Consider the following 144179-nt stretch of genomic DNA (forward strand, 5'->3'; position numbering starts at 1 on the left):
AGACTCACCGGCCCCAACTGAAAAAAAAAAAACACACTTTTAAATGTTTGATTTTGGTGCCTGCCCGCCCACATGATAATGACAAACTCTCTGTGTGTGTCTCCAAGTGTAAATTTTAGGTCTTTTATACGTTGGAAAAACTCTCTTCTCGAAGCCGTTGAAAACTACTGCTAAAACTAGTAGCTAGGCTTCGTAATTGTGAGTATGCAAGCGCCGTATAATTATTTAAAAAAAAATAAATAAATATGATACTCACATGAAAAAAATTTAATTTTTTAAAACGACTATACGGCATTTGCAAAACTCTATATAGCATTACTCTTTTCTTATTTATGACATTCATATTCTGCATATGTACTGCAGACAAACAAACCCCAACTCTGGCTACAGCATCTGCAGATAATTAGCTCCTTTACTGCAACATGCATTCATGCCACTCCAATAAATAGGCCATAAAATACACAACTATTGAGTAAATTTTAAAGTTCTCTCTCTCTCTCTATATATATATATATATATATATAAATATATATAAGATAAGTATGACAAGAACGGATTTCTGCAGAATTAGGTCATGGGCACAGTTGGATTTAATTGCCATTATGTCAGCCATGAATTATATGAGAGGGTGACCAGCTTCCTTTTCTTTAGTTATTATGAGAATTAGTTTTAAAAAATATCATAAAAAAAAAAGGTTGATAAACCCTGAAAGTTCGGTCGCCTACAACTTTGGTGCTAAAAAACAGATTTTTCTAATCACTGTACTTCATTTCTCGAGACCATGCGCATGTCTGAACAGCCGTCTATGGATTGATGAAACGTGGAATTGTGTTTGTATTTTAGTGATATATATGTTTCCAATACTACTTTGATCACAAACCTTTGGCCTTATATGTACATGCACAGAATCAAAAGTTTTTAGCAACATGCATGTCAATGAGGGAAGAATACAGTGAATGTATTTCTTCCTAAGCAAGCAAGACATTCATAAAGGATAACCTTCTTTCACTTAAAAAAAGAAAAGGAAATGTGTTTCTAGACCTTTACTTGCTCAACTTCAAGAGTCCAGCCACAAATATATCAATGATAGAGTACTGCTATTTTAAACCATCTATACTATACACTGATATAATTTAATTTGAAAGATAAATTTTAAAATTTAAATCAAATCTTACTATTTAAATAACGTAGATGGTGTAATTTACACACCAACTTGAGAATAAAGGAACGGATTAATCTTCCTAAAAAACTAACCTGATCTCTTTCACGAAGAAAACGAGAAAAATTAAGCCATTCTTCCTTATTATTTATAAAGGAAATCAAGCAAATTCCTTCAATCAAGCATCAGACCAAGGAGGCAGATTCTCAGCCTTGAATCAAGCGCATATCATCATATTTAATTCCTGCATATCACTCTGTAACAGCTAGGTTTATTCCTTCTTAAAATAGTTTCTGCACATGTGTATTTATTTCTTTCTTAAAATAGTTTCTGCAAATGTGTATTTATTTGAGTGATCAACTATTGTAATGTGTGTGTGAATATTTCTTCAATATACGGCAGTAAAAACTTTCTGTGCAAATCCTTGTACTTCTCATAATCTTATCATGGTATCATCCGAGCCACCCTCCCACGAGAATTCGATCCCCACCTCTGCAAACACTCGCAACCCAGTCTCAAACCCACCATCCCCAACCGATATTCCTCTCATTGCCCTCAATATTACTGCCCAAATAAATGAAAAACTCACACCCTCAACCTTCCCTCAATGGCGTGCCCAGTTTGAAGCTCTTCTTATTGGCTATAATCTACTTGATTATGTCACCGGTGACAATCCATGCCCTCCCATCACTGATTCATCCATTTCCAATCTCCATAAAACTCACTGGGTAAGACAAGATAAACTGATTCTCAGTGCCATCTTGGCTTCTACCACCACCACAATCACTCCCTTTATTTCCGCTGCCAAAACATCTCACCAAGCATGGACCAAATTGCACACTCTGTATGCGAGTAAATCCCGGACTAGGGCAATGCAATTAAAGGAGGAGCTTACTATGATCAAGAAAGAAAATAACTCGGTTCAAGAGTACTTACATACTGTTAAAGCTCTTGCCGACGAAATCTCTCTAATTGATCATCCCATTTCCGAAGATGATCTCACTTTGTACATCCTCAATGGACTGGGAAGTGATTTTCGCGAAATCGCCGCACCAATTCGTGCTCGGGAAAAGCCACTCACGTTTGAGGAACTACACGATCTCCTTGTTGGACACGACGCCTACCTTCGTCGACTTGATGCCACCACTCAACAATTGGTAGCTTCCGCCAACTACACGAATCGCCGCTCCGGATCTTCATCTGGTGCACATAGCTTCAAGGGTTCTTCCAAACAAGGGGATGGTCGTCAAAATGGTTTCTCAAAACCTGACTCAGGCCCGTCTAGCGGCCCAAAAGACAACAAAAAAAAATTTTAAGCCCAATGGTCACCGAAGGTATACACCCAAATGCCAGCTATGCGATGAAGTGGGTCACACGGCCAAAAACTGTTCTCGGCTTCAACATGCTGAACCCACTGCCAATTATGTCACCACTTCTCCTGCCACGGACACCAAATGGCTGCTTGATTCAGGGGCTTCACACAATATTACTGGTGACCTGGCAAATCTATCAGTCCACTATGAATATGATGGTACTGATGAAGTTGTCATAGGTGACGGTTCAGGTTTGCCTGTTTCACACATTGGTTCTCTGGTTCTTCATTCCCCTAATCGCATCTTTCATTTTAAAGACACCCTTTGTGTTCCAAATATCCGCAAAAATCTCATTTCTGTGCATCATTTCACCAACCAAAATAATGTTTTTGTTGAATTTCACCCTTTGTTTTTTCTTGTTAAGGATCAGATCACGGGGGCGGTTCTACTAAAAGGTGCATGTGAAAATGGTGTCTACACCTTCCCGGAATCCATGGTGAAATCTTCATCGAAAATGGTTGCAAACGTGCATGAACGAACCTCTATAGATGGATGGCACCGGCGTCTTGGACATCCATCTCAAAAAATTGTTCATCATCTTGTTACCAATTTTTCTCTTCCAATAATACAAGAAGGGCCTAGCTCTAGTCTTTGTACCTCTTGTTCTATCAATAAAGCACACAAACAACCTTTTCGATCCACTAGTCTTCAAAGTCATGCACCTCTTGATTTAATTTACACCGATGTTTGGGGTCCCTCACAAACTATTGGTATTGACGGATCACGATACTATTTGATTTTTGTTGATCACTTCACCAAATATATTTGGTTCTATCCTATGGAAACCAAATCTGGAGTTAGTGCTATTTTTCCAAAATTCAAACATCTTGTTGAAAATCGTTTTCAATCAAAAATTAAAAGTATTTATTCGGATAATGGTGGTGAATTTATTGCCTTAAAAAATTATTTTTCCATTCATGGCATAAGTCATTACACCACCGCCCCTCATACACCACAACAAAATGGTGTCTCCGAGCGTCGTCATCGTCATTTGGTCGAAACGGGCCTTACACTTTTAACTGATGCCTCTTTATCATTATCCTTTTGGCCTCATGCTTTTTCCACCGCAGCCTATCTTATAAATCGCCAACCCACATCCATTTTACATAACAAATCTCCATTTGAGGCCCTGTTTCATCAGAAACCGAACTATCTCAAACTCAAAAAATTCGGATGTCTATGTTTCCCCTACACCAAGCCATACAACTCAAACAAGCTCCAGCCCAAAGCTGTTCCCTGTCTTTTCCTGGGCTATTCCTCAACACAGAACGCATATAAGTGCTTTGACCCGAAAGCCCATAAACTCTACTTGTCTCGCCACGTCGTCTTTGCTGAGGATCAAACACATCCTCATTTTCGTTCTGCCGAAACAGAGTCTCTCGTGCAAACCCACTCGTCCGCAACACCTGGGTCATCCACTCTTGTGTCGTCTCTGCCGGAACCGCCGCCAGCATCAACGGGAACCGACACCATTTTCGCATCATCTACAGGTAACCAATCTCTCCACACTTCCTCTAATTTTCGAGATGATTCTTTTTCACATGCTTGCCCTAATTTTTCTTCCATACATGAGCATGCATCTTCTCCCTCCGATTCACGCACCACTCAAGTCCCACAAATCACCACTGCTCCTGCTGACTCTCACTTGGCCTCCAATCTTGACAATATCAACCGCACCCACACAATGACCACTCGGTCAATGAATAATATTCACAAACCTAAACAGTTCAACTCTGTCACCAAGCACCCTCTCCAACCATGTATTGAACCCACTTGTGTGGGACAAGCAATCTGTGAACCTCACTGGAGACAAGCCATGTCAGTGAACTCACTGCCCTCATGCGGCACGGTACCTAGGAACTAGTTCTCCCACCACCAAACTGTAACCCCGTGGGATGTAAATGGGTTTTTCGTGTCAAACGAAACTCAGATGGGACGGTTGATCACTTTAAAGCGAGGCTTGTTGCCAAAGGCTTCAACCAACGTGAGGGGCTCGACTACAAAGAAACTTTCAGTCCAGTTGTGAACCCTGCCACTATTAGAACTGTCCTCACAGTGGCTGTGATGCAAGGGTGGTCTTTGAGACAATTAGACGTTAACAATGCTTTTCTACATGGTGAGTTAACTGAGATCGTGTACATGGTTCAACCACCGGGATTCAAAGATGCTACTCATCCAAATCATGTATGCAAGTTAAAGAAGGCCATTAGGCCCCAAGAGCTTGGTATTCAGCTCTAAAATCTGCCATTCTGGGTCTTGGTTTTCAAAACTCAAGATCTGACTCATCTCTTTTTATCTACAATAAGAATTCCATTATATGCTATTTATTAGTCTATGTGGATGATTTGGTACTTACTGGCAATGATAAACATTTTGTGGATGAGACAATTCAACAACTTGGTGATCGTTTCTCCTTAAAAGACTTGGGGCAGTTACATTTTTTCTTGGGAATGGAAGTCATTCCCACAGCATCTGGTATTTTCTTGTCTCAACATAAGTACATCCGTGATCTCTTATCCAAAACAAACATGGCTGGTGCTAAAGATGTGTCTACTCCCCTGTCAACCGGCATTTCTCTTCAATTAGTTGATGGCACATCTTCCACTGACAGTACCGAGTTTAGAAGTGTTGTTGGAGCACTTCAGTACTTGTCTCTCACTCGCCCTGACATCTCCTTCTCAGTCAATAAACTCTCACAGTTTATGCACAAACCAACGGTGACACATTGGACAGTTGCCAAGCGACTTCTTCGCTATTTGAAGCACACCATTTTTTATGGTATTCATATCAGAAAAAATTTCAGTTTTGATCTCTCTACTTATTCTGATGCGGATTGGGCCGGAAACTATGATGATCGGACCTCAACCTCAGCCTATATCAGTTTTCTTGGTAAAAATCCCATCTCTTGGAGTTCAAAAAAACAAAGGGCAGTGGCACGATCATCCACTGAAGCCGAGTATCGAGCCCTTGCAAATGCAGCTTCCGAAACTACCTGGCTCATCTCATTATTCAAAGAACTTGGCTTACCACTCAGACGACCACCAAAGCTGTTCTGTGATAACTTGGGAGCCACCCATCTCAGTTTTAACCCTGTCCAACACTCTCGAATGAAACACATTCAGATTGATCTTCATTTTGTTCGAGATATGGTTCAACGGGGGCTTCTCGATGTTCATCATGTTAACACCCAGGACCAGCTAGCTGATCTCCTTACCAAAGCTCTTTCAAGGCAACGAACGGAAATTCTAAGGAACAATATTGGTTTGGCCGATGGCACCTCAATCTTGCGGGGGCGTATAAAGGAAATCAAGCAAATTCCTTCAATCAAGCATCAGACCAAGGAGGCAGATTCTCAGCCTTGAATCAAGCGCATATCATCATATTTAATTCCTGCATATCACTCTGTAACAGCTAGGTTTATTCCTTCTTAAAATAGTTTCTGCACATGTGTATTTATTTCTTTCTTAAAATAGTTTCTGCAAATGTGTATTTATTTGAGTGATCAACTATTGTAATGTGTGTGTGAATATTTCTTCAATATATGGCAGTAAAAACTTTCTGTGCAAATCCTTGTACTTCTCATAATCTTATCATTATTAAGGTTAATGAACTCAATCGACTTTATGAAAATTAGTCGTTGCCTCGGATCATTAAATATTAAGTCGGCTATCCATGTGACCCAATCTCCAACGAAAACTGGACATATCACACTTGGTGTCTGCCACACCCCAAGTAAGAGACTCGAAAATCTACACGATTTCGGTGGAAAATGACTGCAAAAGCAATCGATAATAATAGATAAAAATGAATATCCATATATGGACTAGTGTAAAACATATTAAACAAATGAGAGTGATGTTAAAATATGTCTGATCTGCCGTCTGCAGCAGCAAATAAATAGTAGTTTTACTGTGACAGTCTTGAATTTAGTGGGATGATATCTAATAGACTAAATTCTGGCCAAAAATAATAATAAAAACTGGTATTTTGTGGCCAATCCACCAAGAGGATGTCAAGGCCGTTAAGACGCAGCTTTTGCTTGTGATTGACATAAACATGCAAATTCACATCGCACAGCTGTCTTTTTGACTTCAAGTTGCACCCACATTCCACAGGCCTTAAAAGCATACACGAAGGTCCTATCACCAAAAGTGCTTCTAAGCTAAATGCTCATCTATTTTGGTGCAATCCTGCTTATAGCGCAATAATTTGAGCACAAAACCAAAGGATAGGGAAGAAGAAGAAGAATAGGAGGAGGAGGAGCAAGGTCTCGATTAGGAACCCCTTGTTTTCAATAAGCAAGATTTCCTCCCATGTGCAAAGATACCATTATCTCTTAAAGACCCTACCCCACTTTAAAATGAAAGTTCAAATGATGTGTTCTATGGGCTCAAATTAAGGGACCAAGTTTTACGTATGGATAACGAAATATTGGGGGAGAAAACCATACAATGACGTGGTAATCTACGTTAAAAGTCGTGAAAAAACGTTTGAGAAATGCATGTGCAGAGGTCTGGTCCACGGGGTTTGCGGTTGGTCCCTCCAACAAGAACCAGCGCATGTGCGCTTGAATTTCTCATATTGTTTTGTTGCTTTGGACGGCTGTCAATATCCACCTAGTGTATCGTGTGTAAACTCACACAAGTTTCCTTATAAATGGAAGCCCGTGCACCATTCAGCACAACACAACTCAACTAAACCTGCCCTGTCTAAGCTCCTCTGTTTCTAAACATTATTAAAAAAAGAGCCTTGCAATGGCAGCTCAGGTAATCTCCTTTGCTCTTCTTCTTTTCATTCTTCAGCTACACCTTCATGGAACTGCCGGTGACTATGGAGGATGGCAAGGTGGTCACGCCACTTTCTATGGCGGCGGTGATGCCTCTGGCACAATGGGTAAGTCCAAAACTAAGTAAATTCACCCTCTTCTATACTGTTGTGACCTGGTAGTGTTGGTTAATGTTAAGGAATCAGATGGATTCCTTAAATCCTTTGTAATCAAATCCTTTCTTCTTTGAGAATTGTGTTTGATGTGGTTTTGGGTTTTTGCAGGAGGTGCATGTGGGTATGGGAACTTATACAGTCAGGGGTACGGAACAAACACTGCAGCACTAAGCACAGCTTTGTTCAACAATGGCTTGAGCTGCGGTTCTTGCTATGAAATGCGATGCAACAATGACCCCAGATGGTGCTTGCCCGGCTCCATCCTCGTCACGGCGACAAACTTCTGCCCCCCTAATCTCGCGTTGTCCAACGACAATGGCGGATGGTGCAATCCTCCACTGCAACATTTTGATTTGGCAGAGCCCGCTTTCCTGCAAATTGCACAGTACCGCGCTGGAATTGTGCCAGTGTCCTTTCGAAGGTAGGAGAAGTAAAAGCTAAACTTTACAGTAGCAAGCATGTCTGTGCTGCTGATCATACTAAAAAATGTGCTGGTTTTTTGTTATGACAGAGTTCCCTGCATGAAGAAAGGAGGAATAAGATTCACCATTAATGGACACTCTTACTTCAATCTGGTATTGATCACCAACGTGGGAGGTGCAGGGGATGTTCATGCTGTCTCGATCAAGGGGTCGAAAACAGGATGGCAAGCAATGTCAAGGAACTGGGGACAAAACTGGCAGAGCAATTCATACATGAATGGCCAAAGCCTGTCCTTCCAAGTCACCACCAGCGATGGCAGGACTGTGACAAGCTACGACGTTGTGCCTGCTAATTGGAACTTTGGTCAGACCTTTGCTGGGGGTCAATTTTAAACTTTATCTTTTGCTTTTTTCACCCCCCCTATAATTTGGAGGTAGATTAGTGAATTCAAAGTGCTTGCACGCACTAGAGATTGTATACATCATTTTACAAAATTTATTAGAAGCAGAGCCGGAGTGTGTTGTAGGTGGAGGTCTGGGAAAGTGGCTGGCTCTCTATTGCTGAGGTTGCTAAAAAGCACCCGCTGGGCCTCTCACATAATATAGTTGTGATAGTCTTTGTTATGTATCCATATTCCGTTTCCAATTTGTAACATCTGTGCTATTTAGTATTAAAGAGTGTACCAATCCATTATCTGTCCCATCCTTTCTTCTTGTTTGACAATGGCATTTAGAGGCTTATAGCTGGCAACATAAATGTCGTCACTTCGTGCTGGAGCATGATAAGGATAAACCCGGTAATGGGTTTGATCTGCTGAACTCGATTTTAGGTCGGGTGGGCCCAAGTTGGGCCTTTTGGATTGGTCGGGCCTGCACAGACCTAATCTGATCCATGCAAACTTTAGAAAAAAACTCAGTTGAATAGATGTATCTAAGAGTTTGGTTATCAAACTCATCTCAATTCATCTCAACTTATCATTACAATTTTTTCAAATTCTAATACAAAATATAATAAACAATTCAACTTTTTCAAATCTCAAAATAATAATAATATTAAAAAATAATATTCTAACAATATTTTATCATCTCAACTCAACTCAATTTAACATCCATACAGTCTATTTAAAGAGAGTTCAAGTGACAAGTCAAGTCTTGATTGCACAATAGTCTTATTGGATCCACCGCCGGGTACAATGTGGTTCGAGGCATATAGAATGATTAGTTAGGACAAATAATGCGAATCTTCGTTACTATTTTAGAAAGAAACTTTATGAGGATGAAGTTTATAATTTTGGGGTTTGATTCTAAATTAGGACCAGTTTTATTATGTATTATAATTATATGCTTATTCCCTGTTTTTTTTTTCACAAGCAATGAGTCAAAAGGAGACGAGCATTTATTTTTCCAATGGGCAAATAGTTTAGAAAAGCGCATACTGATAAGCCAACGTATCATTTGGATAGCGAGATAAAATGATATGAAATAATTTTAGATAAATTAAATAAAATATTATTTTTTAATGTTATTACTATTTTGATATTTGAAAAGGTTGAATCATTTATTATATTTTGTATGATAATTTGAAAAAGTTGTAATGATAAGATGAAATGAGATAAATTGAGTTGAAAATGTTTCTGTATCCAAATGGGATTAGTTGAAATTAGATAAGATGAGGTCTCACCTCTATATCCAAACGGGCCCAAGTCATCTCATTTGTCTCCCTTCTACCTAGGTATGTAAAATTTAACTGGAAAATCGGATCGGACCAGCCCGAGCTGGTCGGTCTAGAACTGGTTTTCGTAATTTCAAAATCGGTCGGTATCGGTTCGATTTTGATTTTATACTTTTTAGGACCGGATCGGATCGGATAGGACCAATTCACTATATTATATATTTTAAATTAATTTTTTTAATATTATATATAATATTTTTTATATTATATAAAATTTATATATATAATATGTATAATAATATAAATTATAATTATATATAAGATAATGTTATTATAATTTATAACATAAAATTTTAATTTTAAACATAAAAATTTATTTGATCATGTGCTTTAAACATAAAAAATATATATATTAATAACATTTTATGGCCTAATAAATTCTGAACATATTCTTTTTAATAAATAGAATATATTAGTAATACTAATATACATTAGTATATTAATTATATTTTACTTTAATTAATTAATATATTAATATATATAAGTATATTACTTACATTTTATGTCCTAATATTAATGCTATTAAAACTGAAAAATCAGGCTAAATCGGACCGAAATCGATAAAATCGAAAGTATTGGTTTAGGATGGTAACCAGTATGTAATCTGTTTTAAAAAAATATAAAATCAATATATACCAGTTCAATCTTAAATTTTGTTTAAAATCAGATCGGACCAGACATGTTATACCTATACTTCTACCAAAGTAAAGACTTCATGAGCTCCCAAGTCCGATTTCTTCCACGTCGACAAAAGCCCGGTTATGCTTATGATCTTGCCCTTTAAAGTTTGAATAAACTCAACTCAATAGTTTTGAGATCAAAATAAATATTATATTCATTTTTTTTAAATATCTATATATTTCTTATTTAATTTTTTATCAAGCAAAAAAAATGGTAGGCTATAGAACTTACATTTTATGTGATGTTTACTATATGATTTAATTTATCTATTTTCACGAATAAACATTTTAGAATAAGTGATAATTTAATTTGATATAAGAATAAAAGTCTTTTGAGTATGAATGCTGATTTCATACTTCATCGCATTTAAAATAGATATTGGATATGTCGTGTTTATTTATGAAAAGTATTACCTCTCGACCCATAACACATACTTAAGAGTGTTCTCAGTTGTAATATTATTGACGTGATAAATATACATGCGACATTAATTATAAATAAATATAAAGAAAGATAATCAGAAGTGAATAATGCAAAGTTCAGTCTAAAGAAGTGCAAATGTTTTTTTTTTGGTTCACTTTTTTTAATTTTTTTTTTATTATTTCTTGTACTTGATATTTTAAGCTATTTCTTCTAGTAGTGTACTATTAGCCTTACATCTATATGAATAATTATTCTAATCAGTTACTATTTATTATCATACACTTCACGTCTTACGAAAAACATTCAACATTTTATAAAAAAAAAACTATCAGACGTTGAGTGTAGGAATGAATAGTGACTGATGTATAGCAAAACTCCATCTATATATATGTATGCATAAATTGCCTCTTTGATTATTTGTTTCCTTTTAAATTAATTATTTTGCAAAATAATTCACATTCTTTAGTTGAATTCTATAAAATAATTCATCAACTCTTTCCCTCTCCCTGTTTATGTTGTTAATTTTGTCTTGTAGCCACTTTTTCTCTCAAAATCAGTAAGATATTTTTTGAATAATAAATAATTAGGAATTTATTTTATGTTTTAAAACTCATTTTAGTTATCTAATATAATTATATTTAAAGTTCCACTTTGTAAATCAGATGTAAAACGACGACGGATACCCTTGCTATTAATAACCCACATTTCAGTTTCATTTTCTTCCCACCAATGCCGGAGCTCTTCTATAAATTCCAACCTGAATGATTAGCTTTCCACAGAATCTCACTTCCCAGATTCTCGAACGGTGACTCTTCACATGCACTAGCAGATCTAGGGTTTCGGTACGTCAATTTCTGCAACTCTGTATCCGAATTCCGGGTTTAATTAATTTCGGTTTCCCATTCATATAAGCTTTTTATGTGTTTAGCTTCGTCGCAGATGAACTCCCGTTTTGTGCTGTAAAGTATCTCCGTCTGAGGTAAGAATCCGTGCATTTCTTTTGGAACGTATTTATGTATACGTTGAAAAGTATATGTGACGTATTGATGTTTGTATGCGATGTGTATTGACTGTGCAGTGTCGGGATTGGTGTTTTGATAGATCCAGAGAGACTCGAGGTTGGGATTGGACAGAGATTTGAGCGTCGAAGATGAGTGAGAGCCAGAGGTTCCAGCTGGGGACCATTGGGGCTTTGAGCTTGTCGGTGGTGTCATCGGTTTCGATCGTGATTTGCAACAAGGCGCTCATTAGCACTCTTGGTTTCACATTTGGTAAGCAGTATGCCATGTATGCTCAGCCTCATAAAACTGGTACTAGATCACGAGTTTTGTGATGTTTTAACATGGCATTGAGTATTGGTTCTTCGATCTATAAATTATAGCAAAAACAAGATTATTAAAAAATGTGTGCCTTGGTGTGGTAAACTGGTAATAGGAAATAAAGGCTCTCATTTTTTCTTAAACTGATAATCTGTGGTTTAATGGTTGTCGAGGGTACTGAACCACCCTGCGTGGTTGTTAATACTGTATCAGGTAAGAGTGTTAGGAAGTAGTTAGGTTGTTTCTCATAATATGGTTGCTTAGAATTGTTATTGTCGGCCTCATCATTTGCTCAGCTTTTAGTCTTTGATGTTTAGTGGAGAATACTGACTTACGATAAGTGGCGTGCTGCAGCCACGACCTTGACAAGCTGGCATCTTCTTGTCACGTTTTGTTCTCTTCATGTGGCATTATGGATGAAATTGTTCGAACACAAGCCTTTTGATCCAAGAACCGTAATGGGTTTCGGCATACTAAATGGAATCTCCATTGGACTTTTAAATCTTAGCTTGGGTTTCAATTCTGTTGGGTTTTACCAGGTAATCTCCTATAACTCATTTCCAATAAATCTAGGATTTGAACTTTGTATTGTTTTATCAGCAGCATAATTACATGATTACATCCATTCCCATTTCTGAAATATAATATATATGCTTTGGTGATGCTAGTGTCTCAATGGATTGGTTCATGTGGTCTAAGCAATACGGGGTCATTCTTTCTGGTGTAAAAAATCTTGCCTGATCCCTAAATTGATCCACACGGATACATACTTTTTAGTTCTAATTTGTATCTTGAGATATTGTGTTGTACATACAATGATTTATGCATGTTATCTTTTATGAATTTGACTTAGTTTCAGTTTCGCTCATACTTATTTTGATAAGTAGTTTCACTCATACTACTGGCTAATCAATTTAATGCATCGATTTGGTTTGGTATTTTCTGAACATTTCTCTATTGGTTTTGTATCTTAGATGACAAAACTCGCGATTATTCCATGTACTGTTCTTTTGGAGACTCTTTTCTTTAGGAAGAAATTCAGGTAACTTTAATTCAATCTTTGACCCATTATGTGATAAATTTCCTGCCTATATCTATGTCCTTCAGACGTATGTATATGATTTCTACCTAATTTATATAAAGCACTTTGAGCTTTCTGCTTTGGATTGATTATGTACTTTGTTAACCCAATTGTCTTCCTAGTGAGGATCAGCAATTGTGTGTATCATTTTTCAGTTAGTTTGCCACCTTGAAGTGATCCTCTTTGTTTTGCCTATAGTTTGTGTATAGAGTTCCATGGTTCTTGTGCGGCCTAGTAATGAGGGTTTGTTGCTATTCCTATGCACACAAGCCTTCGTATATGCTTGCATGTGTCTAAATGTACGTGCTCTATTTTCAGTAATTTTATCTAGCCTCTGAGTAAGTATATTAAACAGGCTCATATGCAAGAGGATACAATGTAAAAATGCATTTTGGTTCTCTTTAGGGATGGATTCTGGTACTTGCCTTGGAGCCGCAGCCAAGAAAGAGCTTTGAATTTGGAAAGCAATTTAGGAGTTTATATTGCTTATCTTGAGAGGAAACAGAATAGGATTTGGCACAGAGAGATAAATTGACTTTGGTACAGTATAAAATGAGGTGGTATATGAGAAATAGACAACATTTTAAGCCTATCTAATGTTGATTTCAATAAGAAAAAGAGAAGAAAAAATAAAAGGCTTCTTATTTTTTGTGGTATTTCACACATTTGCAATCATTTCTAAATTCATCATCTGGTGGGTGCTGGCAATCTCTGTCTTCGACAGAGAAATTGTATCAGCGACAATCCTCAGCACGTGAACACGACCTAAGTTGACTGAAACCTTTCCATCTTTGACAATACTTAGCCTGGTGGAGATGGCCTTTAGCCCAAGTTGCTAAGAGGCTTTGCAGTAGACCAACTGGCTTTAAGGCATTTCTCGCCAAGAAACTATTATTGCTTGGCACTAGATTGAAGATTGCATGGTTATTATGGGACATGAAATTTATGTAAAAGTAAGTCTATGAAATGATATCTGCACTAATTTTATAAGGCAGACATTCATGGTTTTTTTGTTGTGATATTTAATCCTTAAATTGTCTTCTGTATGAATCCAACCGAATGTCTAATATCTTTGTTTTCTTTCCTTTTTCTTATTTTTTGGATGAAAATCTACAGATTAGGTAGCTTGTGCAGGATTTCTGACCCATGCATGCCTGCATTAATGATCTTGTTCTTCTATGATAGTTTATCGATGTGAAGTGGGTTTCTGCTTTCATAATTCATGTCGAGTCGATTCTGAATAGATGTACTCCATACATATACCTGTTTACTGATGCTTCTTCACCTGTAAACAGTAGGAGTATCCAATTTTCACTTGTCATCCTTCTTTTTGGTGTCGGAATTGCAACGGTGACTGATCTTCAGCTCAATGCCCTGGGTTCTTTCTTGTCTCTGCTTGCAGTCATCACAACCTGTATTGCTCAGATCGTATCCTAAGCTGAAATGTCCTTTTACTACGTTGCGTGTTTTTCCTTCCTACTTTCCATGTCGTCCCCCCCCCCCCCCAAAAAAAAAAAAAAAAAAACAAAACAAAACAAAAAGGAAAAAAAGAAAAGGAACGTGAAGAAAAAGGAGGAGAATATATATTTCATATTTGGCCAAAGCATCCAAATTGTTTCATACGTAGTGCTTGCTTTCGATTCTGCATTTAACAAGTAATAGACTAATAGTCGTCATTATAGGTATTACTTGGGACCTGGTATTTTCTCATGGTTGGTATTTTTTTTTTGTTTAAGAACTTAACCAATTATTTTCAGATGACCAATGCAATCCAGAAGAAGTTCAAAGTTTCTTCAACCCAACTTCTTTATCAGTCTTGCCCCTATCAGGCATTAACTTTGTTCATTGTTGGCCCATTCTTGGATGGGCTTTTGACTAATCAAAATGTCTTTGCTTTCAAATATACCCCTCAAGTGCTGGTAAGTACTAAGAACTGAACCAATCCTTAAGATATTTTACATAAAAACCCCCCTCCCCCCGGGCGGCGCCCACCCTTATGAAAATTTGGTTCTGCTTATCTATTTTTCTAATTTCTTTTGCTTCTTAATTTAACTATGATCTGTGTATTGTCTTTATTGCAGTTCTTCATTGTCCTTTCCTGCCTGATTTCTGTTTCTGTAAACTTCAGCACCTTTCTGGTTATTGGGAAGACATCTGCCGTCACCTATCAGGTCCTAGGACATCTGAAAACGTGCCTAGTTTTGGCCTTCGGCTATGTTCTTCTTCATGACCCATTTAGCTGGCGCAATATTTTAGGAATTTTGGTTGCTGTAGTTGGGATGGCACTCTATTCCTACTTTTGCTCTCTTGAGAGCCAGCAGAAGGCTAATGAGGCATCAGCACAGTTGTCCCAGGTACTTCAACCTCATTCCTTAACCTCATCTTCTACATGTAAGGGTCTTCGTATCATTTTTAGATTATTATTTGGTAAAAGAATTGGACAAAACTGGATCTTCCACCTTCCCAAAATGATTGTCTCTACTTCATCTTTCAGGAAACTCCATATCTTATCGGTACTTTTATTTCTTCATATATATATCTTATTTCTCTCTCTCTCTCTCTATTTTTTTTTAACGTCGGAAACCTCTCCAAGGCAGGGTCCGGACCCACCTCTGTAGAGTAAACTTCGGTCCCGTGCACTGCACCTTCGGAAGTTTCCTTACACAAACAGTAGTATTATTACCATATGCAATGAATATGCTAAACCTCTGTACTTTTTTGTTGTAGGCAAAGGAAAGCGAATCTGATCCTCTTTTAAGTGTAGAAAATGCAGCTGCGATTTTAGGTGATGGCGCTGCTCCAAAGGCCCCTTCATGGAAATCAAACAAGGATCTGCATGCGTAAGGCCCCGGCAATCAGAAACTAATTATTTTGCCCAAGCTCAAAATTGGTAGACAAACCAGCCCAGCAATGAAGATGTTGCTGGTAAGGTCATCGACGTATTGCATGGCAACGGTTGGGTATCTGAGCTTATAACCATTTTGTAAATGACTTGGGAGAAACAAAGCATATTCTAGGAGGGCAGATTGATGGGAGGATAGGCAGCTCTTACTTAATGTCCCTACATTGTGCTCATGCCATCTAATACACAGAGTCCTTTGAGACTATAAGGTTTTAGGGAATGCAATGGAAACTTATTTTTTTGAGTTGCAACCCATTTAAATTTTGTTTACAACTTATCAATAAAATAATATTTTTTTTAGAAAAAATCAAACACATCAAATCAAATTCAAAATTAAAATAAATATTTTTAAAAAATATTATTTTATTTAAAGATTGTAGAAAAATTGTAAAGTTGTAACTATATCATTTCTATATATTTTTTTTATCCCAATCTTTGTACGTAGAATTGCTCTTTATATATATATATATATATATATATATATATATATATAAGTAAAAGAAGGACAGGAGGCTTTTAAGGAACTGAGGATATAAAAGGGTATGAGTCGTATGACTATATATTCGTCTATCATTAAAATTTGAGCACATATTTGAGAATTTTCGTGTCAAATCTTTTCTTTCCACTAATCACTAGAGTGACAAAACTTGCGTAAAGGCTAACAACGTGGTCCATCAATATTCCTCTCAATGTGTGTTTTCTTTTTCTTTTCTTTTTTCTTTAGAAAAAAAGTGTTTTTTCGTTAGAATATGATAGAGACGTTACTTATTACATAGGTTTTAAATTACATATTTAATTGCTAACTTAATTTATAGGATTTTTTTTATGATAAACCTGTAATATAATTATATTCCACCCGCTCCCAACCCCACCTTGAGCCGCTGTCCGTCCACTCCTATCTAATGGACGGGCGGATTTTTTAACCGATAAATGATATTTACACTTATAAAATTAAAAAAAAAAAAATTGAATAAATATAAAATTTATATAAAAAATTACTTTTTTTTTTTATAATAAACTTTTTTTTTTAAATGATTGCACATTACTTAACCAATTTATAATTGCCTAACATTACTCTTTTGAACCTAGGGGTGATACCCGCCTCCTACGGGGCGGGGCCACCCCTCCCCCGCTCCCTGGCCCCAGCCCTTGCATATGCGGGGTTGGGGAATTTTTCTCCATACCCAGCCCCCGCATGGGCGAGGGCGGGGTCCCCCGTCCGTACCTCGCATCTCCTTACTGGGCCTTTGGCCCAGTACATTGTTCTGGGCTCTAAATAGCCCATAATCGGTTTTTGGGCCACTTTGGGTCCAAAATTTATTTTTTGACCATTTTGAGCCCATTATTTAGATTAAAAAATATATAAATTTAAAAACATAAAAAAATAATATATATATATAATCATAGATTAAACTATTAAGTAGATATTAAGTTTCAACTATTAACTAATTAAGTAATAATCATCACTAAGGCAGTAAGACACTATGCTAAAATAAATAGTTTACAATTATAAAAATTAAGAGAACTAATAAACTATTACACTATTACACACTCCTCTAAAAAAAATAAATATTACAAATTGTACAATTAACTATTGTAGCAACATTACAATTAATTGTAAATTAACAAAATCATAATTTTTCAATTTGATCAATTCGATTTTGGGGTGGAGCCGTAGCAGTGAGTTCACTGAGTGGTGAGTTGTGTCGATTGCTGTGAGACTAAAAATCAAGATCATAAAAGTTAATAAGTTATAAAACCTGAAATATTAATAAGTTAAAAATAAAACAAATTAGAATTAAAAAGTTATAAAGATGAAAAAAAATTTTACATGCAAAAAACAATTAGGGGATAAATTATGCAAACCATGGCATATGTGTGTCCAATACAAAGTCATACTGTATCGGAGGTAGCTGTAGACGCCGTCTCATATATCACTATAAGTATTAAATTTGAAATCAAATTAATGAATACCAATTAAATGAAAATAAATAAATTAAAATAAGAAATTAGAAAATGAAATTAAAATAAATACCAGATCCAGACTGATCATCACCCTTTTCCTCGACGTCAGCCTCCTCATACTCAAGAATATCCGAAACATGAATTGGAGTTCCCTTGATCTAATTCTGCGTGCAAATCAAAACCTCCACAGTGGCAGGAGCTAATGAACTCCAAAATGAATCTAATACACGCTCTCCGATACTAAAGGCCGACTTTGAGGCTACTGTGCTAACAGGGATGGCCAAAAGTATGCGGGCTATCTCTCTAAGGATGGGATACTTCACGGCATTCACCTTCTACCAATTTAATATATCGAAATGGTAGAATCTTTGCTGCTAAGTATCTGTCTATCTCTGACTGAGCTTCTATAGAACTTCGGAGGAAGGGGGTTTGCTCATACCTCTCACCCCATTCCAATCTACGCCTTTTCCCAACCTCGACTTTAGGAAACTGTGAGTCTGAGACTAAGATGGTAGGTGTATGTGCCACAATATTACCATCCCGCAGGGTGAAAAACTCATCAAATAATCTAGTAAGGGTTTCCCGAACCCTTGCTGCAATAAGCTCCGCCTATACTTGCCTGTACACAAGGCCCAATCAAAATATCATGCCATCCAACTTATACCTCGGGTCAAAGACGACAGCTACATATAACAAAATATTTGTCCTAGTTAAATCTCTCTAATACTTGTTGTACTTTGTCCTCATAATCAATGACATCTCCCGCAGCCTAATGTGACCACTCGCGACCATGTCATCTAATTCTTCTTTTATCCTACATATTTGCTGACATACAATATTGGATGTAGGGTACAAAGTTCCGGATAGTTTCGTGGTGACATCGTAAAAAAGTCTCAAAAACTCTACAAAAATAGTTACAATTTTCCAATCATCATCTATGGGTTTTCCCAATCCTCCGTGATCATCAAAATATTTAACATATTAGATGTCTTTGTCACCCAATAATGCAAATGCCAGCCTATATTCTTGGGCCGCCTCCAACATTAGAAATGTTGAGTTCCATCGTGTAGGCATATCAGTACAAAGACCATTCTTAGATGTTAGACTCGTAGATCTCGCAGTAACCTTGAATTTCTCCAACCTTGAATGAGAAGATCTCACCCATCTCACAGCAGTCCTAACCTGAGCAATCGAATCATGAAGATCCCACAAACCATCAGTGACAATCAGATTCAGAATATGTGCCACACATCTCACATGCAGACACTCACCACCCATGAGTGTCTTATTTGCATCTCTAAGATAGGTTTTCAGATGTCCCAATGCAACATCGTTAGACGATGCATTATTGACTGTGACTGTAATAACTCGGGTCAAACCCCACTCATTTATTGCGGCCTCCAATGCCTTCCCAATTGTCTCACCCTTATGATCAGTGATTTTAGAAAATTTTATAATTTTCTTTTGCAATGTCCAATGACAATCAATAAAATGCACTGTCAATGACATAGAATTAAAATTTTGGATCGATGTCCAAGTGTCAGTGGTGAGATAAACAAATTGATCCGCCAATTGACCCCTCAACTTTTCATTTTCAATTAAAAATATTTTTTTACATCCTTTGCCACCGTGTGGCGAGATGGAATATTAAACCTTGGTTCCAAGTAGTGAGAATACGCTTGGAACCCTTTCCCGTCAACAATTTGAAAATGTAGCTCGTCCATTATGACCATACGAGCTAGGTGTCTTCTACACTAATCGGGATCATACTTAGTATACCCCCTCAAAGTTGCACCCCCACTAGTCCCATCCGCCATTTTTTGAAGTCCAATTTCTAGCCTAAATTGGTTTTTCTCTTGTAATGATCTTAATATTGTATTTTTTTTTGCATTACTCTTCTAAGTGCACCTTTAATTGTGAGGTGCCATGTTTCCTATAGTGACATCTATAAATTTTCCTACAATGGTTACACTTGGCTTGGGGGTTACTTGAGTCACCACCCTTTATTTTGGTAAAATGACTCTAAACTATTGAAGTAGACTTCTTGCTGGGCTTGGGGGCGGGGCAAGGTGTCGTTGGGCTAGGGGTAGAGGTATGAGTAAGAGGGGTAGGTGTAGGTGTAGGTGTAGGTGTAGGGGTGCCCTCGGCCTGGAAAGGAGAGCTCGCACTAGAATCTGCTGGCATATCTATGAACTCAAGTAAACAAAAAATCTGAAACTATAGAAAACATAAAAACTATATAATGAACATAAAAAAAAATTAGAATAAAAAAAAGTATCACTTGACATTCATATATATATATAAAAATATATATATATTGAGTACTTTGGTTATAAATATAATAAAGTATATTAACAATATAGTTTCTTAGACTTGAAAGACTATAAGCATAGCAACTATATAATGAACATAAAAAAAAGTATCACTTGACATTCATATATATATATAGAACTACTACGAAAACACGATAAAAAAAATAAAAGATATACTTTCGAAGGGGAAGCCACAGTTTCAGATTTGATGCAAAATAAAATGTGAAAAAGCTAGATCTTATTCTTGACAAATGTAAACCCTTAAATCTTCAAGAGACTTGAACCCATAAGGAAATTTCCATTGATAAGGCTTTAGTGAGTTCCATTTTGCACATGGAAGACCAATGTAAAGGCTCTGCAAAACTTATTTTCAAAGTGAAAATGTTCCTAATTAGACCCTAACTTATATGCATTGATTCAACTAGAAAAGCCTAATAATCTGCAACTCATGTATAGATATCATAACATAGCAAAAGATTAGAACTAACCGTTCCCCAATAGGAATATACTAGAACATTTAATTTAAGTCTACAATTAGTGAGCAACAAACATTTAGGGTTTCGGATTGGAACTCCTAAATTAATTTAGGGTTTCGGATTGGAGTTCTAAATTAATTTAGGGTTCAAATTCGAATTAATTAGACATAAATAATATGACACTCTTTAAAGTATAAATCAAACAAAACAAAAAATAATTACAGAAAACAAAAAAAATTCACATGCACGAGACTCATTCAAAGTTCAAACCATATGCACAATCTAAGCTCCACAGCACACAATTCACAAAAATCTCATCCTTCATCTCCGATAAACCCCATCCTTCCTCCAATCTCCATTAAAAATATAAATCACAAAAAAATTAAAATTTTGAATTTAGGGTTTCTTACCTTCGGATCTTCGGTGACGGAGATAAAGAGAGAGGGACCGAGTGCAAGTTGTGCGACGACGACGTTGAATGGGACGGTGATGCAGAGAGACGGACTGGGTGCGGCGACGGGAACTTAGAGAGAGGGAGAGATTGAGAGTTTGAGCGAGGAAGACGAACAAGTGAGCGATGGAGGGAATCGGGAGGGGGGGCCGGGGGGTAGGTTTTTGTTATAAACCCAGGCATGAAACTGGGTTAAAAATAAAAAAACCCAGGTCGTTTCATGCCTGGGTTAAAAAAAAAACCTACGTTTCATGCCTTTTATATATATATATATATATATATATATATATATATATATAGGCGGGGGGTATTTGCGGGGTGGGGGGTCATCCAGCCCCCGGAGAGAGGCCCAGATGCGGGCGGGTGGCCCCGCCCCCAGCATCGGCCGGACAGGGGATCAGCCCCACCACACGGGGGCAGGGGCCCCGCTACCCACCCCTATTTGAACCCCCCTTATGTACATTGCCCAACAAAATGTTCAACTAGACAAACCAACATATCTATCTCCAGATCTTCAATCTATACTCCAAATCTTCACACTCAAACCCCAAAATATAGATCAAACTTTAAATATATATCCAACTAGAAATTAAAAAAAGAACAGTGAAGAACAACTTATCCATGGTATTCGGCCACGTATTCGTCATGGGTCTCACAAAGATGCAGACGACCAAGCTATGACCATGTGGGTTGCAAAAACTCACAACCACGGCTTGGCCATAGGGTTTTAAAGAGCCATAGCACCACCCACGACCATGGCCGCGGGTTGGAAAGACTAACGGTACAACCAACTCAAGAGACCGATGACCATGGTTGTGGGTTTCTTGGTTACAAGCAGCTCGAGTGACCCACGACCATGGATCTGCAAGAAGAAAGCTAAAAGGAATGTGAGAAGGAGAATGAGAGAAGGAGAATAATAAGAGGGCTAGAGGAGATGAAGAATGGAAGAAAAAGATGAAGGCTGATGTTGCGTAGCGATGGCAGAGGTCAAGAGTATGGGAGATAGAATAGCCTTATATGACATGGGGCAGGTGAACATGTGGGTACCCCTCCGTTCGTTTGATCTTATTTTTAAAGGAGTTTGTTTCAAAGTTTTGAATATCGTTTCTCGAACGAAATATTTCGATATTGGTTGTCCAGTACCATTTTGGAATAATTTATATATAGATAAATTAATTATATATGTATAAATTATATTTTAAAATAACATCAATGCAAGTTGTAAAAAGTTAAAATATATATTTATAAAATTCAATAATACTTCTAAGTTCTTAATTCAACTATTAAAAAAAAAATCGTTCATCTTCATCACGAAAATTGGGGAGTATGGATTTGATTTTCAATTCTTGAGAAAAGAAGATTATAAAAAGTTAAGAAAATAGTATTCAGATGTGAGAATTGAAGTAAAAATTATGAAAATATACTAAAAATACAAAAATACAAAATTTTGGCCAGTATACTGAAAACTGGCCAGTACATTGAAAACCGATTGATATTGACTGAAATCAACCAAAATGGCCAGTATTTGACCTAGTACGAAACACCTATCTCCCCGTGCTGATTTCTATTCCGGCATGGTATTCAAAACTTTGGTTTGCCCACTCGCCCGTTTGGGGTTCTACTCAGTTTTAAATTTCATTTCATTTCGGCAGGAATTTTCAGTTCTAGTGTAGTATCTGGTACATTATGTCTCATCATTTCGTTTCATTTCAAATTCTGGCCCGTTCTAGCCATTCACGTCAAATTCCAGGTATTCCAGTCCCTATTCCATTTCGGACTGTTTTTATAATTTTCTTATGCTTGAATGACATTTTTGTAAATTTTAAATTTTAAATTTAGATGGTATTTAATTAATTCTAGAATATAAGATGTATTTATATAATTTTAATTTTTTTGTAACTCTCTCTCTCTCTCTCTAAATATCATTATTTTTTACAATTTCTCTATTCTTTTTTTTTTTTTTCTTTTGTTATTGTGTCTCAATGCAAGTTTGTGATTTTTTCTATGTATATTCATTTTATAAATCTTCAATTCTTTCATATATATATATATACATATACATGATGCACACATACATACACATATATATGTATGTATTTATTATATTAGTTGTAAATTTATATATACATATAAATATTTATATATAATATATAATTAATTCCAAAATGGTAAACCGGAATACATTGGTACCAAAATATTTTGTTTCAACATTTAAATCGAAATGATCATTGGAACGGAATTTAAAACATTGGTTCTGCCTATTATCCTTGTGGGCCGGACAGATTGGCACAGGCAGGTCGGGTAACGAGAACCTATCGCCTCGACACCCTAAAGGCACGAGAATTAGGCTAAGTTTGGATTGAGAAATACTCTTAAACCATCTCATCTCATCTCATCATTATAACTTTTACAAATTATTACATAAAATATAGGGGTGTTAAAAAAAACCAGTGAACCTGTAAATTGGACCGGACTGAACCGGTAGGTTTGGTTCGGTCCGGTACAGGTTTTATTTTTCTTAAAATCGGTTAAAATCGGTCTGATTCAGATTTTTCTTTTTCTAAAACCGGATCGGGAAACTGGATCAAGCTGAATCGAACTGGTTTATATATATTATAATTTTTTATATATAATTTATAATTATATATAGAATAGTTTTGTATTATATGATAAATTATTAATTAATATAATATTAAATTTTAAAATCTTATATCATTATAGTCTATTGTATTAATAGTTATACTAATACTATATAGTGCGTATTAATAGTTTTACTGATAATATATCAGTATATATTAGAATATACTATAATATATCATTATATTATATATTATAATCACTATAATCTATAATACAATTATAATATATATTATAATATATTACAATATATTATTACTATAGTATTAAAACTGAAAAATCGGACCGAACCGAATTGATAAAATCATAAGTACCTGTTTAGGGGGATAACCAATACGGAATCGGTTCTTGAAAATACAAAATTGGTACATATTAGTTCGGTCTCAAATTTTATCCAAAACTGGACCCGTTACATATTTAATAAAATATAATCAACAATTCAATTTTTTTAAATTTTAAAATAATAATAATATTAAAAATTAATATTTTAATAATATTTTATTTAACTTTCAATTGTTATCTCAACGCATCTCATATTAACTTACTTTTTAAATCTATAGGTAGGTAAAACATATGTAGCTTAACAAAAGAAATCGTCCAAACGATGTCTTGATTGAATATGGAAATCGATTATATTTTTCATCTGAATTATGTCGTGTCAGATGAGATTAACTTGACTTATGCCACGTTCCCTCTACGAGACTGTGACTCACTCACTGACTAGTGGCTCGGTCACTCCTTCATATATTGCTTACATGATGGTGAGAGAGTGAGAGAGAGAGAGAGAGAGGTTTGTGGATGGCTCTACGAAGTGTGAGCAGAAAAGCCATAGGATTGAAACTTGTGCATAAGCATGGCTTTGTTCGTGGGTTGTCGAGTACGGGGTTCTCGCTACCGGAGTTCTCGCTACCAGACCTTCCCTACGACTACGGGGCTCTGGAGCCGGTGATCATGGCGGAGATCATGAAGCTCCACCACCAGCACCACCACCAGTCCTACGTCACTAACTACAACCAGGCCCTCCTCCAGCTTGAACATGCCCTCTCCGTGGCTGATTCCCCCACCATCGTCCGGCTGCAGAGCTCCATCAAGTTCAACGGCGGAGGTTTCTTCTCTCTCTCTCTCTCTCTCTCTCTCACACACACATGCATGTAGTTCCTCTGCATTGGTAAAAATGAACTCAAAAAGTTTGATTTCATACACTTGATTAGTAATCCTTCTTCTTTGTGGTTATCACGGTTATTAGATGCTGTGTTTAGCCATTAACTACTACTTCCCTGTGCAAAAGGTCATATAAATCACTCTATTTTCTGGAAGAATCTCTCGCCCATTAAAGTATGTATACTATTTGCTTTTGTTTCTTTTTCAAGATGTTGATCAAGGTTTCATTCATGTAATTTTGTGGGGCTTTGATCACATTCCGAGAATGTAATGACAGGAACTGGGTGGTGAGCCCCCAAAGCCTTCCCTAGGCTCTGCCATTGACACCCAGTATGGTTCTCTTGACGCATTGATTCAGAAAGTCAATGCAAGAGGTGCTGCTCTGCAAGGCTCCGGATGGATTGTAAGTTTTCGGAACCTTTTTTGAGCTGTTTTGTGAGTTCCATCAGATAAATTCTGTTTGAATTGGATGGATATCTAACTCAACCAATTGAACTCTGAACAGTGGCTTGCTCTGGATAAGGAGCAGAAGAAGCTCTCAGTTGAAACCACTGCAAACCAGGTATATATGCTCATCATCAGAGCTTTGCTGTTTGAGTAATTAATTAAGACCATTCAGCCTTCTGGTTTTGTTAAGTCTTTAAGTTTATTTTAACAGTGTTCGTTTATGTTCCAAGGTTAAACATGTTATATGCAGGACTGGTTGATGCTGCTTGCAGTCTTAATTTTATGCAAATTTTCAGTAGTGTGAAGTTACTTTTAAATTAGTAGTTGGTCAGTGGTGGCTCAAAAAAAAAAAAAAACAGTAGTTCAACAGTGAATACCCAGATCTTTTAGGTGGGAGGCAATCCATTAGATAGGTGGATGAAAATATAAGAAAGATCATTTCTTTTCCAATGTTACTTTTTCGATTGCTAAACAAATCATTGGATAGATGGTTGAAATGGCTAATATTGACAAGATCCTCGTTGGAATGACAAGATCCCCATTGGAATTATGTTTGCTGACAAAAAAATTTACAGGATCCACTTGTAACTAAAGGATCAGCTTTGGTTCCGTTGATTGGAATAGATGTTTGGGAGCATGCATACTATCTGCAGGTGAATTTGCTGGTTTTGGTATTATTTCAATGCTACTGATAGCTTGAATTTGGCTGTTTCATATGTCACATAATTTCCAAGCATCCAATTAGATAAACCCTTATGAAAGTTTTTAGATGGTTGCAAATTCTACCCATTGGAAGTGTGCGTTAATAATTTGGATGAGAAATGAAGTAGTGTTCATGTTGTCTAACCTATTTTGATAAAAGTCCTGCTATACATCAGTCACTATTTTACCACACACCCCACACCTTTTTGTTTTTCTCAACTTTATGTCACATTCAGCCATCACTTTCAACCTCTCTATTCCCTCAATCTCTTTGTCTGACCTCTCTCTCTCTCCTTCCTAAAGCTCTCCTCGGCCTCTCTCTCTCTCTCTCTCTCTCCTCAAGCTCTTCTTGTCCTCTCTCTCCAACCTCTCTCTCCTCAAGTTTTGTTAAAGGAAAGAGAAGGAACAAAAAAAAACCTCACACGTCAAGTGTGCTCCGGCTGCTGCCAAACAGTGGCTGATCCGAAGATTATTTCTTTTGACAAACATCCTACTATTGGCACACATCCTGCATATGAATTTGTTAGATTTATTAGAGATCTGCCCTGTTTTGCATGTATTTTCAGCTTGGAAAAGTGCTACTCGTCTTCTTCTTCTTCTTTTTTTAACCATTTTTTTTTATCTTTTTCACTATAATATTTTCATTATCATCTAAAGTAGCATAAAATGATTGGCAGATAAGTAAAAGATAACAAATAGGTTTGTAATTATTTAATGTTATATCATGGATTCTCCACCTTGGTCATCCCATTCGGGCATTCGCAAATATAGAATGATCTGCATGTTGTTCACATGATTTTGTTTAGCGGTTATAAATTAAGAGAGAAGTGCTAAATATGAGTCTTTATAAGATAAATTTATAAACTGATATAGTTTGATCTAAGACATCGAATTTATATTATAATAAAACGAGCTTTACAATATGATGTGGCATTGTAATTTTATTTTTATATACATTTTTTGTTAGATAAAGTATTTGTCAACTTAAAATAGGAATTATTGGCCTCATTGTAACTCACAAGTGAGATTATTTTCTTCATTCATGCAGTACCATAATGTGAAAGCCAATTATGTGAAGAACATATGGAAGGTTATTAACTGGAAATATGCGAGTGAAGTTTATGAGAAAAACTGTCCTTGAGACGATAAGCTTGTACTGTGTGAAAAAATAAAAAAACAGCCTTTTGGTTATCTTCCCATGTATCAGATATAAAGCCTATAATAATATTTTCTTTTTCCATGCCATATTCTGAATCCTAATTCTGACAACTTTTCTCAGAATTCCTCAAGCTATTTACAGATTTAAATGGAGCTATTGAAAACTTTGGCATTTGTTTAACGCAGGTCTCAAGTGTCATAATTTGGTAAAATAGAGCAAATCTATTCATCATCTATTTTTTCATCATCATCTCATCATCCATAATGTGATATTCGATGATAGGTTCATAAGTGAAATAATATTTTTTGTTGGGGTTTGTAAATTTTCCAATTCGAAGAAAATTGTGATTAAAAAAAAAAAAAAGACAGGAAATGAAGATTTCACCATTTATTTATTTTTTATTTGGGGGAGGGGGTATCGAACTTCATACCTCTATTTTGAGACTTGTATCTAACATTATTTTGTCAATTACTCTATTTTAAAAGTTGGGATTGTGCCAATCAGGCCACAGAGGCGAAGATTTCACAATTTAATAACAGTTTAATGAAGGCGTAAATAAATAGAGATTATTGTTTTTATTATCTCAATATAATAATTTTTAATTTCCAAGTTATACTATATGTTTCTATTATATGATTTGATATTTTTCATCAATGACTAACCATTTATTACTTTTTTTAACATCATTTTTCATCAGTCATGAATCATTTATATCTTTTAATAAAAAATGTCCATAGTATTAAGGAATGATAAAGTAACGACCCGTTAACAATAAATTTTACGCACTTGATTAATAAAATATTAGTTTTTTAAAATTTATTTATTTAATTTAGTTTTTTTTTAATATTATTTTGTTACATAATTGTAATATAATTGTGATATAGTATTCTTTGTATCACTCTCATTTTTGTTTAAAAAACAAAAAAAAAACTAAACGGGTCTTTGGCATTGCTGTAGACCCGATTCGATCCACTTTAACCGCAAAACAATGAAACCCTAATCAATCAAGTATATATACTCTTCATTCTGCGATTTCTCCAGATATATCAATACAAAAGCTCTAGAACATCGAAGTCAGAGGACGGAGGCGCGCTGATCTAGGGTTTTGGGGTTAAGTTTTCATATCCCCAATCACCATGGTAAGATATCCAAAGCCTCACGTTTTGAGCGTCACTACTGGATTTATTTCCGCGAGCTGTTGTTTAATTGCGTGCGTTTGCGCAGACTTTCAAGCGCAGGAATGGTGGACGCAACAAGCACGGCCGTGGCCACGTCAAGTTCATCCGCTGCTCCAACTGCGGCAAATGCTGCCCTAAAGTATGCTTTTTTGTTTGCTTTGTTTTGTTGCTGAGAAAATTTTTAGGATTTTTAAATTCATTTAAAGTGCAAGTATTTTGGCGTGTTTGTTAATATTGATATTGTATATGGGTGTTGTGTAAAAAGGACAAAGCTATTAAGAGATTTCTGGTGAGGAACATCGTTGAGCAAGCTGCTGTTAGGGATGTCCAAGAAGCTTGTGTTTTCGATGGTACAAAAATGATTTTCTCACTCTTTTGGTCAATTTTTCTTAATTGTTTTTTCCTCTGTTGTTAGTGATTCAATTTGATGGTTATGAACTTCTTGTGATGTTTTGATTTGTCGGTGCATTGCTATTTTAAGGATACACACTTCCAAAGCTGTACGTGAAGATGCATTACTGTGTTTCATGCGCAATCCATGCTCATGTTGTAAGGGTTCGATCTCGTACTAACCGAAGGAAGCGTGAACCCCCACAACGCTTTAGACGCCGGGTATGCCTTTCTTTTAATGTAATTGATGGGTTGATGGTATTAAAGAGAGAGATCATTTTCTACATTGGTCTCTGAATATTGTGTTTTGAAAGAAGACAGGGCTGTTGTTCTTCATGGCCTAATTTTGTCCCAGTTGAATCTATATATTTGACAGTAAACCTCTAGTTGATACATTTGTATTTCTGCCGACCCCAAGATTATAGATTTGTTAGATGCAGCCTTTTGTACGTGACTGTCACTTCACTGGAAGAACATTTCACTCAGGCCTTGCGAATTTGTTGGCTATATTGAGTATATTCATTCTATCGTACTATTATATTCAAAATATCCCATTGGACTTGGAGGGATAAGTCATAAGAGTAGTTAGATCTTTCTTGGTGCTCTGCATTTTTGTGCTGATAGCCACCGTATCATCACAATTCACATGGGCCTACACTTGTGCGTTGCGTGTCCTGCATGTGGAGTGCATATTGCAGTTGCCATTTCAATTTATTCAAGGCTTCTACAAGCTTAATTTTACTAGTTTTTGACCCAAAACATGTATCGAATGCAAGTTTGAAGTTACATTAAACTTTATGATATAAAAACCTGTCCTATGTTTATATGAGAACTTGTTTTAGATTGATTCTGTGTATTTTGCCTTCCCTGTTACAATGAATGAAAGTTGAAGTTGAGTCTGGGTGGTTTGCATTTAAGTGATTCTACTGCCAATGGCTGACTACAATCAATACTCTGGAGTTCTTGTATTAATTTTGATTGGAATTGATTATTAGAGACTAGCAGTGTACAGAGTGGAACATTTTCTGTTTAAAGCACTGGTAAGTGGACGAGAAATGGTGGAAAGAGAAAAAGAAATCCAAAACAATTTAATATCTGATGGTATGCAAAATAAACTATAATTTTTCCCTCAATATCTTCTGGCCACTAAACATTGACTCCATGTTTACTGAAGATGGTGGCAACCATTTTTTCTCATACTAGCAGTCTAATAGTTGACTTCCTCTTTTGCTTTCATGTGGAATTTATGCATCTTACTGATGCATTTCTGTTGTTTTTCATGAGCTTTCTATATGTGATGTATTTTATATCTCAGCAATGGCTTGTTTTGATCGAATTTTGTGTCCTGTCTCCATACTCTCTTGGTGCCTTTTTCTTACTGTACTGCTTTGTTGTTGTTTCAGGAGGATCAACAAAGGCCAGGTGCACCTGGTCAAGGACCGCGCCCTGCTGGTGCACCAGTTGCTGCTCGTTCTTGAGGATCATTACAGCATGCTTTATCACTCTATCGCTTTGATATTTTCAGTATCAACTGCTGCTCATGTTTTTGCATATTACCTATAAATGTATTTTTGACCTTGATTGCGACTCCTATTTGATTATTATGTGGGTTAGATTCCGTTACATGTTCGGAAAAACCGAGTTATGACAGCTGATGCAGAACTTTGAACTTTTTAAAGAGCATATTAAGTAAAATATTTTCTGAACGCCCATTAGATATTAACTTTTCAACCATGATGATAGGTTGCTACTGAAAATAGGAAAATTATATACGTTATATTGCCATCTCACTTTTCATTCGATTAAGTAAGATGTGAAACATTTATCACTATTAAATGATCATGTATTGTATGCTTCTTTATCATTTAATGGTGATAAATGTGTCACATATTATTTAGTATGGTCAAAATAGGACGATAAGTATGGTCAAAATAGAATGAGAGTGTATATAGCATTACTCTTTTTTTTGAGGTGTTTATACTTTATTTTTCCTTCTTTGACGAAGGTGGGATTTGCCTGACCGTTCTAATTGGTGAACTAGATCACAGATACGCCTACCTGACGAATATGATAACTGATGTACCTAACAGGCCGGTTAGATGGTTGTGGGTACTAATATTCGCGCTCCCCCTGTTCTTATGAACACACGCATGAAGGCAAAAGTTACTCTGTATATGGGCTGAACAGAGATCAAATTTGAGCGATGAAGCCAGAAATTGTAACCATGGCAGTAGCTACCTTAGGCATACTGCGTTTTGAAGCCAGATTTTGACTATAAACTTCGTTATTATTGCTAGTGGTGCCATGTCCTTCCTTACTTATAGCTATTTCTTGATGTACAACGGATGGTCTTAAGAGCATTGGCAGCGGCTTCGGTAAAATGAAGAAAAATCTAAAATTTGAATGAACTGGAAGTGGAACCGTTGGCATTGGATTCGGTAAAGCTGAAATTTCAAGCTTTGTTTAAGTTACATGAAATTTAGTTGCATCTTCATATTTAAAGTCTCACTATTCATAAGTTTATTCTATTATTTTATTACAAAATACAGTAGACTAATAGTTTAGATTTGAAAATTAGTTTGTGAAATGTGTTTGTTGGATAATTAGGTTGAGAAAAAAAAATTAGTTGGGAAACAATAATTTAAGTATTAAATTAAATTATTAATGTATTAGTATAATTGTAAAATATGAAAAAAAAATAAATAATAATATTATTAAAAAAATAATATATTATATTATATTTTGATGAATTTAATGATTAATCTAATGTGAAATTATGGATAGAGAAGTTTTAAATTTATAAAAAATATATACTTTTTATTAAATTTTAAAGATGAATTTAATAAAACTAATGTTAGTACTCTAAGCCAGCCATTTGGGTTGCTTCCATGGTCACTTAAAATTATTCAAAACGGCAATTATTTATCTGTCCTTGAGGAGAATAGGAATGTTCTAGGGTATGGTTTGCCTTTTCTTCTGGTAATCGAAAAGGTTGACACGTAAGTTTAACTAAAAGTATACTGGAAAATGGCTGCTAAGGTTTTATAATGCAGACAAGGAGGGGGATATAGAGGTCAAGTTACAAATTTTAAGGTCTACAGATATGGTGCAAGCAAACAGTTGAAAGATAGGTTAACTTATCAAACTTTGATACGTCTCTGATGATTGCTCTGATGGTATGTATGTCTTTTGTTAAGAAGTCAGAGAAGCAATCTGACTTTTGTGAACCCCATATCCATTGATAATATAACAAAACAAAAAAGAAGAAGAAATGACTAACTTATTACTCTAAATTTGCAGCAGATACATTTTATTAGTATGTATCATACACTCTTGAGACGGTTTAAATTTTAAATTTCTAAACTTTAATTGCAACCCACTTTTTGTCATGTTCATAAGGTTGAAGGTGTGTGTACCTTGTGAATGGAAGCACTTTCAAGAATATTTTTTTTTTGATAAGTAATCGATATTATATAAATAGAGATAGGCAATAACCCAAGTACACAAGTGATATACAAGAGATAAGACCTATCTAGGTCGACATAAGGGAAACTAGAAAGTCATGAAAATTCAGGCCATTAAAATCTAAAGCAATGGCCCATAGACATAAAGTACGGAAAAATAGAGCTCTAAGTTCCTCCAAAGACCGCTCCTTGTTTTCGAATGTCCGATCATTGCGTTCTTGCCAGATACACCACATAATACAGATTGGGATCATTTTCCACACCTCCTTGATTTGTTGAGCTCCTCTTGGAAGTGTCCAACTGGCTAGTAGATCTACCACAGTGGCCGGCATAACAAAAGATAACTCTATCCGACTAAAGACTTCCACCCATAAGGCTCTAGTTGTCTCGCAGTGTAGCAAGAGGTGTTCCACTGACTCACCAGATCTCTTGCACATGCAACACCAGTCTAGTATAACTATCCGGCATTTCCTCAGATTGTCGGTAGTCAGAATCTTCCCCAACGCTGCTGTCCATGTAAAGAAGATCGCTTTCGGGGGCGCCTTATTTCGCCAAAGCCTCCTCCATGGGAATGAATTATTTACGGCTCGGGAAAGGGACTTATAATATGAACGAACTGAGAAGATGCCCTTACCCGCAGGAGTCCACCACAACCTATCAGCTTGTTGTTTGTTTGGCTTCACAGAATAAACCAGGCTGAAAAAAGCCTCAAAGATGTCCACTTCCCAGTCTTGTGCCGCTCTACTAAACGTGATGTTCCACTGCACTTGGTCTCCTGATAGAAACATAAGATCCTCAACTGAAGCTTCCTGGTTGCGTGCCACTCGGAAAACTGCTGGAAATGCATCCTTTAGAGCCTCATTCCCACACCAGGTGTCCCTCCAGAACTTAATACAAGAACCCCTCCCCAACACCAATTTAACATGACTACTAAAATCCCCCCATCCACGCCTAATATGTTTCCAAACTCCAACACCACTGGCCCCATTTACCTCTTCAGTGCACCAACCCCCCCATAGACTTCCATATTTACAATCAATTACCAGTTTCCATAAGGCTTCTGTCTCCGTGTTATACCTCCATAGCCACTTTCCAAGTAGAGCCCGATTGAATGTTCTTAGATTTTTTATACCCAAACCACCTGATGAGATTGGTCTACACACCTTATCCCAACTAACCAGGTGAAATTTGAATTCATCCCCTATCCCACTCCATAAGAAATCACGATACAGTTTATCAATCCGAGCCGCCACCCTTACAGGCAATTGAAACAAGGATAAGAAGTATGTATGAAGGTTAGAAAGGGTACTCTTGATGAGAGTCAACCGACCACCTTTCGACAAGTACAGTCTTTTCCATCCTGCACTTTCAAGAATATTTCGAATAAGATTATGTTTGGACGATGAGATGAGTTGTGAATAATAATATTTTATAGGTCCTGTTGAGATGAGTTTAACTTTTTTAGATTGAGATGTATGAAATAGGTTGAGCTGAGTTTAATTTTTTTATAGAGTTGAAAAAATAATGAGTCCCATCAATGATTAGTTTGAGATAAGTTCAGAGGATGTGGCTAACTTGTATAAAAATGAAACCATGAATAATTAATGGTCAATGTCGTGTAACACATTCAAAACGCTGGTATCACTTCAAATCTAAAGTTATAGAGTGGTGGCTAACTTCAAATTTTGAGGGGAAATATAATAATATAAGATGTCCAGAAATGGCTACGTTAATAATATTTTAAAGGTGAATACTTTATTTGGGTCCTTGGAAAATAGATGAAATTTCAATGTGATCTTTGAAGCTAAGAAGATTACTCTTATAATTCCTCATTTTTCAAAGTAAAAAAAGATCCATTCTTATCTACATACGATGAAACTGTTAACTAGTCAAATTTGTTTGACCATAATAAGTGCTGCATATACTAAAATGCATTAAAGATAAGAGAAATAATATTTGCAGTTGTGAATGTACAAATGCCGTACAGTCAAGACTTGTACATCGTAAAACTGTATTATTTATAGAATTAACTATTTATGCGGCTTATAAAGTCCTTGAGAAGTTTCTCTCTTACTTTTTTTTTCAAATTTTGAGAATTAAATGAAACTTCTTGTGTTTTAGGGATTGAAAGACAGACAAGTGTCTATTATATTCTTATTCTGAATTTAATAATGCAACGTGCAAAAAGTTAATTGGTTAAATAAATTGTAAGTGAAGATGATACCAACAAGCACCAGTGGTCTAGTGGTAGAATAGTACCCTGCCACGGTACAGACCCGGGTTCGATTCCCGGCTGGTGCATATCGAGCGGTGAAGAATCCCTGCGCCTGATTGTGATGGTAGGGTCCATCACCACCGTCTGATTCTTCGGACGAAATACAGCGCATCTGAGCTCGATTCCTTTTTCTTTTTCAAATTTCTATTCAATCCAACCACACGTGGTCGCCTCTGCCACCACCAAATACTTAAAAATACATATGATTAATGCAGACAAAAAAGAAAAAGGCCCGACAAAAAAAAGAGAGAGGCATATAATTAGAACCTAATACTGTTGACTTTTACATATGATGCCACACCACGTTTATGTCATGTGTGTCACATAATGTTTTGTGGTTATAATATATAATTAGTCTGTACTACATGACCATTTCCAAATCCATTTCACCTGTCCATTCCCCCAATTCATTGTTTATATTCTTCCACGTTTAACTATATGCTAACTCAGTAGCTTTTAATCATATTCTTTTTAAATTAAATTATTTATTATATTTTATATAAAAAGTTAAAAAAATTATAATGATGAGATGAAACACTTCTTATATGTAAACGAGACTTAAGAAAATATCGTAATAATAAAATATTACAAGCTACAAGAGTAGGGAGGTGAATTACTAAGATTGCAAAAATAGAAAAAAAAAAAAAACAATAATTAGACTCATGTTTGCAACTATGGAAAATGAAACATTTAATTTGTTAAATAATTTGAAAAGTGTTACAATTATAAAGAGATCTTATAAAAATAAACTCACAAACTGATATGAATTTGTATGATATATTAGATCTACTTTATAATAAAAATAATCTTTCAATCTAATATACCACATCTAGTACTCATGCCAATCTGTAAATTTATTTTTGTTTAATCTTTTTGTAACAAAAACATTTTTTCAATTAATATACATACAACATTATGTAATCATATATAATTGCTGTTGGTTTTATGGTAAGTATTTTTAAAACACTTAAATCATAGACGTTGGATTTAATGGGTGATTAGAATTTGGTGTTTGGCATTTGTTGTTGAGTCACACTAACAACAAAAACACCAATCTTGTCTTCGTTTGAATATTCATGCATGGAGTTGGTTTCTATCCAGAGTGGTTGGTTTGAAATCGAATAAGACAGAGGAGAAAGTGGTGAAATACTTCCATTAAATGATCATATCTATCTACAGTCAACTTCTATAACTTTACTCAATTATTAATATCCCAGAGAAGAAAGGATAATTGTTTTGGCAGATATTTCAGATTAAAATTAAAAAATTAAATAAAAAATTGTTAAAATATATATTTTTAATAGTATTTTTATTTTTAAATTTGAAAAAATTAATTTGTTTATTTAATTTTATGTAAAAATTTAAAAAAATTATAATGATTAGATAAGATGAATTGAAATTAATTGTAAAAACAAACAGACTTGATAATTTGACATATTAACTTGATAAAAAAGAAAGGATCTCGAGTATACATGACATATTAAAAAGAAAAATGTTAGGTACAAATTTTAAATATATAAATATTGTACAAATTTTTTGTAAAATTGTGGATTTCAGAAAATAAAAATAAGTTTTTTATATTTTTGTTTGTGAGATTCACTTTTTTATAAAGGATTCGCGTGAAGTTTGTATATTTAGATATTATATATATCATTTTTCTATAAAAATAAAGGTTAGCTACCCATAAATGCGTATTTTTTTTGTTTTTTCTTGTTTTTTAACATAATAATAATAATAATAATAATAATAATTAAAAAAAAAAAGAAGAAGAAAAAAAAGAAGTTGTGAGATGTAATGGTCACAAGTGCAGCCATCGGAAGAGCACAAACTTTGTTGTAGAAAAAGTGAAGGCACACCTTCAAACTTTGAAGTGCACAAAAGCATGCCGGAGAGGAAATTGGAAAAGTGGTTGTCCTTGTACTTTTTGTCTAACTCCACTGCATATATACTTGGGTGGGAGAATATGCCTTTTCTTCTTGTCACCACTAACAGATGTTTGGCAATAACTTCTATCTCACTTATAATATTCTATTTCAAACCATATAAATTTTTTAATTAATTATTATAATTTTTTTAAAATTTTAAATAAAAACAATTAAAAATTTTTAAATTCTTAAAAAAATAATATTAAAAAAATTTATTATAATAATATTTTAATTTTATAATATATTTTATTCAACATTTTCTCTATTCTTTATCAAAACCTAATAAATACTTAACTAAACTATCCCACAACTTCCTACAAACCATTTTATGACTATTAACAAAATTCTCACCTTATTTCATCTCCCAAACATCTCCACACTACTGTCCAAATTTCTCCGCTCGATTGTTCGACCCGATTCATTTGTTATCTATCTTAATTATGACCTGTTTATTATTTTTTTGAGTGAGATTAATGATTAAAAAATTATTTATTTATGTGACCATCATTTGATACTAGATTATGAGTAATATTTATGTTACGAACAATGATCTACTTGGAAAGTCCATGTACATAAATTATCCAATTCAAGGCCAAAGAATCTTTAAATCTCCAATTCAACATTATGGAAAATGAATTAGGAGAAATAACTAATCACTTCTCTCAACAGTTTAAACTAATAGAAATAAGTAGATTTAGTTATTTGTATTATGTTCTTAACATTTCCCTAACGTGTGCGCCCAACATGTGAAATATTTAATTAAATTATATAGAATGTAGAGCCAGGGACAAGATTCGAACTCACCTATGCTTTGATACCATGAAAAATTATCACTTGTCCTGAAATATTAAGCTGATGGAAAAATATAGATTTAATTATTTGTATTATATTTTAAAAATTTATAGATAATTTTTAATATGCAATTTTTTTTTACTAAATATTCTCCAATTCAAAATGAGTTAAAAAAAACATGTTGAAAATGATCTATAAATCATTTCCCATAGTGTTGTAGTAATTGTTAACAAAAAGGTATCATGTGATGATGATAATTGCCTAATTATAAGCAACAGGTTTGTTATTAATATCATTCCTATTATTTCGGATAGGAGCAGAAATTATTCTCCTATGCACGTAAATCTCCAGCACCCCCAGCTGCCCATGAATTTCATACGTATTTGTCTTATACGTACGACGACGTATCAATTCCCGACAAAGTTGCTTGCTTTGAAATTTAGAGCTTCATGCACTATCAACAGACATTTATGATTTATGCATTCAACAAACAAACGTGGGTGTACAAATATGTCAATAATTTTTATCAGTGGAGGAAAATATATATATATATATACATTTCCGTCAAGACTTTTCCCATTAAGATTTACAATTAGTCTAACAACAAATAATTTGTATTTTTCCAAAGCCTCCTTTCTATTTTATTTTTTCCCACCAAGACTTAATTAGTCTAACAACAAATAATTTTTATTTTTCCTAATCCTTCTTTTTATTTTATTTGTCATCTTATTCTCACACGATGATGATTGAAATATTTATTTTCACATAAAATAGAGAGACCGTTCTCTATTGTGCTAAAATTAGTAACTTCTTTTTTTTTAAAAGAAATTGTCATCATTCATTCATCACATTAGAAAAACTTACATCTATAACCGGATACATGCAGGAATATTCTCACATCAACCATTACCTCATAAACCAATTAGTGCATTTGGAGCTCTACTAGTAGACTATTTCCTTTTGTGACTTGTCTGATCTTCACTACTGCAAATACTCTTTACAAACAAATGTTCAAGAGTCAAACACTATATCTAAAAAGAGACTTAACCTCATCCTTTATAGAAAGAGAGGACTCAACCTCTACAGACAAATATCCAAGAGTCAAACTTTTTTTGAACCAATTCCGATAGATTTTGAAATTTGTGACGGCGCGTGAAGACAACACACTTGTCTCTTTTTAGTAACAAAAGTTAGATTTGAAAGATCTGATGGTGGTGATTCCAGTGTCCGGCGTGTGACGAGAAAAGCTGTCGAAAGGGATGGCACGTGAAGACCATACGCAGTTGTGAGTGGCGCGTGAGGATCACACACAGTAATTTTCATAAAACCGCCACTATCATCCGAATGATTTGTGGCCTAGGAGTCTTCTTGTGCTGTGCGTATCTCTTGAGAATTGTCGAAAAAATTGTAGATTCGTATTTTTTTACCTTGAAGGAAATAAAATAAATTAAGAAAATAGAACTATCTTGATATACAAAGTAGGTAGATGGAGAAAAGAGGGAATGAGAGAGAGAAATAGGCTCTTCCTCTTTCTATTAAAATCAGATCTGGAGGCCAAAATTAATACATTAATGTGATTTTCCTTTTGTAAAGAGGTATAAATTTGATCGGTGGAAACATAGAAAAATCGAAAAATAATTAATTCGAAACCAGTTTAAAAAAAAGACTGAATCAACAAATTGGAGAATATAACATATATAATATACTCACAACATACATACACAAACTCGTTTAATCTCATCAGATAAGTAGAGAGTTGGATATATAATACTAATTTCATGAACAAATGACTGTGACATTAGAGTTGAAAAGAGATCATTGGTCCTTTATGTCTGCAAAGATAAGTTCGATTTTCTATTTCCATGCACCTATAGGGTCGAAATTTGGATGTGTTCTATCATTTTTATAGTCTTTTTTTTTTTTTCTTATTATTATTATTTTTTAGCTAGACATGCTAGGCGAGTCTCTTTTTATAAAATTATATTTTAAAATAATTTGTATGATATGTTAAATTATAAAATTATAAAATAAATAATACAAATTTTATAAAATTATTTTTAATAATATATATTAAAGTGTACATCAAATTGTAAAATTATTTTAATATATTTTATATAAAATCTTTTATGTCTGACAAACAACCTCCAACAACATTAAACGTCATATATATGACTGACACATCATAATACCTCAAATGCCACGATCTCCGCACCGTCCTAGGGGCCTCGCTCCCACCACCGCATTCATTTTCGTTTCGTCTCCTCCATTTATTTATACACAAACCCACACAAGTCCCTCCCACCATCATTCCCAATATTTCTGATCCGCTTTGCTTTGTTGTCTAAGCTCCTAAATTTCCCTTCAATCCCAAATCCCATTTGCCCGATCCCTTCCTCAAGTTTTCATCTTTTTGGGGGCTTCTCTTGAATTGTGTCGCCCACAAAATGATACCAACAAAGCATGGCCACAGATTCTTCAAGTTCCGTGGTGCGCGGGCAATCCCTCAGTCTCTACACTCTCTCTCGGCTTTTTGATTCCCAAAGCTGTCCCACCTCAGAACCCCCACAGTTATTGCTTCTTATCCTCCATCTAATACGCCTTGGATAAAATCTCAAGAATCCCACATCTCCAAAAGTGAGATTGTCCTTTGTTTTTTATCTGATTCTCTTACTTTTCTACCTTTTCCATCAAAAACAAACATTTCACTCTCATTCTTCTGTCAAATCGTACATCCGGACCGTATCTTCCTAATATTCCACAACTTTCACTCTGTTTTTCTAAATGGTTCCTAATAAGAAGTACGACTTCTCACGTGCGGTTGTAGAGATGGCATGGATCATGCTGAGGATTGACTACTCCAGGCTCTTCTGGCTCCTCTTTGGCGTCTTCTCATACGAAAACCACGAGGGAAAGCCGCGGATTTAGAACTCGTTTTCTTTGATTAGAGTTCATCGATCAGCACTCCTAGTTTCTACTTGCCTAAAACAAATTAGTCACGTGATAATCTGAATTCCTTGACGCCTGCGGGTTTCGGGTTTCTGTTCCTAGTCCTGCTGTATTTCTTCACCAAAGTTTAGCTAGGTAGGCGCATGCAACGCTTGGACAACAAGGAGGTTGGTAGCCCAAACATGTATCGGAAGAATATTGGAGAGCGCACCCACGAATCCATATCAGAAACTGAATACTTGGAAACCGATCCCACTGGTCGATACGGCAGAGTAAGCCAGGCTTGCAACCTATTTATATGTATCTTTTGGATCATATTCTTCTGTGTGCTGTGTATATATGATTCATTCTTTTCGTTGATTTTTCTTTCCTTTTTTCCTTTTTTGGATTTATAATTGATACTGCTTTTGATTTCTTTGTTTGTTGAATTGGGAAACTTTTGAATATTCTAACTAACATGCAAATCATTAAGACGCTATATATAAAGTTAACATATTTTATAGAAAGGTAAAACCATATTTTAAAGCTGATTAAAGCACGCGCACTTGTTTTTTATCAAGTGGATGTTGTTTACTCTGTCGAATCTAGGGAAGGTCTCATTGTTTAGCTCAGCTATTTTTGTTGGTTGGCTTCTCGGAATTGGTGTAGAATCAAATTAACAATCGTGCCAATACATCAAAGACTGTCAACGATAATATAATTATATTGGTTTACGGCCAATACGCTACATGAAACAAGAAAAGGTCGAGAGATAATCGCTGAGAGTTGTGGGTATTGTTAATTTGACGCAGTCAAGATAATTTCAGAGAGTTGTAGAGTATTATATTCTTATGCATGCATCATGGAGGTGGCTAATATTCTAGAAAAATGATTTGTACAGTTTTAGAGGTCTACACTTTTATGGGGTCTACTTGTTTCGGGTGACGCCTAATTCCGTGGTAGATGTCTAGATGACTGTCCCAAACAACAGTAAGTTTCTTTAAATTGTTTTAGTATGTGCTAAGTTTGAAGTGTGAGAGATCAGAGAAATGCAGTACCAATTGGCATTAAAAAAGATTATCCATGCAAATGTTTTTTTTTTTGGGGACCTCTGTAAACGATGATAGTTCTGAGCATTCTGTATTGACAGTGTAACACCATGACAATTGAAAGGGCTTCCTCTCGTCCCGAGCACCACCCTTTAATTAAGGTGATGCACTGAGCATATACTGTAATTAGGATACTTGATTACATGGTTTGAAATAAACATAAATGGATGGTATGGGGAGCATTTTCAGAGGCTTTTACGAATGAGAACCTAATATCTATGTACATGTACCTATAGAAGCCTTTGATGCAGTCCAAGAAACAGAACTTGGATGAGATTAGACATGAGTTAAGGGCAAGGTTCAAGCGAGAAAAGGCTTATGGTGGATAAATATGCACATAGAGACGAGGAAGAGTGAAGTAAGGATGAAATGCTCGTATGATAATGATTATGTACCCCTTCTCTTGCTTGCTTATCGTGCACATAGTTGTTGATTTTGTTGGTTGATTACTTACATAAGCAAAAAGACCCACCAAAGTAAGGAGTTTGATCCGGGGATTTTTCTCCCATTCGTGGATCACGGATCAGTTGGAAATTTTCAATCCCTATTGTCCACTCTTTCCAGTATTTTTTTTTTTTCTGTACTGCAGAAACTAGGGATAAATAATCTATTACCAATGTTAATACTTCAAATTCTGTAGCATTGATTTTGATGCATCATAGTTTTGTCTTTGTGATGAATAGTCTGATGAAGTTCTTGGAAAAGGAGCAATGAAGAAAGTGTACAAGGCAATTGACCAGCTCCTTGGGATTGAGGTGGCGTGGAACCAAGTAAAACTGAATGAGGTGCTTCGCTCACCGGAGGATTTGCAGCGGCTGTATTCAGAGGTTCACCTGCTCAGAACCCTTAAACATGACTCCATAATTCGATTCCACACTTCCTGGATTGATGTTGATCGCAGGACATTCAACTTCATTACCGAATTGTTTACCTCGGGGACACTAAGAGAGTAATTTCCTTTCCCAATTTTAATATTTGCTACTGCTCTCATCCCTTGATATAGACACTCAGAACTAGGTAAAATTGCATATGAATGACATACAGCATTTTCGCATGATGCAGATACAGGAAGAAATATAAGAAAGTAAACATCCGAGCTGTTAAGAGCTGGGCACGCCAAATCTTACGGGGCCTTGTTTATCTTCATGGTCTTGATCCTCCAGTAATTCATAGAGATCTCAAGTGTGATAACATCTTTGTCAATGGCCATCTTGGACAAGTCAAAATTGGTGATCTAGGACTTGCTGCGATTCTTCATGATTCCCGATCTGCCCACAGTGTCATAGGTACTTATTTCTCTGCCATTAGCACATGAGTCTTGCAGGTACTCACCTCAAATTCTCCTAATTTAGCTTTTCACCCGTGTTAGGCACCCCAGAGTTCATGGCACCAGAATTATATGAAGAAGATTACAATGAGCTCGTTGACGTGTACTCATTTGGCATGTGTGTTTTGGAGATGCTGACATCTGAATATCCATATGGTGAATGTGCCAACCCTGCTCAAATCTACAAGAAAGTGACATCGGTAAGGTCTGTTTTGATGTCAAGTTTACAGACGTTGGTGAAACAAGTATGTTAGCCACTTGCACTCTTCTTTGTTCAGGGGAAGCTGCCAGGAGCATTCTACCGAATTGAAGACTTGGAAGCACAGAAATTCATTGGAAGATGCTTAGTAACTGCTTCAAAGAGATTGTCAGCAAAAGAATTATTGCTCGACCCTTTTCTAGCATCTGATGAAGATGAACAGTTATCTATGACAAAGCTAGGAAGTCAGAAGGCATTTTTAAATAAAGGGGAAATGGAGAAACTACAATCAAGCCATGATCCACACAAGACAGACATGACAATCACGGGGAAGCTCAATCCTGATGATACCATCTTTCTTAAAGTGCATATTGCCCATAAGGATGGTACTGCTTTAGCTTCTCCTTAAAATGCATTGTTCTAAATCTAATCATTTCACTGGATAGTTTGTTTTTGGAATACGTCCAAGCATATTCTTAATTAAGTTCAGATGGTATGGTCCAAGCCCATGTACGGCACTTAATTACTGTATTTTATTGCAGGCTCTCCGAGGAACATATTTTTTCCTTTTGACATTTTAACGGACACTCCAATTGATGTTGCAACGGAGATGGTGAAGGAGTTGGAGATCTCTGATTGGGAACCATTTGAAATTGCATATATGATTGAAGGAGAGATTTCTGCTTTAGTACCCCATTGGAAAAGATGGGACCTGTCTCATCCTGAAGCCTACCATACTTTTAACTATCAAGATGAAGACAACGATGATGATCGGGGCCCTCATCATCCTTTTCAATCTTTCTCCTCCCTTTCATCATCCGACGGATCAGCATCAGTCTTGATGAGGATTGATGAAATGGCAAACCAGCGTGGTTGGTTCCAAGGTATGTCTCCTTAGTTATTCCGAAGCTAATGTGTTCTTTAACGTGTTTTTATCATATATACTGGAACTACAAATCACTGTTCTAATTGGAGGCTCCTTGGGCATCACTTAGCCAGGGTTTAAGGGATGCCCTGCTTTCATGGACTTTATATGGGAGTAGAAACTAGAAACAGGGAGTCTTCAGTAATCTGCACATGACCAGTTGCACGGGCTTAATTTGTCCAAATGCAAAATAAACACATGATAACATGAGTATGCTGTGATAATACCTGAAGGTCAGGGCATATGATCCCTCCAAAGCCTTTCTCGGGCTGTTTGACCCAAACCCTTTCCAAGCTTAAATCTTGGGCCTTGAGGGTATGCGCAGACCTAGAATAACAAGGATAATTGAGTTGGGATGGTGAAGCTCATACTAGCTTGGTCAACTGGTGCGCCCAACCCTATAAAGAAAAAATCTATTTGTAAGTCTATTTAGTAAAATATTTAACACACCACATCATCTAGAGTAGGCTTTTATGATGTTTTTTATTCTTTAAACAACTTTAATGTGTCCTGGTGTGTTTAAAAATCGGTTTGTAAGCAGGATAACTCATCCTATAAAATGTCACAAACATGGGCATGATAAATGGTAGGTCAGGTTACATTTTTCTAGCAAAAACCCGGCAGGGTTTGGTAGACAACTTAGCCGTTACAGCTTGAAATTTCGATTTCAATTAGAAAAAATTGCTGCTGCAGATAATTTGCTTGATGATGCCAGCTCTCAAAGCTCTTCACACTCAGGAACATATTCGAACGTAGATTACTACTCTGGTAATGAGCAAGAGCCCAGCACAAGTCCTAGAAGAGGATACCAACATGCAGCCATAACGAGTCACAACTGTACCAGGTTTTGTCCTGGGGAAGCAGTCCAAAAATGGCTGCCGTCCATGGCTAGTAGACAATGGGGAGTTTCACAAGAATCGCATGGAGCCTCTGGCTCTACTTGTAAAGGTAAGGGGATGGTGGACAACCGTAGGCTAACGAGAAACAGATCACTGGTAGATACACGTAGCCAATTACTGCACAGGTCATTGGTGGAGGAGGTAAACAAGCGGCGGTTGTCTAAGACAGTTGGAGCTGTGGAAAATATTGGGTTTCAAGCTCCATGTGAGGTTTCTAAAATGGAGTCAAAGCCATCAAAGCAGAAGAATAGGAAAATGCTTCAGTGAGAAAAGATTCAAAATTTGAAGATTTGATCGACAAACACATGCAAAATGCTTAATTCATGGTGGTGATGGTACGAGACTTTAGCACACTCAAGGTCATGTGCGTGAGAGTGAGAATCTAGATGGTATTTTATGTACAAATGTCTACATTACATATATATAATATAGAATCTTCTGTTTGAGAATAAATGCTTGTATGAAACGGTTGGTGTATAAATTAAAAAAAAATAGTTTAATCCATTCCTATCAATTTGAAGTTTAAACTTTTTGAAGAAGGGCGATATAACATCCATCAAAGCAGAGATATCGATTTCCTTCTCTCTCTCTGCACTTCATCCCAAAGAAGTATCACTCTGCTACTGGGTATCTGAAACTTACCACTCAAATGGCCTTCTTGACGTGACACTACCATGCAGTGCCACGTGATTTATTCTAGGGATAGCATGAGCGCCATATGATTATCATGTCATATTGATGTAATATGTCAGTTTTTACTTGATGCTTGATCAAGCTTTGGTTCTTTCCATTCGTTGTTTACTTACTTGTACCGTTCTAATCTGTGATGCCGTAGAAGTACATTCCAAATTTGGACCCTACATATTTAAACATTGCATTATGCAATTTATTATCATAGACCACGTGCTGGAGATTTTTGGAAACAGAACTCCAGGGTGAAACTATAAAGCAGTATAGGATTGATGAACTTTTGTGATACTTGTAACCCTGATCAATGTTTAGACAATGCCATGCAAAGTTGTGGTGCTTGATGGCCATAGCATTGAGCGACTAACACTAAATCATGTTTTTCAGCCATTGTCTGTCATAAAGTTTTATGGTGGATCTGAATTACCATATATTATGCTCGACATGCATTTTCTTAGAGGTGGGAGTGTTCACTTTAAGCATGTCGATCACCTGAAAGAAGAGTAAGTTGAGGGTTCAACCTTTATAATAAGTTGGACTACTGACACCTAATTAATAAGGATAATGTAAAACTGCTTCAATCTCCTTGTCAGTTTTCACGCATATAGCATGAAACAAATACTACCATTTCAGCCAACAAAAAAGGGAAACAATTATTACGAGAATTAATGAGCTACAGAATCGAAAGTACATTTGTGGAAGATTAGGTTCTCTTGTGTCGTCGAGGAGCTTGTGTCTGTAAAATGGAAGCGAGTGGTACAGTGGTCGTCAGATAATTACCCTTATTTGCTGTAGCTGCTGTTTTGGAAGTTGTTTTGTTGTCGTTGGATGATTGAAGCTGGTCAGGATTTGTGCATGCTGTGTTTGGAATGTTTTGACCGTTGAGATGAAAGTTGCTTTCAATACTCCCCACAACCTCAGCCAATTATGATCAGGTTCACTAATTTGTGAGCAACTGAGCAAGGGCAAAATATTTGGTAAAGACTTGTGATATTTATTAGTCTGGTTTCTATTATATTCATAAAATGTCCAAAATATCAATGTACTTTTAGGTAAACTGATGTGACAGACTTCTAAGATAGTCGATAGGTTTGGTGTGTAAAAAAATAAACTCGCACATAGATTTATTTTTACTGATATCTTATAGAAGAGGCTAGCCATGTTAATTCATTAGTGATGTGGGTCATGTTACTGTATTTGGCTTCAGTGCATGATCTTGATATGATGTTTTGTTTTTGTCACACCAAGAGATGTAGTTATTTTCCATAAAGGTGCAAAAGCTAGTGATGGAACGTGGAGTCTTAGGCCACCCAATCCAGTTTGCATCTTCGACAAAGACACAGAGAAGAAGACGACTTTGGATGATGATCAAGAGTTTAAAGAAGGGGGACTCGTTGGTAAGGCATATGGAGGGGATACAATTTATTAAATAAACTGTCGTGAGGCAAGCTTTATGGTCACCCATGATTCATCAAAATGATTGGTCTTGATTCATATATAGTTTAGAGGTGTTAATTGCATTGACAATGACAGAAAAATCACCAGGAATCTTACCTTCATTTACATCTGTACAAATGTTATATGCCCATCAGATCAGGTCTACTATCAGAAAAAAGGTGCTTAGCCTGCTTGTTGAGAACTGCAATAATTTTTACCTAAGAAAGTATTTGGGGTCCTCTATTCCCTGGAGTGTACAACCTATGTGTGTCTGGTACCATTCATAACGATTGGTATATTCATGGCTTCAGTGGTTCTCTGCTATATATTAAAATCTGCAACGGTGCATGACCATTTCTATTTTATTTGAATTAACTATATTAACTTAGGTTAACCATTGTAGTAGTATGAATTTATGCTGCATGGTTTTATCCAAACCAAACTTGGTTGGATGGCTCTATAAAACCTTCCCATTTGATGGTAAAAAAGGTATCACTCGTCTGCCAAAGTGGATGATAAGTTTATCAGATCACCTGTTATAGTTTGTAATAAACAGCCCTAATTGCCTAAATTTGGTGTAAGATGATATCTCATGTAGATACATGAAGTTATTTATGGTGTTTAGTGACTTTGTTTTTCTATTTCCTTGAATTCTAGTAGAGCTACTGAAGTATACCCAGCTCTTATGCCTAATCATGTAGGATACTAATGTGGTTGAAACTCCAATACTTGTGTCAATGGATATTAATAATCTCAAGGGAAACGATCCGGATTCTATTCACACTTCAATAGGCCTGTTTGTCTTAGTCCTACAATTCAGTAGAGCTCCGGCTTAGTTTTTGGATAAGAGCTTTAAGTGGAGATATAGATAGACACATGAATCGGATCTTACCACATAATGTAGGGCTTACTTTGTCTATCTCGTTCACTTTTGCCCTCAAATTCGGTAAAGAACTTGAGCGGATGTTTTTCAATAATTATTCTTGAGCCTAACCAAGCTTGTTCACTACCTCCCGACCCGACATTTTGTATCTACCATGTTCAAAACTCAGACCGATAGCAAAGCAATTGAGAAATTATAATATACTTAAAAAACTAGGTGCTTTTGTCGCGTTCTGTATTCATGGGGTTTGAAGAGGGGAGATTTCACTATAATAAGCTTGTTTACAGTCTCTCATAGCCTCTCATTTCTCACTGTATAATAGAAGCTGTAGATCTATTTACTGGAGAAGCCATTCTCTCTGGATCTCTTAAGTTGAAGAAGAAGTCAAAGGAGAACCCAAAAGTCGAAAGAAGTCGAAGTCTTCTCCCAAAAAAAAGTTCCCCAATCCGTAGGTTCCTCTTGCCCCCGCTTAATAGATGGATCATGCTACAGCCCCCGCTGGGGGCTCTCGCTGGGAGCTCCCGCTGGGGGCTGTAGCATATATTGTATGTGTTTTTTTTAAGTTGTTTTTTATATAATTTTTTTTAATATTTTTTAAAAAATAAAATAAATTTAGAACATCATTAAAAATATTTTCTTAATCAAGAAGTAAAAAAAAAGTTATTAAAAAATACTTCCTTAATCACGAAGTAAAATAAAAAATCATAAAAAAATATTTTATATTTTACTTCGTGATTAAGCAAGTATTATTTAATAATATTATAAATTTTTTTTATTTTTTAAAAATATTTAAAATTATTAAAAACATTTATATAAAAAAAAATTAAAAAATACACATGATAAAATACACTAAAACTCCAGCGGGAGCTCTCAGCGGGAGCCCCCAGCGGGAGCTCCAGCATTTTCCTTTTTTTTCCCTACCCCCCATTTGCTTTAAGTCACCTATTTATTTTTTCTCTCTTGACACCTCGTTTTTTCTTGCTTTATGTCAAATCTCTCATTTTTCTCTTCTAACTTTACTTTCTCGTACCTCCTTACATTTCCATGCCTCTAGATCCTTATTCTTTTTTAATATTATGTCTTCTTGTGAGTCACCTCAATTGATCTAGGAAATTCCATAGGTCGGGGAAAAATCCCCTCATACTTTGGTTCCCCCCAACTACGATCCTGAGATAGCAAAACTACTACTATAAACAATTTACAAGCTGAACGAAAGCAGAGTACTCAAGCGTTTTTTTCACCAATCAATGTTGCCAGACATGCATGTTTTATTACAGTTTTTTTTTTTCCACTTTTTATTTTTAGCGAAGCCCTTTTTCTTTCCTTTCCACCAGAGATTTTTTAGTGACTTGTAGTCAACAATATTGAAATGTGGAATCTATTAAATGGGGCTTAAAACTTTACATTCTAGTTAGTGAGGAAGAACTGAATTTCCCGAGGAAGATGAGCATTTAGTTAGATCGATAAGAGTTCTTGGTTTAGCCTTTAACGGGTTATTTTCATTTTGGAAGAACGCTGTTTCTGTTCATGGTTTGTCTCACAATTTTGGGACGTTGGCCTTTGATATTGAATGTTTGTGCCGTGCTCCACAAGTTAATAACCCCATAGATCTTCAGTTGTGATTGAATTCGATGCATAGAATTCCCACAGCTTCAGAATACAGAACACTTCGATCATAAAGGCAGTTGATCATAAGTCTGCTAAATTCAGAGAACCCAAAAAAAACTTTGAAATGAATGGTTATTCCTGACTTGAAATTTGTAATCACTAACCTATGGCAAATACTGAAAATCTTGTTTATCTAAAAAAAAATGTTTAACTTGGGAGGACAGAAATTCAGAGAAGAAGAGCAGGAAAGGTGTTTGCAAGTAGTGAGACTGCCAAGATAATTTGCATTTTATAATTCTTATATCTTTACAAACGGAGGCCAGCCATTTCAAACCAGATTTGTTCAAACGCCTTCACAATGAGACCGTGGTACTCGTTAGAATTGAGTGACAGGTAACAAGCAAGTAGGTCTTCCAAATCCTTTGATGCCCGGATATTGTTTTCGACAATCATCTCCACCATTGAATCTCTAAAGTCTGTCTGTGGATCCATTGAGGATTTGACAATGGCAAAGCTCCCTGATAGGCTTCTATTCCTTGAGGACACGCTCTTTCTGGCATGAGCTCGAATCTTCCTGCCTGCAAGTCTTGGAGAATTGGCTCTAAGTCTTATACCAGCAGAATTAGCAGCGGACCTTCGAACAAGAGGATTGGGTTTACGCTCCTTTTGAGTCCTAATTCTTTCCCTCTTGAAAATTTTGACAGATAGCGATCCGCGTGTTTCCATCTCCTCCAGTTTAGCTGAGCCTCTAAACTTGGTTGCTTCAATGGTCTTATGATCAGATTTCATTGGCCTTGTCAAAATTGGAGGAAGGTCGAGCTTTGAAATCGAATGAAACCCATCTATATTCTTCACTTCCCTGGTAAAGGATTCGTTGTTCATATCAATGATAATATCAGTAGATGAAGAACAGACTCCACAATTACAAGAGCTTGAACACGACCGTAGCTCAAATGAATCAGGAGCAGCCCACTGTTCAGACTCTGAATCAGATAGAAGAAGAGATTCATGGATGGTAGAGATAGTGGGGCTGTCATTAGGGGAGACAGAGTAAGTTGGAGACTGAAATGGACTCTGCTCAGTCCAAATTGAATCAAGCGTGGCAGGACAACTACAGCCAGCAGAGACAGAGGAGGTGACAAGTCTAGGAGAAGGCTTGTAAATAGTTTTTCTGTTGGTTCTTCTCTTAGATGATCTTCTTGGTGGATCAGGGAAATGAGTTTCTGAGGCTTTTGAGTGTTTAGATGAAATGGAGAACTTATCGGCAATGGTGGATTCTGTCGAATAATAAGAGCACCTTGGCTGAGAGAACTGGGGTTCATGTGATTCTGTGGCGGTCGTGGAGGGTGGTTTTCTTTCACTGGGATGAGAGGAGTCATGCTTCCTGGTTCTTCTGCTCATGTCTTTGAGCTTGTAAAACCAGGCATTTGGCATCATATCTGACAATCTAAACTTGTAATTGCCCATCAAGAAATAGAACTCTTCTGTGTCACTGGGGACAGTCCTCTCTCGAAGCTTGTTTATGTTTTACTGAGACTGAGTTTTGAATATGGCAGGAGTAAGATGAAGAAAACAAGAATAAAGACATACAAAGTTTGGTTTATAAAATGGTAAGGAAAAAGGAAAATGGGATCCACCAGGAATACTCGGAATGAAAGCGAGGGAGCAGGAATGTCAATGAAAATGAATTCCCTTCATCATTGCCACAAGCACAACTGCACACAATAGCATTTGTTTTCAAGTATATTGACATATTATGCTTTGGTCTATGCAGGATTATCTTATGAATTTCACTCCAAGATAAGAAAGCTAGTAAATTCCAAAAAAAAAAATCAGTTTTGAATCGACTGTTCATGACTTTTTTATGCATTACAGTGAATACCAATACATTGCTTTTATTTATCATTTCTTGTATGGATTATCAATTGCTTATTGATGTTCAGGATTCTCAATTCTTAACTGGACTCTCTCTATCTCTCAATTTTTTAATCTAAAGTGGCATTAATGGCAATGATGATCCTAAATGCCCTAAAGAGAAGGAAATGATGATTTTATTAACAGGCTAGACCCATTTGTCCATTAAGTGCTCTATGTTCCCATCAATCCATGCTCCATTAGCAGTAATATTCTGTGCCTTCTTTTCAACTGCTTGATGTCCAGGAGGCTCACATGTGACCTGCCTGGTGCTGGAAATTCAGTAACTGGTCCCAGCAAAACTCTTGCCCATAAGCAGACCTGAGGGCACCAATCATGGAATGCCATCTCAACTCTTCAATTCATTAGATCCAGATATGATTTGCTACCAAGTTCTTTGCAAACTTAAGGGAAACCCTTGGATGACTTTTATGTATAGTTTCCTACTTGAGAATGAATTAAAGTATTCACAAAGGCTGATGTAAGATGCAGATTGGTTGCCCCAAAAAGTGCAAAAAACACTCCAATGACTAGGAGGCTTGCTGATGTTTGGAGCTTTCCCCTCTGGTATTCTTGAGTTTACTGGAGAGACATGCTTCCTAAGCACCCTAATGGCCTAAACTTCCAACTCTATGCTAATGATGGCTTCACATGGTTCCTGTATAGGACTGCCCTATGTTTGTAGAAAGATAAATCTCAGGATTCCAACCACAATAGGACTTGAAACAACTCCGGAAACTAACAAATATGGTTGGATTGCAGCAACATGCAAATTAGTCATTTGGAAATGGGTGGGACATGAATCTCATACATTCAAGAAAATGGCTCTAGAGTAGGGGCACTACCCGTACCCCGCCCCCGTCCATGCGGGGAAGGGGTACCCTGTCCATAGCCAAGGGTGTGGGGGTGGATCTCCATCCGTCCGCCCCCTCCTGCTGGACCTTCAGCCCAATTAAGTTATCTGGGCCCAAAATGGCTCAGAATCTGTTTTTGAGCCCAAAATTTAACTAAAATAAATAAATATATTTAAAAAATGAAACAAAAAATAAAATATTTAGATAGAACTATTAACTATATTCTAAGTTTCAACTAATACTATTAAGTATTAACTAATAATCATCACTAAGGCACTAAACTATCACAATTTACAATTATACAAATTAAGAGAACTAATAAACTATTACAATATTACAAACTCATCTAAAAATAGTAAATATTACAAATTGTACTATTAACTATTGTAGCAATATTACAATTAATTGTAAATTAACACAATCATAACATTTCAATTTGATCAATTTGGGGTGGCGCCGTGGCGGTGAGTTCACTGAGTGGTGAGTTGGGTTGACTATTGTGAGCAATGTTTTGAATACCGTACCGGATGGCGTACCGGTCAAGACACTGGAACGAAATATTTCGGTACCGGTACCGTTTCGTGTACTGTTTCGGGATAGTCGATATATGAATAAATTATATATATAAATATATATAACAATTATATTCTAAAATAATAGTTTATATATGAATAAATTATATATAAATACATACATACATATAAATTATAAATAGTCTAGTCTAAATTGGGGGTCAAAAAATGAACTTGTAGTTTGAAAAAATGAAAAAAAAAAAAAAAAACAGAGGCCTAAATATCGGCCGGTACTGGCCGAAATATAGGCCGGTACAGGCCGAAATTTAGGTAGAAACGGCCGGTATTTTGGCCAGTACGGAACATATATAGTACCTGTACCGGCCTGACGGCCGAAACGAAAAATTTCGACCGTACCGGCCGGTACGGTACGAAATTAAAAACATTGATTGTGAGACTAAAAATCAAGATCATAAAAGTTAATAAGTTATAAACCTGCAATATTAATAAGTTAAAAATAAAACAAATTATATTATGAAGTTAAAAACATGAAACAAAAATTTAAAATACAAAATATTAAAAGTATTAACCAATATGAGATTGGACCATTGGAATTTGGGATGCAGATGAGGCTGATGAGCATAGATCTTGGGTCCTTAGGATTAGGATTTGGTTATACATCCACGTTTCTATTAATCCGAAACCCTAAATCAATTTAGGGTTCCAATCCGAATTAATAAGCCACAAATTCACTATCATGTATTCAATCATCAAAATTCAAAACACATTACATAATACAAACCCAAAAAAAAAAAAAAAATCGGGACAGATTCACACACAGTTCATCAATCATCAATGATTCAAACCACATGCAATCAAGTCTTCACATCACATAATTCACAAAATCTCATCCTCCATCTCCGATTAAACCCCATTATTCTTCCAATCTCTATTCCATAAATCATAAAAAAATATTTTTTTAACCAAGATTCTTACCTTCGATGACAGAGATGAAGACGACGACGGCGTAATTTGAGAGTTCTTTGACGGTGATAGAGATTGGAGAATCAGAGATGCAGAGAGGGAGCGAGGCTCAGAGAGAGAGAGAGAGAGAGAGAGAGAGAGAGAGAGAGAGAGAGAGAGAGAGAGAGATTCAGAGTATTTATATATATATAAATACTTATATATATATTATATAAAGTAGGACGGGGTGGGGTGGGGCCGGAGTCACCCATATCCTGCCCCCGCCTTGGGTGCCAGATGCGGGCGGGGGCCACCCGCCCCTACATTTGGTGGACGGGGTAATCCGCCCACCACAAGAGAGGGGGGGTGGATGGGGGGCAGGGCCCACCCCTACTCAAGAGGCAATGGTTTATGCATCTTTATATTCATATTCATATTTGTATAATATCTCTTCAAATTGGTCTACATTGAATTATACATCTTTAAAATTTAGCATAGTTATGAATAGTGTTTCTTCAAATTTTGAAAAAATACTATTCACTTTCTAAACATTATTTTACTGTTTTTTCTCTCATATCCATTAAAATCAACTTTGTGGAATTTGTATTAAGATGATTTTGATATATGAAATTTATATTAAGTTAATGATATAAAGTGTTTTTTAGTACATATTAATATTTATTGATAAAATTGGTCATTTTAATATATGAAATTGGTAATATTTAGATATATGGAATTGATATTTTTGAGAACATGGTGCTAATTGTAAAATATAAAAAAATAAAAATAGTAATAAAAAAATAAAAATATTTTATTATTATTTAGTTCAAAGATGCATGATCTAATATGTAAATTTTTTTTTATACGTAAAATCAATCATTAAAAAATATGATTTTTAAGGAAATAATGCTAGTGCTAACCAGCTTGATATTGACTCTGGTGTTGAAAATAAACAGTTCTTCTACGTACAACCGCCAGTTGCAACCGTAGGGTAATCGTCACTTGCCATGTTAGTAAATATATTAAAAAAAAAAACAACACAGAGGAAATGAAAAGAAATAAGTCTTGGTTCTGGAATATAAGGTATTGATTCTGGAAGATAAACACTCAAGATCATTTTGTCTGTATCTTCCCAGCAATGGTTGTCCTTTGGAGCGTTATTTTCAATATTAGCCACACTTAGAGCATTCTCATTGGATTAGCTAAAAGCTAAATCCAATGAGAATTTAGCTATTAGGTGGATAAATTGCTCACATTGAATTAGTTACAGTAATATCCAAACTAATTTCCAAATTTGGAAGACACTATTCATTCATCAAATCCTTTTTATATTATTTCTTTCTCTTTCCTTTTAATATTAATTATTTCTCTCTCCATTTTAAATGACAATTGAAAAAATATAATTAGAATACAATTACAAATTAATATATAATATTATAAATAGTAAAATATGAAAAAATAAAATAAATTCATAATTAAAAAAATTAAAAATTTTTCAAAATTATTAATTACTCATCACTATATAATGAATAAATAGATAATTCAATTTGGAGATTTGATGTGAATAGTCAAAATTAAATTCATCTTATATTATTTTATTGTCATATAATGAAAAAATGGCTATTCCAATATAGAGATTTATATAAATGGAATAGCTAAAAGTTAAATTCATCTTACATTCATAAAAAATGTACTTTAATTTAGCTATTCCAATGAGAGTGCTCTTACAATATCATTTTGCTTGGAACTGGTCAACAATGGCCGTCCTTTGAAAAGTCATTTCCTTTTCTCTCCCTTCTACCATTTCTTGAATTTCTTTAACAACTCTTACTAGTACGATAACATGGGCTTTTTTTTTTTGTCTTTCTGCTCGATCTCTTTCTTTGACCCTCTCACTCCCAAGTTGGCTTGGGTTTTCATCAGATATATACTAGTTAATTTCAGAGAATAGGGCGCTGGATTTTGGTCATTTCTTGTTGCTCTATTTGAAAGTTCATTTGCATCCAAAAATCAATCGGGGCCTCGTAAGTGTCAGGAAATGGGAGGAAATGTTGTATTTTTACCGCCCAAACTCATTTTTGCAGAGCATTTCGAGTGAAAAGAAGAAGACCACTGACTGAAAAATGCCCAATCCCATTTCGACTGCAGAGCATTTAGATTGGAAAGAAGAAACTGACCATTCTACTCCTTTTTTCTCTTCCAATCCCATGTGGTTGCGCTTCGACGAGGATTTTTTATTCCTCTTTTTCATGAATTTTTCTAGATTTTTATTCCTCTTTTTTTCTTCCATTTGCTAATTTCTCTTCTAATTCTTGGATATGAGCTGTTGTCTGCTTTGTGGGTACTAGAGAATGAAAGAGCTTTGTTGTTTCGAGCTGCTACTAAGACTTGAAGCTCTCTAGCGGATGTTCAGGTTGCCTAGCGACGTAATCGAGGAGTCCCTCTCCGGCCTTGTTGTCGCCATGGACGTATGTGCTCTTTACGAAAGTCTGCCCTAAGAAGATCACAACGAAGAGGAAGAGTGCAGAGGAGAAAAAGAGGGGATAGAAGTAAGCCAAGATGGTGATGAAACTGGGTGCTACGAGGACGATGGTGAGAGAGAGAGTGAGAGCAAAGATGATGGGGAACTTGTGCTCGAGAAGCTTTTCTAGGATCTCCATGGCTTCTTGGGTTTGGCAGAGAGGGCGAGAGAAAGAGGAGATGTGTGTTGGAGTGGAGAAGACGAAGGGAAGGAAAGGGGTTGGCTTCGCGGAGAAGCCCAACAGTGAGTGCGTTTTGAGTTATCAAATGAAACGGGACGTTTAATCTCCACGTGGGCTACGGTTTCTCAAAGATTCCCCAGGACGGTTGTCTATAGCATTTTTCGAAAATAAATGCATGCATCACAAAACCTATTGGGTGATGCTACAGCCCCCGCTGGGAGCTCCCGTTGGGGGATGTAGTATTATTTTATATGTGTTTTGTTTAAATAATTTTTTATATAGATTTTTTAATATTTTAAAATATTTTTAAAAAATAAAATAAATTTAAAATATTATTAAGAAAATACTTTCTTAATCAAAAAGTAAAAAATATATATATTAAAAAATATTTTCTTAATCACGAAGTAAAATAAAAAATTATAAAAAATATATATTTATAATTTTTTATTTTACTTTATGATTAAGAAAGTATTTTTTAATAATATTATGATTTTTTTTAAATATTTAAAATGGACATGCTACAGCCCCTGTTGGGGGTTTCCGTTGGGCTTAGCATGTACTTTTCTATGTGTATTTTTTTAATTTATTTTTTATATAGATATTTTTTACACTTTTAAATATTTTTAAAAAATAAAATAAATTTAAAAAATTATTAAAAAATACTTCCTTAATCAGAAAGTAAAAAAAAAATTATTAAAAAATACTTCCTTAATCACAAAGTAGAATAAATGTTATTTTTTATTCTATTTCGTGATTAAAAATGTATTTTTTAATAATATTGTAATTTTTATTTTATTTTTTAAAATATTTAAAATTATTAAAAATATCTATATAAAAAAAATTAAAAAAAAATAGATAAAAAAATACTACTGCTCAACGAGACATGTAGCATTTTCCTAGACGGAAATCATCATTTAGAAGAACGAGGAGCAAATCCGAATGATACCCTTGATCGACATATGATACTAAAGCACCATTATGAGAATCAGCAAACAGATAAGACGTCTCCTTCATGGACTAGCACGATACCATTGATATCACTCTCAATAGGTTTTGTATTATATAAAAAATATAAATTATTCAAAGAATTATTTTAAAAAAGAGTTTTAACTGATTATATAAAAAAACTATAAAATATAATTAACTACAATAACTAGTTACATGTAGTAGATACTGTTCATCTTGTAATTTTTTTTTTATTATTATTAATATTTCATTTACTCCTTTATTTTCTTTTATTTTGATTTTTATCATGTAAGTAAATTCTTTTTATTATTCATTATTTAAAACACATATATTTCATTTTCTTCTACAAAATATATTAGAAATATTTTTAAACTAATTTTTTCATATTTTGATTTTATTTTTAATTTTTATTTTGCTTATATATTTTTGTTTTAAGAGTATAGGACTGAATTATTTTACATTGTATATAAAAACAAATTATAAATATAAAAAAAATATATGGATATTGTAAATTTATTGGTAGAAATGTAGTATTTAAAAAAAATTAAAAAAGAATATTTAAATGATATAGAGAAAAAATAGATAAGATGATGGATGACATATTGTAAAAATTAGTATGTAAAATAGAAAAATTAAGTTTTGGTAATGTATTTTAAAGGAGAGCGGTGCAACTCTGCCACTCAGAGTAGCCCGCTCCAAGTGACCGCTAGCCAAATTTATCTTTTCATTTTTTTTTTCAATTTTTTTATTCATATTTTTTTATCATTTTAAAACAATTTTAATAAATATAAAAAAAAATATCAATACACTAACAACTACTTCCTTAACTATTAAGTAAAGAAAAAAAATTAAAAAAAAATTAAAATACATGAGGTGTCAAAATAATTAGACAAATTGAATGGACAAAATAATATTTTTCTTTAAAGAATATGATAAATAATCTATTGAGAGTGCTCGGGACTAGAATGAAACTCTAAAATGATAACGGGTCACATTATATATTTCAATAAATTCAAAAATATTTTAATTACAAAGAAATTTCATAAAAATAAACATACAAATTGACGTGTGTTAATCTAATTTTTAAAAGAGCAACCTAAACATAGCATTTAATATCGATAATTTTCTTACTTAAATAATGAGTTGAAAAATAATTTTTACAATAATTTTCAGATCATTTTCACCCCTGATTTTATTAGTTTTTTAGACGTGCGAGGGGGTGGGTTGTCAATGCCACGAACAGAAATTAAAATGATCGACAGCCAATCGGCAAATTAGAAGAGCATTTAAACCTATTGGAGCAAAAAGGGTCCTCCAAAATTTGCAGATTACTCAAGTTGTAAACCAACCTAACAAAATCATGCCAAAGTAAAAATATGCAGCATTTATATATATATATATATATATATATATATATATATCTATAACCACGAAAACTTTTTGCTCGTGGTATAAACTGAACGGCAAACTAATATATGATGGAGGGCTTTTCTAATCTATAAAATAGGTCCCTTTTAATTTGTTTAATTCAAACATTTTTTACAATTTAGAAAGAGATTGACACAATTTGTAGACTCCACAGCATTATAGTATTATACCTCAGCATTAATTACAGTGAGATTCACATATTGTGTCTATATCTTTTCGAATTGTAACAAATATTTTGATAAAAAAATATGTAGAAAATCATCATCCGAGAAAAGCATATCTTAATAATAAAGATAATACTAGATACAGTCTTGAAGTATGCAATCTCTACGTACTCTTTTTGAAAAAAATAATAATTATTAAAAAAATAATTTTTCACGTGTTTCTTAGATTTATCTATCCTTTTAAAAGAAGTCTACTAAACTTGCAGACTGCAAATATCATGTGTTTGATATCAAATTAGCAGTCCATGGCGTGCGTCTAAATTCCCCTGATAACCAAATGGTCATAGTTGTCCTATCAAAACAAAATAATAATAATAATAATAATAATAATAATAATAATAATAGAATAAATATAGATATAAGTCATTATTGAGAGTATCTATTTTATATACATGATGTGACATCATCTAGATCATACATCTCCCCAAGTGAGTGTTGAGAATAATCAACTAGAAGCAGCCACGCAATAAGTACAAAATATGTATTATTATAATAACTTCTTTCTAATATTACTCATAATAATAATAATAATAATAATAATAATAATAATAATAGTCATAGTTGTTTGGAAGTCAAAGGACAACGCATATCCTTAGCTGGAAACTCGCCAAGACAGAATTGGTTTACAATGAGGTATCCCACTCTACCTAGACGTGGTTCCGACCAGCACCACACCAATTAGGTATTCTTTAGTTAAATAAGCATCACAAACAACCTTAACTAATTAGCAATCTCTCTCCCAGACAAGAGTTCACTTTTCAACTTCCCTCTCTTCTTCTCTTCCTGTCTGTTACACCAACCGTCACGCCAACAAAGTTTGAGGCATCCCACCTCACCCCACAACCATATCAAAGACAACGAACGCCACCACCCAGCCTCCATTCCTTCAACAACACTCAGCATTCAAATCATTAGAGATGACACTCGAAGCATTAGCTGCCTTTGGATCCAAGCTTCTAAACCCATGCAGAAAATTCCTTCTAGTCTTCAAATTTAGAATCAGAAAACCAGTCTTTATAAGAGCCCTTCGAGCTCGTCCTCGCCGTACCAAAGCAGAGAAAAGTCCACCAAAGAATCGAATAACTGCATTACTAACAGGCTACCGCCCAATTAGGAAGTCAAAAGAGATGGAAAGAGTAAGGGAGCTTTCAAATGGACATAGTGGAGGGCGGGAAGGACAGCTCTTTCCATCACCTATCACCCCGGCTTATGTGAAGGCTACAAGGGCTGGCAAAAGGGAAGCTTCAGGTGATGAAGATGTGGAAGATGCATGCAGGAGTTTTGAGAACTACTTGGTGGAGATGATTGCAGAAGAAGGGAAAGTAAGGGACTTGATGGATGTGGAGGAGCTTCTTCAATGCTGGAAGAGTCTAAAGAGTCCTGTCTTCATTGACTTGGTTTGCAGATTCTATGGAGAACTATGCAAGGACTTGTTTTCCACCAAGGATGAAAAAAGTGATAGCCCTTAAGGATTCAGTAATTACACCGTTTTCTCTTCTTTTCCCGCTTCTCATCAGAACCTGTTTATTTTATCCTCCCTCTCACTCTGTTTCTTGAGTTACGTTTTTTGTGAAAAGATGATACAGTTCCGAAAATAATATCTATCAGAAACCTCATATTATTATTATGCAAATAGTATGCATTCATGCCGCAAGACCTCCACAACCCGTTAACAAGATAGAATTTAGCAAGACACTAGGAGCCGTTGTTCTGTGTTGAATTACATAACATTAGCCAAACCAGCAGATGAACAGAAGATATCTATTTACAGTTCAAAAAAGTAATAAACAAGATCCCTGCGGTCTACATTGTAGATTCATCAAAACTGGTCACTGGAAACTTAAAACTCTGAGCTTGTTTGTTCAATTGCATCATACACTACTAGTTATAGTTCCCAAAATCACAATAACAGCTTTCAACTACCTTGAGTTTTTTTGTTTTCAATAACTACATTGAACTAATTATCAACATTTTACAAACAAGAGGTCAATAGGTTCTGCTAAGTTGAAGTTAGTCCAAGCACCTCCATCTAGCATTTACCAAGCGATGATTTCGGATCCGAAAGATACACCCGAGACCTCACTAATGTCTCTCCGATTTTAAAACCAGGCATGACCATAAGCCCAACTACAGGTATAGCATATTTTTCATCGGCCACAGCTGCACCTTCCATACCCTCTTCAACAGATTCCATATGCACATCTGAGAACAAACTACCTCTGCCGACAGTAAACATCTTTGCTTTGGGATCTATTGAAGCTGCAATGCCTTGAAAGGCCCAGACCCACTTTGCCATTTTTGCAAATATTTGGTAGAATGGCGTCCTGGGATGCTTGCCACTTAACACAAATGTCCTATGATCAAGATTTCCAAAGAATGATGCTTCCAGCATTGGATGGATTACTAATAGATACTTTTTTCTACAGAATTCCGCAAATTCAGAATTTGGATATTCTGTCAGAGCATCAATTGGATCATCTAACCTCATAACAGCATCCACACTATAGGATTTAAGCCCAATACCATAAAACATTCTCCGTGCTATGTACGCTTCAAATGCATACTTCTTGTGGGACCTTTTGGAATAAACAACTGCACCTGCGATTGATTTTGCTGCCAGATCTAGATCCCAACCTGAAGCTTTCATCAAGCTAATTATTGGCTTTGCAAAATCATGAATGGACTTGGAAGCAGCATTGAAAGCATCTTCCAGTGTGGTAATGCTCAAAACCCTTGCATTCTTCTTCTCCAGGCTTACTTGCCTGATCTTCTCAACCAATCCATTATTCCCCAACTCCAGTTCCTGCAGCTCTTGTCGCAAATGAAGAATCTCAGAATTTTTAGCCTTGACTTGAGACTTTAAGTCTTCCAACAGCCTCTCACCAAATTCAATTTCGACTTGCAATTGACTGGAGCCAGAGGAATTAAACTTTGCTTTCTTTGTAAATTGCTTCTCTTTATAGGCATGCTTAATCTTGCGAAGTGCTTCAAGCTGGGCCACAACAAGTTCATCAGCAGCTACAATCTTTTCTGGTTTATATGGAATATGAGCTTCCTGAAGCTGAACATAAGCCAATTTGAGAGCTGAAACTGTGTCAAATAACATCATGACCTCCCTGTCGCCATACACAATGACATTGCTTCTGCTCAAAACTTCAATGGGCTGAGGATGCACTTTTTCTCTATCACATTTTGTCTCCTCAGAAGCGTCACTGCTATCCTCACCCAATGGGGAAGTATTGTTTTTGGGGTTGTGGTGGTGGGGGTGGTTTTTCTGCTGATTAGCATTTTCAGGGGGTCCGACACCAATAGATCTCAGTTTACAAAGTTTTGCAAATTTGGAGACAATTTCGGATATGTTTGAGAAGGGCTTAGATGATTTAGTGGCGGCATGTTCCATTGCTTAAGGATCAAATAACCTAAAGTTGATACAGATCTAATTCAAGGTGCCTTTAACTTCCACAATGAGTAAATTTCCAAGTATAAATTACGACTAACCCTACGGAAAGTGTGGGGTACAAAATCCTAATAGCATCCACAAATTTCCCCTAGAAGAACCACGATTCCCGGTAGCGTACCTTAAACCCTCTGGCAGTGTCAGGGAACAGACAAATATAAAGCAAGAAACTTGGGTTTTAGTTAGCTCCTTTAATTAGACTAAATAAGTACAAAGAATAACAATTTGGCTTAAAAAGAAGGAGCAGAAATTCAAACTACTTAAAGCGCTTGCCTTTATACCTAAAACCTCCACTTAAATAATTTACCAAATCATAGGCCGTCCTGGATCAAACTTCAGTTTCAAGAGGCTTTAGCATCAAGCTTTAAAAATAGAAGCACCGAGAACGAAAAGCTTTTTATGTTGTTACTCTGAAAAAGGACACGCCTTTGTACCAACACAATGTAGATAAAGAGAGGAGATTCACCAAAGATCAAACTTGAGCATCAAGTGGCTTTACCATCGAGGTTCAGTACAGGAAACAAGAAGGTGCCAGAACCCAATATTTTTCTTGTACCAAACAATGAATATGAGCTTCTTACCCGAAGAACAAATGTCTGGGTTGAGCACAAACAAACACAACGCAAAGCAAAGGAGCGAGTTCTACAAACCCCAGAGAGAGAAAGACAGCGAGTGAACCTTGGACTTTGAGTTTGCGATCCACAACAATGCCACCCAAACAGAATATATTGTGCAGCTGCAAGAGCAAAAGTTGCAAAAACTAAAATGTAATGCCAAGAACGACGACGTTTCGGCCCCCGCAGGAATCAGGTCTGATCAAAGTCGATGAATTTTTGGTTGGGATTGGGGCATGGCTCTGGAAGTATAGTCTGTTTTCTAGCAGTGCACCAAAACCAAGTTGGCATTTTGTGTTTGAATCTCTCCAGTCTAGAGACTGTTTGCTTGTGTTTTTTAGGTGGGAAACTAGGGGTGTGTGAAAATGTGAGGCCGTAATTTTACTAATATTTTTCATCATTTTTTATCAAGTTTTCCTTTTGTTTGTTTTGGGTGGTGGAGGAGGGAAGGAGATCTGAACATGGAATCTGTGCTGTTTCAGAAACTGCTCGCTGAGTTTGAATTCTTTCTTTTTTTTTTTCTTTGGCAATTCTTGGTTGGAGTTGTTAAAGAAAGAACCGCACGCAGATTACCGAGAAAAGATTTTTAACATCGCGCTGTAACCACAAAGGGTAAACGCACGTGGCTTTCTTTACCCCCTTCCATGTCAGGACTCGGGCCTCCTCACGCACCCCAATGCTAAAGTTAAAGACTTTTTATCTTCCAGATGCACAGAGTTCCAGGTCGGATCTCAGCCGTGCATAGCATGCCGAACATCTTTAGATTATTATAGAAAAGTTAAAAACATACAAAATCCAAATCCATAAGATTTTATTGTACTTATTGACACTGTTCATTAAATAATGCCCTTAATAGAGATTGTTAAGATCCAAAGCTCTCCCCGGTCCCCCATCATCTTGCTTCGCTGCTTTTGGTCGATATAAATATCAATGGTTAAAATAGACAATCAAATTATTCACGGCATTTCACTTTTTATAACTATTTTATCTGAAATAATGTTATTTTTCATATTGAATTTTATTGTTTTTAATCATACTTACTAATATAATATATTTTAAGTGATGACTATTTAAAATTTATTAGAAAACGGAATTTAAGATGAAGAACTATATTTTACTTTCGGTGGTACTTTGATCACTCGAATAAATAGTTCAATTACCGGTATGTGTACAATATTTAGTTCTAACTTTCACATGTGGAAAAAGGAGTTACAAGTTGTGGATTGCTGCAGGTGACTTGCAGGTTGAAGATGAGAAGCAAAAAATACATTCAAAAGAAACTTTAATAAATTATAATAGGCTCGTTTTTTGATAAATTTGCATGAAAAAATCATGCAAAAGAAGAAATTCAAATTAACTCGTGCAACAATCCAACACGAGTGCTGATGTGGCGAGGAAAATTTTGCATGCTATGCTAGGTTTGTCTCGTTTCCAGTACGTATGGCTGTCTCGGTGGTCTCCAAGGCCCTTTGACGTCGGCGGGGAGGGCTCAGATATTTGTAAATCTGGTTTTGTGGTCTTCTCAGGTCATACCTGAGGTAATTGTTCCTTTTTTACAGCCGAAAATATTAGAAGGAGAAGTTTACGTCTAATTCTATAAGGAGGAATTGGAAAAATCGGCTGAACCTTCTAAATTTGTTGTTTTTTTGAAGTTTCTATGACAAAAGCCATCACTGGGCAGGATTCATGGATTTATTCATGGGCACTGGGGTTTGTCAAACCAGCCAATGGTGTCTGCTATGAGGAGGCCTTAGAACGTGTTTGTAAGATTTTCAAATGAGGAGGATTTCCTCAAAGCATTGTCCATGGAGAGTTGTGATATGGATGGTATTGTTTATTGCTTATTCCAGTGGACGACGGATTTAAATGAGGAGTCGGAATTGGCCTTAGTCCTGGTATGGATTATGCTTCCTGATTTGCCGCCGAATTATTATCATGAAGTTTTTCTCAAGAGTATTACGGCGCCGATTGGAGTATATTTGAGAAGAGATAATGCAACAAGATGTGCTACGAGGACTGATGGTGCTAGGGCTTGTGTATTGATGAACATTTCTCAGGAGCCAATTTAGCCTTTTTGGATTGGAACACCGAAGAATCCAACAAGTATTTTTCAGGAGGTTGTATACGAGACTTTGCCTGCCTTTTGTTCATATTGTAAGGTGCAAGGGCATAATCTAACTACATGCAAAGCGTCATAGAAGGTGGTGAAAGATGAGAAAAAGAAAGCCGTGGTTAAGCCGGATTGTGTTTGGGTTCCAAAAAAATATGATATTTCAGTAAATATTGAGTCGGGCCATGGTGGCCTAGCGGAAGGGATTTCCGGAGCTAGTTATTGAGATAGTTTCATCTGGTGGAATACAAGGGTTGGATTCAACTATTGCTGAAAAGGAGCATGAGGAAGTGCATGATGTGCATTGTGAAAATTATATGTTGGTTATGGGTACGCCTATGGATAGATGTTTCATGCATGGGAAACCTAGTGGGGCCCATGATAAAGGGGTTTTGGGCGTTGTTAGACACAAGTGGTGAAGTTTTGGCATTGCCTTTGGGGAATAGAGTGGGGGATGTGTCGGGAGATGTGGAGGTTTCTGCGCAGCCTTCTTTTGAAGGGGGAGAAATTGCGGATGCTGGTTTGCAGGTGGTAGTCTTTGCTGGGATGGGAAAAATGTGGCTTCTGTGTCTAATGGTGAAGGGGCGCTTCCCCATTTAGGGAAGGAGCGGGATGGTTGTTCGGATTCAGAGATTGCGACAAAGGAAGTGAATAGAGGAAGAATTTTACGTAGTTCATCCCGGGCTCCTAACAGGCCCTCTCGATTGAACTTATAATTAGTACGATCATGTTCTAGAATGTTTGAGGGCTTGGTACCTTGAAAAGACAACTTCAGTCACTATTGAAGTTTCATAAACCAAAAATATTAGTTGTGGCAGAGCCTTTTTGTGCAGATAGTCAATTGTTACATTGACAACATCTTCTATGTTTTAATGATTATATTTTGAATGGTGTTCAAGCAGGCAAGTTATGGGTTTTCTGGGATGAGGAGATACAGGTTAGTGTGCTGGGGATTTTTTAATCAACAAATCACAATGTCAATAAACTATTCAATGGTGGTGTCGGTGGTTTATGCGAAAGGTATGTACTTAGATCAACGTAATCTTTGGTCTAAGCTTCTTGCGTTCAATTCTTTGAGTTCTCTATGGGTTGTTATAGAGATTTTAACATTATTTAGGAAGATGGTGAAAGACGGGGAGGTCACCCAAGGTTGCCGTGTGCAATGGAGGATTTTTGCAACTTCATTGACGCTGGGGTCTGATTGAGGTTCCGTTTAGTGGGAATAAATTCTCTTGGTGTAATGGACAGGGTGGGATGGCGTGTAGTTGGGCTAGACTGGATAAAACTCTTTGCAATTTGTGTTGCTTGGATTTATTTCCATCGGTTTCTATTAAGTATTTGGCTCGTCGTTCATCAAATCATGCTCCAATGATCCTTGGATTGGTGGATCCGTTATTAAGGTATGGTCCGAGTTCTTTTAAGTTTCAACAGATGTGGACTTTGCATGAAGATTTTTGGAGATGTGTTTCCAGTGCTTGGCAGGGGAATATAGGAGGATCGGGTCTCTGGCAGCTTGCTCACAAGTTAAAAAGACTTAAAGTAGTTTTTTGAAGTTAAAATAAAGAGGTTTTGGGGTGGATAGAGGAGCATATTAAAAGTCTAGAGGCACGAATGGAGGAAGGGGAAGCACGACTTCAAGAAGGTTTTTCTGAGGATGTTGAAAATTATGTTTTGGTTACTAGAATTGAGCTCTCTTCTTGGTTAAAAATGGAGGAAATTCACATTGCTCAACAAGTCAAGAATGCTTGGGTTGCTCATGGTGAGATTAACTCTTCCTTTTTCAAAGCGATGTAGGTCTTGAAATGCATCTGAGTGATGGCCGAGTTTTATCCTCTTCGGAAGAAATACATGATGTTGCAGTTGTATATTTTGAGGATTTTCTTCAAGAATATCTTGGAAGTTCCATTCTAGACTTGTCATAATTAATTCAAGTTATGGTGGCAGATGAGGAAAATCAAGACCTGTGCAGAGTTCCTTCTGAGCAAGAGATTAAATATTTTTTATAATATCAACCTCACTCAAGAGTTAGTTTATGATTTAAATAAGTTAATTAGAGGGGGGAAATATTATGATGAAAATTGACGTAGCCAAGACGTATGACACTATTGATTGGAATTTTTTATTTCATGTGTTGAGAGCTTTTGAATTTTCGGTAGAAGTTTGTAATATGCTTTCACAATGTCACTCCATGGTACTCTGTTGTTATAAATGGGACGGCTAAAGGCTTCTTTAAGGGTGGCAGAGGTCTTCGCCAAGGGCCAAGGTGATCCCCTTTCACTTATTTATTCATCCTTGTGGATGAGGTATTTTCTCGTCACTTAAAACAAAGATTTGAGGTAAGAAAGATTGGTCTTTTCACTCATCCGCAAAGTGGTCATTTAATTTCACATCTATTTTATGCCGATGACATGGTGATCTTTGCGAATGGTAGTAAACAATTGGTTAAGGAGATTAAAGATACTCTTGGACTCTATGCACAGTGGTCGAGACAGTGGGTGAATGAATCGAAGTCATCAATTTTTTTCTCTCAAGAAATTTCAGCTCTTCAGCATTGTGAACTCTTACTTTTAACTAGTTTTTCTAAAGGAAAATTTTCAATTAAATACTTAGGGGTGCCCATTATTTCTGGCAGGATGAAGGGGATTTATTTGGAAGAATTGGTTCAACGTAAACATCAGAAAATAGAAGGCTAGAAAGTTAGATTTTTGTCTTATGGTGCTCGACTTATTCTATTAAAACATGTTCTATCTAGTATGCATGTTCACTTGTTGGTTGTTCTTCAAGTTCCAAAATCAGTGCTGTTATCTCTGCACAGGTTGTTCAGTTCATTTTTTTGGGGTTCGGTGAATGGCAAATCAAAAAGGAAATGGGTAAATTGAGACATGCTTTGCAAGCCGATAGATGAGGGGGGAGTAGGTTTGAGAAATCTGTTTGATGTTCAAAAATCTTTGCATCTTAAATTTGCTTGGAAATTGTTGTCTGGTAACTCTTTGTGGACAAGTTTTTTTTTCAGTTCAAGTATGTTAAGGACCAACACATTTCGGTAGTTAATCAGACTAAGGGAACCCAACCGTTTATGGAAAATGGTTATGCGTGCTGTTCCTGTTGTGCTTCAACACCCTAAATGGCTTGTTAAATAAGGGAATATATCATTTTGGAGGGACAAATGTTTGGATTCTGGTTCTATATGTGAGCAACAAAGTATTACTAATAATCTGAATCTGGCTGTTAAGCACTGCATGGTGGAAAACAGTTGGGATGTGGATCAGTTAGGCCTCGTTTGTATTCGTAACCCATCTCAATCCATCTCAACTCATCTCATCTCATCATTACAACTTTTTCAAATTCCCACACAAAATATAATAAATAATTCAACTTTTATTCTACTATTCACAAACCATCTCAACTCATATCTGAATCCAAACCACTCCTTAGTGCAGCCTGTGGGTTAGGAGCTAACGGATAGAATTGTGTCGAAGATTGGCGGTACAAGAGAAAGTTCAGATATTCTGATTTGGTTGGGTAATTCAAATGGAGTTTTTACTTCCCAAAAATGCATGAAACTTTGTTCGTGTTGTAGCTCCAAAAAAACAATGGTTGGAGTGGATATGGCACCTGCATTGCCAAAGAAATTTTCGATTTTAATGTGGAAAGTCTTTTCACAAAGTCTTAGTGTAGATGATCGTATAAGGAGAATTGGCATCCCTCTTGTATCTAAGTGTGAGTGCTATGAGAAATGTGCTTTTGAAGATTTAAACCATGTGCTTTATGGGGGGAGTATAGCTGCAACAATTTGGAAATTTTGTTCAAGTATTTTGGGAATTCCCTATGTAGCTAATAGATCATGGAGAGAAACGGTGGAGTTTTGGTTTAGACGCACCAAAAGGTCCTCGCAAGTTGGAAACTTAATTGGTCTAATTCCAATAATCATCACATGGAACTTGTGGTGTTAGAGATGTTTGGCAAGAATGGAAGGAATAAAAGAATCCATGCTTCTTTGTGGCATTCTGTCAAACATTGGATTAGTTGGGTTGGTATAAAATTAAAGGTAGCTTCTCGCTTGGAACGGAGGGACATTGTTGTATTGAAGATGTTGCAGGTGCCGATTAATTATACTAGACAGGAAAAGCTCCTTGCAGTGTCTTGGCAAAAACCAAGTACTAGATGATTTAAACTAAATGTTGATGGAAGTAGTTTACAGAATCCAGGAGAGTTGGGTGTAGGTGGGGTGCTGCGTGATGAAAAAGGGAATCTGAAGTCTACATTTGCTGCAAGCACGGCAGGGGTACTAATAACCAAACTGAATTGATGGGTATTCAGAAATGTAAGGACATGGGGTTCAACAATATTATTTTAGAATTGGATTCGTTGTTGGTTGTCAACTGGTTCAGGGAAGGAAAGTGTAGTTTATGGTATTTGGATGATTTTTGGGAGGATATCAATCGACTGCTATTGATGATGAATTTTTGAATTCAGCATGTCTTTAGGGAAGGTAATGTGGCAGCGGATTACCTTGCTAGGATGGGAAGTAGTGGCTTCAATAAAGTATGGTTTACACAGGATGAACTTCCAGTTTAGCTTAAGGGTATTCTCAGAACTGATCGCAGTGGATTGCCTTATTTAAGAAAGGTTCATAGATGATTGGCTAAGTTGTTGGGACGTCTGTTTTCATTTACTGGGTGAACTTTCAGCTATAGTCTTACACGGGTTTTAGCTCTTTTTGCCTTCTAATGCTATTTGTTTCATTATATATATATATATATTTAACGAAACCTATGCTTCAAGCTGCTTATTGCAAAATATATATATATAATAGGCTCGTTTGGACAATGAGATGAGATAAGATAAGATAAGATGAGATAAATTAATTTTAGATAAGTTGAATAAAATATTATTCTTTAATATTATTATTATTTTGAGATTTGAAAAAGTTAAATTATTCATTATATAAACAATGCTACATAAAGTCGTGGAGTGTACAAGTGTCACGTAATCGCTTTGAAAAAAAGTGTAGTCCACTATTAAAAAATTAGTTTCTTTTTATATGAATCCTGTATTTACTTACTTTTTTCAAAGAGATTGCGTGGCGCTTGTACACTCCATGACTGTAAATATCATTTCTCTTATATTAAAACCAATAATTGAAGGTACAATAATAGCACGAAAATTGTACGCTGTACTGAACTTAATTCATTGAGTTAGTAATTAATCTGCCGCAGTGCTTGAGATTAGGAAGGGTTTTGCCATATGGACTAAACCAGCTGAAACCGATCGATTTCCATGGATGATCATGACAGATTAAAGAGGAAGAGGAGGCTAGCTTAGAAATGGTAGCCTCCATGTATAGTACATATTATTACCAAGTAGAATTCAGAACTTGCAATGAATCCAAGAAGAGTTGAAATCATTACAATGAAGTAAGAAAGATAAGAATGTCATGGCCTCCTGACCTGATCCTCAAAAATAACAAGAAACATAAGAATGAAAACTCCATACAGAGGTTACGGGTTTGGATCATGATTACCTGCATGCAGCAGTTTACTGGTTCTGGGTTGGTACTTTTTTTCCTAGCATTTAGCTACAGTTTCTTGGTTTTTGTTTGGTACTTTTGCCAACCATGATTCATTACCTGCAGTCTCTTAGTACTACTTCTGCCCTGGCATTTGTCAAAGGGAGTATTAATTTGTAAATTTCGATTATAAAGACCAGACAATGAAAACGATCTCAAATTCAAAAAAGAAAGAGAAAGGAAAGGGAGGGGACCTTTCTACACCAGCCATTCATACAAATGTGAAATGTGTATGCCAGCTCCCCCACCTGTTTGCTGGTATGATTATATATATATATATATATACACACTTCACATAGTTATTTATAGCAGTGAAATATTCTTCCTCAAACTTTGCTGGCAAGTAATTACATCTGTTAATTTACCTTGTTTGTTACTAGCCTAGCTGCTTGTGGATATGTTTTTAAGTTCATGTGCTCTAATAAAGCCATTGCTACCTTATGATTTACATTATTCTTCTCTTATCTATATATCTTGGGTTAGATTAACATGTTTCTCCTGATAAAGTCATGTGTCACAACTTACATTTTGGCATTGCAATTGCAAGAGTTTTTGTTACTGATCAATATTTTGAGAAGAGAAATACTTCAGTCATGAATTAGAAATTTCATAGAAATAAACTGATCATAAACTAAAGTGACTTAATCTGGTAAGTTAGGTTGTAAAATTATTTTTATTGTAAAATAGATCTAATATATCATATGAAACTACGTTAATTTACAAGTTTAATTTTGATGAAATTTCTCGATGGCTAGCTGTAGGCATTTCTCTTCTGGCAATTCAACACAAGTAATTCCCATCCATCAAAAGTAGAAAAAATTGACTGTCAGCTTTATGCAAAGTTGAATAATTGAGAAGAGCTCAGCTAGCTAGGGAAGATAGTTGCCCGCACATGTCACCTTCACATGAATTCCATACCCCTGTCAAGCCTAAGCTTTGGTGGGGGCAATGGTCAATTTTTATGTTCGAAACACATACGGTTCCCTTGTTGTCAATAGAAATTGAAAGGACAGAGGCCTTTAGAGTAGAACAAAAGCATAGGAACGAGTTGTCTAGAGATTTTTTTCCTTTAACTTTCTTCACGTCTACATCGATCGGCAGATTATGCCCATCCTTTGCAAACGATTAATTCATTGATTTGAACATGTACATGAGATGGGCAAGCTAATTAAATTCATGTGCACTCTGATGGGGTTTTTCTAATTGTCCATTTGTCCTCATTTCTTAGCTCTTAGCGTGCAATAATGTCATATTCTTTCAAACAAATCCCAATCCAAGGGTATTGTTCAGATTTCAATGTCACAAATGAAATAATATTGGAGGACCGGGGCATGCATGCATGTGGAAGCCAGCCAGGCTATATGCATATATGGTTGTCTTCAACAATCGGTGGCTTAGGTATATGTGTGTGTTACATTCACATGACCAAGACACCCCAACACATGATGATCGATGTACGTAAGACATATATAACAAGGTTAATATGAAGATCCTGTGGGTACGTTTCATATATATTTTAACCCCATGCAGTTTCAATAATGATCAGAACAAACACTTGCTAGTTAGAAAATTAAACAAGTACGTAGTATTTATTAAAAAGGTAATTAATTGTCCAAAAAAAGATTAATTTTTAATAAAATTACTACGTAGGTACCGCTCTCTTTTGGACAAATACGTACCATTTGGCTTTGGAATCCCTAAATTGTACTGATTAGATGCTTGGGAGGCAAAAGTCATCACATTCATTTGAATTGATCTAAAAGTTTGAGCATTCCCTTTGATTTGAATTGAATTGTACATCTCATCTAAGCTGGTCTCGTTTAGATAGTGAGATGGAATGAAATTGTTTTAGTTGAAAGTTGAATAAAATATTATTAGAATATTATTTTTTAATATTATTATTATAGTTTTGAGATCTGAAAAAGTTAAATTGTTTATTATATTTTGTATAGAAATTTAAAAAATTTGTAATGATGAAATAAAACCGTTTCTATATCTAAATGGACCTTTACAATAGTTGGGTCCTTGTGCTTATAAGCTGCTTTAATCCAAGAGGAAGTAACTCTCAGTACAACTAGTACTACTTTATAAGTCATAATCACTATAAAATTAAAACGTATGGTATGGCCTCAAATCTTCTAATTAGTTAAAGAAAGTAATTAAGGTCATGATCATCTGGCCTCAAATCTTATAAGTTAGAGAAAGTAATTAAGTTCTTTTTTCTTTGTAAACTTAAGTATTGGTTGCAATGTTTGTTCTAGATTTTACATTTGAACAATCGATTGACCTTTATACCATGAGTACTAGTTGTTTTGGATCATGTTTGGATTGAAGATTTTATGAAATTTTGCTGAAAATAGTGAAGCACCAAATAATTATAATTGTTTGGGTGGAGAATATTTATACGAAATAAGTTCACGAGAAGGTACGTACGTAGCATCGATACTCATTCAAAGAGTAATATGCTAAGGACAAGTTCTAAATTAATGCACAAGTTTTACGCATATTTTTTGTAAAAAAATTGGTCTCATGAAGAAAAAAAGTGAGATTTTGACACTTTTTTATAATAAAGTTTACTTTTTTTATGAGTGGTATGCTCGAAATTTATATATTTAGTGCCTGTAAATAAAGTTTTCGTATTTTGTTTTGTGATGGTAGAAAAATGGTTAGATTATTATTATTTTTTTTTACTTGGATGTATAAAACACGTTTGGATCGAGAGAGGGAGCGAGGGGAGAACAAAAGATCAAATTAAAGGAAAGGAAAAGTGAAAAGAAAGCTAGCTAGCACCGGTGGCTGCAGGGCCAGAGCAGGGGGTTGTCGTTGTATTTCTGGGTTTGGGAATGGCTGAACAATAGAGAAGAAGGCCTGCAACAGAATCCAAGACCCAAACTCGGTAATGCTTTAGGAACGACGATCTGCATAGATTCTCTCTCTCTCTCTCTCTCACCAACAATTTCCCTTGCCACACTACTTATAATCTGACGTACCTCACCAACACTTTCCCTTGCCACACTACTTATCTGAAGTAGCCGTGCCATCCACCACAAACATCCCCAATATTCATTCATCCCAAAATCCATGAGAGAGAGTCAAAAAAAGGTGTTGTGATCTGAATCGCAAGGGCTGTGATGTTAGGTTTTCATTTGGTTCGGGATGACCGTTGAATGGAACGTCGGAAATGCAAGTCCAAGATAACTATGAGTCCCTAGCTAGCTTGTAAAGTCCAATATTATCAGAGAGAATAAAAAAGAGGCAGACACATACGTAGCAGATCAAAGACAAAAACCCAAACGAGTACTGGTTCTCTTCCTCTTGATCAAGGTGTTCCTGATCAGTTCTCTGATCTTTCTAGCTTGTTCATGGAGTTTAAGAGAAGTAGCAGACTGGGGTCCATAAAAAAACCACCTCTTTTCTACCGTCTCTCCATCTTCTTCCTCTCATTTTGCGTACTGTTCAGCAGCATCTGCTCCGTACCTACATCTCAAGGTAACCAAAATCCATTGATCTCTTAAGTCACCCATTTTCTCTTTTGGAATGAGATTAATTATCTGATCATCTTCATAAATTCCCACTTCTTGAATCTGATAAATCTTATACCTATATTGATAATAATCCCAAGTTTACAAGTTTTCACTCAACGTCTTAGCTAAGTCGATCTCATTTATGTGACTCTCAATTTCTTCTTCTATTTGCCAACGCAGCTAGCACATGTTCTTTGTCTGATAAGGCTGATATGCATTTTCAGGTAGGTCGGTTCATGATATCTTTTCCTTAAACTCTGCTTCTTAATTAGATTCAAGAACATGCATGGTTCATGTTTTATCATTATTGTTTGTCCAATCAAACTATAGTCCATTCTTGTATAATGCTAGAATTGACAATGTACGTACACATTTTTTGTTTGTTTCTTCCAACCAAAAGAATCGAGACTGGTAGAAAATCTACCCCTCTCTCTCTCTCTCACCGCTGCGGTCCCTTAACGATGACCCAGCCCAGAGAGATGCCATTGCCCTATTAGGTTCGGCTAAGCGTACATCACGATCCGCGCACATTAGCACCAGCAAAAGAAAAACTGTGTTTGTCTAGCTTCTCACTAAAGTCTTGGTAACTTTCGCCTCCTGCTTTCAGCGCTTTAAAGAGAGGTCCAGAATCCATGCCATAGAAAATTGACATGCATTCACTCCTCCATCAAGTACTGCGCGTTTGAGAATTGTTTCATAAAGTCGTTCCATAAATATGGTAAGCATGACTAATTACGATTATGAGTCTGATAATGACTCTGGACAGGAACTTGAGAGAAGAGATGATCAGGGAGAGGGCATATTGGTGTCTCTGGAGGAGGGAGCTGGAAGATCGGGAATTTCAATGAGCATGTCAAGGAGGCTTTTGGGTGGGCCCGGGTCATCGCCCCCACAATGCACTTCAAAGTGCGGCAGGTGCATGCCCTGCACGCCGGTCCATGTGCCCGTGCCACCCGGAACGCCGGTGACCACTGAGTATTATCCCGAAGCTTGGAGGTGCAAATGTGGCAACAAGCTGTACATGCCCTGAGTTGGTATTACATGCTTTGTTTTATTTGCCTGCATGCTGCATATATGGTGGGTTTAAGAGATGAGAATGGTTTTAGATGAATGATGAAAGTGGAATAAAATATTATTATAATATTATTTATTATTATTATTGTTTTTGCATTTGAAAAGTTGAATTGTTTATTATATTTTGTGTGAAAATTTAAAAAAATTGTGATGATAAGATAAAATAAAATACTTTCCAAATCCAAACGGGATCTATATATATAGAGAGAGAGAACTTTAACTATCCAAAGAATCTTATATATTAATTTTGAAAAAGTTGAATTATTTATTATATTTTATGTAAAAATTTAAAAAAATTGTGATGATAAGATGAAATGAAACGCTTTTCAGATCCAAACGGGATCTATATATATAGAGAGAGAACTTTAACTATCCAAATAATCTTATATATTAATTAATATAATGGGTATGAAATGGCCTCATTTGTTTTCTATATTTATATGTTGAGATGAGTTGAGTTGTAAATAATAATATTTGTACGTCCTATTGAGATAGATAAGTTTAAATTTTTTAGGTTGAGATGAATTTAACTTTTTAAGTTAAAATATATTAAATATATTGAGACGAGTTTAAAATTTTTATGAGAAGTTAAAAAAGAGTAGATCTTATAAATGATTTTTTGAGATGAGTTGAATTTAGTTCAACAACCAAACACAAACTCAGATGAAAAGAGTTGAGATAAAAGTTGATAGTTAAATAAAATATTGTTAGAATACATTTTTTTAATATTATTTTTGTTTTAGAATTTGAAAAAGTTAAATTATTTATTTTATTTTGTGTGAAAATTTGAAGAAGATGTAATGATTAGATGTGATGAAATAAAAATAATTGTGAAAACAAATGAGACCTTAAGGTTTTAACTCATCTCAAATCAATCATTGATGTGACCCACTATTTTTTCAACTTTCCATAAAAAAATTAAACTCATCTCAACCTATTTCATACATTCTAACTTAAAAAAGTTAAACGCATCTTAATAAAATCCATAAAATATTATTTTTCACACATCAACTAAACTCATCTTAACATCCAAATGTAGCCTAAGTAATTCGTATTTTAAAGTACTGTCGACGTTGCTAATTATTACATTTAAAACTCGAGTCTCCGATGCCAAATAACAGTTGATGATCAGTTTTTCTCACTTTCAATCAGGTGACAGTCTTGAATTTGGCGGACTCTAATTATATTAAGAACATAATAATTAAGTTGTATGCACTCATTTCCCCCACCAAATCGAAAGAGGTTAAAGACGGACATTGAAGTAAATTGAAAGATCAATTTTCTAAGAACAGAATAATTTCTAGTACTAGACTGGATGGATCAAGAATATCATATCCTGATCAACAATTCCTATATATGTCACTCGATCGATCTTAACTAAAAAATGTGTACTAAACGTATTAATTAGTAACTCGATCGATAATCCACTCTAATTGTAGTTGCTTGATTCAAACGATCGCCAATTAATTAGCATAGGCACGTACGTTGACTTAACACTTTGTATGGAAGCAGCTTTAAAAGTTTCAAAGACAATCATTTATATTTACACGAGTATTATCCCGATCGACCTCCTCGCTTATCAACCACATGATTCACAACAGCAATCGAAAGAAACTTAAGCCCGTCTTTGAGATAGAAAAGCCCAATCAAGAATTGCTATGTTTGCCAAGATAATGCTGGTCTGCAGTACCGGGATGGTAAACCACTTGGGCTACTTCGATGTTAGATCTCAGCATTCAGCCTAGGAAAGTGGTAATGGAGTCGGAGTCAAATCGAACTCTTTTAGGTATTGGAGTCGGAGGTCGGTATTAGATTCCTATTGAATTAGAGTAAGAGTTTGGGCCCGTTTAGGAATCAGTTTAGTCCAATCTAATTTTAAATTAAATCTAATATTCAAATACATAATTCTTAAATCATTAAACTCAACTTAACTCAACTCCTCTTTATACATGGGCCTCATAATATTTTTCAACTCAACACCTCTTTACTCCTATCTATAATATTTTTCAACTTCTCATAAATACATATAAACTCATCTTAATATTTAAATACATTTAAGCTCATTTTAGGTATGCCTTACAAAACTTACTCCACCATTTCAACTCATTATTATTTATAAAGAACTCAACTCAACTCAACATCCAAACGGGACGAATAAAAAAGGTTGGATTCTGTTGCCAACTTGGTTGGTGCTTAGCCTTAATTGAGCCACGCTGTATAATTTCATCTTCTTCTCTTGAGAAAAACATATATTTGTAAATCTATTTAATGACATTTCAAACTTATTATGATGTGAACATCTGTCATAATATTAACTATGAAAAAGTTTTTTGTTTTGAATTTCGTTATAACTAGTAATAAGTTTCGTTTGGATTTAGAAAATGTTTCATCCCATCTCATCATTACAATTTTTTCAAATTTTTATACAAAATATAATAAACAATTCAATTTTTTAAAATCTCAAACTAATAATAATATTAAAAAATAATATTCTAACAATATTTTTTTTAATTTTTATCTTTCATCTAAAATCATCCCATCTCATCTCTGAATCCAAATTAGCCATAAATAGCAAAATTATTCACTTAAAATTATGTAGCAATTCTTATATACAATAATACAAAAGCTTCTTTATTTATAAGTGGGAAAGAGATTATGGTTTTAGTTCCTCATTAGTGGGGATATGATTTGTATGCTGTAAGGCCTATTTGGGGTTGTGTTAGGAGTCTTTAAAAGTGTTTAAAATCTCGTTTGGATGATCATCTCATCTCATCTCATCCTATCTCATTTCATTTTAACATGTAAATATCATTCAAATACAAATACTTTTTAGTTTCAAATCTTAACTTTTACATATAATTATTACATAATTATTACAACTTTTCCAAACTTTCAAATAAAATACAAAAAAATAATTCAAAAATTTCAAATCTCAAAATAAAAATAATATTAAAAAAATATATTATAATAATATATTAACTTTATAATATTTTTATTCAATTTTTTCTCTCTCATTTCCTAAAAGCTTATAAAACATCTTAATTTAAAACTATTTTACTACTATTCACAAATTATTCAATAATTATTCATAGATTTCTCATCGTATCTCAACATCAAAACAAGACCTAAATAGCCTTAAAAGCTCTTTAATAGAAAAATTATGTTGTTTGAGCGTTATATATTAAAGTATTTTTTAATCTCAAATAAGTTAAAAAGTACGTTTGAAAAAAAACTCAAACACGTTTTTCCGGATAATACGGAATCATGTAGTTTCAATTTTAAAAATACTGTCAATGGCGAAGATACTTATAAAACTTGATAATTATAACTTTTAAACTTTTAAAAATATGGTCATAATATATATAAAAAAAAATCAAATGATTTTTTATGTCATTTATACCTTAAAAATATTTTTTAATTTATTTCCAAATAAATGTAATATATTTGAAAGTATTTTAAATATAGAGATACGAAACAGTAAATATTTTTTTAATAATAGAACTTATTACGTACTTAAGCTATAAGCCGTAAGTCCTAAAACTATAAGTTTCCACCTCAGTCTTAAATATGTAGCCTCAATGTACTTAACAAACCACACTTAAAAGAAGTTAATTACTGACAAATATAACCTACGAGACTTAACAAAGGACATGCCTTAATTACGAAGGTTGATGTAGGCACGTAAGAATTTAGGAGAGCTTGATGGTTTTATGGTTAATTATTAATTGAAGATATGTAGATAAGTTAATTATAAATGTTTTCTGATTTTATTTCGATGTGTACTTAATTGTGTCGTTTTAAGATATTGGAGATACAATTAAACCACTAGCGAATTGAAAACTTGTGGTACAAAACTCATGTACGTTCTTTTGTCGTTGTCATAAAAGAAAAATATTGTACGTATTTGTTTGCTTTGGCTGGGATGCATGGCTTTATGGCATCGTCTCAATCTTTTTTCCTTTTGCAAGATAAGTTCGAAACCGGTAGCTAGATACCGACATTGTCATGCATGTGTTTTGCTTTTAATTTGAACCACGAGAATTATCTAATCGGTTAATTGGTCAAATAAACAAAACAACAAAAAAATGAAAAGGAGACCGCGACAAAGGTTGAGGTTGTAGGAAGGGTAATATATATTGAGTAATGTTAGATATAATATAATTAAAATGTATAAGTTAAATATATTTTATTTGAATAAAAAAAGTAAAATTTATTAATAAAAAAATAATTTTGTATATAAATATCAGATTTATTTATTTTTTTAAAAATGAATCTATGAAACTTCTAAATTCTAAAATTATAAATATCATTTTATCTATATGATCATTGAACTACTGATCTATCGTTGCCAAAACAAATGTAATATTAATTACTTTAACTGGTATATATTTTGTTTGATCATTAGATCTCAATCTCTTACCATTTTCCATCCAAGAACACACCGATTTTGGCATGAACTTTTTACTACTTTTGAAGTACGAAAATAATGAAAAGAGTAGTTCGGGAAAAAAAAAAAAAAAAAAGGCCAAAAAGATGAAAAGAACGTTATGCGGAACAAGTTCTTAATTGGGAGCTTATCATTTAGTAGTGGATTACCGGCCCTTACTCATATTATATATATGATCATTGACTATATATATATATATATATCGTGACAGTCATGTTCTCTTGAAGTCCACAATCCAATTTATTTATTTGGACTTTGGTGCCTGTGTCGCTTCCAGTCTTCCACACAGAAAGATTGAGAAAGATAGCGATTTCCACCCTTTTTTGGCCACATACTGGCCGGGTGGGTGAATTTCCACGAACCATGCATGTCTGCTTCAAACCCAGCCATGCGTTTGTTTCCCATGCATTTACATTTGAAATTCAAAAGGTCTGAAACTCATCCGAAATTCAAAAGGTCAGAAACCCATCTGAAATTCAAAATATCAACCCCACACACACACACACACATATATATAGAAAAAGTATATATATGCCTTTAATAAACTCGTGCATGGGACCAACTCATTGCATCTTTTCGTGAAGACGTACATTGATATCTGGACCTGTGGTTGTTTTCCGTCCATGCGAATGGTAGCTAAAGAAACTTGGTTGAAAGTACGGTTCAAGACTTTAATTAAAGTTATTTCTTACAATTACTTTAGTTCTCGTCCTCTTGATCACTCGTCCGTCACATGTTTCAGAGACATGATATCTACTAACATATTTTTTAATATCTAATTATTTAAAATTTAGTTAATTTATTATAAATATATTTTATTTTTTAATAATTAAATATTTCATAAATTTAATTTTTAACTAAGTCATTGAGAGGATGCTGGTAGTCCAAATCTTTAGGTAACCCTACCGTCAAACCTAAAAGTAAAGTAAAATATTCACTGGAGCCCAATCAGGTTTTCTTTAATTCACATCATAACCCCACAATTTCTCAATAATTAGTAATGCTGCAACGTTATTCATATTAAAACCAAAAAATACATGTCAAATCATAAATCGGAGATTCTTGACGTGCTTTATTCCTGACCAAGTAACGTACGTAGCTGTACTAATTAATTACAACGTTTATCACACAGCCGACGTTGTAGCAGTACTTCAATTTTGGCAACCAAGTTACAGGCTGTATATATTTTTAAAAGAAATTCTTCCATCAATCACTATTTATTATTAAATAATACTTGAATTTTTGCTGAGACTTTCGCTGGAAACTCCTGTTGAACTCTAACGTGTATTTTATTATGTATTTGTTTTTTATATAGATATTTTTAATAATTTTAAATATTTAAAAAATAAAAAAAATTTATAATATTATTAAAAATATTTTTTTAATTACGAAATAAAATAAAAAATATTTTTTTATGATTTTTATTTTATTTCATAATTAAAAAAGTATTTTTTACTATTTTTTTACTTTCTAATTAAAGAAATGTTTTTAATTTATTTTATTTTTTAAAAATATTTAAAAATGTTAAAAAAATCTAGATAAATAATAACTTAAAAAAATATAAAAATACATGCTAGTGCTTCAGCAAGAGGTCCCAGCAGCAACTGTAACATTGTACATTTATCATTTTATACTTTACACTTTATGAAAATACTCTTATAATTAATGAAAAAATCTACACACCTTATGAAATAATTATAAATATAAAGTATAAGAATGAATAGTGATTGATTAGTAGAATTTCTTATTTTTAAAAGAATCCATGTTCGCGTTACTTAAATAATATAATTTAATTTATATATAAAATTTAAAATTTATGTTTGAAGTTTTAAAATAGTAGTAGTCATCTGTAAAATATTAATTATTTGTCCAGCGATAATCCTACTTAATAATTTGCGTTACTGCTTTAGGGTACGTAATCTTTTGAACCCGAATTCAGACGTGACATTATTAAGCTTATAAATATAATGTTTCTGACTTTTTTGCATCGATTAATTATACATTTATATAAAAAAATTTCTTAAAAAGTGTTGCTATATATATATATATATATATCGAAGAATATATAACCGTCATGCATGCAAGCATGCATGCCAACTCATAATTTTGAATGTTTTGAGCCATGTTTAGGGAATAACAACCAAGAAACACGTCTTCTAAGTTCTAAGGAGCTTTAATTCAGCAGTCCAAATTCGTTGCAATTTCGTGATCGTCACCGGCACTGCACAAAGTCAGCGTAGAACCGCGGACGGCACCGTGGTTGCCGTGCAAAACACCCCATGTCCCCAGCGATAATGACACGTGCAATCACAGGCTGTTATCGGCCTCACTTTTCCACTTATAATCGGACACGTTGAGAGAATCGCAGCCGTTCAATTATATTTTGGGGAAAAATTAAAAAGAAAAGGAGAGAAACGGCCGAGAAATAGGGGTAGTTTGTACAGTTTATACTCTATTCTCGTCAGGAGTTGAGAAAGATGCCCTTTATTATACTCCTTGACTACGCGTTACCTTTGAAAGTTTCCTAATTACGACTCACTCTTAAAACCTCCACCGCCAAATTCGGATTTCAATCTCTCTATCTCTATCTCTCTCTAATCGTCTCCGATCAAAGCAACCAAAAAGCAAAAAACATTCTCTGTAATCATAGTCCAAGCTAGGTCCGGCCTTTTTGTTTTGTTTTTCTGTTTGGCAATCACTCGCTCGACCCCAAGAGCGCTACGTTTACATGTTGATAATATTCTGATCGAATTTTAGATTCGATCTCTGGCCCTTTTCTCATGCCAGAGATCGAGAATGTTACCGAGACCACCCACAAAAATGCCCTGTTCGGAAAATACGAGGTGGGCAAGCTCCTCGGGTGCGGAGCATTCGCCAAAGTCTACCACGCGCGCAATGTCCAGACCGGGCAGAGCGTGGCCGTCAAGGTCATCAGCAAGAAGAAGATCTCTGCCTCCGGCACGGGCAACCTGATGTCCAACATCAAGCGCGAGATCTCCATTATGCGCAGGCTCAACCACCGCCACATCGTGAAGCTCCACGAAGTCCTCGCCACCAAGACCAAGATCTACTTCGTCATGGAGTTCGTCAAGGGCGGCGAGCTCTTCGCCAAGGTCGCCAAGGCCCGCTTCAGCGAAGATCTCAGCCGCAGGTACTTCCAGCAACTTATCTCCGCCGTCGGGTACTGCCACTCGCGCGGGGTCTTCCACCGCGACCTGAAGCCAGAGAATCTCCTTGTCGACGAGAACGGTAACCTCAAAGTCTCGGACTTCGGGCTCAGCGCCGTGACAGACCAGATCCGACACGACGGGCTGTTGCACACTCTGTGCGGTACACCGGCATACGTGGCGCCGGAGATCCTAACGAAGAAAGGCTATGACGGTGCCAAGGTGGACGTATGGTCTTGCGGCGTGGTACTTTACGTTCTAAACGCTGGTTACTTGCCATTCAACGACCCGAACCTCATGTCCATGTACAAGAAGATTTACAAGGGAGAGTATCGGTGCCCGAAGTGGTTTTCTCCTGAACTCAAACGGTTCTTGTCTCGGCTTCTCGACACGAACCCAGAGACGAGGATCACCGTTGATGAAATCCTGAGAGACCCCTGGTTCAGGAAGGGTTACAAGGAGGTGAATTTCTACGAGGAAGAATACAAGGTCGAGAAAGAGGAGGAGCCCAAGGTTAAACAGTTGAATGCCTTCGATCTCATATCCTTCTCGTCCGGTTTGAACCTGTCCGGCTTGTTCGAGGACTCGTGCAACCCGGCGGACAACGGAGAGATATTCATATCGGCTGAGCCGCCGGAGAAGATCGTCGAGAAAGTCGAGGAATTCGCTAAAGCCAACGAGAATAACTCGAGGGTGAGGTGGAAGAAGGAATGGGGCGTGGAACTGGAAGGGCGGAACGGTAACGTCGCTATCGGGGTGGATGTCTACCAATTAACGGACGGTCTGGTAGTGGTGGAGGCTAAAAGGAAAGGTGGAGACGCCGGTTCCTACAAAGACATGTGGAAGAACAAGCTCAGGCCTCTGCTAATCAGTGGCCAAACGTCTCAACCATGAACTCAAAATTGAAAATTGAAAAAAAAAAAAAACCGAAAATATTGCAAAAGTGGTTGAAAAAAAAAATTCAGTTGGTGGTCATGTGCTGTTGTTGTTAAACATAATTATAATACCAGAGGAATGCTTATTATTATGGTCTATGTGGTGTTTGTTTCTTGTAATTTGCTCGTGAATTTGTGCTTTGGAATAAAGATGGCCAAGGGTAAAGGGCGTTTCCTTTAGTTAAAATGGTTGGTTTTGCTATCCAAATTGTATCCAAATAGTTCTAGGGTTTTTTTGCTTCTTCTTCTCCTCCTTTTCTGTGTTTTTTTTTTCCCTTTTTGTTTATCCTATGGACGACAAAAATGGATTCACCACAGAATTCTTAATTACATGTGTACTTATTATTCAGTTTTACATTAAATTAATTTTTTTTAATCCAAAAATTGGGATTAGCTCCGGGAGAAGATAGGCTACTTTTGGTGAGGTGATCTGAGAGAATCAGTAAATAAAAATAAATAATTAATAAATAATTTATGAATAGTAATAAATAATAGTGATATAATCTGTAATGATTTCAGATCACATCACTAACCAAACACACTTAAAGATTCGGGATTCTATTATGTTAACTAGTACAGTCTATGATCGTTATAAACCCTAATTTTCAGAATGGTTAGAAAAAACTCATGTGTCATTAACAATATCAGGTATATAAAATCACTTGTTACGGTGGGGACAACTCGAGTCTCGATCCATAGACTACTAATTTAATTGGTTTCCTTCGTGTATAAGAAAGACATGTTGTGTTAATTTTACTTACTAAAAGCTAGAAGAGCCAATACAAACAAAAGACAAAAGTCAAAAAACGAACACAAAATTAAAACTTAATAAGGAAGAAAAAGATCATGCATGAAAATGACCGATACATTTTCTGGAAAGACCAGCTTTCTATTTTCACTGAATGCAATGGAGGACGGGCTATTCTGAACTATTTCCTTCAAATTTTACAAAAACATGCATAGATTTTACATAATCCGGAATGCTCTAATTAACACATGACTATGAAAATCATCCTCTTAATTGCCTGTTGGCCGGACGTACAATGATCTCACTTGATGGTCAGTATCTTTTGTTTTTCTCTCCTTTTAGTACTAACAGGCATTTTGTCTCGAGAAAAAGCTGATCTAGCGAAAGTTCTTCTTCTTTCTCGATCGTCTGTTTTTATCATTCTTTCCCATATAAATTTTTAACATGATCTGCAGGTTTTTATATATTTTTTCGACTTTTATATATATGGCCTCGATCGGTTGGATGCAGGGAAGAAAAAGAGGGTGGAGGGCGGTGGGTGGCTGGATCTGTGAATAAAAAGATCAATCATGGCAAGCATTATTTTTTTCATGATTCAATTATGGCAAGTATTATGTATGTGGGGACAAAATTAGCATCAACGTGACAACTTTGTACCCCACACGAAAGCAATTGTGAAGTAGACTTCTCATTCATTTATAAATCATCAATAATTATAGATCAACTTTGAGTTAAACATGGCGTAATTTTTTCTTTTACGTAAAGTTTTACCATCGTGTAATTATATTTTTTCTTTCGAATTTACACTTTTCACCTTTCAAAGTACACTCCATTTATATATTTTTATAGTGATTCCGTTATCAACTAAATCGGTGTATAGAGCATATCATCTGTATCACTTAAATGATAAGATTTGATTTTTTAAATTTAAATTTTAAGATTTTTCTTTTAAATTAAATTAATCGGCACGTGATTATAACCTGACCAATTACGACCAGGACCCATACAAAGAAGGCCCAAAACAAAGCAGACGGTGAGGCTTTATAGGCCATTGATATGATATCCGCGACCTGCAGCTTTCAAAACAGTGAGAAAACTTATGGGCCGAGCGTATTTGATTAACCGATGCTTTCACGATGAAGCCGGATCCAATTGTCCATTCGGCTGATATCGGCCCAAGTTCCACTCGCGATGAATGGTTGTATGTTTTCTTTGAGTTTGAGAGTTGCAGAAGAGTAGGGCAAGCACTGCGGACACAAATGGAGGGCGGCAAACGTAGCATTTGATTCCTTTTTTTTATTGGGTAAGGTATGTTTATTGTAATTTTTAGGTTTTCTGCTCTTCTTCGAGCTGTATGAAACTTGCTTGTTAGGTTGCAGAAAATGACTTTGGGAGTTTGAGACAATCTCAAGCGTTTTCATTTGTATGCATGTATTTTGTTTTAACTTCTTATTCGTTATGTTTCTGGCTGTTTGTTTGCTGGGAAAGTTGTAAAAACTCCGCAATCCGACTACATTCCAGCCTCCGTTCTAAAAGGCCACAGACAAAGTCACAAACTCAGCCCCCTGTCAACCGAATGCCTTCTCTCCCGCTCTTCTCTTCTCTCCGCAGAATCTCCATTTCCCTTCCCTCCCGCAACAGTCCCTCCTGCTAGCTCCGAGCTTCTCGCCTCTGGTTCCTACCACCTCGTTCGGCTTTTGGCACGCTGCCCGTCTGAGTCTCAAACAGGTTCTCCTGCTAATGGAGCATCCCTGAACAGAGTCCCAGATTTGGAGCTCGAGTCAAACCGAGCTGGAGTGAAAAAGCAACTCTGATTCAATTCTGACTCTGTTGGAGTTGGCGCTTGGCCCTAATCAAATGGTGATTCAGTAACTTAGTTTGGATGTAAATGCAAATGTTTTTTTCATTGCAATTAAACAATCATAAACAAACGTTAATATTATTTTGGTATTTAAAGTCTGGTTGGTCAAATGGTTGCCTTATGCTTAGTTGAGCTGAGGTTCTCTGCTTCCTCAGGTTCCAAAAAGTTGAATAATAACAAGGTTAACATTTGTTTTCCAATTTTTCAGGTGGAGTTCTAAAGCTCACACCGGAAGGAAATCTTCCTTCTGACATATGTTAACTTTTTGTTTTTTGTTTCCAGGGCTCTGGGGGTGTGGTATTGGGGTATTAGACTGTGATAGAGAATGTCTGGAGAGTCAAACTTAAGGTATAGGCTCAGTAAGAGACTCAAACTTGCAAGTGGGCGATCTAAGAATTCTAAGGATGGAAATAGAAAGGTTGAAAGTACACTTAGTAATGATGGGAAGGGAAAGCTTAAACCTATGAGTTATGATAGGAAAACAAAAAGAGTCTATGCTGAGCATGACACAGATGAGGAGGTAACTTCTTCTGGAAATGCAAAGGCACCCAATAGAAAGACTTCCTTTAAAAGAGGACAGAATCAGGTGAAAGGTGATGGTAAGGTACAAACAAACAAGAAGAAATCTCCTCGCTCCATATGGGTTTCAAGTAAAATAGAGAATTCTACTACTGAAACCAAACAATCTTATCGTAAACTTAAAGACGCAGCGGACAGAGCTCGGGCATCTAATAGAACCAATGCAAAGGAGGTTGATGAAATGGATGTTGGTGTTACTGGTTTAATGAAGAAACGTCCTAAAGGTAAACTGAAGGATACAGTGGACAATGCCTGGGCTTCTAATAGAACCAAAACAAAGGGTGTTGATGAAATGGATGTTGGTGGGATCAGTTCATTGAAGAAACCTTCCAAAATCAAATCTGATAAAATTAAGCGCCTGGATCAGTGTCAGGAGAAATCTCCTTATGTATCTATTTCAAAATCTGCCAAGAAAAATGTTCGCGGAAAGCGTGCATTGGATGATGATTCGAAAGTACTAGATGATCAGCCAAAGAAGAAGAAGCGAGTAATTCGAATAGATCGGCATGATACCTCAAATAAACGGCTAGATGATGGCATTGTTATTAATGGTAAGCATTTATCAGTGTATTCTGTTTGTAATGCAGTGCTCTTTGTTTCTAACTTCAATTTTTTAAAATTTATTTACTGTTTTCTAAGATGACCTTGAACTTACCAATTTTAAAGTGATCAGGGTTTGCAATTAGTTTCTTCTTATTTATTGTTAAATAAAATGGATAATTGAATTTATTTCTCTGAAAAATATTTTTTTAATTGCTTTGCAGAAAGTACCAAAGAGAAGGAAAAAGATTTGGAGAAGAAAAATGAAATGTCGAGGAATGCACAATTCCGGGCAATACAACCAAGTCCCTCAATACTTACCTATGTGGAAGATAACGTAATTTGCATGAGCAGGGACTCATGATGTTAGAGCTATATTGTTTTGAGTAATTCTGTTTCTTTAATTATAATTTCCTGCATTATGATTCCTTTTAATTTCATTCACAGTTTTTGGGCCGTCGACGCTTGATTGAGCTGCGGAGGGCGGGCTATAACATTGAGCTTTCTGCCCCATTAGATAATATTCCGTTTTCTACCAGCTCTGAAAGAGAGCGTATTGAAGATTCTGTATGTTTATAAATTGTGCAGTGAAATAGTGTGTTCAATATTCACATAGTGCTGTATACTTCATTCCATATCAGTCTTGTGATTGGTTCAATAAGAAGATGGATTCCATTTACTGTGTGCTTCTCTTTCTGTACATTTCTTTACCTATGATGGTGCTAACATTTTTGTGCAGGCATTTAGGAATAAATTGACATTTTTTGCCGCTGCAAAGAGCTCATCATCATTTCCTCCTCCCGAACTCCCAGAGATTGCATTTGCTGGTAAATATTTCGAATTCTCACCCTCCTTCTATGCTTGTTATTTTAATTACAGCTGCATTCCTTTATTGCTATCACTCAGTAGCTATTCTCCTTTCAACTTGGTTAAAGATTTCATAATCTGCAATCTGTTCAATTTTCCATTATTCCAAGGTGAATGCATAAATTAATGGTTTCAATTCAAGCCATACATTGGCCAGGATGTAATGTAAATGTAGTAGCACATTATGCCCTCATTAAACCGAGGGCAGATTTTTGTTATGGCCTGAAATTACAGCCTTTTGGCAAAAGGAAGGATACCCTTTTTGGTCTACTTACTAGTTAGCCTAAACAAATTGGTTGATTTCTTTTGTAGAGATTTTCCTTTCTGGCCTGTTGTACATAGTTCTCAAACTTTTTTTTTTTTTAATAAGTAAACTATTATATTAATATTAATACGAATAGGCATAGGCTGTGATGCGGTTCTCATATTAATTTCTGAAATGATTTTTTTAGATTGCTTTCTTTGGTGCTTACTGATAGATATATATATATATATATATATATATATGCTTAGAAGGTTTAGCTCTTTTATATTTTCGTAGATTTGAACATTTTGAGAATGAGGCAATGCAAGACATCAAATACGTTTTATTGCCCTTACTAGGAAGGTCAAATGTTGGGAAGTCGTCGCTACTTAATGCCCTTACTAGACAATGGGGTGTTGTTCGGACATCCGACAAGCCTGGCCTTACTCAGGTGCTATACTTTTCTTAGAACTGCGAGTTTCAGTATCTGTTGGACTTGTTTATTAATGACAATGGTTCTTCTGCAGAGTATTAATTTCTTCAATTTGGGGTCAAAGCTCTGCTTGGTTGATTTGCCTGGATATGGCTTTGCTTATGCAAAAGAAGAAGTTAAGGACGCTTGGGAGGAGCTTGTAAGTATGCAAACAGAAATGCACCTTTTATTGTGTAGCTGCTTTCTAGCTTATTCTGGAAATAAACAACTGAGAGCATGACATTGGCATTCCCCAAGATGCTGATGCTACATGGTACCATGTCCTGTGCACGCAAGTCATCTGTAATTCACCTATGATCAGTTTGGGTTATCAAAATACTAAAAAACATGCCAATTTCTTTTTGCTGGGTACCCCAGGTAAGATCTGGACAAAGTTTATTTTGGTAATGTTGGGACAACTATTAAAGAATTTAAGTTGCTATTTTGAAGCAATTTTGGGAAGCATGGAGAGTAGTTATAGCTCCATTAATGTGATACCCCATACGATAAGGATAATGGTAGGTGATGTATGGGATCCCACATTACTTGGGAAGGAGAAGTTCTTGCTCTTTATAAGGTTCCAATGGGGCTCCAATTGTATCATTGACTAGTCCTTTTGGAGTATAGGCCATATGGTTTGGGCCTTCCATTGGGGTGTTACAATTAATGGATGCAATTCGATCAACTTGATAATTGTATTAATTTTTTGCGAGTTTTAAAATCGGAAGTTTAGGTGGTTGTCGGTGTGAGAAGTGGCAAATTGGGTTAGTGGTCTGGATTACTTCTGTATAAGTCCTGCATTCTTTTGATGTATAAAAAAGTGGGTTCATATTGTTACATATACCTATGAACTGCTAGCTCAAAATCTTTTAATCTGTAGGTAAAGGAGTATGTTTCCACGAGAGTTGGTCTGAAACGAGTATGCCTACTTGTTGATACAAAATGGGGTATGAAGCCAAGGGATCATGAACTCATCAATTTGATGGAAAGGTGCACGTACGCATTTGTAATATTGGTACTTTGCAATTCATTTCCCTTAAGAGTTAAATTTTTGGAATATATACTCATATGCTATGGTCGAGGCATGTAAATTGGAGACCCATATTAAAATAAGAAACCAGCCTGTTCTGTTATCAGGATATTCAAGGCACATACACAAGTAATACCTTTTTTTTAATGGTCCCACTTGGGTTGTGGCAGTCTGTTTTCCACATATATGTTTTGAGTCTATTTAAAATGTCTTTTAGTACCCATACCTGTGGTTCCCATTTGTTAATGTGCATTATCATCATACTAGTGCACAAAGGTCACCAAGATTACAGTATTGGGTTTGGAGAAACGTATATAGCTAACCACCTCAAGTTGCTGCTATGGGTTGGCGAATAGTGATCTGATCCAGCCTAAAACCACTTGAGGTGGTATGCTATTTCCACATTGGTCTTCTGCATCTTCATTTTTCTGTGTATGCATATGTACAGGAAATTACCTATAAAGAAAAAAAGTATATGTATAGGAAACAATAGTCCTGCTAGAAGTGGCATGTACTTAACTTTTATGCTCTTCAATATCTCTCTTTACAGATCCCAGACTAAATACCAGATTGTATTAACCAAGACGGATATGGTTTTCCCTATTGATGTGGCACGCCATGCGATGCAAATTGAAGAGGTGAATGTTGCAAGTTTTGTGACATTTTTATCAAAATGGACCTCTGCCTCCAGTAAGACTAACATGTCTCTAAATACGATTTGGTTTTATGCAGAGTCTCAAGGCAAATAAGTCTGTAGTTCAACCTTTGGTATGAAAGCACAACTTCATTTGATTGATTGAATCGCTCAATATTATACACTTAATAAATTTTTATCTTTGTTCGAAGATTGCTAAGTACTTTGAAAATGGTTTGAACTTCAGATGATGGTAAGCTCAAAATCTGGAGCTGGTATCCGAAGTTTAAGGACAGTGCTTTCTAAGATTGCCCGGTTTGCCAAGCTCTAATCCTACTTAGAACTTGTTTCATTTAGGTAAGTTAATGTCGTATATACTATATAGTTCAGCATTGCTTATTAACATTTTTCACGTACATTTAGTCAGTCCAATGAGATTATATATTTGGGTCTTGTGAAATCGACTGGCGATTCCAGCCCTATACATGCAAACAAACTACTCAGAATGAGCTTAGGATGACTCAGACCAAGTACTCTGTTGTACTGTTTAGCGCTTAATATAAATGATTTAAGTGGTGCATATTGCTTCCTTGCAGGCTGATGTGAACTTTTTTGGCTCCAAATATTTTCTTGCAAAACTGAAAGCCTCTATAATCCATAAAAACAATCAATGTGCAGATTTTGCTGTTTGTGGGCAGCTTACTGACAAGACGGGTGTCTTTACCTTCTTTTGATAAGAGTTGCCTGCCAATTCCACTCTACAGGACGATATGGATGGTGTTGACAGGTGTTACAACAATATGTGTTTTCTTGTAGATTGTGATGCTTCGGAAAATAAGTTTTTATTCTTTTTGAAGAAATTGATAGTGCGATGAGAAACTTTTTTTATTGTCATTTTTTTTTTTTAATGAAATGGACTAGCTAGGTTGCTCCCATTTCGCTTGTCCCTAGCCCGAAAATGTGTTTTGTTTTGTTTTGTTTATTTTTCCATGGTTACTTGGATGTTTATCAATGGATTCAATAGCAGTTCGAAAGGTTTTCATATACAAGAATATCTGGATCTAAGCTTATGTTCAGCTTCTTCTTCTCCACATGTTTGGATGCCTAGATAGGTAGGTAGGTGTTCATTGCAAGTCTTTCTTTATTTGAAACGTTTCCTAAATGTTAGAATAATATCATCCTCAAGCGATGCTTAATGAAAGCATCCAAATATGGATGACAAATCATAGATACTATATATATAGTTTTGTATCAGCCAAGTTCATGAAGTTGGAAATGACACAATTCTAACCGTTTAACTTTGGTCACACGGTGAATCATCCTCCCAAACTCTTGATAGACAATAATTTACTTCAATTTACATTTTTTTGTTTTTGTATGATTGATGCTCTTTGACGTAGCAATTCTTCCCAAAATCTCCAAAAAAGGGTGGAATTTCATGTGTTGGATTTGAAGTATGGTATTTTGAGCTAATTCTAGGTAAGAGTTGTTAAAATTTGAGCATTATTTTTCGAGTAAAAATGATAAGGCCTTGTTGGGATAGTGAAATGAGTTGAGATGGTTTTAGATGAAAGTTAAATAAAATATTGTTAAAATATTATTTTTTAATATTAATATTATTTTAAGATTTGAAAAAGTTAAATTGTTTATTATATTTTGTATGAAAATCTAAAAAAGTTATAATGATGAGATGAGATAAAACACTTTGATTATCCAAACGAGGTCTTATTTTGTTATCTCAATATATAAATTAGGTTAGGTTATGGCTTGACTTGGATTTCAATCCAAAATGATCACCCACAAGAATACAAATACATTTGAACAGACGTGGCTGCGTGTCCTTGTAACCGACGACAAATTATTTATTGATTACGCGTTTTTTATATTAATTTGAAAATAATGGAGAAAGTGGCCAAGGGGGATCCAACTCAGGCTCCAGCAAATGGAGGACCTTTTCTTCTTCAAAATAGTGGTGGACTTTTCCTTCTGCTCTATTACTCAAACACATCCAGAACCAGAATTTGTGTGTCTGCTTATTCCATAATCTATGGGCAACTAATAGTAATAAAACTTATCAAACGCACTACTCATTAATTATTATTTTTTATTTGTTAAAAAACCTAATCTAACTAATACGTGTATTAAAACAATAACATAATATGATGCTGAGAATTTTTTGTCTCAACTTTAGTATTATGGTAAAAACATCAAGATTTTAAATGAAATTTTTAATAAAAGTAAATACTACAGTCAAAGAGATTATCACAAAATTAAACGATATAATTTTATATAATATGCTAGATCTATTTTATAATAAAAATAATACATATGAAGCTGTGAAATAATACATATGAAGCTGTGAATTTTTTTTTTTTTTGTGGCTACATTATTTGAATATTATTTTATAAAATTTGGACAAAAACTCTACAATATCCAGATAGATTCGAATGAAAACACATGAATGATGTTATCTGTTAAAATCAAAGTTGTGGAAATTTAATAAAATAAAAAAGAAAAGTGGCAAAAATCTCACACGTTGCCCACCGAATTTTGACAAAACTTCAACTGCACCCATCCCCAGCTTTTTCACTTTTTCTTCGTTCATAGCAAATTCTCTGTGCTGAAACATTCATTTCTCAATCCCTCCCACCCCCCTCTTCTACTCGGATTGGGAAAATGTGTCCGCTGAGGCTTATTTTAATATTCCTCTCCGCCACTCTCGCCGGCTTCTTCGTCCTCCGAAACCTCAAATCCCACGAGCCGCTCCACGAAGAAGTCGCCGGCGCCGAAGACCACATCGTTAAGGATCCCAAACTCGAGTCATCCAAGGTCTCCACCATTTTATAGGGCTTTTTTTTCGTTCTTGTTTCAAATTCTTTCTTTTCCTTCCCTCTCCCCCCCAAAGGCTTCAATTTCTTTTCACATTTGTTTATTTAGTTCTGAATTTGGGATTTGCAGGTCCGTTCGGCGTTCTGGACCTGTGTGGACATGGCTAGTGGTCGATACCTGTGGAAGCATTTGGTCTCTGCGTCCTCTAAGAGCTCCGATTGATCTGCGTCCATGAAACTGCTACTGTGTACTACTCCTTTATAGGTACATGGCTGAACCATCATTTACCTCTATGGTGTTGTAATCTTTAGAGTCGTTTGAACACCCCTATATTCTTGTTTGTTGTTGTTGGTAAAGCTGTTATCAAAATTTACGTATACCTGGAATTACACGGAACTGTACCCTTGTAGAGATTGTGATTCGGTTCTGTTTATTAAGAATTTGATTTTTCTAATGTATTGTGTGTGAAATTAAGAAACTTGAATTGCTGGCCGAGTAGAATTGGTACGTGTTGTGGGGGTGAAATCAAGCCTGTAACTGATTAATTCAGGTTTTCATGGAACTGAATCTTGATTCTTTATTCTCTCAAGTGATAGAGAAAGCATAGGACTACGGACACAACATTTTTGCTTTGGTGTTAGCAACTAGAGTAATTTTTATGCAATGTGCAGCAGGATCTTGAGAGAGTAGTCTTGGTTTTTTTCATCTTCTTGCGATCTTGGCATCAAGTTCCAAAGTTGAGTGTCGTGCCTTGATTGTGGAACAAGGGAGAAATAGATTGAATAATGTTTTTTGACACCAAGCGGTTATTAGGGGTGGGGCTTATAAAACGTTTTCTGGTGCGTGTGCTTCCAATTTATGTAGTTCAAAGTTGTTAAGTGGGTGTTGTGTCCCATATGCAAAATTAACTTTGTAAGCTTGCTGTTCTGGGGTCTAAAAGTATCATTTTGAGCAGAGACAATATGTCCTATGTTGCGGATGCATGCTTGCTTACGTGCAAGCACAAGCCACCAAGGTAAAGTGCTTCTTAATCTTACAGTAAAGTGCATCTAATGAAGTGAACTTAAAGCGCAAAAAGTGGGTGCTTCCTGTGAAAGCACTAGGAAGAAATAATGTCTTCATTACCTTCGATACAAAAAAAAAAAAAAAACTAAGAATGACATCTCCCTGTCCGTCATTCCCCCCCTGGGGATTAGTGATATTCACTCTGTTACACGTGCTTTTGGTTATATTTTGTAAAAACATGCCATTACCTTCGATACAATGGCATGTTTAAAAGCATGGTTATATTTTGTAAAAGCATGTTTAATGTCAACTACAGAAAATGTAAAGCCCAAGATACTAGCACGTAATTCTATATTTTAGAATACAATACAAGTGGATGATTGTTTTGTTTCCTATTGATAATTTCATTCCAGGTTATTATGTATAAATTTTAAGAAATTAGATAGCCTATGCAGAATTTGGAATTTTGTACCCACAATTCTTTTGCATTTGACCAATGCTTGAACTGTCTGAGCCAAATAAATATCTTTTTTGAATTTTTATTGATTGTATATGAAAAGTTTTTCTCTTGGAAATAATTGTATATTGTGCATGCTTTACTACAGTTAGGCTTGCACTTGTTTTTCCCTTGATGCATAGGCTTCACAAGGCCTTTGCACTCAAGTACACTTTGGGCTTTTAACAACAATGAATATGTCCAAGGCATTTAGAATGGGAACTCATCTACATGAAGGCTACTTGGAAACGTGAAGCTTCTTTGTAGGATTGTTTGTAGCATTAGCTTTCAAATTATATCGATTTGTGTGGAACACAATGAATCAGCACATCCTATGCCTCAACGAGACTTGGAATATATCAGAGAATAATTGAAGTGTTTAGATTTGGTTTAGGAGCCTGTATATCTGTCATTCTTAGCCCATTTTGACCTTTGACTGGTGTTTTGGTATGCCAGAATGTTTATGTTGGCCCTTCATTGTGTTGTGTAATCCACCAGAAGTGGTTGAATATCTCCAAAGCCTTGGACTGGCTCCTGTTCCTTGCTACTCTCTCTCTCCGTGCCTATGTGGTTGCATGAGCATGGGGTTTTTTTTTATTTTTTTATATAGGTAACATGAGCGTCTGTTTTTTTATAGGAAAAAGTCTAATCTCCCATCTGATTGAATATGATCAACCCCAATAAGACGAAATCTTCTATGCCCCATCTTCAAGCTATGTGCAATTTGATATTTTGAATTCTTTGATCGTTAACATTGCAGCTCTCACAGCTCACTGTGATGCGAACAATTTCCTTTTATACTCTTTGGCACGGCACCATTCCTTAAAGATTCTCATTGTATTACTTATCAAAAAAAGATTCTCATTGCATAGATTCAAGTTCAGAAGGGTTGTGGCATCTTATGTAGAACTTTAGTGACAATTGTTCCTATACCCACAGCGTACCTTAGCAACCCAAGCTTCTTGGTGCTGTGTCGTGATAGAAGCTTATATGCATTGAAATTTTCCACGGAAATATGCACCTTCCTTTGACTCAGTAGTTGAAGAATGGATTGGTATTGTGCGTGTTCTTCTTTATTGTTGTCAAGCTCATTGCTTGTGGGTGTCAAATATGGTTATTGACGGTTAGAATTAGAGTGGTTAAAAGCAGCAGTATGAAAAGTTCCTTTGTAACGCTTCTTTGCAGAAACTTTCCTCGTATGGCATATGACTCTGAGCATTCTTGATGTGTGCATTCATGTAGTGCTTGATTTGGTTGACAAGAAAACAGATGAATGAGTTCGGATGGTGGCATTGAAGTGAACTTGCAACCTAACTAGTATTATATCCTTTCCAATTCCATTGAGGGATTTCGGCCGCACTCAATTTACATTTAAGTGTATCGTTTGGAATGGGAATATTTTTTATAGAGAAATTCTACATGTGGGAAGGCCACTTATGTGAAATGGACAGACCACTAACAAGTGGTGTCCACCTCACTTACCAACATCTCTCACTCGCCCACAGTGGGCATGACCCCAGATTTACATCTCTTTAGTATTCTCAATCTTGTTCATACAAGTAAATAGGCTGCGTGATCACTAATCACATTTATAAAAGAAAGGTAGAAGTACTATACCAAATCTCTCTTTGAGAAGATCATCATAGTTACATTCTTTATGTGTCTTGTCATGTCCTAGACTCATTCAATCGCATCAGATAAAGCATTTTCGAACCCTCTTTGAGTTTAAAAAACTAAGAACAATGCTTGACTTCCTATAAATTATTTCAATGTATTCACAACTTTAGTTGCCACCAATGCATAGCATCTTAGATCAATGTCGGCAAACACCATTGAAGATATAATGTCGAATAGTTATTTTTTTGTACTGTTTGTTTCAAATCAATTTTGTAATGTCCGTTTTGAAAACTGAATTAGCTCCGTTTATCAAAAAAAAAAAAAAAAGGGTTGTCAGGTACATGTCACAGATTCTTAGGAACACGTCGAGTGATGATGACTGCTGGGTTAAAGCATTTTGGGGGCCTCTAATCCTGCTTATCGAAAGCAGTAAAACATTAGAACCCTCTCTTCATGGGGTGAATTGGAAGGAAGGAATTTACGGGTGAATTAATTAAGAAAGTCTAAAGGTGAAATCATAGTTACATAATGGAAAAACTCTGGAATTCACTGTTCACGATTTCATTGCTCCAAAAAAAAAAAAAAAAAACAGTGACGATTTGTGAAAAAAGTTCACTTTAAGAGGATTCAACGGAAAATGAGTTGGTGACAACCTTTTTGTTGAAAAGAAAGTAAATAATGAGAAAATATGAGCTGTTGTTTTTCCTTTATTGAACTGTTGTAACAATTGTCAATAGGAGACAGCCATATCTGATCAGATCAGATGTAGAGCAATAGCACAGTTTTTTCATTCCACGATATCGAAATGTCTCGAGTCATGAATTTTGTTAGAAAAGAACAACTCAAATTAACTCAATTCAGTTCAATATTTATATGCAGTCTAAATGGACATTAATAATGAATTAAAAATAAATTTATTTCTTTTTTTTTGAAATTTTTTGTGCCTTTTTCGGTTTTTCCTCTATTAGAAAGAAAGTCTCATTTGTTTTCAATAAACTTCTCAACTCATCTCATATAATCATTATAACTTTCTCAAATTTTTATATAAAATAAAATAAATAATTTAATTTTTTTAAATATTAAAATAAAATTAATATTAAAAAAATATATTATAATAATATTTATTTAACTTTTTAACTTTAATTTTAATTTATTTTATTTCATTTTATCTTCTCAATTTCTAATTTCTAACCCCTCAAGATTCAAATTAAAAACCTTCCACTTCTGTCCAGGTATTACGAAAAAGTTGGACATCTCAATGAAAACAGTGTGTTCATCATCGAGTGGACAACATAAGTTTCATACTACGGTTTGACCAAAATATAAACACAGTCGTCCCTCGCCATTGGACTTGCAGAATTTTTTTTTGTTTTTGGCCTCTAATTCCAAAAATTATTACAAAGAAAAAAGAAAAATAGTAGCTTGAAAGATCTGGGTATAGAAGCAACCTATGATGTTTCTAGTAATCGCACAACTCCACATGATCTCTTTCGATACAAGTGGTTGAAAATAACATGCCACGTAAAAAAGATGACAAATCAAACCAAAACACCCTTCCTTTCCCTCTAAAAGCAAACAAACCGACACTGTCAAATAGGGATATGATGGATACTGGGTTGTCCAGATGGAACCATTTGGAGGAGTTGCTTAATTGAAAACATGGGGTCAGTCTCATATATCACATGATTACATCGCACTATTGCCTTGCTTTATTTCTCGACCATAAGAATAAATGAGGGTCCCCCTGTTAATGAAACTTCGCCCACCTTTGGAGAAAATTCTTTGAAAAGCCAGGTAGGTATTTCGTATTTGCCCTTGTGTCCGTTATGGATTCACCACTATCAATAAAGCAAGACCACAAATATTTAAAACCATGCACAAAAAGTTAAGTTTGGACTGCATCCATCACTAGGACTTGAGTACAAAAAAAATGAGCGGGACACATCAAGGAGATTTGTGTTCACTGTTCATCACAAGCTGCTAGAAGCATCCCTCGAATCTAGGGAATGGACAAAAATGGGGATGAAAGAACTAAGAATCTGGTTGAGAGCAGTGAGCTAAGAGATCAAAGATTCAGCCTGTCAAAGGAAAATGATCAACTTGCAACCATTTTACGACCCTATAGGAAATGGAGGATAACTTTGCAAAATTGAAATTCATTTTTAATGAAGTTCAATGATTGCATTGGTTGATTCAAAATAGGCTAAAAAAAGTTGTAGTTGTATCATTACTTGCTGTCAAGATAGGGCCAATAACTAATACAAAAATAGCAGTTAAATAAGTACGGGTAGCTTGTAAGGATAATGTTCAAAATCAGATCATAACTTGCGATGTTGTTCTACTTGCATCATTGTGAACAATATCACACTCGCTACAACCTGTTTGTGCCTAAACCAGGATGAGTATATGGTGATATACGATCAATGACACCTCTAATAAACCCGCTATTCATCTATCTAAATTTCGAAGAGGCCTTAATTAATAAGAAAATCCAATAAAGGTATACGTTGGCTCATATCAAGACCTTCGAATATGGTCGTGATCCTTTCAAGGTATCTTGATATCACCAGGTTTAAAACCATAGAAAACCGAACTGGAACAAATCAATAAAACATGATTGTGAGTAAAACAATCAGAGAAGAACATGTAAAACAATACCAGAAAATTGTATTTGATGTTTTTGTGTGTGGGGGAAAAAAAAGTGATCAAGCATATACAACAAACACAGCAAATATAAAGAGTTAGGGAGAACGACACTTACAAGGACACATACAACAGCAAAAAAAGGCAGATTATCAATAAATACAAAAATCAAGCATAAGATGCCATGGGAAATCTGGCAATGTGTTTTCATTGTTCTTGTTGCTGATGCTGCTCCTGCTGTTGCTGCTGCTGCTGTGGCTGCTGCAGCTCTGGCAGTTGCTGCTGTTGCTCACCTTGCCATACCCAAACAATATCTCTTAGAGCAGGCTTTATATTCTCTTTCACCATTTGCTGATATTCTATGGTATCTCCATTTGCTTTCTTAACCTCCACCAAATGAAAAGATGGAGTGACCTCAAAGATCTCTGCATCAATGGACAATATCCCCTTCCTACCTTCCTTCATTCCCTCCAACTTTAACAAACCTGCCTCCTTCTTCATCACTTTCATCCTCAGATGCTTGGCAATTTCTTCCAGCTTAGATATGATGACTGAGGCAGGTTTTCTGGAAGTAAACCTTTCTTCTCTCCTTTGACAATCTACTTCAAATAAGCCAGAAAGATCAAACCCAGCTGATAGGGAAATGATATCAAAAGCATTCAAGCTTGAAGGTCTAGCTAACTCTTGCTTTGAGTCAGCAGTCATACTGCTATTCTCACAGGGACCAGAAGCATTCAGATCTGAAGGAGTTACAGATTTAATATGTTTAGAGTTCAGTCCTTTTCTGACCCATGAACTTTCCTTGATCTTTTCTATGGAAGCCCTAGTACTGGGGTTTGGATCCAACATCTTCAACAGCAGCCTGCGCACTTCTGGTGGGAACCAATTAGGGCACCTATATTCTGATTTTCCAATCTTCCGATACATCTCCATCAAATTTGAATCATGAAACGGGAGATAACCAGCCAAAAGGACATAGAGAACCACTCCACAAGACCAAATATCAGCTTTGGCCCCATCGTAGCCTTTCCTGTTAATGACCTCAGGAGCGACATAAGCAGGAGTGCCACAGGTGGTATGGAGTAGTCCATCTTGGCGCTTGGATTCAGCAAGGGCACTTAACCCAAAATCAGAGACTTTTAGATCCTCGTTTTCATCCAGTAATAGATTCTCCGGCTTTATATCCCGATGATAAACACCCCGACTGTGACAGAAATCAACGGCATCAATTAGCTGCCTAAAATATTTTCGTGCAACATCCTCCTTTAGCCTTCCTTTAGCCACCTTGTCAAACAGTTCACCCCCTTTGGCATATTCCATGACAAAGTAAATCTTGGTCTTGGTGGCCATGACCTCATAGAGCTGTATGATATAGGGGTGTCTAACCAGTCTCATAACAGATACTTCTCGCTTGATCTGCTCAATGAGCCCAACCTTCAACACCTTTTCTTTGTCTATTACCTTAATGGCCACGCTCTGATTATTTCTTATACTCCTCGCATAATAAACCTTCGCAAAAGTGCCTTGGCCCAGTAGTCTCCCTAATTCATATCTTTGCATCAACACCTTCGAGTTATTTTCCATCGAAAACTTTACTAATGCAAAACAAAACCACAATATTTACTCCTGCCAACACAAGTAATCTAAAGTACAGGGCAGGAAGTATATTAGTAGTGCTCAACCATCTTCACAAAGATCAACAACAGGCATTCTACCATGGCGAGTAGGCCCATCTTGCTTTTGGGAACACCGAGCATATGAACTTTTAATTCCACATCCTGTCTCACCAAGAACAAAGAAGGATTTCTCTAGTAATTTGACAATCTCTTTGACTTCAGAGACAGAATTCAAAATCGTCAGGCACATCTTTCAGCATTCCCCGGGTTCTCCCTTTACACACAAGATCATCTAGAGGATGCTGAAAGCGTACATGCAGGACCTTCAGTAGAAAACTGAAAAATTCAGCACAAAATCAACGTCAGTCAACTTCAAAACTCACGACCAAGAGAGAAAAAAAATGCAGAAACAGGAACAAGAACAACAACCTTCAGACACTCTTCAAAGAAGATAACAGACATAGACATCACTAAAACACTGAACCCCAAATACTCTAAACCCAAACTAACAAATAAACCTAGTCTAAAAATTTACCATATAACTTAATAATGAAAGAACAAGATACCACAAAAATTCTGAGAAAGCTGCTTCAAAGTTCATACTTATTAGCAGAGAAGATTTTGGAGAGATTGATACCTATGGAAGAAGATGAAGAATCCCATTATCCTTAAACAAAAAACTACAAATCCGGATAAGAAAACATTGCGATGTAGTCGGCTATAACTCTTAACCACAAATTCCACAAAACAACAGCGACGACGACGACGATTTCTAAACACAGGTTGCGACCAATATAAATAAAAAAGATATTTCAACAAACAAAATCCGTCGGACTAAGCAGGAACAACATATATTTGAATGAAAATCGATCATTTAAACAGAACCTCCTTGAAAAAAAAAAATTTAAAAATTTGAAAAATTGAAAAAAAAAAAAAAAAAAAAAAACCCATTAAATTTTGATACAAGACGAAAATCCAAACTAAAAAGGAGGGAAGTGAATTACCTTTTAGTTTGAGAAGAGAAGCGCTCCCTGAGATCCGAGAAAACCACCAGAAAAACACGATAAAGAGAGGATTTTGAAATGTCTTAAATTTTGAGAGGTTTTTCATTACATGCTACTTTAGGGCAATTGAAGATACTCCGAGGCAGGCGCGCCCATTCTGAGATCCACAAGCTTCTTTAATTCTTGTTTTTAATATTCTTATATATTATTATTACTTGATCTCAAGTGCTTGCGTCACGGTGAAGCTCACAGCTGTCAGCTAGTGGTTGGTTTTTCTTTTCTATTTTTGAGTTCATAGTGGTTGGTTTATGATTTTATCGACTATTTAAGGTTAGATTTGGAGAGTGGGATGAGATACAAAATTTTCATCTCATCTTTATATATTTTTTAAATTTTCATATAAAATATAATAAATAATTCAACTTTTTCAAATCTCAATTCAACTTTTTTCAAATCTCAATTTAATTTTTTCAAATCATAATACAATAATAATACTAACATAATATTTTAAACACTAAAATAAAACATAAAATTTTCATCTCACTCTCCAAACCTGTCCTAAAAGACTTAAATATAAAATCAGAATTTTTACTTCTATACAAAAAAATAAAATCACATCTAAGAGTAGTATTATATGTGCATACAAATTTATTTATAATTTTATGTATAAAATCTATTTTATTAACTTTTTTTTTAATTTAAATTTTAAATTTTAATTATCATAATTTTCAGTTATTAATATTAATAACTAGACTGACAGTCATTTCATTAGTCTCTAATTAATCTTTTTAATAACACAATTATCACGCATAACCAAAAATTAATGTGCGAGGTTTAATTTTATATAGGTCATCTATACAATAAAGGAACAACCAAATGAGAAATGCTTTGGGTCTCGAAAAGTGTCTCGAATGATTTTTTTTATTTTTTACTTAGTAATTAAAAAAATATTTTTTAATGATATTGTGAATTTTTTTAAAAAATGTTTATGATGATTACAAAAATACATGAAAAAAAAATAATAAAAAAAGTGAAATGTAATGTTCGGTAACCTAATTCGGACCACTTTTTCGGTGGTTCTAGCATAACTCTAACGAAATAACCAATAATTTGCATGTGCAATAACGTTTCAACTGATTATTGTTAGGCACAAGAGCAGTTTGCTGTGAAGGGAGGAAAATTATCACAATCCTAAAAATTTAGATAAAAATAAAGGGGCAATCTATGTTTTGTCAATTATTTCATTATTTTATGGTAGAAATTTAATCTATTATATATATATATATATATTATTTTTAAGAGCAATATTATATACCATATTATCATTTTATTTTTATTTTATTATGTAAAATATGGTACTTTTATGATTTTTGGATGATTTTTTATTTTTATTTTTTAAAGTATAAAGATTGATAAATAATGTCATCTCATCGTAATTCTCTGATGTTGACTATCTATAATTTTTCTATACTTCTACTCAAAATAGAAAATTAGATGAATGAACGAGAGCATGAGAAATTTTAAGTCTAATCTAAGAATAACAATAGTACCAATTCATTTTGATCTTGTTTGTTTTTTGAAAAAGAAAAAAAAAAGGCTAAAAAATGAGAAAAATCAGAACAATATATATTTAAAAAATTAAAAAGAAAGAAAGAAAAGCAAATAGCCCTTAGTGGGCCATTCAAATCTGAGCAACCTAGACCTTCAGATTAGAGGCCACCTCGGGCTCGGAGTATAGTTCATTTGGTGGAACCAACACCAATGGCCCTTAGCCACCTCCACCGTTACGTCGGCCACCTAAACCTGACCGGCCCAGGTGGCTCACATCCGTGACTTTATTTTTTTTAAAATGATATTTTATTGGTTTGTGAATAACCACTTGGTGGCCTAGTTTGAAGTTTCTGTTTTGTTTTTTAAGAAAATATACTAGACCGGCCAGCTCAAGCCACCATTGATGGACCGGAGGTGTCTCCATCCTTGTTTATTTTAAATTATATTTTCTACTTAACATACCAACTATATATGGCCTATAACTTTAATAACAAATTCTAAAAAGATATATATATATATTTATATATATATGGTTCTATATATATGACCAAATACCAACCAAGCAATTACATTCGATCTTCAACAAGATGTTCCAATTCTGGAAGGACATGCACCCACGTTAATAAAAAAAAATTCAAAGTAATTAAAACCATTAATTTAAAAGTACTCATAAGTGAGTCACAGGCCATAGAATGGCTAGCTAGACATGAATATCCCTATATCTTTGTAACAGTCACTTTGTAACAGCCATTTCCTGTACGTTAGGAGTGTCACGTATTTTTTATAAAATAAATTCGACAAGAGATCTCGTATTTCATAAATGAAAATGAAAATTTATTTTATAGAAAATGTCTCATAAAATGATCTTCCAAAAATATTAAATAAATAAACTGAATAAATTTATGTCATAAAAGTAAATTTTATTCTAAAAAGTCTGAAATTAAATCAACTACTCCTTCTAATCCTAGTCTGTCTGCTCGTATTCATCATCCTCACATGTGTGGTTAAAAACATGAAAACAAACTAAAATGAGTCGAAGACTCAGCAAGAAATCCATCATAACGTAAACATAATAAACATAAGGTTTTCATAAAAGTTTTCATGCTGAGAGCTTAAAATTCATGACTGTTCATACTTATGCTTGTGCTATGCATGACTAATTTATTTGAATTAACTGACTGATCTGACTTAACTAACTTAACTAACTGATCTAATTGGCCAACATACTTAACCTTGTGTGCGAGGTTGTGCACTGGCCCCATGTCCCGCTGTAGCAAGGGGAGCCACTGATAGTATTCTGGTATACTATAGTGGACCACACTTGAATTTGTGGCTTGCACATCGACCCTGAAACTGAACTGCATTGGTACCATGCATCTGAATGGCCATATGATTAACTGATATGATCTTATGTTGTACTTGAACTTAAGATAGGTTATATGTCTTATACACATGATATGTATGACATAATACATACATAATTATGATTTCTGAATTTGAACATTATGCGGAATAACATGATCGTATGCTATGCTGAATAATATGTTTGCATACGACATGAGTGGTTCATAAATAATGACTGTTAATGAACTGACTTGAATAATACTTAATAAATACTAATATTGTTTAAATATTCTTAATATAATAATTTTATTAAAATTCTATTAAATAGACAAATGAATATTAACAAAATATTAGGCTCAATAATATACTTTAAAATATATTTAAGATTTTTTAAACACTTCCTTATAAAAATAGCCTTTGACTAATATAGTTATTTAATTAAAAATTGACATTTAAAATATTAAACCCAATAAAATTACTAAAACTGTTGTTGAAATCAATAAGATCAAACCCAATTTAAAATACAAGTTTATTTAAAGATCATTAGAATATGTAAGAGTTACAACTTGGCCCATAAAAACATAAGTCCACTTGAAATAAGCACCGTAGACTTAGGCCCACTGGCCCGTTGTGAATCAAGATTTCCTTAAAAACTAAGCCAAAACACACGGACAAGTCAAGAAGAAAAGCCGTGCGAGAGCAAAAACAGAGGGCTCACTGAGGGTAGCGGCGCGATTTGGCTATTCTAGGCGGCCGGAAGTGGTCGACGGCGTGATTGAGTTTTCTGGTAGAGTGGTGCGACGCCGAGTGAGGGAGAGAGAGTTTAGAGAGAGAAATTGTTAGACCGAAAACAAGAGAGAGAGAGAGAGAGAGAGAGAGAGAGAGAGAGAGAGAGAGAGAGAGAGAGTGTGGCGGATGGAGAAAAACTTAATGACAGAGAGAAGAGATGCATGGCGGCTCTAGGTGGCTGGAGGTGGGTGGCGACACGACCGTTTCTCTGGGCAAGGAGGTGGGATGTCGAGACAGAGAAAACGAGATCCTGTTATGCCGAAACAATAGGGAGAGAGAGAGAGAGAAGGGTGGTGATAACGGCAGGAGGGCACGAGAGGGAGGAAAGGGCTGAGGCGACGCTTTATGTGGTGGTACTGGTTGCTGGGAGGGAGGCTACGGTGGCTGCTGGAGAACAAGGCTCACAGTTTGCAGTTTGAAGGGAAGTGTTTTATTTGTTTCGTTTCTATGTAACTCTGGTTTGAGGTGTGGGGGAAAATTTTGATTTTCGTTGGAGGTTGTGGCCGTGGGGGATCATGGGTTTGTTGATGAGAAAATTGTGAGGAGGAAGAGGGGATTTATAAAGACTTTGACGTGAGAGTTGGTATTCCATTAGAATGCTAACAATTAACACTAAGAGATGTACGAGTTTGGAGATTTATTGTATATATTTCAGAGGCTAAAAATCAAGAGATGAGATTCGGTAGAAATAGGAAAAACTAAGATTTAAATTCAAACCAAAACTCTAGTGGAATGTAAAATCTGATAATAATAATAATAATATTTATAGTTATAAAAGAAATAAAACTTACTAATCTTAGGATCGAGTTGTTATAATCTTCGATGATTGACATTAATTTACATGAAAAAACCAAGTCATACGAGCATGTTAATAATAGAGATCATCGATCTACATCATGCAGAGCTACCTAGATACGATCTCAACTAAGAATCAGCTAAAAAGTCTTCATTATATTTAGGGTCTCTCAGCCTCAAGCTGAACTCAGCGCAGAAATGCCTACAACTAGCTCGGATTTTCCTCCAAAATCCCTCCAAACCAGGCAGAAAGATTGTAGGTTCTTCTCCAAGAACCATTCCAGGGAGTTCTCCAGACAAAAATCTTTCGAATATTATCAAGGAGGGGCATCTGCTTCTGTTCCCTTCACATGGGAATCTCAACCAGGAACTCCAAAGCTCCAGTTCCGCCAAGCTAGTACTGTTACTGATCTCCCTCCTGACCTCACACCTCCTCCTTCGTACTATTCCAGTACTGCCACGGAAAGACCCATTAAAAAGAACTCGAGGCCTAGTAATCTTTTGCGTAGCATCTTCCCTTCAAGGAAACCACGAGATCTTCCATTGTTGCCGGCTTCTTCATCATCATCGTCTTCTTCATCATTTACATCTTCGCCATTATGGCAATCCTCCTACTCAGTGCCATCTTCTCCAGCACTGAACTCTCATCGACGGGGTGATCGAATGTCGAGCAGCCCAAGACTGTCATTTGATTTGAGGATGGACAAGAAAAATCAGCACGAATATGATCATCGGGTGCCCATTTCAACTCTGTGCTTTAATCGTGGATCAGTGAATGATAGGTCCAGAGGTTGCTATTCATCCATTATCAAGGTATTGCTTGGAGAATATGAATAAATAAAATGGGGTTTATGCAGCATCTGTTATTGAAGCGCTCTTGCTTATTTCTTTCCAACAAGCAACTCATGCAGATTGTACAACGTACGGATCTTAGCTTGTCCCTGTACTGATTCTTAATCTGATCATCGAAATATATGCATGTTATAATCGATCGAGCTACTATATGTTATGAATTTCTGATCTTATATACGTAATATAGGATGATGATCTTAAAAATAATACTGCCAGGAAGGTGCGTCTTAATTCTCAATTGCTTCTCTTTCTTTCTATGCTTTTGTTTTGTTTTTTGTTTTTCCTTTTTCTTTGCTAATTAGCTTCTTATTTATCAACTGATAATAGATTTAACTCTTTTTCTAAAGAAGTGCACGATACTTATACAATACATGAATGCATTTAGTATTACGCTTTTCATTTTTAGTTAAAAAAGACAAATTAATTAGTACATGCATGTATGCATGCTCGCTTAATTTCAAGGTATTATGATCAGGAACATGAGTACCCTTTCTGGTTTATGCATAAATAATCCCAAATGCAATTTTAAAGGGCAAAAGTACTGGAGCAGAGTTCGGATCACCCATAAAAAATGTAATTAATTACATAAAAAGTATTATAGTTTACGTGATGATGACATTAATATCTATCGATCTCTCCGATGGAACCTCCATGTTCTTCTTCTCTTTTACTTTGTCAAGCATTCATTATGATTAGAATATTAGAAGTACTATATTCCTAATTAATTGGTTTTTTTAAAAACAAAAACACCATGGCTGTGATGACCACATGGCATCTGAACCGGATCGAATTATTGGGCAGTACAGTTCTGCTACAAAACTACTATCTATGACACATGATTCACCAATCAAAATCACATTCAAAACCTTCTTCATGTAGATTGATATTAAAAAACAAAAAACCTTCTTGTATAAGCTAGCATTAATAATTAATTAAGATAGCCCCATTGAAAAAAAAAATTAAAATAGCCATTTTTCTTCAACAATTCGATCTACTAGCTAAATATATATATATATATATATTGTTTTCCAACAGATCCATATATAAGATAATTTAGTTTATGAAATTGTCGGCGTGCATGCAATTTTGAAAAAACTTGGATAGTACTACAGTTCTCGGTACCCGACATTTGTAATTTAAATTGGAAAGATTCAGGTTGACTTGTATATTAATATGTTAAATTATTTATATAAATATTAATAATAGAATCGAGGGTAGCCTAGCTGTGATCCATTATTATTGTTTTATAATCTCAATAAATTAGTGTCACGATTGAAGACTTCTCTTTCGTTAATCTATTCCTTTTTCTGCATTTTTATTTGCTTTAAATAAATATATATATATATATATTTATAAGTAAGTTAAATCAGGCCGATGGGTTCCGCTTGGGATGACAAATTAATTAATTAGAAGGTACTATTATTACTTGGTCTGGCCTTGAGCTGGGATATATATATATATATATATATATATATATATATATGGGCTGTGCTGCGCATCGCGATTTATTCTATATTACATGCCGATCGGCTGGAAGCCGCAGCACACCCTTCATAATTTTTTTTTTATTTTTATTCATCCCAACACGTTAGGTGTGTTGGGACTTCACACAGTAGTGTGTAAAGAAGATTTATTCTATATATATATAAGCATTAATAGCATAATCTTTATAACCCTAGTGGGCCGTCAACTTCGCTATTTAGGCCCGTAATCAAGTATATAATTTCTCAATATTTATGTTACGTACCAGTACTGGTGATTAATTAGTAACTATATATATTGCGAAACAAGGAAATGGTGATTACTACGAGGGAGTCGGCCGATCATGATCAATTTGATATAAGATGAAATAATTAATAGGAAATAGATAAATGTCTAAATATTTTATTCCATAAGAGGGCTCCTAATACATATATATTATATATATCGAAAGAGTAATGACATCATGTGGGGTTGTATATATTCTCAGTTATATAGTTGGAAATCAAGGCGCGAAGATTTGAAGCTGAGATCAAGGTAGCCTAATTAGGTCTCGTTTTGTTATACAGATGAGATAAAAATTAAATAAAATATTATTAAAAAAATTATTTTTTATTTTAAAATTTTAAAAAAATTGAATTATTTTTTATATTTTATTTAAAAATTTAAAAAATTATAATGATTAAATGATATGATATGCTTTGTTCCTAAATCGACTAGTTTCGTACTGATGTGAGAACCTTGAGAAGATTCGCATTGCTGATCAATTTGAGAGCATTAATCCTTGCCGGTGGAGATCAATAACAGAAAGATTTTAGTGAGATGGTCCATCCAACTGCTATTGGTCATGCTGATCTTATTGTCGAGCTCAACCCTCCATAGCTTATTTCTGATACTTGGTCCCAACAGTGCACTTTTACTTCGGACCTATGTTTGACCATATTGATGAAGAAGAAGAAAAGGGTGGCTGCTTTGAGGTACCCGATACTTTTCTAATTTCATAAACATGAAATATTAGATAATTATGGGAATATTGCTTTATTCCAAACCAAATGGCTCCTTATATAGATACTCACATGCTTTACATGGAAATTATTTGACTTCAAATACATTAAAGACTCATATCCCACCATTTATTACTTCGATTGCTCATATTAAAATTAGATCTTATTCCATATATAACAAAACACGTGTCGATAACACACTATTAAACAAAAGCACAAACATTTAATGCCATACAAATAGTAGAGAAGTTATATTTGCAGTTATATATAGAGTCGATAAGTATTGCATAATTGTTTTTTAAAAAAATGAATAAATATAGAATCTACGTGAAAAAATTAAATTTTTAATAGTAGACTCTACTATTTATTAAAATGAGTATGCATTATTTACACAACTAATCATGACTGTATCTAGCATTATTCTAAATAATATATAAGTACTAAGACGATATATATATATATATATAAATATTTGAATTTGAAAGTGATACATGCTAATGCTAATGTGCCAAAAGTACCCTACCATGGAATTTTGAAGCAACGATTAGGACTTAAGAAATCAATTGATCAATAGATTACGTACCCTAAAATATCTGGAGCATCTTGATCCGACCAAAATCACCGTACCATCATGTTCTACTTCCACACTAACAGAAGTATGTACTCGTCATAGCTAGGAATATTAGACAAAACCTCTTTTTTGCTTATCTCCCTACATGAACCTTGTAAGTTGCAAATGGAGGGTACGCGCGTATCACCTCAAAGGACTGCAATTTATCGCCTAAGCTAGCGGTCATCTTCAACAACGTTCGGTTATTGGCTCTTTGATTTTTTGAAGGGACTCTTGCTAATTTTATCGTATAATTTATAACAACACTTTTCATGGAACACTGCTAGAGTGCAGGCTCGAGAATAATATTTCTCATTGATGATAAGTATTCAGTACAATGTTGCTTATATAGAGAACAAAGAGGATCTTAGAACATTCGGGAATTTTGTCAAATACCTATTGTGCACCTTGCACACTAAAGCTACACTATAGCAGAGTCAGGTATAACAAATCCTCACTACAATACAAAAAACAGATTCCCAAGGTATAATTACAGAAGATGACAAAATAAAATCATAAATCTCAATTCTGTTGATTATTTGATAAGCTAGAGATATTCGTATGAGAGGGTTGACTATGTTGAGTGCCATGGCAAGATGCTGCTAAGAATCTCTACGTGCTTCGTGCGTGAGTGCATAATAGGATTCACATAGAGATATGTAACACCGATGTTATCACACTAGAGGGTGGGAGGTTTGGGGAGAAAAACACCAAGCTCTTTGAGTAGTGATTGGAACTAGAGAAGCTCGGCAGTAGTATTAACCAAAGCTTAGTACTCCACTTCTGTGCTGGAGCGAGCAATGGTACTCTGTTTCTTGGATCCCCAAGCGACAAGATTAGAACCCAAGAATATGCAAAAGCCCCATGTCGAGCGCCTATCATCAGGGCATCTTGCCCAGTCAGCATCCGTGAAAGCATGCAAGGTATAATATGAAAATGGCTTGATTTGAAGACCAAGATTAGTTGTGTGCTTAAGGTATATGAGTATCCATTTAACGGCCTGCCAGTGAGGAACCTTAGGAGTGTGCATAAATTGGCACACTTTATTGATAGCAAAAGCAACATTAGGGCGTGTTAGCGACAAGTACTAGAGGCTGCCCACCGTACTGCGATAAAGTGTGGGATCTTCAAAAACAGGGCTATCAGTAAGAGTTAATTTTGCCGAGGCAGTCATGGGCGAAGTTACTGGTTTAGTGCAGTCCATATGTGTTTTCTTCAACAAGTCACATATATACTTGGTCTGAGATAGATGAAGACTAGTTTCCAATGGTTAAATCTCGAGACTAAGAAAGAAGCGAAGGGGCCCAAGATCTTTGACATGAAATGAAAGGTTGAGAGCAAGAAGAACAATTCGGATTGCCTTAGGATCAGAGCCAGTCAGAATGATATCATCCACATAGACAAGGAAAAATAAAGTGACAGCAGCATGATGGTAAACAAATAATGAAGAATCAGAGAGGGAGGATGTAAAACTGAGCTCCAACAACCGATTGCTTAACTTTGAAAACCAAGCCCGTGGGGCTTGTTTTAATCCATAGATGGCTTTGCTCAATTTACAGACATGATGAGGAAAATTAGGATTGACAAAGCCAATTGGTTGAGTCATATAAACCTATTCATGGAGCTCGCCATGCAAGAATGCGTTGCTAATATCAAGCTGTCGAATGGGCCAATGCTCGGTAACAACGATGGACAAAATAGTGTGAATCGTAGTGGGTTTTACCACTGGACTAAAGGTCTCAAAGAAGTCCACCCCAGCTTGTTGATGGTAGCCTTTTGCTACAAAGCGAGCTTTCTGTCGTTCCACAATTCCATCATAGAGGCGCTTGGTCCTGAAAACCCATCGACAACCAACAACATTAGTGCTTTCAGAAGCTGGAACAAGATTCCAGGTATTTGTTTAAAGAAGAGCCTGGAACTCGGTAGACATGGTCATATGCCATTCAATATGTTTAACAGCCTATGTGTAGCATGTAGGTTCTTCAGGAACAATGGTGGTAATGGTCAAGAAACTCCGAGGTGGAGGCCATAGTACCGTGCCATCATTGTATTGATGGGGTTTAAGGGAGTTTGTTCGGGACCTGGTGACAATGAAGGTTGAAGAGAGTTGCGTAGTACGAGGGTTTTAGGATGAAGAAGTAGAAGACAAGTGGGAGGGAGTTGGGCTCAAAGTTGGTGTGGAAGATAGCTCTAGAGTGGGTGGAGAAGAAGAGATAAGAGGCGAAGATCGTGAACTAGGGCTTGTGGGCTGAGATTGGGAATTAGGGCTTATGGACGGAGGAGGAACAATTTGTTGAGCAAGAGCAAGGGGAGGACCTAAAACCGACGGAAGGAATGAGTGTGTGGGCTAGAGTTGAGCAGTTAGGCCTAAAACTGACAGAAGGAATGAATGTGTGGGCTTGAGTTGAGAAGTTGGAAGAGCAAGAGGAAAAACGTGTTCATCAAATACCACGTCCCGTGAAATATATAGACGCTCAGTGGGAAAATGGAGACAACGATATCCTTTGTGGGAATCACTGTAGCTAAGAAAAAGACATTGTGTGGATCGAAGATCTAATTTATAGCGATTGTATGGCCTGAGATGAGGCCAACAAGCAGCGCTAAAAATTCTAAGAAAAATGTAATCAGGTGATTTTTGAAACAATTTTTCATAGCGAGAGTAGTGATGTAAAACAGGTGAAGGGAGACAATTGATAAGAAAAATTGCAGTGTGAAAAGCATCAGCCCAATAGAGTTGTGGTAGGGAAGCATGGGCCATAAGGGCAAGGCCCGTTTTGACAATGTGTCAATGTTTGCGCTCTACGGCATCGTTTTGTTGATGAGTATGGGGGCAAGAAATTCTATGGAAAATATCTTGAGAGATGAGATAATTGTTTAGGGGGCGATACTCGCCACCCCAATCACTTTGGATGGACAAGATTTTGGAATCAAAGAAACGTTCAACATGTACTTGAAACTTTAGAAAAATGGACATGACATCAGATTTTTGCACTAAGGGATACCACCATGTATACCGCGTAAAATCATCCAAAAAAGATACATAATATTTAAAACCTTCACAAGAGAGAACAGGGGCAGGGCCCCATACAACTGTGTAAATTAATTGTAAAGGCTTAGAAGAGTACTGGTGAGATGAATTAAACGGTAACTGATGACTTTTTGCTGCACGACATGTTGAACAAGGTGGAGAAGTAGACTGAGTAGAAGCTGGAAGTTGATACTTGGAGATAATCCGAGAGACAAGTTGAAGAGATGGATGACCCAAGCGTGAGTGCCACTGAGAGGGAGTAGTGTGCTCACCAATGAGAGCCTGTGCTGAAGTGAAAGAAGGAAGAATGTTGGTGAATGAGTAAAGGCCATTACGCATGGGACCATGGAGAAGGTGGACTCTCGTTGTTGCATCCTTCACAATAAAATGATCACTATGAAATTCAAAAACAACAGAGTTATCAAGGCAAAATTTCTGAACTGAGACTAAGTTTTTGGTTATGGCAGGTACATGTAAAAGATTTTTAAGATTAAAGGAGTGAGAGGAAGTAGTAAATTTAGAGTCACCAATGTTAGCAATAGGTAGCTCGCTGCCATCACCAACTCGAATATGCTCATTACCACCATATGGTCCTGAAGTGATGTTGAGGTTTGACATGTCAGAGGTGATGTGGTTGGTTGCAGCTATATCAGGATACTAGGATTGGTCAAGTGTAGGGAAGGAGCTGCTGAAGTTGGCAGAGAGACTTTTAAGAGAGCACTTTGATAAGCATGATCAAAGCGATAAAAGCATTTTATGGCACTGTGACTAGCTTTGCCACAGACTTGACAGGTTGTTTTGGAGTGAGGAAGAGGTGAAGGTTGAGATGAGAAGGGATTTGGAGTGTAGGTGGAGGGGGAATGACGACCACGACCATGACAGCGAGAAGGGCCGCAGTTCTAACCTCGATAGTTTCCTCGCCCACGATTGTTGAAGTGTGGAGAGCTAGAAGTATAATTTGCAGAGAGAGTGGTAGACATGGGTAGATGATTAGAATGAACCAAACGACTCTCAAGGGTAAGGAGAAAACTGTATAATTCCTCAGGGGACATTAGTTCAAGTCTGGCTGTGACAGAGGTAACAAGGGCATCATAGTCACTGTTTAAGTCAACAAGGAGATAAGAGGTGAATTCATCGGAGGAAATGGGTGCGCTAGCAGCACACATAGTATCTGAGAGATGTTTGAGTTTTCGAAAATAGTAAAAAACAAAGCTAGCACCTTTGGAAATGGTGGCTAACTGATAACGAAGTTGAATCACACGAGCATGCGATTGGGAAGCAAAGAGTTTTTCAATAGCTGACCAAGCAACTTGAGAGGTAGAATGCCCAACCATTTGAGCAATCAGATTATAGGAAAGAGTCGAAATTTTGACACTGAGGATCATCTGATCCATTTTGGTCCAAGCAAGAAAATTTGGATTAACAGTAGTCTTATCAGAGAGAAGTCGAGAAGGTGGTTTACTTGAGCCATCGACAAAATGGAAAAGGTCTTGGCCCCGAAGGTAGGGAACCATATGTGTGCGCCAGAGGAGATAGTTTTCATTAGTAAATTTTACTGTAACAAGATGAGAAAAATGAGGAAGGGAGGGAGAAGAAGATGATGCGTTTTGTTTGGGTGGTGCGTCACCCATAGTGTTAGACGTTTGTCTTGATAATGGCTCTTGATATCATGCTAGAGAGCAGGCTCAAGAATAATATTTCTCATTGATGATAAGTATTCAGTACAGTGTTGCTTATATAGAGAACAAAGAGGATCCCAGAACATTCAGAAATTTTGTCAAATACCTATTGTGCAACTTGCACACTAAAGCAGTAAAGCTACACTATAGCAGTCAGTGATAACAAATCCTCACTACAATACAAAAAACAAATTCTCAAGGTATAATTACAGAAGAGGACACAATAAAATCATAAATCTCAATTCTGTTGATTATTTGATGAGCTGCAGATATTCGTATGAGAGGGCTGACTATGTTGAGTGCCACGGCAAGATGCTGCTGAGCTGGGTGTATCACTGGTGCTACTGCTGTTAAACACCTGCAGGATTTATGATCAGTAATTCTCTAGCTAATCAAAATGCATGTCTGTAATCTTCATAAAATACTAAGATTTATGACCTCAAAAAAGTCTGCAGTACAACGTACAGACACGAAATTATTAGCATCTCATGAATGGTTTCTTTATAAGTTCTGAACATAGGATTTATTTCTGGTCTGGATACGAAATTCCTTCCTTTTGCTCGGGAAACATGAATGCATGCAGCTAATATCATGATCGCTATTTTTCTCTATTAATTCACGTTGACGATATTAAATGTACGCGCGTATGACTATTGGGAGTGTGAGTTCGAATATAATGATCATCTAATTATACCGCTCACAGCCTCACATGAGGTACTCATCATGATCTCAATTACTTCGCTCTCAGAGTCTCAACATGCCATTCATGACGGCCGACTTCCTTGATTAATTGATAAAAGTTCTTTAATTACCCATCCGGCCTTACAGCTAGCATATGTATCACCCCGCGGGCGGCCTGATTTATAAAAACAAAAGAAATTTTCCTTTTTCCAAAAGTCTTTCATGTATGATTACTATATATATATGATATTAAGTACTCAACCTACGGTTAGCAAAAAGACGTTCTTTAGCGGGCCGGCCAATCACATGCGCGCTTGAATATCACTAGACATGCATGAATTTACCTTGGGCTTTGAGATTATATATATTGGTCTTGATCTCAATGATCTCTGCTGCATGCATGCTAATTAAGTTAACGAAATCAAGGGTATCGCGACTAATTAGCCTTGAAATACGGGTCTGACAAGAACCCTCATTGTACAAATGAATCTGCGTATAGCCATAGGCATGAAACACGTTCCTCTCGCTTCAAATGCAGTACTTGATGCTTGATAGCTCTGTAAAGCAAATTCTAACGTTATACTTGAAAAGGATTCTTTCACGAGATTGTCGGGGATGATCTCTGTGTGTGTGTGTGTTTGTGTATTGATCTACCGTACGTACCCTTCCTAGGAAAGGCTCGTTCGGGTTAAATTAATTTTATCCCAAAGACAGATGGAACGTCCAGATCATCCGCTCAGAAAATGGACAATATTAAGCGATCGAAGAATAGATGATCACAACTTTCTGCACCTTATTAAGGACATTATCCATTTCCAGGTGTCTATAAATTCCTGAGTAGCAGTTATAAGTCTACGACACATGATACGTATATATCAATATTTAAGCCATAAAATTGGCATTCCGAGGAACCTCTAGAAACTGAACCACTCTATATATATCTCATTTCACCTCAGTGCGTACCCCGATCGATATATCATATGGATGGTGCTAGCGATCTGGCCAGCATTAGCTAGTACAACTAGTTATAAATTTGTTGTTATTTTTCTCTTGACTTTCTTAATATTATTAATCATTAAGAAAAAAATTATAATTTTACTAATAATCACTTTCTTAATCATTAAATAAAAAATTAAAATATTTCAACAATAAGATTGAGCGATATGTAATTTAAAGGCTCCACTATTTATCATATATGTGTGTGTACGTGTCAGAAAGTTTTCGAAGCTATTGGAGATTGATGGGTCTATTTTCTTGCAATTTAAGCAAGTTTATTCGTAGTAATTTAAAGAATCCCTCCAAAAATACGCTTTCTATAGGCCATTTTCCCTCCTTTTCTTCACCTACCAAGATACCGATCGAGAGTTAAACAACAAACTATACCGGCATTTTGAAGCTTAATGTATTTATTATGGGTGTCTGTATTCATGTATTGTGTTACACTTTGTTTCTTCATAATGCAGGATGAAGTATCTTTTGTTTCTCAAAAAAAAAAATTTAGCCCGCGCGCACTGGATAGCATATTTCAGAGCTGTTTCTTTCGACACATTTGAATTAAAGATCAGGCAACACCGTCAACATGACATGAGATCAGGTCTAGATCACGGTGAAATTTCCAGTCTAGCAATCAAACGGCGAAAAGGAACTTCTGAATATTGCTTTAAAGCAGACCAAGCATAACAAAATTGTTTGAGCAAAAATTCTAATAATGAATAATTGAGGATAAAATATATATATATATTTATATATATGCATGTGAGAGAGTGTATTAATTAATTGCTACATAAATATGTGCGGGAAATAATAGTCAGAAAAACAAGAATCTACAGTACCACATCCTGCATGAATATTGACGATCTCCTGACAATATTTGTAATATAATATGATGTAACCTCATTAATTAGCATTCTCTAGAATTGAAGTACTTCTACATGAATAGTACAGCTTTTTCTTGTTTGCTCTTCTTCACTCGCTTCTTTAGATAGATAGATGGTACAAAAAGATAAATTTTGATTTTAATATAATTTTATTTTAAAATTTAAAAAAATTAAATTATTTATTATATTTTAAATAAAAATTTAAAAAAATTATAATGTTTAAATAAAAAGAGATGTAAAAACAAACGAGACAAATGAAATAATGAATTGAAATGGTTTATGAATAATAGTGAAATATTTGAGTAGAGATGAGATGAATTAGAAATAGTTTGATATTTTATGGGGTTTTGAAAAATGAGAGAAAAAAAAAGTTAATAAAAATATTGTTAGAATATAATTTTTTAATATTATATTTATTCTGAAATTTTAAAAAGTTAAATTATTTTTTGTGTCTTGTTTAAAAGTTTGAAAAAGTTATAATAATTAAATAATGATGAGATTAAAAAGTTGAATATTTGAAATTGGAAAGTGTGTATGTTCGGAAAAATTCTATTCATCATCCTTACATCACACATTACACACTACACATAAATTGGAAAGTGTTTGATCTATGGATGATGAGTAGATGAAATCAATTAGTTTATGAAGAATGCAACAAAAAAAATAAAAATATAAAAATAAAATTAAAAAAATGTAGTGTGTGGTATGTGAGGATGATGAGTAGTAAAACTCGTATGTTTGTAGTGTGACACCCCATATGATAAGAATAATGGTAGGTGGTGTATGAGATCCCACATTACTTGAGAATAAAATCTTATTCCCAAGTGAGTCAAGAGTTGTGACGAAGTGAGTTAAAAATTGCGACGAAGCTACGACGCAGCATAAATCGCTGCAAAAGGTTATCTGCAGCGATTTATGATCTTATTTGCGGCGAATGTCAGCGTCGCAAAAGGCCATTTTTCTTGTAGTGAGAAGTTCTTGCTCTTTATAAGATTTCAATGAGACTCCAATTGTATCATTGACTAGTCTTTTTGGAGTATAGGTCATATGATTTTGACCTTCCAATGGAGCGTTACAAATGGTATTAGAGACAGGTTCCAATGATAAGGATAAGGGTAGGGTAGGTGGTGAATGAGATCCTATATTACTTGGGAATGAGAAGTTCTTGCTCTTTATAAGATTCAAACGAGACTTCAATTGTATCATTTACTAGTCCTATTGGAGTATAGATCATGTGGTTTGGATCTTCCATTAGGGCGTTATAAATGGTATCAAATTCTATCCCAACAAAAAATGTGGGACTTGAGCTGTGCCACGTACGATGGATTGGCACGACGAGAATGTCGGGAATTTAAGGGGAATGATTGTAACACATTATATGATAAGTATAAGCATAGGTGGTATATAAGATCCTACATTATTTGTAAATGAGAAGTTCTTACTATTTATAAAGTTCTAATAGGATTTCAATTATATCATTGATTATTCTTTTTAGAATATATGTCATATGATTTAGACCTTCTATTGAAGCGTTGTTATATATAGTGTTTAAATATTGAGATGTGATAAGAGATAAACATCTCAATGTCCAAACCAGCTGGCCTCATTCTGTTTGATTTATATATTTCATTATGACATTCTATGTATAACAAGTGTCCATGACGTGCGTGCGCGAGAGCTAGAGAGATCAATACGATAACTAGTTATGTTAAATGTTCTTCTGTCTCCAGCTGCATTTGTTGACATATACGGTTTCTTTACTTTGACCAGTAATATGTTTTTCCAATATCATAATTTCAGGTTGTCGCCATGTTGGGTCGATCAAATTTGGAGGCGTCAGTAAAAAAAAATGCTAAACACGCTTTTCCTTCGATTCGATTTCTCCTCTAAAATTGACATACATATATACATATATATGCTAGCACAAACATGTACCATTCATTTTTGCATAATCATGTCAGGCTAAGGTTGATAACTTGATACATATCTTTCTTGTTTAATTTTATGGAAAAAGTTACCGGTATCCCTCAAACTTACCGCTTAATCTTATTGTTCATGTAATTTAATTTTTTAATTTTTTTAATTTTTTACTTAATAATTAAAAAAGTAATTATTAATAAAATTATATATTTTTATTTTTTTAATAATTAAAAATATTAAAAAAACATTTAAAAAAACCAAAAGAAAAATAACAACATCCTAACGAGAGTATCAGCAGTAAAAGAATGTTTATTAGTATGCGCAGCGTAAACACTGGCAGCCTGCTACCACTATCCTAATTTTATTGATGTGCAGACGGATCAAAGAAGAGTGGGGAACCTCTCGCTGGTTTTTGGAATTCGACATCAAGAAGTGTTTTCACACCATCGACCGACATCGACTCATCCCAAGCTATTCAGTACTCTAACGTTTTAACTTGTGAGAGGATCCATGTATATAACAATCAATAATTACAGGGAAGTACGATTGATACTGACAGTAGGGGTGTCAAATTGTGTTAACGAGTCATATTCGTATCGTGTCAAGACATGTATATTATATTATATAGGTCAACCCTAATCCGACATGTTAAGCTTATCATGTCAAAATCTCAAATTCTAACATAACGGGTATTGTCGTGTCAACCCGTTTTGACTTATTTATGTAAATGGGTTGAATAGACCCAAAATGAACCCGTTTGATCTAGTTAAGTTTAGCTTAACTTTATATAAATGTTAAAATCACAATATCTATAAAAAATATAAAACTAACTATAAGTCCAAAATTACAATCCAAACAATAAAAATATTAAAATTAAAATCCCGACAATTTTATTTTTAGGTATAAGGGTATAATTGTTGCTTTAACTTTCTTAACAGGTCATAAAAGGTTGACCCGTTATCAATCCGTTTAGCTATTGTGTCTTAACAGGTCAACCCGTTTTGACCCGAACCCGTTAAGACTAAACCTTAACCCACTTTTATCATGTCGTGTTCGTGTTGAGTTAACGGATCGTGTCACATATTGTCACCCCTAATTGACAGATGAACTAAAAACTGTTCAGAAACTAAAGCCTAACGAGTGGTTTGTATTTAGAGATGAGTTGAGATGGTTTGTGAATAATACAATAAAAGTTAAATTACTTATTATATTTTGTGTGAAAATTTAAAAAATTTATTTTGAGATTTAAAAAGTTGAATTATTTTTTATTTTTTGTGTGAGAATTTGAAAAAATTATAATAATAAGATGAGATGAGTTGAGGTGGATTTTGAATTCAAACGAGACCTATGCCTATGGCCAAAAATATAAACAAACGTCATTTTTCATAATATTTTATATAATAATATTTTTATAAAAATAAATTCTTTTTATTAGTTATTATTTATCATCTCATACTCTACATCTTAAGAAAACTAAGCTCATATCTTAAAAAAGATATTCTCATATCCTATAAAAAATACATTTATACCCCTATGAAAAAATTATAGATATAAATTATGAGAATAAAGAGTGATTGATTCGTAATAAATTTTTTTTATAAAATTAAAATTATTTTATAAAAATATTTTTATTTCATAATATATATTATGAAATATATTATAAATGTGTTGTCATTACTCATCTTTTAATTGCTTCTATTTTCTAGAAATAGTACACTTATGTCCATCAACAGTCATAATGAAACGAAGAGAAGCACGTAATTAATATGAGGCATCCAATGCAGCTAGCTAGCCCATAGCAATCATCCATCTTAGGCAAACTCGGCCATTTAGGTCAGGTGCTTGCTATCAAAAGTCAAATTCTCCAAGGCTGCAGACGTGGGCATGTTAGTGTAGAGCTGGCACTCTCTCTCTCTCTCTCTCTCTTGCTAAAGGACAAACGCAAACTATTTTGTATCTCACTCGGCCGAATCCTTCAACACTATCTAGGAGATATATATATATATCATCACCACTTGATAAAAAAAATTCCAATTCTGTCATCCCCCCCCTCCCCCCCTTTTTTTTATCTCTTAACTCTTAATTTTGATATTAATTTATTCTTCATGTAAAAGGTACTTTAACCTACTTCCCCCCTTCAATAACCTTGCCTTTTAAGCACTGATCTTTCCTTAGTTTAGTTGTATATTTCTTTGCTTGATCTCTTATATATATTGGTAGACATCTATGCTTCGCGTCCTTCGAACGAGCTTTCTCCTCCGAACCCATCTTGCAAATTTGATCCATATATGCAACCAGTTCTGGCATGCTTGAATGTCCACAGAGCGGTAAATTAATTTGCTAGACATCTTTTCTTTATTGCTCTTCTTCCGTCTTTTAACTTGATCATCTTGTTGTTTATTTTAGGGAGAGATTTTACGACATAGGAAAAAAGATCAAAAGAGAGACAGATGCATCTTCTCAAATGGGAAGGAGACATTTATTTGGTCCTTCTGGGACCTTGAACACTCTCACACCATGTGCTGCATGTAAGCTCTTGAGAAGAAGGTGTGCTGAAGAATGCCCTTTTTCCCCATATTTCTCTCCACATGAACCCCAGAAATTTGCGGCTGTTCACAGAGTCTTTGGTGCAAGTAACGTCTCCAAGATGCTAATGGTATATATACACTACCTGATCAAATATTTTACTTTTTCAAATGATCTGCTTATTGCTCTTGATGAAATATTTCCCGACTTTTCTTCAATATTCTATGGTTTATCTAGGAGGTGCCAGAGAGTCAAAGAGCTGATACAGCAAATAGTCTGGTTTATGAAGCAAACTTGAGGCTGAGAGACCCGGTATATGGGTGCATGGGTGCAATTTCAGCTTTGCAACAACAGATTCAAACTTTGCAAGCAGAACTTAATGCAGTAAGGGCCGAGATGTTGCAACACAAATTTAGTAACTTCATTCCTTCGAGTCCTGCTGCGTTGGTTTCTTCTGGGGCGGCGCCTGTTTCAATTTCTCATGCCCCACCTCACACAACTCTTTCTAGACCACCATCACCACCACCACCTCCTCCTAATCCACCTGTATTGCCACCTCTGCCTTCAGCTGTCACTTCTTTCTCTTCTTCATCCTCTACTTCTCTGTATACACCACCTTCAAGCGCAACAGGTTACAGCTCCATTATTTTGAATGCTAATATCCAATATTTTGACTGAATTCACTGCATCTACTTCTTTTTCTTCGCTTTTCTTGAAGAATGGCCATGCTCAATATAGTAGGAATGACCATTCGATATAGTAGAATTGATCCATTTGTTTCACGCTTATAATAATTAATCCTTGTGGTTGGGAAGTTATTGAAAGAGATAAAAAGAGAACTTGGAGCCTGACAATGGTCATGACTCGGATCTGATCCACCAGTTATCATGAGATTCCTTTTGTTTTTTTTTTTTTTTCGAGGGGGTGCAGTTGGAAGAAATTTTCAATTCTCATTCATTTTCCAGCTGATCTTTTTTATTCGAAAATGTTGAAAATGTCGATGTTGTCACATTATTAGTACTAAAACAAAAATAGTTTTGACTTTCCATTTGATCTGTACGTAACATTTTACTTCGTACTAGTAGAACCATATATGCAGTAAAAGTTATAGTGTTTCTAGCTTGACCTTTCAATAATTTTTGTTGTTGTTTCTTCGTGTAATTAAGGTTATACCAACGTCTGATCATGAAGAGACCATATATTGCGACTACATTAACCATATATATATATATATATGGTTAATAAAAGGTGTGACATATACAAATTAAAGCCGTAGTTTTCGGTAGGGGTTGACATGCACAAACGCCAATCTCTTACACAAATAGTCATTGCACGTGTGAGTAATATCTAGACTTGCAGCTTGAACTTTTAAGTCCAAGTAGATCATGTGCCAGTCTGTGCCATATCGTAGAATTGAAGGACCTAATCAAAGCATTTTTATCAAAAGAAATGCTTTAGCTACAAAAGATTTTATCTAAATAAATTTATAAATTAATGTGATTATTTGATTTATTAAATTATAAAATTATTTTTATTGTAAAGTATTAAATCTAAGTACGTATCATATATATAAATTCATTTCAATTTGTGAATTTAATATTTTTATGATATCTTTTCATAGTTATAACAATTATCTTTTATTAATTAAAGAACTACTACGTAGTTACACTAGCCGCCCCCCTCCTCCCAACCCCCTTTTCTTTCTCATTGACAATTAATTTTCTTGATTACCCCAATTTGCATCAGTTTAAACATCATTGACCAGATCACATAGCATGGTCAATGTACATTAGTGTTTGTCCCAAACGCACAGCCTAAACATATAATAAATATATATATATATATATATATATATTATCGTGTGGGAAAAGCAAATGACAAATCGGAAGACTAAAAAGTAGAGAAAATAAATGCCTTGAAATGGAGCTAGCTAGCTCAGTGAGCAAGTTTGACATTTATCATGTATAGATATTTGAATATTGACTGTTGACATACTACGAACTATTTAAATTAAGTTTTCTGAATTATTCTACATTTATATATAAATTATTATATCCAGAGAGGAAATTAACAAAGTTATAATGGATTTCGTTGTCCGGTATCAATGATATATATATATATATATATATATATATATATATATAATGGCAGCTAGGGCAAGTTTTATATTCCAAGTCTAAGATGTATTTAAGTTTCCTTGGCGTGTGGATGAGCACAACCTCGATCGAGTGATGCAGAAAACCAATTATGTTCTAAGTTAAATATATAAATAATACCCAAGAAAAGACTGAATATACATGCAATTGCGTGCACATAATAATCACCAGAGGGCAGATTGCATTGGTAAGGATTTTGGTTTCACGTCGCAATTGCTTGAAAGAGCCGCATCTTAGCTTGTCCTTTCTGAATTTCCTGATCTTAAAGTTTTAATCAGCACAAAACACACACACACACTATATATATGGACAGTGCTAGCGGCCGCGCGCGTACCGCTACTCTGTTTTTATTTTTATTTTTTTTAACAATTTTTTAATATCTTTAAACATTAAAAAAATAAAAAAATTCATTTATAATAACTTCTTTATTCGTAAAAAAATTGAACAGTAACTTTGAGGTAGTGATTACTTTGATCGGACTCCACTAATATTATATATATATATATATAGAAGATAATGATAGATTTACTATCTATTTATTAATTATTTTTTTGTTTTTTTATTTAATAGTTAAGGAAGTGACTATTAGTAAAGTTGCATATTTTTTTTTAATTTTTTTTGAATGATTAATAATGTTAAAAAAATACTTAAAATAAAATAATAAAAAAATAAAAATTTTAAATATTATAAAAAAATAAATAAATGGTAAGAGATAGTAAGCTTATCATTACCTATACATATATATATATATATATATATGTATATGATGAGTTCTTACAGTCTTATACCACCTGCAAAAAATAAATAAATAAATAAATAAATAAAAATATATGTGTGGTATAGATATAGAACTGAGTTTTCATGTATAGTACTAATTAACTTTCTTTCAGACAGAGGCGCCTCATCATGATGCACCTTTCTGCAGCCTGATCTCCCAACCATACAGTAGTACTTCCGTGAAATGATTTTGAAAGAAAGCCATGATACATATATTCTTGCTTGTTGACAAATTCATCATGTAATTATATATATTCAATGAATACAGACTGACTTCTAATATTACCTCTAAAAGGGACAGAATATATGATATTACTTCCTATTCATGATGCTGCATTTATCAATATTTGTGAAGTGCTGACATGATGAGACTTGCTAGTAAATAATATTACAAATTAATGTCAATTATAAGTATTTTCATTGCTTGAATATTATGAGGATTCCTAGATCTACTGAAATTAGAAACGACCTGCATCAATCATCAAGTTCTAGCGAGCTAGCTATTTTTAATTCTTAAATCCGAAGATGAAACAGGTTTTCTAATGGCCGGGCTTGATTTTCAAATGGGAGATCAGATCAAGATCATCATGGTAATATATAAGACAACAGACAAGAAGGTTTGGTAACGAATTAACCAATCACTTGGATTCTGTGGTCAAATCGGAAAAGTACTCAATAGAAGATTACATTCCGTAACAAGATTTTATTTTCAAGTCGATGTGTAGAATATATCATTTACATTACTTAAATTGTAAGATTTGATTTGTAAAATTTAAATTTTAAAATTTATAATTTTCTAAATCAAATTATATCATATAAACACTTTACTATGTATGATATCAACGTGACTCACTAGCTTAAATCTTGATCTAGTGCAATATTTCCTCCTCCTCCTCTTATTCCTCCTCTCCTGGCACATTATAAATGCCTCCTTTCAATCAAGAAATAAGTTAAGTTATTTTGTATTGAGACTTCCCGAGCTTAGGTCACCATATTCATGAGTACTTAAATATACAAAAATGGTTTGAAAACAGTTGTCTCTAAACCTTCATTTAGGTGTCCACATGCATTCATTCGACTTGTGGAATAAATTTATAATCATGGGTTCGGTATTGACATCGGCTTGTTCAAGTTTGCTAAGATTCAGATCATGATCGGGACATGCTGCAGATCATAATCATGGGAAAAGAAGAAACAAAGGATTAGAAAATCTCTGATCTGTTGCCTGTGGAAAAATGATGATCAGAATGCTAATTTTATATATATATATATATATATATATATATATATATATATATATATAATTGCCTTGTGGTTTTACCTTATAACTCACTTGGTGATAGAAAAGCCATTACTCGATCGTGTGATGCCTCTAAGCTAGCTGTACGTATATATTTGAACTGCCAGATGATATAATAAACCATGCACCGTCGTCTATAAGCGATGATGATTCAGTTGCCAACATCGACATGTACGTCTTGATAGCACATGCAAACCGCGGGATAGATCAAAGAAAAGCGGAAACAAAAAGGAGAATCAAACTTGATGGGATTCCTTCATGATCAACATCGTAATCGGATTAGTACAGTGAAACTGGTCGTTCTCAATTTTAATACGACTATCTCATTCAGCTAACATTTATGAGAACAGTTCTTCTACTTGGAAATCAGTGGGCAAAGTAAAGTACCTCTATTTTATTAATATGACAAAGATTCGTAAGAGATTTTAATTTTAAATTACTCTAATAAATCAAATATTATCATGCCAATCAAACAAGAGCGTATTTTACACACTGACTTTTAAATAAAATTATTTTTTCAATTTTTTTTATGATGAATATATTGTCATTTTCACAACCAAACGCTTTTCACTTTGGAATACGCAATGGGCCAGGGTACGATCGTGACCTATCCTTTGGGAGGCCGCCTACATCGGTGTACCCAAGTTTTCCTAGCTAAATGTTTTGTTTTAATGTTTTATATAGTTTTAGTATGCATGCGTAAGTGATCTCATGCAGTCATTTTTGAAAAAAAAATAAAATGGAATACACTTAAAAACCTACATGAAGAAACCCACTTTTTCATGGTGGGCCATATATTTTTCTCAAATGTCAATGCTTCAAGTATATATAGCATGAATTTTTATTTAATATTAATTTAATCTTTTTAATTAGTTTATTTAATATTTTTTCTATTTTTTAACTATAATTTTAAATATTGCTTTTTAAAAAAAAAAAAATTATGAAATTTTATCTATTTCTTATTAATGTCAAAGTTTAAAGTGTTCAATTGGTTATAATATGGCAGCAGATATATACCATGGTAGCGTTTTTCATTAATAAACTAATAAAGTATGGACGGAAGGATCATTATAATATGAACCTAACTTCAAGTATATCTCTGAAACTTTTTCGATCCATTGATGAGTTCGAAAATTTAAACCCCAGGGAATCAGGGATTTATATATATATATATATACTAAATTTTTCTTGTTCTTAATACAATCAATATTTCATTAATCACAGATTTTGTGATTTTTCTAGAGAAAAAGAAAGTAATTCCAAGTTTACTTGTCTTTTATATTCTTTTTTCAAAATATTTCGGGTTCTTTAGGGGGTTTTGACGAGTAAATTCTTGTGATGCAAAAGCCATTGGAAGCTTAAACTAACAATGTCCAATCTTGGTGGCCACAAGGATATTCTCTAGCAGCGTGTAAAAAATCCAGGCCCATAAGCCCATTAAGGTTTAAGACTGTTTGTTTGTTGAACCAAGACCTCTCATAAGCCTAAATAAGAGCATTGACATTGGTTTATTTGAATATAAATGTAAATGTAAATGCAAACGCATATTTGCATAACTAGATCATTAAATTGACTGCATTAAATATTTACACAGTTATGAGTAGGGGTGTAAGAAGCAATCGAAAAATCGGTTGATTAGTCCGGTGCGGTACCGGTTCTTAAAAATGAAAATCATTCCTAAACCAGTGCAGTACCGATTTTCATATTTTGAAAACCAGTTTTAACAGAACCAGACAGGTACATATATATTTTTTATTTTTTATATTATATATAATTTTTATATTATTATTATATATATTATATGCTACATTTCTAATTAATATAACATGAAATTCTATTCGTATTATTCAAGTCTATTAAACTTATAATATAAAATTAATATACTAGTATAATTATACACTAATTATATTATTTTAATCTTATTATTCAAGTTTAGTAATCTCACTAATAAGTTAGACATTATTTATAGTATACTATAATTGAACATTAAAGAATTAAGAATTGTTAATAATAAATACTAAATTCTCACAATTAAGTTTAGTATTAAAAAAATTATAATATTAAACATATATAGTGTCACACGTGTAAATGGAAAACCAGAAAGTCGGACCGGACTGAAACCGAAAAAACTGAAAGTTTCGATTTTGGTGATGAAGTAGTCCATATTGATTCTAAAATTTTCAAAACTGGTATATACCGATTCGGTTCCAAAATTTCTCCAAAATCGGACCGAACCGGACCAGTTACACCCCTAGTTATGAGCAGTGCTTCAACATCTTTGCAGATGCACTATTCACCCCTACAAATGCTGTTTTATTAATTTCTCTCTCTCTCTCTCTCTCTCTCTCTCTCTCACTCTCTCTCTCCCCCCCAACGGGATTATTTTGATATCCCGAGAGCTCCCCACACATATTTCATCTTCTCCCTCCCTCGACTCGAACATAAGCCTTTTTGGAATAAAAAACCTATGCAACTCTCTCTTACGACGGCTTTGGACGGATCTCACGACAGTGAGGTATGATTTGATCTCTCTGCTTTGCCTAGGGATTTTTATTACATAGATTTAAGCTTGTTCTAATTGTTGTTTGGATGCTTTGCTTAATCTAGATTAGGGTTTTGATTTTTTAACTAATTTTAGGTCTGAATTTAGGGTTTTAAATTTCTAATTTTTGTAAATGAGTCCTCTGATTTTTGTAAACATGTATATTTTATTTCTATCCTCTGGTTTTGCTTAATCTAGATTAGGTTTCAATTTTCTGTTCTTGGTTTTAGATTAGGTTTTCGATTATGCTGCTCTTATGTATTTGTACTATGTTGTTCAGACATGTGTTCTTATCCTGCGGATTTTGTACCTTATGTCATTAGTATTATGCTGCTGTTAGGATATGTATAAGGGTCTATATTGGTTTTGAGTCTCTTGACCTTTTGGAAAACAAAATGCATGCCAAATTATGAAGGCCATCTTTCCTCTGTATTTGCATGTACTCCAAAATTAAACATTGCTCAATATGCAGTATTTTAAGTGATATTTGATTGAAGTATTTGACTTATGAAACTACATTTTAGATTAGTAAGTATAATTAAAGTTTTAGTAAGGCAAATAATAAAATCAATTTTGTATTAAATTAAATTGTAAGGATATGCTCATCACTGGCTTAACTGGATTTTTTTTATAAGGATATTATAAATTAAATTTGAAACATATTTTTGATGTAAAATATGGAGTATTTTTTTTATAATGTTCATAAAAATAGATAGACTGACGATTGAAATAATCAAAATAGATACTATACATCTTAGCTCATCACCTTTCTCGACTCAGATTCTCATTAGCACCCACTGCCATATAACATCTCTCCACTGATTTTGTTGTTGGGGCAGTTCTAGTGGTAGGTGAAGAAAAAACAATAACATAAACAAAAACAAGAAAAAGGACAAAGTACCAGGACAAATCCAGTAACTTGTTATTACCTACAACATCGCTTTTAAGAGTTATCTGGATTTTTTTTTGCTTAAAGGTCTCATTTCCTTCTATCATCACAAAGCCTTGTGAAAGCAAATGGACATTTACTATATGATAACTAAATGAAATCGGTTTTATTCCCATTTGGACATCATTGGCTCTCTTAATATATAATTAAGCTTCCAATCTTTTCTTAACAACTTGGGATATAAATATTGTTGTACTATAATGTTTCTGAGTTGGTTCTCTGTTGGGAAATAGGATAATTAAACTCAAATCAGTTTTTGTTTTCTACTAGTGGTTCCCAAATGGTTTTGAATTGCTTATAATTAATGTTTTTGTTCTTTAAAACATTCATTTTATGACTTGATGCATCTAAAGCTTGGACTTTTTGTTAGGAAATTATTTTTAATCTTGTGTTTTAATGGTCCTCTATTTTGAATTGAGGTATTTTAGTTGCTGTTTCGAAAATGTTTGATTGTAATTTGCTGTTAGCTTTGCTAATCCTCTGTTATAATGTGTTGTTTTAATTGCCAATGTGACTATGAGTAATACAATGGTACTATTGAAGGATGAACACTTTGTCCTTGAATTCAATGGTACTGTTTAATGTGTTGTTTTAGTAACATTTTATCCTTCAATATTTTGAAAAGGATGAATATTTTAATTGATGATGATCATTTCTTCACCACATTGTTTGAAAGTGGTGAATGTAGTATTAGCAACCCCTATAGATAGTGCTAATCTTAATGTCCAAGCAAGACAATCGCAACGGGAAGCAAGGGCACCTAAACAAAAATTTCAGCGGAGTGTGTCATTTATTGTAAAGGAATATACTCTCCTCATTTAAGCTTGACTTAACATTAGTATAGACTCCATATAGGGAACTGGTCAAATCTCTACATAATTGTGGAGTAGAATTTATGATTACTAAAACACCTATAAAAAACCTAATAGTCAAGAATGGTATGTACCCTCTTTGACCAATCGGTGCTCAAGCATTCAAAAATACGTCAATAAATTATTTTGTAGTTCCATAGCCCAAGTTGAAGGAATGCGTTGAAGCAGTGTTACTGAGCTAGACAAGGTATAATGGTTTTTTCAATGTTTTATTGTTGTAATTATTAATTATTTGCAATGATAGAGCGTACTGATTGTTCCACTATTTTGTAGATTGATAAGACAAAAATTTTGTATCGAGAGACCCGAAAAATCAATTTCAACATGGAACACTGTTGGAATCTTGTGAGGCACCAACCGAACTGGCAAGTGCACATGAAACTCATAAGAAGAAAAGAAAATGTGTCATGTTCAAGTATTAGTCCAAACTCAATATGATTAAGGGAAGACATGGAAAATGTGCCCGTGGATTGTGAGAGACCTCCAACCAAAAAGGCTGAAAAAGAATGAGAGAAATAAAGAAAATGTAAGGAAATGCAAGTTAATGACTTTAATGAGGCCTTAAGGTACACGAAAGATGATAGGAAGACGATGGAGAGAAAAGAAACAATAATGAAGTTTGACAATAATAGATTTAAGTTACTACTTGTTAAAAAAAGAAAACTTGAGATGGAAATTAAGGCTAAGAAAGATAGATATGAATTAATAGCTCTTAAGAAGAGGAAAACTAATATCGAAATTATGAAAATGGATATTGATTCCATGAATTATGTGCAGCAAAAGTATTTCCATAATGTTCAAACAGAAATCATTGAGAAACAAAGAAATAAGGCCATATCTCGTACATAGTTGCATACTTGGTTTTGGATGATTTTGTAATTGTTTTTTACTGTATGGTGACATGTTTTGGGTATTATTTTTTTTTTTTAAATTTTGTTGGTGGTTGGTTGCTGGTGGAGTTATTGCTTGCTGGTGGTGGAGTTGCTAGTGATTTTGTTGTTGGTTCCATTTTCATTGCTGGTTATTGTTTGCTCTTTTGGAAATTCATGGATCTGACTTGTATAAGTTATAGTAATATGTAATGTAATGGAATGGCTAAGATTTTGGCATTGGAAATTTGTATTCTATATAACTTGGAGGAATTTGTATTAAGTGTATGAATTTGTATCAAAATCAACTTTGTGGAATTTGTATTAAGTTGATTTTGTTACATGGAATTTGTATTAAGCTGATGATACAAAGTGTTTTTTAGCATATGTTAATATTTGTTGATGAAATTTGTGTATATATAAAATTAGTAATTTTGATATATGAAATTGGTAATATTTTGTTACATGAAATTGATGTTTTTGAGCACAGGTTGAAGGATAGAATTTGTAGTTGGTGCTAATTGCAAAATAAAAAATAATAATAATTAATTTTAGGGAAAAAATTAATAATAATAAAATAATAATATTTTATTATTATTTTGGCTTAAAGATGCATCATCCAATATGTGAGATCTTCTTAAATGAAAAAGTCAATTTCGAAAACATATGATTTTGCATATGCATATAGATAAATCAATGCTAATTCTATGTATCTTATTGGAATTTCAGTGAGTGAAAGTGTCATATCACATCATTTTTGTCTCTCTTTTTTTTCTTGATTTTCAATTTTATTTTTGGTGAAGTGTTGTCTTGGAGTACGAAGCTCGAGCAATTATCACCTTATCTGCCACAATTCTCAAACTATTACTAGTCTATTTCTACAAGCATGATTAACATAACATAATTAACCACGATAGAAAAAGAAAACAAAAATGGACGTAACCATACATAATTCTTCTCAATTATCTGATAAAATATTAAGGAAAATGATTTATATAGTCTTAAGAGTAGAAAACAGAGAAATAATGGCTAATGAATTCTGACCACACCTCACAAAGTAGGTGGATCCTAGTATTTATCAAGTATTTCAATAGCTAATTATATAATGTATACCGAGATTTACTACACAAGACTCAGTCTAAGTAAAACAATAAAATTAGAGTTGTTACAGGAGTTGTTATCTAAAAGTAGAATTTGAATTTTAAAAGTCTTCTGTGTTGACTTGGTCTTCTCTATTAACATCCCTCCCCAATTTGTGCGTGGGAACTAGACACAATTTGTTCCGTAAATCCAGCAAGGTAGCTCAAGTTTGCGGTTTGATGAAAATATCTGCTAGCTATAAACGAGTAGGAATGTGTTGGGCAACAAGCAATCCTAATACAACTCAACATAATGGTAGTCAAACTCTATGTGTTTGCTACGGGCATGGAATATCATATTTACTGTCATAAACAAAGAACTTAAGTTATCACAGAATAATACTGGTGGTTGTGACAGATGAATGTGTAAATCTTTGAGTAGAAAGGCAAGCCATGTGAGTTCTGCAGTTGCATTCGCCATTGCACGATACTCTACTTCGAAACTGGAACGAGAAATAATAGGTTGTTTCTTTGCACACCATGAAATAATATTACTCCCTAAGAATGTACAGTACCTAGTTGTGGAGCGTCGAGTGACTGGACATTCCGCCCAATCAGCATCTAAAATGCATATAACTCCAATGAACTCGAAGACTGAATGTGAATCCCATAATGCACTGTACCCTTTATATATCTCAAAATACGGTGAACCATAGTAAAGTGTGAATTAGTAGGTTCCTCTATAAACTGATAAACATAGTTAACACAAAAAGATAAATCTGTATGTGTCAAGGTCATATATTGTAGAGCTCCCACTAGAGACCGATAATGATGAGGATCTTTATAAAGATGGGACTGCAGATCAGGTTTTGTTTTTTGACACATTGGTATGGCAATTGGTTTTGTCTCATGCATTAAGTAACGCTTCAGAATATCTACTACATATTTACTTTGGTGAAAAACAATTCCATCTGAAATGGTAGAGATTTGAATATCGAGAAAATAATGAAGTGGACCAAAATCTTTCATGGCAAATTCCTTATGTAAGTTTTCTGTAAATTGCTCAATGAGAGATGAGAAAGACCCCGTCATGATTACATCATCAACGTAACGTAATAGTACTAGTACTCCTGCAGCCGAAGAATGGACAATTAAGCTTGAACCTACTGTACTGCATATAAAGCCAATTTCCAAGAGAAAGGAACTGAACCGGTTAAACCAAGTTCTAGGCGCTTGCTTCAATCCGTAGATTCCTTTATTTAATAAGCAAACATGATTGGGATTTTGAGTATCTTGGAATCTCGGAGGTTGTTCCATAAAGAATTCCTCATCGAGAAAACCATGGAAGAAGTCGTTTGTGACGTCTAATTGACAGATGGACAAACCTTTGATAGTGGCTATAGTTAGAACTAACCTAATAGTAACAGGTTTAACAACTGGAGAATAGGTCTCTAAAAAATCAACCCCATCCACCTGAAGATATCATTTGGCTACTAAACGTGCTTTAAGCCGACTAACCAAACCATCAGCATTCAATTTGACTTTAAACACCCAATGAGAGCCAACTACGTTCATAGATGATGTTTAGAAACAAGCTGCCAAGTATTGTTTTGAGATAAGGCTTCCAACTCTTCATGCATCGCCTTCTTCCAACCAGGATGTGAAAGAGCAGTTTTGAGATTGCGTGGCTTTTTAGGAATATATGCATAGGTATGAAGTAGAGCATATTTAGGATTGGGTTTTTTTATACCTGCCCGAGCACGAGTAATCATTGTATGAGTGGATGCTGTCGATGAAGATGAAATGTCGGGCTGAGACTTTATAGCTGCCTCTGTAGCTTTGGGTGGAGGAAAAATATGATGAACCATATCGTTTGTTGATGATTGATCTAGTAAGGAAGTTGTAGGCAGTTCAACATGTGAGCAATTCTTTAAAGATAAGTTAGTTCGTAGCTTGTTATAATGCTACCAAAGTATCATTTAATCTAATAACAACATATTAGTAACAGGAGAATCAACCGAATATTGGTCAAAATCTGATGGGGTAGAGGTTGTAGGTGTATCCAACTGTGTCTCATGAGAAGTGAGCCATTCTTGAAAGGTTGTTACAATAGGTTCGGGTGTCCTTTTTTTCTGCACATCACTAGATTGGAAGTATAGAATGGATTCATAAAAACCCATATGCTTTGAAATATATATGCGACCAGAGGGAGAATAAAGACATATATAACCTTTGTGCCTATCACTAAAGCCTAGAAAGACACAAGATAAAGATTTTGTATCAAATTTGGACTTCTTTGAGCATCCTCATTGGCTTGGCCAAAGTTGAAGGATGTCTAAAATTGAAATAATTTGTGTTAAAAAGACACCACATTGGATTGGGCATCTCTAAAACAATTTAGATTTCAACTATAGTGCTTCACCAAATATAGCTAACCACAATTGCTTCATCAAACATTAAAATATTAGTTTCTCACTCCAAGCAAACAAATTAAATTAATTAGAATATAATTAACATTTAACATTTAGAATATAATTATTATGAACATTTAATAATACTTTTTTAATATTAATTTAATTAGAATATAATCATTATTAACATTTAATAATAATTTTTTTAATAATAATTTAATTAGAATATAATTATTATTAACATTTAATAATAATTTTTTTAATATTAATATAATTAGAGTATAATTATTATTAACATTTAATTGGTAGACCTACAAAATGTGATAAAAATAAATTTAATTAATTAATTATTAATATAATAATATTTTATTATTATATAGAGAGTAAATGAATAATCCAATATAAGGATTGAATTAGAATAGGCAAATGTAAATTCATGTGATATTAGTTAAAATTTAAATATGCATTTGGCTAATCTAATGAGAATGCTCTTAGTGTTCCATATATATGGATAACATCGCGACCCAAATACATTTAAGAATGAATAATCTGGTGTACATATAGTTGAAAGAAAGGACTGTCCCATTAGAGTGCAGAGGAAGGATTCCTATTAATTAAAAAGAGTGCAATGTTGAAAGTCTCAACCTAGTACCGTCTCGATACATTGGCATGGATAAGCATGGTTATGCCTAACTCATGTAAGACACGATTTCTTCTCTCAACTGTCTTATTTTGCTCAGGAGTGTAGGGACAAGAAATTTGGTGAATAATTCCAAATTTCTTCAAGTGACTTTTAAATGGATGATTGATAAATTCTCCCCCGCCGTCGGTTTGAATTATTTGAATAGACCGAGTAAATTGTTGAAATATGTATGTTTCAAAAATTAAATACTAGTAAAAAAAGTCAGACTTATTTGATGAAGGAATGAACTATGTCAATTGGAGCAGGGCCCCATAAATCAACATATTTTTTTTCAAAAGCAGCACTAGTCTTATTTGATGAAGGTACAAAAGGAAGTCTAGAACTTTTTGATAATTGACAACTCTCGCAAATAATTGTCGTGTCGTTGCCATGAACTTTATTGAAACCTAACTGTCCAAGTTTGTCCACCACAACAGACTGAGGATGACCAAGCCGCCGATGCCATGTCTCGACAGAAGCCACTCGAAATCTGGTAGAAGAGAGAGCCACTGAAGACATTTGGATTGAGTAGTAGTTACCTCGTTTTATTCCCCTCAACAACACCTATTGTGTCACCCGGTCGTTGATCATAAAGTCACGATTAGAAAATTCTTAATTAACTGGATAGTCAGCAGTAAGTTGGCCAATAGATAATAGACTCCTCTTTAAATCAGGAACTAAAAGATTATGATGTAAAATAAGTTGAGTGGGACCAGAATCAATAGTTGTGTCACCAATATGCATGATGCGTAACAAGTCACCATTACCAATTAAGACGTGATCAACACCATCATAAACAGGAAGATTAATCAAACTACTTGCATGAGAAGTCATATGAGCTGAGGCACCCGTATTTGAAGTCCATTCCTCAATTGAGGGTTCTACTTCTATACTGTGAGCAGCAATGTTTGAGGAAGATTATTCGGTTGTATGGAGTGATTGAATCAGTGCCAGCAATGTAAAGTAAAATGCCCACGTTTACCACAAATTTGGCAGATGTTATCTCAATTGTTGTCACGAGAGAAAGAATTAGGATTCGTGTTTTGGCTAGAGGACACTTGTTTGTAGATGTATTGGTAGGAACAAAACCTTTCCCTTTGGAAGAGAATGAGCAGCTGTGTGGCGCTCCCAGCTCCCGCTTGGGATTGGACAATGACTGAAACGTCGAGATATGTAACACGTGGTTACACACCCCTTGTATATGACAGATAATATGCAATGCACCTAAGTATACTAGCAGTATGTAATAAAATCATAGTGAAAAAATAACAAAAGTCGGATAATCTAAGTAATGCGATAAGCAATTGTAGAGCACATGGTACTGTTACTAATCAAATACCCCAACATTTTCAATTCCTCATAAACATGCACCATGTAAAGATATAGTATCCCAAAAGTATAAAGTAATTTTAAACTCCCGAAACACTGGACCTTCTCAAAATATTGTTTCCCAAACATTTGAAACCTTAAGTCTTAAGATTTTCCACAAAATATTCTTAGATTCTCGTTCTCTTCATCACCCCATCAGGAATCAGTATGGGTGTAAACTCAAACCGGAAAATCGGTCTGGACCGGACTGGTTTTACCGGTTTTACCGGTTTTGAACCGGTCCGGTCCAGAACCGGTTTTTAAAATGTAAAATCCGGCCGATTCCGGTCCGATTCCGATTTCGGGATTTTTTGGATCGCATCGGACCGGTTGATTAAAAAAAATAAAAAATAATATTTTTATATATAAGTTTATACAAAATATTTTTTATATATTAAATATTAATATATATAAGTTTTATATATAATGTATAATTATAAATTTTTATGTAAATTTTTTATATATAATATATATAATTATATATATTCATATATGAAATAATTTCTTATTATAATTTATAAATTATTACATAAAATGTTGATACTAAATCACTAAAAGTTTATAACTAATACTAATATATAACTTATAACTATACTAATAGTCTAATATTAATACTATTATATAGTCCAATATATTAATAAAAGTATAAAACAATTTTTTTTAAATCAGTTTTTTTTTTTTATAAACAAATTTTTAATGACAAATTGTGAAACTTATATTTTAAAAAAACCGAAAAATCGGACCGGACCGGATCGAAAATCGGTAAAACTGGAAGTACCGGTTTAAGAAGGTAACTGGTGCGTAATCAGTTTTAAAAAATACAAAACCAGTACATACCTGTTCGGTCCTAGATTTTATCCAAAATCAGACCGGATCGGACCGGTTACACCTCTAGGAGTCAGGCACCAAAAGATCTCATCCTAAATCTTTCGCTGTTGCCTTTACGTCAGCCGAGACCTTCGAGGCTTACTCAAGAAAAGTAAACAACTGGTTCATGTTCTACAAAAATTTCAAATTCTTGGATGGTTGGGAGATCGTAGTATCGATCTCAATCTCACTAAAACTAGCTAGAATCTCCCTGAGAAGCGAGGCTGTGTGCTTTAAAGCATCTGCAGTATAGTTGTAACGAGCATGTACAGTATACTCGTCCTTTATCATGGAACCGTCTAGGTTCATAATTCTCGGGAATCCGAGGTACCTATCACAACTTTTACCATTCTGGTTTGGGAATGGTAGTGGAAACTACCACAACGAGATTTCGAGAAATCTCAACAAGTAAACACACAACATACAATAGTTAACACAAGCATACAAAAGGTATATCATGAAATGCATACATGAACATGTATTTGACATACGACTTGACGGGAACTTGACTTGTGCATTTAACTATTTTCAAAAAATTTGTAACAAAGGCATTGACATTTTCAGAAAACATCTTTAATGTTCATTTTTACGTCGATCTGAATTAAAACTTGCCTTATTAGAACATATCACAAGATTTTCATCTGATGATCCTGATCATATCGTGAGATTTTGATCAAGTAATCCATAACATATGAGCATTTATTATTGTTCAGAGGGTGGACACATCACGGTTCTCCTTTGCACTGCGTGTTCCTTCTAGTTACCGTATCACCAACGGTCCGTACACCGTGATGAATATGTCATAGACATAGTGATTTCATATTAACTCGACAGTACCTTTTCAGGTCACATGCCATATACACCCACTAGCATTAGGCGCTTCCTTACTCCGACATTCTTTGAAAAGAATCCATTCGAGACTCGTCGACGGTTCTTTGTCGACTCAGGGGTTACCAGTTCATTGTTAAGCACTTCAGAGTGGATAAATGAGTTCTACTAGGATATTCTCTCACCCTAGCACTTGGGGTTGTGATAAAATCTTTAAACTCTTTTCTTTGAAAACATTTTTGAAAACATTTCTCCCAAATGCATGTGACATGAGATTTTAGATTTACGTTCTTATACTTAACATATGACATATGAACTGCCGTGTATGAAATAACCAAGCATAACATGTTCGATTCATGGCATGATAATATAAATTACATGAAATATCAAAACACATACATGGAACTATGAAAAAGCCTTGGACGAAGCATATAAGTGCAAAAACATGAAAAATCATCACTTAAACATGCTTCAAACTTCAAAAATGTTATTTTAGAAATCTAAGCATAACGAAACAAAGATGAAATCATAACATTAGGCTAAGATACATACCCTCTAAGACATGGCGAATCATCAAACGTCACAAAATAACATCAATATTTTCCTTAAAACCGAAGCATGCAAAGGACATTCTTGTCATTTTTATCTTAAACTGAAACATGCCATTCATATTATATTCATATTTCATGATCATATAAGCATATATGAGCAAGCAAACAAGAAATAGCAATCAAAACAACCATAACAATAAAAGGATTTACACAAATATATACAAGTATTAACCAAGAGCAAGTTAAGTTTGTACTTACAAAAATCCACGAAATGAAATATAAGCAAGTTGTAATCCGAAATGTATTATATTAGAAAGAGTGTCTAAAAACCTTAGTTCATGTTTTTGAGTGTGTGAGAGTTTCTAAGGTATCACTTGATCTTAAACTATTCGGTCTTTGGGGTTTTTAGGTCAAAACCCCTTCATTTCATTTGTGTTTTTATACAAAACTCAAAGTAGGGTAAGAACACATGATGGTGGTCGAATACATGGAGGATGAACACCTCCCACCATTCGGCTTCAAGGGTTTCTTGAAAATCCGAATTCATTTTTCATGAAAACGTGTAGAAAACGTGTGTTTCACCATTCTCGAATTCCCTTGAGATTTGCATCTCATTTTGAGTTGGAAAAGTGATGTGTGTGTAGAAACTAAGAGAAAACCGAGTCTTACCTTGTCTCTCTTTGAATGTGGCGAAATCTTCTCTTAAAAGGAAATCTTTTTTGTTTGGTTGAAAAGAAAATGTAAGAAAGTTTGAGAATCTTTAAGTGAGTATGTGAGAGTTGTGTGGAGAGGGTGATGGTTTATGTAAATTCTAAAACATGGCAAAGGAAAAGCCCATATGTGTGTACTCCCTCATTTTTATAGCGGTCTCTTCACTTCCCCCTTTGATTGCCTCCAAAACCCTTGTATAAGTGACAAGTGGAATGGGTGTCTTCTCCCCTCTTCTCCAATGTTGAAAAGCCTCTTAGAATTCTCACTTCGGATTGCATTGGGAAGGGACAACTTGGGTGGCGTGTAAGGCTTCTTTTTTGGCCAAAAATCCACCTCTTTCCTTTTATGCCTTTTCCTTTTCTTAAGCAAGTGAATATTTCCTCAAGGATATTTTTGTAAAACACTTCATGCATCTTCCTTTTCCCAACAAGCAACCCTTGGCACGAGTGACAAGTGGCAAATGCGAGTGCCTTGCCCTTTGCAGCTTACTCTTCTCCTCTTCTTCCCTCTTTGTTGCTTGATCTTCCATTTGCTCGTTCCCATGGTGACTTCTCATGTGCCATTGGTTTAAATTGCAAATTAAGTGACAAGTGACAAATGAAAATGTGCTTGTGAGTGTAGTGGTCGAAATCTTAAGGGTAGATTAGTCCTTTCATGCAATTGTCTCATCATCTACTATTCTAGAAATTCTTTGCATGGTTGACACTTGGCAAAATTTGAAGTTGTGAGCCAAATTTCGAAATCCCCTTGTGTCCCTTCGATTTCCCATGCAAATCTCCTAGAAAATCCACTTTTTTTCTTCCCTAGGCTCCTCTTTCCAAGAATATCTACCTTGGAACTCGAAATTGGGCCAAAACAATGGGTTTAGGCGTGTGGGAAATGGTTGTTGGAAAATCATTTAGTCTTCCTAGGTCATATTGTCTCTTCTAGAATGTTTCTAGCATGCTTGACAAGTGGCAATTCCTCTAGGGTAGGTGTGCAAGCCATCCCTTGGTTTTTCCTACACTTCTCTCTCCCCCTCCCCCCTTAGTCCACTATCATGACTAGATTCATAGTGCAACACATATATGACACATGACACTAGTGACTAGGGTTTGGGTCATGGGCTTAGAGCCATTGGGCTTGGGTTTCTTTATAGGGCCAAACTTATACATGGCATTCTAGGGTTTCTCCTTACTTGGGCTCAAGTTGCTTAATCAAAGATTCTAAGCCCTTTCCTTCAACTAAAAATACTAAGGGCCCTTAAAATACTATGACAACTAAAAATAAATCTATAAACCATGCTTAGTCAAGCTTGGGTTATCACACGGTGTTTCTGGAATTTTTGTTTGCTTGCTTGGGATTGGTTTTGTGGTTAAAGAAGGCTTTGGTAGGATGATGTGTCTGAGTTGTGAAGAGAAATCCGAGTTTCATGATTGTGCAGGAAAGGAATGACCTCACAGTATGATGGCATTGAGGGTTTAAGCATGGATGTAGTAAAAGGTTCATAGCGAACACCTAAGCCAATAAGAAGGGAAAAAAACTTTAGTTTTGTCACTTACCGCATGGCCAATAGCTACAAGGCTGTCGCAAATACTTTTGAACTTGCGAATTTAGTCATTGAAGGAAGTATCTAAATCTTTCTTCAGATAAGTTAATTGTTGAGTGAGTTGAAATTGATGCTCCTATGAAGCTTGGGCATAGGCTTCCTTCAGTGTTGCCCAAACTTCTTTGGAATTGTTTACGCCGATCACTTAACCAAGTTCTTCCTCTCCCAGTGTTCCAATAATCCAACCACAAAGAAGACGATCGGTGGTCTTCCATGTTTTGAATTTTGGATTAAGAGTTGGATCAGTAGAATTGGCAGTGGCAACGAGTAGAGCTGGAGGGTGATATGTCACCAATTAAGTAATCTAACAATTCTTGACTTTTGGCTAAGGTAAGTATTTGTTCTCTCCAAAGTGGATAGTTTTTGGGTTTAAGACGAAGTGTCACAAAATTGCTAACACTCAAAGAAGATGTGGAATACACTTTTGGCTCTCTGATATCAAGTAGAAAATAGAGAAATGATGGCTATTGAATTCTCACCTCACAAAGTAGGTGGATCCTTGTACTTATCAAGTATTCCAATAACTAATTACAGAATGTATACCAAGATTTAGTACACAAGAATTGGTCAAAGTAAAACAATAAAATCAAACAATAAAATCAAAGTTGTTACAAGAGTTGTTATCTAAAAGTAGAATTTGAATTTCGAAAGTCTTCTATGCTGGCTTAGTCTTTTCTATTAATATTAAGGTATGTAAGTCTCGCACATTCATTTTAAAAAAATAGATAAATCAGTAATTCATATGAAAAAAACTCACTTTTTAATAATGGGTCTCATTTTTTTTAAATGGAATACACAAGACTTGCACACTTCATGACTGTATCTAGCATTACTCAAATATTAATTTTGTAAATTTATTTGACTTTAGTGAGTTTGTGTTTTTTTTTTTAATTAAGGTTTTATTGAAAAACTGTGTAGAAATAATAAAATAGTTGCAAAGTTAATTATATTTGAGTTATTTTTTTCTCGAGCTAGTGACTAGAGCATATCATTCACATAACTTAAATTGTAAGATTTAAATTTAATTTAAAATTTATATTTCTAATCAAATTATGTCATATTATAAGTTTTTAAATGCGTTCTATACACCAACTTGAGAATATAAGTTTTCATTAAATTTATGTAAAATGTGAATAAAAGCTTGAAATACTAAAAAAAAAAAGATAATCCTAGAGCCACCATTGGGGGCTCTCGCTGGGCTCTTTATATATATATTTTTTTGTTCTTTTTTTACTTAGATTTTTAACATTTTTAAATATTTAAAAACAAATCACAACATCATTAAAAAATACTTCATTAATCAAAAAGTGTTTTTTAATGTGTTTTTCAATCATTAATATGTTTTTATTAGCTCCCATGGGAAGGTTAATATTTTTTTTTACTTCGTAATTACGGAAATATTTTTTAATGATGTAATTTTTTTTATTTTTTAAAAATACTTAGAAGTGTTAAAAAAATCTATGTAAAAAAGAAAAAAAAAAACACATAAAAGTGCCCAAAGGGAGCTCCCAACGGTGGAATTTTTACTCCAATGATCCAAAAACAGCTTTCTACAAATAAATAATAGAACACTTCCAACAGAATTTGCAACCGATCAAGTACCTTACTACAAACAAACAAATAAATCGCCTCTCTTTTAAGGCGAGACAAGACACAAGAAAAAAACTTGAGTCTACAAACAAACAACCTTCCTCGATCCAACTCAATTCAAAGTATATAAGTAATTTTTTCCTGAATTTCATCATCTCCCTTAGTTGGGCTTCCTACAGTTCTTCCTAATCTCACCGCTGGATCCAGTGAGGGGATCGATGTCTCCCATCTTGATAATTGCGGTCACAAAGTCCTCATCGAAGGTCTTGTCATTTTTGCTGTAGGTTTCAACCAGTGAATCGGTAGACCCACCATCGTACAAAATCTGATCGGAGTGGAGAAGACCCTTTTGGTCGAGGAGGTTATTGAAATACTTGTTGTCAAAAGCGGTAGGAGTTTGGAGATCAAGAGGCGCAAGATTCTTGCGGCCACCAGTGTTCCTTGGGCACTGACTCTGCCTGGTTTTGGCAAATGAACTGTCAATGTTTGTCTCGTTGTATATGCGGTCTCTGAAACTTATACACCTTGCTTGCCCGATTGTGTGAGCTCCTGAATTACCCAGAATATGATGAGAAATGTATTTGATTGTATATATATATAGAGAGAGAGAGAGAGAGGTATATATACCAGACAAGGCAACCATATCCTTGGCAGAGAGACCTTTAGCTTGGAATCTATTGATGAGATTACTGAGGGTGGAAGTGGGAGGTGGGATTACGCCACTGTTGGCATCAGAAAAGCTGGCTGTTTTGGAGTCTCTTCTTCCAACTTTAACATCCCAATCAGGCCCTCCAAGCTTCACAAAGTTTAATTATATGTTTCCAATGATAAAGATTAATTAGAATGGCATCATATATAGAATATATAATATGCAGAGATTTGCGTCTAGATGC

At 35.0% G+C, this 144179-nt stretch overlaps 15 protein-coding genes and 2 non-coding genes across 28 annotated transcripts in view; 12 read left to right on the forward strand and 5 right to left on the reverse strand.

The window, feature by feature from the left end:
• Positions 1 to 7170: 7170 nt before the first annotated feature.
• LOC108996953 (expansin-A8-like) lies at positions 7171 to 8596 on the forward strand. The gene is made up of 3 exons (XM_018973015.2): positions 7171 to 7425; positions 7582 to 7894; positions 7985 to 8596. Exons 1-3 carry the CDS (start codon positions 7287 to 7289, stop codon positions 8286 to 8288), a joined length of 756 nt encoding a protein of 251 aa, XP_018828560.1. The 5' UTR covers positions 7171 to 7286; the 3' UTR covers positions 8289 to 8596.
• A 2860-nt stretch (positions 8597 to 11456) lies between these two features.
• LOC108996952 (UDP-xylose transporter 3) lies at positions 11457 to 16291 on the forward strand. 4 transcript variants are annotated; one of them, XM_018973010.2, is made up of 9 exons: positions 11457 to 11573; positions 11671 to 11710; positions 11810 to 12002; positions 12405 to 12589; positions 13025 to 13092; positions 14427 to 14559; positions 14889 to 15050; positions 15213 to 15485; positions 15859 to 16291. In XM_018973010.2, exons 3-9 carry the CDS (start codon positions 11882 to 11884, stop codon positions 15973 to 15975), a joined length of 1059 nt encoding a protein of 352 aa, XP_018828555.1. In that variant the 5' UTR covers positions 11457 to 11573; positions 11671 to 11710; positions 11810 to 11881; the 3' UTR covers positions 15976 to 16291. The 4 variants fall into 4 exon arrangements, with proteins under 4 accessions (XP_018828555.1, XP_018828554.1, XP_018828557.1 ...); XM_018973009.2 differs by having other exon boundaries at positions 11469 to 11573; positions 11660 to 11710; XM_018973012.2 differs by having other exon boundaries at positions 11469 to 11573; positions 11660 to 11710; positions 11833 to 12002.
• Positions 16292 to 24572: 8281 nt separating this feature from the next.
• LOC108996963 (superoxide dismutase [Mn], mitochondrial-like) lies at positions 24573 to 27378 on the forward strand. Its single transcript, XM_018973025.2, has 6 exons — positions 24573 to 24979; positions 25163 to 25209; positions 25313 to 25438; positions 25541 to 25597; positions 26058 to 26135; positions 27233 to 27378. The coding sequence occupies exons 1-6, from the start codon at positions 24673 to 24675 to the stop codon at positions 27323 to 27325; spliced, it is 708 nt and encodes a 235-aa protein (XP_018828570.1). The 5' UTR covers positions 24573 to 24672; the 3' UTR covers positions 27326 to 27378.
• Positions 27379 to 28382: 1004 nt separating this feature from the next.
• On the forward strand, positions 28383 to 30623 carry LOC108996965 (40S ribosomal protein S26-3-like). Its single transcript, XM_018973026.2, has 5 exons — positions 28383 to 28482; positions 28568 to 28660; positions 28787 to 28871; positions 29003 to 29133; positions 30315 to 30623. Exons 1-5 carry the CDS (start codon positions 28480 to 28482, stop codon positions 30387 to 30389), a joined length of 387 nt encoding a protein of 128 aa, XP_018828571.1. The 5' UTR covers positions 28383 to 28479; the 3' UTR covers positions 30390 to 30623.
• Positions 30624 to 34605: 3982 nt separating this feature from the next.
• TRNAG-GCC lies at positions 34606 to 34676 on the forward strand. The gene has a single exon. It is a non-coding gene; the product is annotated as a tRNA-Gly (tRNA).
• Positions 34677 to 34680: 4 nt separating this feature from the next.
• LOC118344597 lies at positions 34681 to 34770 on the forward strand. The gene has a single exon (XR_004798377.1). It is a non-coding gene; the product is annotated as a small nucleolar RNA snoR114 (small nucleolar RNA).
• Positions 34771 to 39630: 4860 nt separating this feature from the next.
• Positions 39631 to 45261, forward strand: LOC108996950 (probable serine/threonine-protein kinase WNK4). Of its 2 annotated transcripts, none has more exons than XM_018973007.2 (7): positions 39631 to 40585; positions 42085 to 42350; positions 42464 to 42687; positions 42771 to 42928; positions 43007 to 43313; positions 43470 to 43811; positions 44591 to 45261. In XM_018973007.2, the coding sequence occupies exons 1-7, from the start codon at positions 40457 to 40459 to the stop codon at positions 45016 to 45018; spliced, it is 1854 nt and encodes a 617-aa protein (XP_018828552.1). In that variant the 5' UTR covers positions 39631 to 40456; the 3' UTR covers positions 45019 to 45261. The 2 variants fall into 2 exon arrangements, with proteins under 2 accessions (XP_018828552.1, XP_018828550.1); XM_018973005.2 differs by having other exon boundaries at positions 39636 to 40585; positions 44546 to 45261.
• A 4411-nt stretch (positions 45262 to 49672) lies between these two features.
• LOC108996905 (transcription repressor OFP4-like) lies at positions 49673 to 50886 on the reverse strand. Its single transcript, XM_018972948.2, has one exon. The coding sequence runs from the start codon at positions 50831 to 50833 to the stop codon at positions 49673 to 49675; it is 1161 nt and encodes a 386-aa protein (XP_018828493.1). The 5' UTR covers positions 50834 to 50886.
• Positions 50887 to 59800: 8914 nt separating this feature from the next.
• On the forward strand, positions 59801 to 60521 carry LOC108996907 (transcription repressor OFP17-like). The gene has a single exon (XM_018972949.2). It carries the CDS (start codon positions 59847 to 59849, stop codon positions 60396 to 60398), a length of 552 nt encoding a protein of 183 aa, XP_018828494.1. The 5' UTR covers positions 59801 to 59846; the 3' UTR covers positions 60399 to 60521.
• A 293-nt stretch (positions 60522 to 60814) lies between these two features.
• On the reverse strand, positions 60815 to 63476 carry LOC108996870 (protein GRAVITROPIC IN THE LIGHT 1). Its single transcript, XM_018972912.2, has one exon. It carries the CDS (start codon positions 62327 to 62329, stop codon positions 60959 to 60961), a length of 1371 nt encoding a protein of 456 aa, XP_018828457.1. The 5' UTR covers positions 62330 to 63476; the 3' UTR covers positions 60815 to 60958.
• A 9913-nt stretch (positions 63477 to 73389) lies between these two features.
• On the forward strand, positions 73390 to 75327 carry LOC108996927 (EPIDERMAL PATTERNING FACTOR-like protein 6). The gene is made up of 3 exons (XM_018972975.2): positions 73390 to 74168; positions 74384 to 74427; positions 74970 to 75327. Exons 1-3 carry the CDS (start codon positions 74042 to 74044, stop codon positions 75231 to 75233), a joined length of 435 nt encoding a protein of 144 aa, XP_018828520.1. The 5' UTR covers positions 73390 to 74041; the 3' UTR covers positions 75234 to 75327.
• Positions 75328 to 82160: 6833 nt separating this feature from the next.
• On the forward strand, positions 82161 to 84013 carry LOC108996926 (CBL-interacting serine/threonine-protein kinase 11). Its single transcript, XM_018972974.2, has one exon. It carries the CDS (start codon positions 82505 to 82507, stop codon positions 83783 to 83785), a length of 1281 nt encoding a protein of 426 aa, XP_018828519.1. The 5' UTR covers positions 82161 to 82504; the 3' UTR covers positions 83786 to 84013.
• Positions 84014 to 85745: 1732 nt separating this feature from the next.
• Positions 85746 to 91861, forward strand: LOC108996925. 8 transcript variants are annotated; one of them, XM_035684942.1, is made up of 13 exons: positions 85748 to 85882; positions 86063 to 86434; positions 86718 to 87565; positions 87779 to 87891; positions 88002 to 88121; positions 88294 to 88381; positions 89025 to 89116; positions 89193 to 89297; positions 90018 to 90133; positions 90718 to 90805; positions 90900 to 90935; positions 91049 to 91158; positions 91398 to 91861. In XM_035684942.1, exons 3-12 carry the CDS (start codon positions 86761 to 86763, stop codon positions 91130 to 91132), a joined length of 1647 nt encoding a protein of 548 aa, XP_035540835.1. In that variant the 5' UTR covers positions 85748 to 85882; positions 86063 to 86434; positions 86718 to 86760; the 3' UTR covers positions 91133 to 91158; positions 91398 to 91861. The 8 variants fall into 8 exon arrangements, 7 of the variants coding, with proteins under 7 accessions (XP_035540836.1, XP_035540835.1, XP_035540834.1 ...); XM_035684941.1 differs by having other exon boundaries at positions 85748 to 85877; XM_035684943.1 differs by lacking the exon at positions 86063 to 86434 and having other exon boundaries at positions 85747 to 85877; positions 91480 to 91861.
• A 7533-nt stretch (positions 91862 to 99394) lies between these two features.
• LOC108996954 (CBL-interacting serine/threonine-protein kinase 10) lies at positions 99395 to 102189 on the reverse strand. The gene is made up of 2 exons (XM_018973016.2): positions 102012 to 102189; positions 99395 to 101343 (listed from the first exon to the last, which is right to left on the reverse strand). Exon 2 carries the CDS (start codon positions 100973 to 100975, stop codon positions 99599 to 99601), a length of 1377 nt encoding a protein of 458 aa, XP_018828561.1. The 5' UTR covers positions 100976 to 101343; positions 102012 to 102189; the 3' UTR covers positions 99395 to 99598.
• Positions 102190 to 114362: 12173 nt separating this feature from the next.
• LOC108996891 lies at positions 114363 to 114977 on the reverse strand. Its single transcript, XM_018972931.1, has one exon. It carries the CDS (start codon positions 114975 to 114977, stop codon positions 114363 to 114365), a length of 615 nt encoding a protein of 204 aa, XP_018828476.1.
• A 6731-nt stretch (positions 114978 to 121708) lies between these two features.
• On the forward strand, positions 121709 to 123232 carry LOC108996869 (LOB domain-containing protein 15-like). Its single transcript, XM_018972911.2, has 4 exons — positions 121709 to 121734; positions 121841 to 121947; positions 122027 to 122276; positions 122384 to 123232. Exons 2-4 carry the CDS (start codon positions 121934 to 121936, stop codon positions 122822 to 122824), a joined length of 705 nt encoding a protein of 234 aa, XP_018828456.1. The 5' UTR covers positions 121709 to 121734; positions 121841 to 121933; the 3' UTR covers positions 122825 to 123232.
• A 19956-nt stretch (positions 123233 to 143188) lies between these two features.
• The window catches only part of LOC108996989 (peroxidase 4-like), a 2904-nt gene continuing 1913 nt past the window's right edge, over positions 143189 to 144179 (reverse strand). Inside the window, exons 3-4 of the mRNA XM_018973061.2 lie at positions 143914 to 144082; positions 143189 to 143835 (exon numbers count right to left, since the gene is read on the reverse strand). Of these exons, the coding sequence (XP_018828606.1) occupies positions 143447 to 143835; positions 143914 to 144082 (558 nt within the window). The 3' untranslated portion in view covers positions 143189 to 143446. The remainder of the gene's footprint in view (positions 143836 to 143913; positions 144083 to 144179) is intronic.

Source organism: Juglans regia, chromosome 14 (genome assembly GCF_001411555.2).
Source record: "Juglans regia cultivar Chandler chromosome 14, Walnut 2.0, whole genome shotgun sequence".
NCBI classification, from domain to species: domain Eukaryota; kingdom Viridiplantae; phylum Streptophyta; class Magnoliopsida; order Fagales; family Juglandaceae; genus Juglans; species Juglans regia.

Bases quoted from the DNA above. Each gene is read 5' to 3' on its own strand.
- LOC108996953 (XM_018973015.2), top strand. From the start codon at position 7,287: ATGGCAGCTCAGGTAATCTCCTTTGCTCTTCTTCTTTTCATTCTTCAG. The intron at 7,426-7,581 runs GTAAGTCCAAAA...GGGTTTTTGCAG, and splicing joins TGATGCCTCTGGCACAATGG to GAGGTGCATGTGGGTATGGG. The intron at 7,895-7,984 runs GTAGGAGAAGTA...TTGTTATGACAG, and splicing joins GTGCCAGTGTCCTTTCGAAG to AGTTCCCTGCATGAAGAAAG.
- LOC108996952 (XM_018973010.2), top strand. From the start codon at position 11,882: ATGAGTGAGAGCCAGAGGTTCCAGCTGGGGACCATTGGGGCTTTGAGC. The intron at 13,093-14,426 runs GTAACTTTAATT...ACCTGTAAACAG, and splicing joins TTCTTTAGGAAGAAATTCAG to TAGGAGTATCCAATTTTCAC. The intron at 15,051-15,212 runs GTAAGTACTAAG...TCTTTATTGCAG, and splicing joins AATATACCCCTCAAGTGCTG to TTCTTCATTGTCCTTTCCTG.
- LOC108996963 (XM_018973025.2), top strand. From the start codon at position 24,673: ATGGCTCTACGAAGTGTGAGCAGAAAAGCCATAGGATTGAAACTTGTG. The intron at 25,439-25,540 runs GTAAGTTTTCGG...AACTCTGAACAG, and splicing joins TGCAAGGCTCCGGATGGATT to TGGCTTGCTCTGGATAAGGA. The intron at 25,598-26,057 runs GTATATATGCTC...AAAAATTTACAG, and splicing joins TTGAAACCACTGCAAACCAG to GATCCACTTGTAACTAAAGG.
- LOC108996965 (XM_018973026.2), top strand. The intron at 28,661-28,786 runs GTATGCTTTTTT...TTGTGTAAAAAG, and splicing joins GCGGCAAATGCTGCCCTAAA to GACAAAGCTATTAAGAGATT. The intron at 29,134-30,314 runs GTATGCCTTTCT...TTGTTGTTTCAG, and splicing joins CACAACGCTTTAGACGCCGG to GAGGATCAACAAAGGCCAGG.
- LOC108996950 (XM_018973005.2), top strand. From the start codon at position 40,457: ATGCAACGCTTGGACAACAAGGAGGTTGGTAGCCCAAACATGTATCGG. The intron at 42,351-42,463 runs GTAATTTCCTTT...CGCATGATGCAG, and splicing joins ACCTCGGGGACACTAAGAGA to ATACAGGAAGAAATATAAGA. The intron at 42,929-43,006 runs GTAAGGTCTGTT...TTCTTTGTTCAG, and splicing joins TCTACAAGAAAGTGACATCG to GGGAAGCTGCCAGGAGCATT.
- LOC108996905 (XM_018972948.2), bottom strand. From the start codon at position 50,833: ATGGGCAATTACAAGTTTAGATTGTCAGATATGATGCCAAATGCCTGG.
- LOC108996907 (XM_018972949.2), top strand. From the start codon at position 59,847: ATGACACTCGAAGCATTAGCTGCCTTTGGATCCAAGCTTCTAAACCCA.
- LOC108996870 (XM_018972912.2), bottom strand. From the start codon at position 62,329: ATGGAACATGCCGCCACTAAATCATCTAAGCCCTTCTCAAACATATCC.
- LOC108996927 (XM_018972975.2), top strand. From the start codon at position 74,042: ATGGAGTTTAAGAGAAGTAGCAGACTGGGGTCCATAAAAAAACCACCT. The intron at 74,169-74,383 runs GTAACCAAAATC...TTGCCAACGCAG, and splicing joins CTCCGTACCTACATCTCAAG to CTAGCACATGTTCTTTGTCT. The intron at 74,428-74,969 runs GTAGGTCGGTTC...GACTCTGGACAG, and splicing joins AGGCTGATATGCATTTTCAG to GAACTTGAGAGAAGAGATGA.
- LOC108996926 (XM_018972974.2), top strand. From the start codon at position 82,505: ATGCCAGAGATCGAGAATGTTACCGAGACCACCCACAAAAATGCCCTG.
- LOC108996925 (XM_035684943.1), top strand. From the start codon at position 86,761: ATGTCTGGAGAGTCAAACTTAAGGTATAGGCTCAGTAAGAGACTCAAA. The intron at 89,298-90,017 runs GTAAGTATGCAA...TTTAATCTGTAG, and splicing joins AGGACGCTTGGGAGGAGCTT to GTAAAGGAGTATGTTTCCAC. The intron at 90,806-90,899 runs GTGAATGTTGCA...GGTTTTATGCAG, and splicing joins ATGCGATGCAAATTGAAGAG to AGTCTCAAGGCAAATAAGTC.
- LOC108996954 (XM_018973016.2), bottom strand. From the start codon at position 100,975: ATGGAAAATAACTCGAAGGTGTTGATGCAAAGATATGAATTAGGGAGA.
- LOC108996891 (XM_018972931.1), bottom strand. From the start codon at position 114,977: ATGGTTCCCTACCTTCGGGGCCAAGACCTTTTCCATTTTGTCGATGGC.
- LOC108996869 (XM_018972911.2), top strand. The intron at 122,277-122,383 runs GTATATATACAC...TGGTTTATCTAG, and splicing joins ACGTCTCCAAGATGCTAATG to GAGGTGCCAGAGAGTCAAAG.